The following is a 136,458-nucleotide window of genomic DNA, read 5'->3' as shown; positions in this document are numbered from 1 at the left end:
CTGGATTTCTGGTTTTTCACACAAGAGAGACTAAGCAGTGGGGCCTTGTATTCCAGTATTAAAAGTCACTAGCTGGAACTGAACAGTTGCTACCTAGAACCCATTTTATAAAATTGTTTCAGTCGGTTTGAGTAGGTTTTGCAAAAGTACCTCTTTGATTGGCTCTTGAGTCCTGCTTTGCTATGCTTTTCTACATTTCCATTTGTCAGGATTCTCCATTGGTTTCTTGTGCCTGCTCTTAACTCATACTTAATGTTTTTTAAAAAATAGCATTCTTGGAAGCTCACAACCTCAGCTCCACCACTGGTTGTGGGGATGGCTTTAAGAATCTGACCAGAATCTGGGCTTAATCCATTTCATGTTTGGTCTCCAGCAGTGTGGAGTCCTCCCCAACAGGGGGCCCAGGGACTAGGCCATGGTTTGTGGACCCTCTGTGATGCTCATCTTTACATACTAGCTTGTGTTCCTCTGGTCCCAGCCTTGAGTATGACATGGAAGTGGACCTTGACCTCTGATCTCTCTCTACCCTGATCCTAAAGCTGATGATCATCCTGACATTGGCCTGTCTCATCTGATGAGCTTGAATAACACCTTGTAAGCCACCATGATCTAATCTAATTCATAGCTTGGCCTGATTTTAAACCTGGACTTGAACTTCACCCTCATCTTGTCGCTTGGTTCCCCTGAGATGACCTTGAATTTGACCCTACTTAGAAGCCCTTCAGGGTAGCATAACCCTACCTTGACATCCTTACTCTCCAACCAACTTAATATCCCAGCCCAGTGTCTGAGCTTGATTTCATCTTATACACCTGGAATTATGTACACACCATGTCTAGATTTGCTTTATCCACAGCAAATGATGACTGAAACTGAACCTTTTCACTAACCAGGTACCTTTTTTTAATTTAATTCCTACTTCGATTCACCTTAAGCATGTGCTTTTGAGAGAAACAAGTGAATTTCTCCAATAAGCAATAAGGATTTGCTTTTGAAAAGAATGTCTGGGATTGAGTTTGTTTGCACTAAAGCATTCTTTTCAGTACTCCCTAGGTTGCTCTAACAGCAAGTTACTTTTGAGAAGAAGGTGTGAATTTGTTGAAGTAACAAATTTGTTTCCACAGTATTTCTTAGTTTGATCCAAACTTGTTCTGTCTCACTGTGTGAACGTGTATTGCTATGCTTTATCTCAATTTGCTCCAACAAGCTAAAAGTTGCTCAGGACTGAGTTTGCTGCAGTAGTAAGAATCCTTATCCAAACTCCTATTCAGGTTGATCCAAGTTTCTACCTCTCAGTAAAATTATCTTTGAGATTTATGTGTGTTGCATTGCAGATTTCCACATTAGTTAACACTAACCAGCAGTGAGGTTTCCCTTTGAGTAGAATGCCTGAAAGTGACTTTGTTTGCATAGTAACAATGCTTTCCAATAGCACTAATTAGATTCATGCTAATTCACTCTACCTCACATTAAGGATGTGCCCTAGAGATATACTTAGCACTGCTTAAGTCCATCTTTGTTTACACTAACATGTAATTAGGACTTACATAAATCAAGTGATTGTGACTAAGCTTACACTAAGATATATTCATTACCACAAATTAGACTCATCCTAACTTGCCCAAACTCTCAGTAATCACTTGCTTACTTGAATGTTTATGGCTGAATTTACCTGGCTAATATGCTCAATCACTCTAAGGATGCCTAATTTTGCCCCCATTCTAAGTTAAAATTATAAAAGCCCTTCAAAGAAAACAGCAGGAAAGCTTTATGAGACTAGATTTAGCATTTTTTTTAAAATATGACACCAAAAGTACAGGTAACAAAAGGAAAAAAGTAGGTAAACTGGACCCTATCAAAAGTACCAAAGGACACTTTTGGAAATATGACCCACAAGAATGAAAATATGACCCACAGAATGGGAGGGAATACCTGTAAATCGTATCTGTAAGGGATTAATACCAGAATATATAAAGATCTATATAACTCAGTAACACATGTAATTCAAAAATGTTCAAAGGACTTGAATAGGCATTTCTCCAAAGAACATACACATGTGGTCAATACGCACATGGAAGGATGCTCATTATGTCATCTGGGGAATGTAAATCCAAACCTCTTCACTATCCATTAGCATGTCTGTTATGCAAACAAAAAATTATTGGCGGGCCTCCCTGGTGGCATAAGGGGTTAAGCACCTCACTATGAAGCAATCCACAGTCTGCTGCACTAGTTTGATCCCTGGCCGGCCAGGCTGCAACCCACATGGCTTAGCAGACCTCTCCTGTCTGGCCCGCTGCTCCCCCCAGCAGTGTATTTCAGTCGATCTGCCTGTTCTGTTCCCCTCTGTCTCTGGTGAATCCTTTCAACCCCCGCACCTCTGGCCTGTATCCCAGCTCTTGTGTGCATAAATAAATCAATCTTTAAAAAAAAATTATTGGATGTAGGGAAATTGGAACCCTGTGCCTTGCTGAAGGGAATGTAAAGTGTGTGCAACTTGTGGACGGTAGTTCGGCCATTCCTCAAAAAGTTAAAGTTACCATGTGATCCAGCAACTACACTCCTAGGTGGATGCTCAACAGAGTTGAAAGCCGGGACTCCGTGAGATGCTCAAAGATGTGCCTGACCCAGGTTTAAATGTTGTATGATTCCACTTATATGAAGTACCCCTTAGAGGAAAAATCAGAGACCAAATGTAGAGTCGAGGTAAGGAGAGGGGACTCGAGGGTTACTGTTTAGTTGGCACAGCTTGAGAATGATGGAAGGTTCTGGAAATCGTGGTGTACACCACTCAGTGCCGCCGCATCGCATGCTTCCTCACGGTCAGTGGTGCATTTGTCTTGAAGATTATTCACGCACGCAAGGCCTGGGATGGGGGCCGGGGCGGGGGCCGGGGCACGTGAAGGGATTCACCAGAGCGCGCCGGGGAAGCGAACAGACCTCCGGGAACTCGCTGAGGGGCGCAGCGGGCGGGCCGGAGAGGCCTGCGCCTCGGGGTCGGCTCCCCGGCCGGGCTGGGCCGGCGCTGGCTTGACGGTGCCGGGACGACCCCTTGCGCCACCAGGGAGCCCGATTTACCCTCCATGAGAGGGAGCCTGGCAGCCCGTCGGTGTGTGGCGGCTCCATCGTCTGTCAGTGCTGGGGACGCCGCCCACCCCCACCCTCCGAGCCTAGAAAAGGCGCGAGAAGCTGGAGCCGCCCCTGCGGGGCGCGGGGCGCGTCTCCATGGGGATGCGGGGCGGGGCGGGGCGCGCGCCCAACTCCCAACGGCCGGGCCGGCAGTTCCCCCCGCGCCGCCGCCGCGTGCGCCCTGCCCGTGCGCTCTGCCCGCCCGGCGGCGCCGACCGTTGGGGAGCGGCGGGGCGCGCGCGAGGGGCGCCGGGCGGACGGGCTGTGCCGCGGAGCCGGGAGCACCGCCCGGAGGCCGGCGGGATCGCGGGCTGCCCCGCTCCCGTCCTCGGGGGCGGGGGCTGAGCTGGCAGTGGCAACAGCGGGGACCCGACCTCTGCGTCCCCCTGACTTAGAGAAGGTCCGAAAGCTCCCGGGGCGAGCACCGAGTAACTCCCGGGGGGACGCCGGGGCCCTTTCTCCTCCACGGCTCCCAGGACCGCCAGCCCCGCCGTGCTCTTCACTCACCCGACCTTCGCAGCGTCCTCTTGGGGCCTTTTTAACCCGGGGCTGAAAATTCCCCCCTTTCCGGGGGGCCGCCCCTGCTCCCCGACACAAAAGAGGCCCCAAGACCACGGCTGGAGCGCGTTGTGCCCTCTCCTGGGGGAGCGCGCAGCTGGGGTGTGGAGAGGCTCCCACAGCACAGGCTCCCTCTTGCCGAGGCTGCTCCCTCACGACGGTGAAGTGGCCTCAGAAATGCGAAGCTCGCGCGGGAGGGCTGGGAAAGGTGCTGTCTAAGCAGAGATGCTCTTTCCTCACCCCGGCCTCTCCACACACGGACTTTACTACCTTGGGTAGGAAAGACCAAGCCAAGTCTCTGTTCTCTGTTCTCCCTGAGGGCCTTTTGCATTTATTCAAACGTTTATTGAGCATCTACTGTGTGCCAGTTACAGAGAGGGCACTTGATACCTAAGTCAGACAAGCTGACCTTCCTGGGTGGGCCAGAGACTAAGATAGAAATGCAAAAACTTCAGGTGGTGATAAGTGCTATGAAGAAAAACATGGAAAAGTGATGGTGAACAATGGGGGGGGGTACCCTCTTAAAATTGGATGTTTTAGGGAAGGCTCCCCTGAGGAGGTAATATTGGCGAGAAGGCACAGGGCCGTGAAAGTCTCCGAAGAGAGGGGACAGTGGAGCAAGGGCTGCAGTGGGGCCGGCCAGCCAGCAGTGAAGGGGGATGAGACTGGCACCACCCACATCACACTGGGTCTCTGGGCCAGAGAGATACTGGGATTTTATTCTAAGTGTAATGGGAAACCATGGACTGTTTCAGCAGGGATGGTAGGACGCCCATAGAGTTTCTGTGAAAACAGTGGACTGTAAAGATCTAGCAACAGGGAGACCCCCTCTGAGGCTTTTTTGATTTTCTGGGGGCTGCAGGTGCAAAATGGGCAGGTCCAGAATGCAGTTAGATGTCAGGCCTCTGCCTAGGGCTGGGGCTGAGGCTCTGGGGGACCAACAGCCTTCTATCCCCTTCCTGTGCAAGAGCCCCCTCTGGACAGATGAGGTCTAGCCTCTTTGGACCTCGGCTGCTTTGTGTAAGGGGGGAGGGGGGCAGAACAGACAAGAGGACACAGCAGAGTATAAGGACCCTTTGCACCCCATCCCACACTCCTCAAGGGCCACCTCTTTCAAGTTATTAGAGGGGAAGAAAGGAAAGGAACGCATTTTCTGAGAACCACTTATGTCAGGCTCCAGATTAGGGGTCCATTTGGTTGGATTTTTTTGTTTCCTTTTACAAATGCACATGAGTCCTGAAGAAGCCAAGAGTTAGATTCCAGTTCCTACATCCTCATCAGTCAGGGCTACATGAGACAGACAAGGTCTTGGAGACAGGGGACAGATATAATAAAAGACACTTAAAGAAACTTAGGAGAAAAGGAATCAGGATGACAGGCTTCAAGGAGCCTAGTGGAGATCAAGAGTCGACGAGTTGGGACGGGGGTTCAGGCTGGCAGACTAGCGGCACTGGCACCCAGTGTATCCACGCAGGGTGGGTGCCTGCCGGGAGGCTGAAGGGAGGGTGGGTGTGGGGAGATAAAGTCGAAGAGGTCAGCAGGGCTTCAGGGCCTGGGGGATGGGAGCCTGAGGGGTTTTGAGCAAGAGAGTCACAAGCTCTGGGGCACCTTTTAAAGGGCTACCCTTGGTGCCTCGAAGTGGGGAACGTACCGCATTGAACTGTGGGGAGGCAGCAGCAGGCCAGACAGGAGAAGGTGGTGGCTGGGCCTGGGGGCAGGTGGTCATCTGCAGTAGCCAGTCCTTCAGCCACTGCCCAGTCTGAGTAGCCCCCCGCCTTGGATAATGACAGGGAGCAGAGTCTCCCTAACTTGGAGGTTCTGCACCTCACCTCAGGAAGAAAGTCTCCAGGCAGCTGTTAACCTGCTCTTGACTAGTAGAGAATTTCAGGCCCCCGAGACTGGACAAGCAATTAAGAGTTGAAAGAAAATTCTGAGAGCCTTGCAAAGGTCACAGTAGGCTTTCCACTGGGTTTTTTAAAGGTGCCACAGTCCCTGTGAGCCCTGCCTGCTCTCCCAGAGGGTCCAGGGCGCACACTCACCACAGAGGTTAGTGCTGCAACGGGCAGCCAGGCCAGTCTAGGTTTGAACCCCATCTCATTCATTCAACAAATATTTATTGAGGGCCTACTGTGTGCCAGGTCCTGAGCAGCAGCAAATTGGATCGGGCCCCTGCTGCCCTGCTGTAGTGGGGGTAACAGGCGCGCAACAGGATTTCAGAAAATGATAAGTGGTATAAAGTATTAACTAGAGTGACGAAGGGTGGCAGGGAGCCACTTGGAATGGGGTAAACAGCCAATGCTTTGCCATCTTTTCCTGGCCGGATGTTGAGATTATTACCTGATCTCTCTTAAGCCTGTTTCCATGTGTGGTCAGTGAAGATGGAAATACCCCTGCTCTCCATGGGAGTGTTGAATTGCTGATGGGTGGACCACGCTGCCTGGCACCCGGCTCTGCAGCCCCTCCCCGCTTATGGTGGTCAGTCCTTCCCCCTACCAAGAATGTCCCCACAAACAGGCTGTTTGCTAAGAAAAGGGAAAGAGAGCCAGATCGCCCGCACTTGCACCTCGGCCAGGCGGGGTCCAGCTGTGGACAGGGCCGCCCACAAAGGCAGATACTGGAAGATCGTTTCTCTCTCGGGGTTTGTCCTGGTGGCCCAGAGCCCCCTTCTAGAATCGTCTCTTGATCTTGTTTGGCACTTTGGGCCTCAAACCACAGGGCTTCTGAAGAAGAGATGTCAAGCTCTGCTACAGGTCTGAGGCTGGAAGAAAATTCTAGCCTTGCCCAACGTGGACCAAGGCCCTGAAGGAGACTCCCACAGGGTCAGCACTTCCCAGAGAGGGACAGGGACAAGCCGTGGGGCAGGGGACTCGTGCCAGTGAGCACGCACTCTCTAATCCTGTAAACTGGCATCGGGGTCGGGACTGAAGGCTCTAGCCTCTGCTCACGAAGCTTAACTCCCTAAAAGTCTCCTCAAAGAGCTCCTCTCGCCACGGCTCCCACCCAGAAGGAACCTGGGCAGAGCTTCCCTGCCAGCTCCTCGCCAGGCAGTTCTGGAAGTCAGGGCCTGGAAAAGTCATTCTCTGGTTTCTGCTGCTCATTTCCGCCCCAGCCCTATTTCTGCCCTGGAGCCAGGGCACTGGCCGAGGCCGTCCTCAGGCTGGAGGCAAAGACCCCCATTCGGATGCCCGGGGAGACCATTAGGAAGTTGAAAACCATGAAAGAGATGAAAAGACCCCATTAGGAACCCCAGGAGGCCCCGGTCAGGGGGAAGCAAGTCTTGGTGAGAGAGACATGGGGTCAGGGCAGTCTCAGGCAGGCCAGAGGCAGAGACTTATGAAGGGAATGAAGAATGGAAGCAGAAGGAAGAAAAGCAGGCAGAAGCCAGACTCAGAAGGGATGGGCAAGTCACCCCTTTTCTAGATCTGAGAAAGGCTGGTGGCCGCGGCCCAGAGAGGCCAAGTCACTGGGGGTTTGGGAAAGTGACGGCAGGACCTCAAATGGGGGTCCAGGAGGACACACTCAGACCAAATTGGCCTTTCATGAAGAACATGAAAGAGGTGAAAAAACTATTTGGAGATCCAGGGGGTGCTCACGCCAGGGGGGCAAAGGTGCGTGGAAAACAGCCCCAGCGGGGGCACAGGCACAAAGAATGAGGGTAGGGGTTCCCGGGTCCCGAGCTGTCCAGATGGGACAGTTCCACCCCAGGTGTGAGTGTGGACCCTGTGGTCTCCCCCCCGCTGATGAACAGTCACGGCCCCACTGAGGTAACACTGCGCACCCTTGCGCGGCCTGGTTAAGGCCCTGCCACGCTGCAGCGGCGCGGAGACCAACAGGTCGTGTGGCCGGACGCGCTGGCTTAGAGATCCAGAGTGAAACCCCGCGCCGGCAGAGCTGAGAGCCATCCCGCCGGAAGACACACACGATGCCTTTTACAGAAGGTCCCAGAAGATGCCCGGTGTGAGCCAGGGCCGCTGCCAGGCCGTGGCGCGAAGGGCGGGGGTGGGGCTCACTTCCTTCTACACAGTTTGGGTTTTAGACCATGAAAAACTTTTAAAACGAACTGGTTTTTAAAGAAAGGGGGGAGGGGGGAGGGCCGAGGGCACCGTGTGACTTACAGCAGGCCTGAGCCCGGCTCCCGCACAGGCGCCCCTGTTACAGGGCATGGTGAGAGGCACCCCAGAACCCCCAAACCTGCCCGTTATAAATAGGGTCTGCGTTAACTCCCACTTTTTCTTCCTGCTCCACGTTACTGGGCCAGCAACCTTCACAGCCCTTGGAGAACTGACAGAGGGAGGTGCCTCATGTCTTTCTGGAGATGAAAAACCGTACAGATTCAAGGCGACAGGTTCAAATCTCTGAATCGCCTGCAACTCTTTCAGCTTTTCGGGCTCTATCAGTGGGTTGGGGATTCTTACTGAGCTCCCGTGGGGTGTGGGGCGGGTGGGCCTCCCTTGAGGCCCGATGCAGATCTGTGCATGTGGGTGGCAGCAGCTCCAGACTGGGGGAGTTGACCCTCTCCCAGGGATGCCCAGTAGAAATGGCACCGGTTCTGGCGGGCCTGGTTCTATGATAACGGGAACTACTTGAATTCATTCTTTGCAAAAAAAAAAAAAAAAAGCATATTAAACACATCACAACCAAGGGGTAGGGGGGCAGGGAGCTTGTGGTCCCTCTGCGGAGCAGCTATCCCCACCGGGCTAGACAGACCGTCCCACTGGAATCTGTGGGAACTGTTTTATCTCAGTCCCCTCATCTAGCGGCCTCCACTGCCCACCCTCTGACCCTCGGGTCAGACCCACAGGCCCCTCAGAGCTCACAGCAGGGAGTGGCCAGGGCCCTAAACAGAGTTCCCATTCAGGGCATCACAATACACATTTGCATCTTAAAGGCAACCTTCCCCTAAGTCTCCCAGTCTCCTGAAGACTTTGCTTCCCTTTAAATGCTGGAAAGCATTTTAAAAAGTGTTTACATTTAAGGGCCTCCCTGGTGGCTGCAAGGGGTTAAGACTCAACCTATGAAGCTATCTGCAGCCACTGCAGCATGAGTTCGATCCCTGGCCAGGGAGCAACCCACATGGCGCAGCAGACCTCTCCTGTCTCTCCCGCTGCTCCCCTCAGCAGTGTATTTCAGTCAACCTGCCTGTTCTGTTCCCCACTCTGTCTCTGGTGAATCCTCTCACCCTCCACATATAAATAAATCTTAAAAAAAAAAAAGTGTTTACATTTAAAATCCCAAAACTGGAGCCAATCTCTGTTTAAAACACATTTGGGAGAGACAGATGCTGGCCCATCTCAACGCTTAACCCTTAGCCGCACACCCAGCCATTTGGGCCTTCTAAATTGGGTCTCTAAACCTCCCCCCACCCTCCCAGGCTGGTGACCCCTGCAGCCCCTCCAGGCTCCCTGGCATGGGCTCCAGCCCAGGCCTTCAGAACCCTGAGGTGGAGGTGCTTCCATTGGTGGTGCATGTGCTGCTCTTCCAGATAATGATACTAGGCCCGGAGGCCAAGCCAATTCTTCCCTGACACCTGGGCCTCCATTGTGCATCTCCCCTTCCAGCCAGGCTATATTCTTGAGGGAATGACTTCTCAGCTCATAAGTCCAGAGCCAAGACTGTCCCACCTGGAAGGGTCATTCAAACTCCACACATCCAGCCCCTGTATACAAACTGGGGAGCCAAGGCTGGGCAGTGTGAGGGGAGCAGAGGTGGGTCTCACATGGAATGTGTGGCAGTACCAGGGCCCCAGCCAAACCAGGAGCTGACTCCCAGTTCACCTTCATGCTGCTGCTGCTGCTGCTTCAAGAGACCCGGGTGTTCCAGGCCGCAGTGAGCAGGTGCACGTCAGCCAGGCAGGGAGTGTGGCAGATCCCGCGGGCCCTGCTCTCAGAGAGCTCCCAGTATCGGAGTAAATAGGCAAAATAGGGTTAGGTGTTGTTAAGTGCCACCAAGAAAATAAAGTAGGGTGATATGATAGGAATTCTAGCGGGGTATTCTGACAAGCCTAAAATAGCAAGTCTAGGCCTGGGTGGTATGTCTGCTCTGAAAGACATATTTATGGATGAGACCAGAAGTCAAGAAGCCAGCTACACACAGCGCAGAGGTGCTGAGGCGGGCACCCGCTGTGCATGTGTGAAGAACAAAAAGACCAACATGGCTGAGGCAGAGCCCGGGAGCTGTGGCCAGGGCCGTGGCAGGACACACAGACTGGACTTCTGTGTTAGACGCTTCCTCTGCTGCTGTGAGAAGAGGCCAGAGCGGAAACATGGAGAGCATAGCTCCAGGCTTGGGGAAGAGAACTGGTGAATCTGCGACACATTTGTGAATAGATTTGACAAGAACTGATGGGATGAATAAGAGGGTAGAGGAAAAAGAAATCAAGGAGCATGCACTATCTGGCTAGACCTGTTAAAAGTTTGAGGAGGAGCAGGTTTGCAAGGGGAGTTGACTTTTAGCCAAGAGCAGTGTTTTCAGATATCCCAGGGGAGCTGCAGCCAGATGGGTGAGTCTGCAGGTCAGAAGAGAGCAGTCAGAGCCGGGGTGGAAACAGGGTATCATTGACATATGGATGGTGTCTGGAGCCCCAGGACTGGAAGGGTACCCCTTGGAGGACCCACCCCGAGCCCACACCTGTAGGCTTCCTATATCTCCAAGCTTCCCCTGAAAGGCCTGTCCTGGGAAGCAGGGTCTCTCCTCGGCCCTGGCCACACCCAGTACTCCTTTTGTATTTTGTCATTTGTCATTGGCCTTTTGAGTCCTTTCCCACCTCTGGCTCCCCGAGAAGGGGGTAAGGAGTTACCAGGGAGGGTGGAGTCTGAAAACATTCCTGACTGCTGGCCTCGAGCCCTGGCTGGCTCCTCTCCTAAGCCTCAGTTTCCTCATCTGTATAATGAGGCCAGTGGGATGAAACCACTCGATCCCTGCCAGCTCCCAAAACCTAGAATTAGTCTTCCCAGACCCAGGCCCTACGGTCCACAAGCCATTCTCAATCCTGGCAAAAGCCACCCCTCCCCAGGCAGGTCGAGGAGCCCACGAGGGCTGGGTGGACGCGGACTCATGTCTTCCGTCCTCCCCGAGGGCCTGGGCTCCTCGGCTGACTCCTCCGATTTCTCCTCCCCACACATGAACAAGCTACCGCCAGGATGGAGAACCTTTGCTCAGCCTCACAAGGGCCACACGCCCTCACTGCCCAATGCTGGGAGTCCAGCCTGTGGCGGGGAGGGGGGATGTAGGGGGGTGGGGCAGAGCTGCCACTCAGGCCCCACCCCATCAATCCCCACCCAGGGCCAACCTTCAGATTTTTCTCCCCAGGGAAATCTGAACTACACTTTTGCCCGGATTCGCAGGATTAGTTAATTCTCGAAGAGATTAAGGTTTTGTAAAACACTGGGTGAAACAGAGTCCAGAGGAGGGTCAGGGCACAGGTGGCCAGCGGCTCGAAGCTGCCAGTCTCCTCAGTTCTGCTGACCTGTCCTCTGCTCTGATGGTCAAGTTGCATGTGACACCCCGTCCCCCTTCTTTCTTGAAACTCTCTCCTCCTTAGCTTCCATGACACCAGGCCTGCCCTGCGGGCTGCCTCCTCCCACTCTGACGGTTCTTACTTTGTCGCTAAGGGAGCCGCCTCTTTGCTACCGTTGCCCTGTCCTTCCTTTTCTCTCCACCATTGCATCCCACCCCCAGCCTGCTGCTGCAAACAGCTCCAGATTCACATTTCCAGCGACCTTCTCTCCTGCAGCAGCCCAACAAGTGTCAATCTGAGGGATGCCCTTGCTACCCAGGCTGGGCTTCTATCAGGGGCATCAGCCAGTCTCCCTTTGACCTTTCAGAGACCCATGCCCCAGTCCCTCTCAGCTGCTCGCTGCTCACCTGGCTGTCTCCCCTCTTCCTGGTTTACCTGGACTGTGGCTTTCCTGGGTCTCCCTGTTCCCATCCCTTGTTCATGTACCCTGATCGCCTCCTGCAGAGCCACTGTCCCCTACCCCAAGTGCCCCATTACTCCTTGGCTGGCCTTTCTGCTCCTGAGAGGCACCCTCAGTAGCCACAGCATCTCCACATTGCTGCTTCTCTCTCACAGCACTGCATCCTCCACACACCAGCCTCGCGCCCTGGAATCTTCAGAACACCTCAGGTCTTTGCTCAAGCTGTGCAGTCTCTGCAAGAACCCCCAGCCCCACTCCCGAGAGCCAGGAGCGGCCCAGCAGCACTCTCAGAGCCCACTCCCCACTCTGTTAGGAGATTCAGATTGTTGTAAGTCACGGGCAAGTTCTCCAGACCTCGCAGACAGTCCACTCCGACGTTCTTCTTCCTGGGACTGGTACTTGGCATTTTTGGCGGGGGTCTGGGTTATCTCTCTTCCTTCTATGGGGTGGACTCACTGCTCTGGGGCCCAACCCCTTGCCTGACACACACTAGCCCCCCAATTCCTTCCCAAAGGCACACCCAGTCTCAATTTCCCAGCAGCAATTTCCTTCCCTCCTGGGGCTTGTTGGTGGTAAAAGGGAGGTCTGCGCAAGCACAGTGACTGCACTCCTAAGAGGGCCCGCTGGGGTGCAAGGCCACAGAATCTCCCGCCCTGTTTGGGAGCTCACAATTCCTGGTTCTCCCCATTCCTGGAACCCCAGTTCTGTAGCTTCCCTTACTGCCCAACCCTCACCTCTCCATCACTCTGGTGCTGGGACCTGCACACGGTCTGGGTCAAAAATCACTCACCCAAAGGGACCTGCTCTCCTCCCTGGGTGTGTCTCGTGGTCTCAGCTTCCCCAAATCCAGGCTTCTTTGGCTTTGAGAAAGACTGTCAGGCCCCTCCCCTAAGCCACCAATAATGGACCCGCAAAAGCACAGGACTGCCCGACTTGCTCGACTTGCTCGAGCCTCTGGAGAGGACTCCGGGACTCCTCCGAGGGTCTCCACCCACAATCCTTACAATGGCCCAGCCTGGAGCCGCCCTTCGGCTGCGCGAGTAACTGTGGTGGTTCCTTGGGACGGCATAAAATAGGGCACTTGGGGTGATGAGAAAATAGATTACTGAGCAATGAATATAATAAAGATTCCCGAATAACTTCCAGCCCAGGTGCAATGAACACTCCAATGCAGGCATCATCAACAAGTTTGCTTACTCGCAGCTCCTTCCCTCCAAGACTCATGGCCGGGGCCTCCGCACTCTATCTACAAGGTCGGGCAGCCGGCCAAGCTGGCCTCTCCCTCCAAGGCCACCCCGAATGCCTGCATCTTGCCCCCCTTGCCTTGCCCCCCATGCCTGGGGACTTCGCCTGCTGAAAAACGGCGTTATCAATGTAGCAGAGAGGGACGCGGTTGTATAGAAGGAACCCTTGGTCTTTAAACGGGAGCTCAGACCTTACGGGGCCAGCCAGGCCCGGGCCCTCACCTGAGTAACGAAGCTGCTCCCGACCGCCCCATTCCCGGAGCGCCGCTCGTTCGCCCTCGGCCTGGGGAAAAGGCCAGAATTTAGTTCTACAACAGCAGCATCAGCGCGGAGGGGGGGGGAGTGTCCCCAGAGAGGCCCCCGCAGGCGTCCCCCGCCGCCTCCCGCGCGGTGCCCCGGCCCCGAGACGCGCCAGACCCCGGATGCGGGGCCGCGGGCGCCGCCCTCCCCCCGGCGCGGAAGCCCCCGCGGGCTCCGGCTCGCCGCACAGTGCCCGGGCCGGCCGCGGGAGGGCGTGCCCTGTGTTAGTTCGAACAAATTAAAACTCGCCCCGCGGGCGGGCCTGGCGTCCCCCGGCCGCGGGCCGGGCGCGGGTGCCCGCGACGCACTCTCGGCGGCCGGCCTCGGAGCTCCGGGCCGTGGGGTTCCCCCAGAACCAGAGCTATTCGCCCCCAAACGGGGTGCCCCCTCCGCTCGCGCTCCCGTAGGCTAGGGTGCGCCCCTCCGTTCCCCTCTGCCGAGCGCTTTCGGGGCGCGGGCCCCCCCTGCGCCGCGCCGCGGGCTCGCGCTCCGCCCCGGGCGTCGGGCCGCGGGCGCGGGGGCCGCGGGGAGGCGCGGCCGGGCCGCCAGGGCCCGGGGAAGGGGCTCCAAGAAGCACAAGTCGGCGCTGGCTCCGGACCAGGCTGTTGTTGTTCTCAACGTGGTCCGCCGCGGAGCCATAAAAGCCGCGCGGGGCGCCCTCCCCGCCAGAGCGCAGCGCGCGCGCCCACGAGCCGGAGCCGGCGCGGAGCGGAGCGGGAGCAGCGGCCCAGCCCGTCCACCCGCCCACCCCCGCAGCAGCGGCGCCCGCCGGCCGCTCCGCGCTCGGCCCTCCCGCCCGGCCCCGCCGCGCGGCCAGGCCCGGCCCGGGACTCTCGCTCCAGCCGGCCCGGCCCCCGCCCCAGCCCTGCCGCCCGGCCCAGGCCCGGCCGCGGCCGCTCCCGCCTGGAGCCGCCGCGCGCCCCCAGCCCCCCGGCGGCCCCGCGGCCCCTCGCCTTCCTCTTCCCGGCGCGGCCCCCGGGCTTCCGCGCCCCGCCCGCCGCCAACCCGCTCGCCACCATGTCCGTGGAGCTCGAGGAGGCCCTGCCGCCCACCACCGCCGAGGGGGCGGCCCGGAGGGCGGCCAAGGCGGGCGGCGCGGCGGCGCCGGCCCCGGCCAAGAAGCGCAAGAGCAGCAAGAAGAAGAACCAGCCGGGCAAGTACAGCCAGCTGGTGGTGGAGACCATCCGCCGGCTGGGCGAGCGCGGCGGCTCGTCGCTCGCGCGCATCTACGCGGAGGCCAAGAAGGTGGCGTGGTTCGACCAGCAGAACGGCCGCACCTACCTCAAGTACTCCATCAAGGCGCTGGTGCAGAACGACACGCTGCTGCAGGTGAAGGGCACCGGCGCCAACGGCTCCTTCAAGCTCAACCGCAAGAAGCTGGAGGGCGGCGAGCGGCGCGGGGCCTCGACGGCCGCCCCCGCGCCCGCGCCCGCCGCGCACAAGGCCAAGAAGGCGGCCCGGGCGCGGCCGCGCCCCGGCGCGCGGACAAGAAGCCGCCCAGGGGCCCGCAGCCCGAGGCGCGCCCGCACAAGAAGGGCGCCGCGCCCGCGCGGGACAAAGGCGGCCGGGCCAAGAAGGCGGCGGCGGGGGCAAGAAGGTGAAGAAGGCGGCCAAGCCGAGCGTCCCCAAAGTGCCCAAGGGCCGCAAGTGAGCGCGCGCCCGGCCCCCGCACGCCCCCCGCACGCCCGCGGCGCCGGCCCCGCCCGGGGCCTCCCCGACCCCGTAGCGTTTTTGTTGTTGTTTGCTTTAGATTTTTGAAACGGCCCCGGCGACGCCCCTATTGGCTCTCGCCCCTGGCAACGGCTGTCGCCATGGTTACCGCCCCCCGGGCGCCAATGGCCGCGGCCTCGCCCGCCCGCGCGGGACGCGCCCCCGGCTCCCCGCCCCCACCCCCCGCGGGGAGCGGCCGCCCGGGGCGCGGGCTGCGCGGCGCTCGCGGCGTCCCGCCGGCCTTTGGGGGCACAATAAATTGTTTGAACCTTTGAGCCGCTCTCGTTTTCTTCCCGGCGGGACTGGTGGGCGCGGTCGTCGTGCCACTGGGGCGGGGCGGCGGGAGGGCCCCGGGGGGCGCGCGCCTCGGCGTTGGGGGGAGGGGCCGGGGCCTGGGGTTCTCTGCAGGGCTGCGAACCCCAGGGGAGGGGGTGGCCTCATGCGGGACCCGGCTTCTGGGGGGGGGCGGGGGAGTGGGCTCGTCGGGTCTGGCCATGGCCCCCAGCGCGGGCAAGGAGCAGGGGCGGTGGCTTTTCGTCTTGACCGACCATGGCCCCCTCAGTTCCTTGTAGAGGTGACTCCGAGGAGAATGATGCGACAAGAAGAGCGGAGACCCCGGGTTTAGAAGCCCACAACCCGGTGTGGCCTGCCCCGATGTGTTGGTTAGTAGGGGGCGCAGATGTGGGGGGGGTTACTGGGGCAAAACGGGGAAGCCCCTCAGTCCTGGGGCACATTGTCCAGTTTATCAAATAGATTTTTGGTTGGGCAGATGCCCACAGAAGTTCCTATGAAAGGGCAATTCTGCAAAACCGAGCACTCTGGGGCAGTGGGAGCCGAGGAATGTTCTAGAACAGTGGGTATGCACATCTGCTAGACTGGGCAAGCCTGGGCTGGGGTCTGGGGTTAGATGAAAAATACAAGGAATCTCTTGATCCCTGTGTGTGGAACTACTGGGCAGAGGTGGGTGGACAGTGCTGCTGGAGAAGAGGCCCTGGTTGGCAGGGCTCGCTGACACGAGCATGGCAACCACTACCCCCAACACTCCGGGTGAGGTTACCAGGCAGTTGCCTCAGCCACCTACCGCCTTGTAGACCCTTTCACACTGGGTGAGTGGTCCCTCACGTCACCTGATACCCTGCTGGAGGCTCCCCCCACCACTCCTGCCTAAGGTACCTGCAGGGCCAGATGCCAGTGTTTAACCTGCACTGTCTTGTGCTGGTGCAATAGGCCAGGCATCCCCCGTCCAAATTTCCCAGCAGATGGGGGAGACAGACCCATCCCTCAGCACAGGAGTGCCCTCTAGGCTGGAATTCAGAGAGCTGTTGGAGAGCAAGATGGGGCCCTGACCTGAGTGATGGCACCGATCTGAGGGCAAAGGAGCAAATTCAGTGGCTCTTTGGGGTCTAGGGAACTAGGCATCCAGGAGGCAGACAGGTGGCCTAGGCTAGGGATCGCACCATGTGGTGGGCCAGGGCTGATAGCCCGTGTCCTGGCACTTGCTGATCATTAACGACTTCATCTACTTAGGCAGTTTTGATTGGGGGGCTTTGTACCCAATGCTCTCATGCAGCCTAGGCCCTGTCGCACTACCAGCAGGGCCAGCCTACAGTCCACCAGCAGTTAGCAGTTTTGAGAGTCCCTAGCCTATCCAGGATTTGGGGTGGGTGGGTCCTCCTGACCCCCTAAATGTGACCCCCCATATTTCACCCTCTTTCCCTAAACAAGAAGGCTGAGCCCAGATGCGACCTGGCTTCAGCCCAGCTGCCTAAATGGGAAGCCGAGGCTGGGGCCTGGGGCCTGACTTTCTAACGTGCTCCCAGGAGGCTCTGAAGTTGAGAGAGGGCAGGGAAGGGGTGCTATCTGGTGACTGGGCACTGGGCAAATGGACATTGCTCCTTCCTACTCCGCTCTCCACATGGACGCTCAACTCTTTGCCTGAGCCCTCCCTAAGCAAGGTCCCCCCCAGTCACCGTTTTTAAAGGACATCCCTTGAGTTCCAGGGCTGCGAAGTGCCCTCCCGATCATCCATATCCCACCCAAATGTGCCCTTTGCTGCTCATATAACCTGGCTCTCCCAGCAGCCTCCTGTGCTGATCCTACTGCCCCCACCACCGCAACCATCTCCTGTCACCCCTTGAAGACTTGGATCCTGTCTTTGTGCTATGGCCTGCCTCCTCCAGAAGCATGGGGGTCCCCAGTGGACCAGCTCCCAGAGTGCAGCCTCCCACTCTTGTGTTAATATTAAGAGCACTTTAGTCTCCATCCAGGAAGCCAAACCTCCCCACATCCCACTCTCATGCAATGTGGTTCGGGGGTTGGGGGGCGTCTAACCCCTTCAGTCCCAGGGTGGGGTCTGTTAGTTGTTCACTTGGCCACAATGATTGGGTCAGAAATGGTTTCTTGACCCTCAAAGGTTTTAATGAGAGTTAATCCTGGGACTTTTGCCTGAAACTACCGAGAAAAGGCACCCTCTCCCTGGCATCACTAGATACTGAGACACCAGGGCCACCTTTGTCATCAAATAGGGAGGGCCCAGCTGAAAAAGAAGCCAAGACAAAGTTGGAACCAAGGCCTGGAGAGCCAGAGGCCTGAGAACAATGATGGCGCTCCTGGATCCGGCCATGCCTGGAGCTAGAGAGACCAGACTGTCCTGTGAATTGATGAATCACATTTCATCAGTTTGAGCTGGGTTTCTGTCATTTGCAATCTGGTCTCTCACTCCTCTGACATACTTTACCCTCCCATGCTCACATCCTGGGTCTCGCCAGCCCTTCAAATTGCTCTTTCTTGGAAATCCTTCTTCAGTATCCCACTGCCCAGAGGCCCTTCTCTCTCCCCAGCTTTCTTACTCAGACCCTTCGGCTGAGCAGCTCCTCTGGGGTGGGTCCCAAATCCCTGATGCAGTCCCCTGAGCTGAAGAATGGACGGCTTAACCAAAACATGTGAATACTTGACGTGTGCTACGCACTCTGAGGGCTGCTTGGGCCGCCTCAGGTTCGAGACCGCTCTAGCTCGTCACCTGGCTGGTGCTGGTGCTGAGATGGGGAAGAGGTCTTGCAGCCAACACGTGGCCAAAACAGAAGCCCACCCATCTTCTGCTCTGGCACCCCACTCAGCCTCTGCACTAGCCTGGGGAGTCCAAGATCCACCATTTTCTCCCTGTGTCTTGTGATTGGCATTGAGGATCCATAATTCCAGGTGAACTGCAATGCCCAGGAGGAAAGCTTTTAGGCTTGGTCCGGGCTGGGGCTCTTGTCTGCACCCATTGATCAGGAGGGGCTTTAGGTGGGCCGAGGCTGAGGTCAAGGTTCTGGGCCTGATTCCATCATGGTCTTTTGGTCTGGGACAAGATTATTCTCCCCAAGCCTCAGTTTCCTCATCTTTAAGTAGAGCCAAGAAAGCGTTTTCCCTCATGTAACTGCTAACTAGGCAGGGTCCCTTACACCCCCAGGTCATGGAACCTGCCTCCTGGTGAGCCTCCTCCTAGCTCCCTAGCTCCCACTTCTCCCTGGCTCCAGCATAGTCCTGCAGACACTGCAGAGGGCCCCTTGCTACCTCCCGCCGGGCCCCAAACTGAACCTGTTCCTTGGCTATGGCAGGGCTTATCCTGAGCACAGGGCCTGCTGGGAAGGTCTGCACACTCATTACCAGGGGCACTGACTGCTCTTTCTCCCAGCCATCCGACCTTGGGGGATGTGGCCCAGGGCCACAGGCTGTCCTGGCTGCTCCAAGTAGGTAGCTGAGAGGACCTAGTTCTTTCCACAGCAACTGAGATGGGAGCCACTGGCACTTGCAAAATGGGGGCAGATACTTGCAGAAGTATCAGAACGGACTGGGCTCTCGTGTGTCAAGCACCGTGTGAAGAAAACAATGTCCGTGAGGGGATGCGGGGGTGAAAGAATTCAGTGTCTGTGCTGGCAGGAAGTTTGAAGCACTTTTTATACTCTCAACTTGTGGGCTTTCTACCTTTAGGACACATGTCTGTGCTGGCTGTTATCCTCTCGAATGGCAGGCCGAGATCAGACCCTGCATTCCTTTAGAATTTACATTAGCTTTTTTTTTTTTTTTTTTTTTTTTTGTGGGACCCTCGCTGGCAGCCAGGGAACGATGGCGCTGCAGATGCTGCAGGCAGCCTCACAGCCCAGCGCTCAACCGCTGCGCCACCAGGGGAGGCCCTTTAAAGGCCACAGATGGGCCTTAAAGCCCTGGCTCAGTAACAATCATTTGGATTCCTTTATCTGCCCAAGTTCTCAGGGGCCAAGGCAACTTCTGCAAATCCCCTTGTCTGTTTAAGACTTCCAATCCTGGTCTGCAAGGCAAGAAAGACTGAGTTTTTAACCCTTTGACCTGCAACATCAAAGGCCTAGCGCACATTCCTTCGCTGAGGACACACTGGCTGCGCAGAGCCAGGGCTGTCGCTGTCAGACCAGCTCCCTGTTCCCATCTGTGTGCAAGAGGCACATGGAAACACCTGTGGCTTCCTGAGAGGAGCATTCCAGACTGGAGCAGCACTAACACAGGCCACTGGGTATATAAAAGCTCCCAAGGCAGGGCATGGTGAAAACAAGGAGACTGATGTGGTGGGAGGCCAGAATAGTGAGCAGGAACCAGCCCTCATGTGTCCGTGTCAGAGTTGAGGGAGAGGCAGAGTCAGAAGAGAAGGCAACGCATATCCACCCCTGTGTATTGGGTGGTGACAGGGAACTGGCCTGCACACTTGTGGGGCTGATGAAGCCATTTCTATAAGGCTGGAACCCCATCAGCACAAGCTGGACTGCAGGGCAGATTGAAAACCAAGTCTGTTCTTGTTGCCTCTGACCTCAGGGATGAAGACATCCTGCAGTCACTGAGACTATGCACGTCTGACCCAGGAACTGAGAAATGGATGCAGCGACTGTAGTCTCTGGGGACCCAGGTGCTGCTTCACCCCAGGAGGTAGAGCAGCAAATCATCAACCAGATGGTCACTTCTTTCCAAATGTGACAAGAATCTGCCTCAGCAGAAACACACAAGGTAATGCGGGAAATGTAGATCAGCCTAGCCAAGTTGACACAGCAAAGCCACCTCAGGTCCCCATTATAATGGGTATGTGGGGGATGAGGGTGAGGAGGGGCTCATACCCGAGTGGGACAGGCGCCGGGTCAGACTGGGCTGACCAATGGGCCACAGCCCTTGTGCTGCCAGAAGGGCCCACTCTGCCGACTGGGGGCTCAGCATGGCCAGAGCGCCTGCTTGTTCAGCTCCTGTCAGAAGCATTTCCTAAAAATGTTTTTGTGGCTCCTTCCTGAGGGAAGTGGGTTGGGCCATGCCAGGTGCCCTTGGAGCCTGCCTCAGCCTGGCCGTACTCCCACTTGGGGCTATATCGTCAGAGGCACCTACTGAGAATTTTTTATACGGAAACTACAAACTTTTTATGAAACATGTCACTTCCAAAAGGTGGGCTTTAAAAAAGAAATATTCCTCTACACACCTACTCCAGAGAGCTGCTATAAAAACCAAACAGCAGAATAAGGAATGGAACTTGTTGGTGAGGACGAGGAATGGAAACGCTCGTGCACTGCTAGTGGGAACCTAAGAAGGGGCAGCTGCTGTGAAAAATATGAAGTTCCTTAAAAAAGAAAACATAGAATTATCCTATGATGCGGCCAGCTGGGTATATGCCCCAGAGAACTGAAGGTCAGGACAGGAACACTCATGTTCACAGCAGCACTATTCACGCCAGCCAGAAGGTGGAAGACACCTGTGTCCATCACCACATGAATGGATAAACAAAACATGGGGTGGGCCCGGCAGTGCATCCTCATTCTGCCTTAAAACAGAAGGAATTCTAACTTTCACTACAGTGTGGCTGAACCTTGAAAATACCGTGCCAGGTGAAATGAGCTAGTCACAAAAAGATAAGTACTGTATGATTCCACTTATATGAAATATCTAGAATAGTCAAATTCACAGACCAAAAGTAGAATGGTGGTGGCCAGGGGTTAGTGGGGGGGCAGACTGGACAGTTGTTGAGGGGGGCGGAGTTTCAGTTTTGCAAGATGAAAATGTTCTGGAGTTTGGATGCACAAGTAGGTGGAGATGCATAACCTACTGAGCCATGCACTTCAAAATGGTTAAGATGGTGGTTTTGATGTGCATTTACTATGGTTAAAAATAAATACTGGGCCTCCCTGGTGGTACAAGGGGTTAGGCACAGCACTGTGAAGCTATATGTAGCCTCTGCAGCATGAATTCAATCCAAGGCCGGCCAGGGAGCTACCCACATGGCACAGCAGACCTCTCCTGTCGCACCCGCTGCTCCCCTACACGGTGTATTTCAGTCAATCTACCTGTCCGGTTCCCCACTCCTCTCACCCCCTACACCTCTGGCCTGTACCCCAGTTCTTGTATACATAAACAAAAAAAAATCTTTAAAATAAATAAATACCATTTGGGTCAAATAAAATCATATGTGAGCTCAATGTGACCTGCAGTTGCCTTTGATCTCATATGGGGCCTTGTATGCTGGTGTCCTGAAGGAAACGGAACCAAAGGAAGCCATAAAATGGAGAAAGTCCCTGACTGTGTCTGCACCATGGCAGCCACCTCTCTACCTGGGACTTCACGGATCTCCTTGCCCCGTACACCCAGCAGACATGTCCTCCCAGGAGGCCCCACCTCCTCTTAGCTCTCCCAGCTCCTAGCTTCTGGCTGCCTCTGCAGGTGACTAGAAGTGTGCAACTGGGGCCCTTGCCCAGCCTGGCTGCCCTTGAAAACGTTTTATATTGTTCAGCTTGACTGAACTCCTTTCACTGATACCCCCAATTCCTCTAAACTGTCCTCTGCCTTCTGCTGCCCACTGGTGGTGTTGCCTGCAGCCTCTTCTCCCAGGAGTCCCCGCAACACCAGGGGAGGGGGGATATGCCCGCCCATCTCCACGAGAGGAACACCAGCCCAGAGGTCAGTTCTGGGTCTCTGACAAGCAGCATCTGGCCCTCTGGCTCCTGGGAGTTCAGCTGTGAGTATCCCTTCTCTGGATTCAGAACTGGGCAAACCAAGTCTCCCAGAGAGGACAAAGGACCTGTTCAAAGGTTTGCATGGACTGGGGACATCCAAACAGCCTGAGTCAAAGCTTCTTTCCTCAGGGAATGCGTTTCTACCTTTCCCGTCACCTGCTGCTCACTCTGGTAGAGAAGCAGGAGAGAGGGTGTGCAGGCCCAAGTGGGACCTAGGAGTCAAGGCCAACTCTTGCTCTCTCTCTTTTCCATGACCACACACCAAGGCTCTCTCTAATCAGTCCAGACAAAACTAGAGTCACAGTGCAGAGTGACTGGGTAGGCAGCTGCTGTGGGCCAACGCTACCGCCTCAACCGACAGGGAGGGAGCTGACAGAGCAACACAGAGGTGGCCCGGAGGAGCTACTGCAGGATCCATGCTGGGACCCCTGGCTCTGCAACCCCCACCCCACCCCCAGCTGTGGGGAGTGCTTTAGCAGCCACAGCACCCATCTTCCCTGACTGGTGGAAATTGCATCCCTCATTTGCATAGGGCCAAGGCCAGGCCCCCAACTGGGCTGGCGGCTTCTGCACTGGGCCCAGAGTGGGCCCAAGGGGCCATGGGCTGCCTGGTGCTGTGTGGTGGCAGAACAGCTGCAGTCTGGGGCCAAAGCCCAGTCCTCCCCGGTCGCCTCAGAGCCCCTTTGAGTCCAGCCACCTGGGACTCATTTTGCAAGTTCCCGTCTCCTGGACTCCACAAAGGAGGAGGAGCTGACCGACTGTGGCACATCTGAAGATTCAGTTCCGTCCCCTGCATCCTCTCCTCTGCCTCTGGGCCTCTACGAGCTTGACCTTTAGGGACGTGGCTTTGGCCTTGCTGGAGTACCAGTACCCACAGCGGCCCTCTTGCTCATGGTATCCTTTGGGGCGCACTTATGAGTACGTACTCAATTGTTAGGTGCGGTATCTGATTGGTGCCTGTGGCCTCCCGTGGTAGCACAGGGTGGGCCTGTAGTAAGTTCTTAGATTCATTAATATACTTGCACATCGACTATTAACACTGGAAAAAAAATAATGGTGAAAAGTGGTCCCTGCTTTCACAGAGCTAGTGATCTGGGAGGAGAGCAGAAAACAGATAACCACCCCGAATACCTAATAAAACGACTCAGTGCCAGGAGAGGCCTACAGAGCACAACTCAGGAGCTGTGGCCAGGTTGGGGCAGCCTTGCTCCTTGCCCCCACCCCACCTGCCCCATTAGCCCCATTCCCAGTTCTACCCTGGAAGTCCAGAGAGGGCCTGTGGGCGGAAACTGAGGCTTCTCACCCAGAGCCTTGCTGAGGACAAGGTCTTGGCTTCCGCACCCTATTCTCCACCCAGCCCCTTGTGTTTGGCAGGTAGTCAGGCTGCTTCGAAGCTAAAGGATTCAAACTTCCAGGAATTAAGAACGAAAAGAGATTGACAAAGTGTCCCCCCAGCAAACCTTATTACTGTTTCCAAAAATGCTTTTGTCCACAGTAAGCCCCAGCGCCCTGTGTGTAGCAAATCCACTCCTACGGCTGATGCTAAGAGAAAACATGACCCGGAACTCCGCCCACCAGCAGCTTTTTCTGAAAGGTAGACAGTTTATTAACTATATCCAGAGAAAATACAATGTTTTTTAGAACTTAATTTTAAAAGACTGAAAAAGCCCAAAGGCTGAGCAGAAAACAGCCCTGTACTAGCAGCACCGGCTCAGGCTTTGAGGGAAGGCTCCGCCAGCATGGCCAGGATGCAGGGATGCCACTGGCCCCAGCACAGCCGCTCCCTCCGTGAACCCACAGCTGCCAACTAACACTGTCCCATTTCCTCCCAAAGCAAACCCACACACATACAGAGCAAGAACCTTTCTCGACGATCGTATTTACGCAGTAAATCACGGCTTGATCTGGAAAAGTCCTGCTTTACTGGCAGTGAGGCCGCTTGGCCACGGGCTCCTCCTCCTTCTCCTGCTTCAACCATCGCTCCAGGAGTCCTGCACTGCTCCTCTTGCTGGCAAGGGGGCTCTTCTGCAGGAACTGACTGGACCACTGGGGCACATCTGACTCTGCCTTTTCAGGTGTCTTTGGTTCCTCCTTTTTGGGTGACTTGGTGGCCAGCCATTGCAACATTTTCTGGCTGCTCCCACTTGCTTTGACTTCCTAGAGGAAAGAGAAAAAGCTCAAACCACCCAGCTCAAGCTTTTGGAAAAAGGTCAACTTCAAGGAAGTAACAGGGTGAAGGTATTAGGTACTGACTGACCCAGGCTTGGAAAGTGTTACCAAGGGCCGATGGAGCCAATTAATCCAAGCAGGGAGAGAGGAACAACTGAGTGTGCTCCGCAGGGCTAGGGCGTGACTCTCAGAGTCCCAGGCTTCACGGAGGTGTGTGGGACAGTCAGAGAAGAGAGTAGACGGGCATTCCAAACATGCTGAGAATGAAGGATCTTCAGGGAAAAGAGACATTCAATGTGACGGCAGGGTGTTGGGGAGTGAAGATGGAGAGGTATGGCTTCAAGACAGTGATGGGGGATCCAGCCCCGGGCTGAAGGAACTGCCTCCCTCCTGTGCAGCCCTCCACCAGCCTCTCCCTGACTGGCACTGCTCCCTTGTACTTCCCTCACACCTGACAGCCTGACCCTGAACTGAAGGTCTGAATTCACATAATGCTGCCTCCCCAAAATGTGAATTCTTTTTTTTTAAAGATTTATTTTTTTTAATGCATGCAAGAACTGGGGTGTAGGCAGAGGTGCTGGGGATGAGGGGATTCACCAGAGACAGAGAAGGGAGCAGAACAGGCGGCCCTAATGAAATACACTGCTGAGGGGAGCAGCGGGTGAGACAGGAGAGGTCTGCTGCGCCATGTATGGGTCAGCACCCTGGCCGGGGATCGAACTCATACCACAGTGGCTGATGATAGCTTGATAACACCTACAGCACCAGGGAGGCCCCAAAATGTGAATACTTTTGGAATAAAGACCATGGTAGAAACAGGGCAGTGTCTAGTGCAAAATGAATGTAGATGATTATGTTTTAAGAAGCAGCTAATGAAAATATGTCAGAGTTACGGAGTTTTCAGAGAACCAAGACAACAGGAAAAGAGGACATTGACTGTGGGGGTGGAAATCTTTAAGGAAAATGGGGGAGGGGGAGGTGTTTTTGCAATCACCACCCTTTACCTGTGCCAAGAATGCCAATAGGCATTCTGAGATGCCTATTCGTGGGGCACTCACCCATGTCCTACTTTAGGCTGCTCCCAAACCTTCATCCCTAAACGTTGGTAGGGGCCACCTTCTGCTCTGGAACCTCTCTCCCCAATGCAAACGTTTTGCTTGTTCTGCTTTCTTTCAAATTACATCTTCTGGATTCCTGCCATTTCTAAGTTAAAGTTCATGCTCAAGCCCTTTTCAAGGAGAGTGAGGAGAAGAACTCCTCTAACTTGCAGTTGGGAAAGCAGAGGTATGGAAAAGAGACCAAAAAATCACATCATTGGTTGTGGAGATACAATTATGGTCAAGGGCTCTTTTGTCTCTCTCACAATCACCCTCTGGATTAGCCCCAAATTTGGCTTATTATCAGACTCTCAATAACACAGAAGCCCAAGCCAGCCCTGCATACCTCGCCCTATCTACCTGACTCAACAGGCCTAGAGAGGGTCCAGCACTCACATTCTGAAAGGGCTCCGGTCACAGACAGCTAGGACAGTCACTGTCCTGCTTGACTTGCCATGCACAAGGAATGAGTATTTGGTGGCTTAAATTAGAGGTCTGAGGGTAAACAGTCACATCCTAAAAGAAAAGGCCATCTTGACAAGACAGGAAACTCAAAATGGAGGGTCAGGTCACAGACCCCTACCTTTTTGTCCAGTAAGTCAACAGGAGTCACGCACTCTGGTGTGTTGTTTCGAGAGTTGTTCACTACGAGAGAGACTGGGTGGAAGGTGATGTTCTCTGTGGGGTGGATTAACTTCAGCGCTTCCTGGGTTGAGACCTCACCGAAGTCAAGCCATTTAGAGACTGCCTCCTCGCCGTCTAATATGGCAGGCATCCTGGCCAGGTCAAGCCATTGGTTAGGAAAGATAGGGCGAGCGGGGAGACAGACTTGAGTCAGCAGATGGTACAAATCAGCACAAGGGGAAGCTGACCCTCCCTCTGCACCACCATGCTGACTGTTGCCCTGTGCTCCCTGCACAACTTGAAATGGCACAAAATTCCACAGCCAGAGATTGAGTTTAGAGATTCATGGCACAGACAGTGACAATGTATAACTAGTTTTGTCTATGAGAAGAACAAGGTGAACACAGAGAACTGCAATCAGCTGAGGTGAACCTTGTAGGAGTATACAAAATGTACACGTGCACACACCTCAAACGTGACAGCTACCTCCACTCACTGCATATTATCCTACCAAGCTGAGACTTGCTATTAAAAAAAAAAAAAAAACACTTAAACATCTCAACATATCAGTTTCCCAGATCAAAATATGCTAAGCAGTACATGCAAATGGAAAACTTTTAAGTACTCAGAAGTTTGAAGCAAAAGAAAATCTTGAAAGTAAAAAGAGAACATATGGTAGGAATCCATGTTAGTGACGACACTAAAAATAAAAAGAATGTCCATGGTTGGAACAACCTTAAGAAGTGTTGTGAAGTCAATGCCAATCAGACCTAAAGAAATGGAATTAGATTCTTTAGCATATGGACTGAATGCCAAATAGTGGGAAAATGGGAAACTTTCCTCACAAGGAAGTACATCTATACATAAATATCTGAAATATTACAGAAGTGAACTCCTTTTCAAACACTGCTGCAATTTCCAAAGCTTTTGGCTGTCAGATGACAGCCAAAGAGACAGGATGAATACAGATGAAAATGCTGCCAAAGAACTTCCAGCAGTGATACAGAAATTAACTGACAGAGGCTACGTATTGGATTAAAATGTTCCAACTTTGATGAAACATGCATCTATTATAAATGCATGCCTCAAAGAAAATATATTTCAAATGCACAAAAACATCCCAAGGATTAAAGACCTCAAAAGGTCATAATTTTTTTATAGCTTTCCTTCCACCACTGCACAATAACTCACAAGTTGCAACTCTTCTGACATTCACTTCCACAAGCAAACTTTGGGCCTTTTTAAGGTAAAGTGCCATATTTATTGCAGAATCTATGAATTAATCATTTAATGTATAAAACTATGGTAGTTTTTATTCAATCCCTATTATTTTTAGCATGTCACTGACAGCTTTTAAGTACTGTCCCTTAACCCCACTTTTTCCATAAGTTCTGTGGTTTTCATTGTACTATATCACATGAATGGTGATTTTTAGGAATGCAAGCTATGTACCATCTGAACTGACTCTAACTACATTTTGTGAATGATCCATCTTCTAGCTGTGTGCATATGGAAATTCCGAATTCTGAAAACCATCTCATCTAGCTACCTGCTCTGAATTCTTCTGGACCGAGGGATAAGAAGTGTGACTTGCCTGGGGTGGATGTCATTCAAGCCTTTGCAAGAATCCACCGTGATGATGGTGTAGGAATACAGGCAGTCTCCTCCCTCTGGGGGCTCCCAGCAGTCAAAGATCCCAGCCATTGTCAGCAGCCTCCAGTTGTCCCAGACTTTCTCCCAATCTTCAGGACTGTCTGCAGTCTCAGTGTTGCCTGACTGGGAGCAAAATAATATGAGCAGACATGAGATACTCGGTAGCCACCTTCTGCACAGAGGCTGGGTACACACAGGCTAAGAGCATGGCAACCATTTCAGAAGTCATTCAGCCCAGGCCTTATTAACACCTTTCATCCACTATCACCAAAGAGAAGAGGCTTGGTGGCCAATACCAAGTGAAGCTATAGATTTATGGTTTCTTAATGCTTTCAGAATACAGTTTATCACCTTCACTGGACATTCACTTCTATCATTCCAGCTTTCACTTAATAAGGTTACTATGAACCAGACCCAGCTTTTGGAAAATTAAGTCCTCATGCAATTCCATGCTCCTTAGCCTTGCCAAGCAGCATTCTTGAACTCAAAATGTCCTCCCTACCCTTTTCCATCACACAACTCCTACTTGCCACTTAAGATTCGGGTCAAGGCCTAGAATACAGAAAGTTTAAAAGTGTTACCTCTACCCCACTAGTAAGAAAAACCTAGATAATCTATAAAATCATAACTTTTCTCATTTTATTCAATCTCTACTATTTTTAGTGTGTCACTGACAGCTTTTAAGCACTGTCCCCTTAACCTCACTTTTTCCATAAGTTCTGTGGTTTTCATTGTACTATGTTGCATGAATGGTGAGGTTACATGAATGCACTGAGGTCACAGGGCTACCAATTAGAGCTTTATGGAAAAAAGGGGCCTCTAAGGGAAGATGAAACACGAGTCCTGGCTTACTGGTAGATAAAGGAATCAGACAGCAAGTAAGAAAATCAGATAAGGGCCTCCCCGGTGGCGCAGCGGTAGAGCGCTGGGTTGCGAAGCTGCCCGCAGCCTCTGCGGCGCCGGTTCGATTCCCGGCTGCTCCCCGGCCACCGGAGGAGGGTCCCACATGGTGCGCAGACCTCTCCTGCCACCCGCTGCTCCCCTCAGCAGTGTACTTCGGTCCTTCTGCCTGTTCTGCTCCCCGCTCTGGCTCTGGTGAATTCTCTCACCCTCCCGCGCTTCTGACTGTACCCAGTGCATGTATAAACAAAACAAATGAACAAACAAATAAATAAATAAATAAAACATGCCTCTATAAAAAAAAAAAAAAAAAAAAAAAAAAAAAAAAAAAAGAAAATCAGATAAAATGATCATATTACTAAAAGCAGAGTGTGGGCTAGCCTGGAGGTTCAAAATCCCTGGGAGCTGGAGACACCAGGAGAATTTGCATGAGCTGGCAGATTCTTCCCCAGGAGACCTCCCCAGCTGCTCAGAAGACAGTGGATGGGGTAAGAGATGCAGAAAGCCTTCTTTGTTGGTGCCTAGAGAGGGGGAGCTCATCTGCTTCAGGAAAAGCATAAAGCTTTACCTGATCACTTCTCTTAAGGGACAAAAGCCTTAAGGGATCTGGAAAAGAGTAATATATTCTCTCACCCAGAGATACTGAAGTCCCTTAGAGACTGAGGAGGGGAAAAAGAAAAAAACCCTTTTATTTCCCTGGGGAAGGTACAGAACTGCTGAGAAAGCTAAGCCTGAGAGCCGGGGACAGAGTTGTGTCTGAGACCAAGACTGAAGCAAGACAACAGAGAATTCCCCCCCCTTCCCCCCGCCTTTCAGATCAGCAAGCACCAAGTAACAAGCAGCAGCAGTCCCCTCTGGGGAAGGAGCAAGAGCATGGAGAGATCCTCTTGAAAGACACAGTGGAAGGGAACAGGGCTACTGAGAAAAACCCTCTGGAAAAATCAGCCCTTACCCGGGCCTACCTGGTGGTACAGGGGTTAAAGACAGCGTTATCAAGCTATCGCCAGCCACTGCAGCACAAGTTTGATTCCCAGCCAGCAAAGGAGCAACTCACATGGCGCAGCAGACCTCTCCTGTCTCACCTGCTGCTCCCCTCAGCAGTGTATTTCAGTGGATCTGCCTGTTCTGCTCCCCACTCTGTCTCTGGGGAATCCTGTCACCCCCCGCACCTGGCCTACATCCCAGCTCTTGTGTGCATAAATAAATAAGTCTTAAAAAAAATAGTACAAATCTGGTTCTTGCCCAAACCACTCAGAATTAAAGGTTTTAGTAACTGTTGTGTGGTGAATGAATGGTCATTAGGTAAGTTAAAGTTTGGGAGAACAAGAGTTTTTACATTTCCTGTCATCTCTGCTTCTTCATCTGTAACTGAGAATACCTGTACTTTTTTCACAGGGTTATTAGAATACTAAATTAACACTCTAAGTTCCAAGAAAGAGTACGTGGCTCACAGTAAGTATTTAACTAGTACGATTGATGTTCATTTTCATTTTTTGTGTGATTTGGCTAGAGAGGGGATCTTTTGATGATGGTACAAACATTCTTGACTGAGAAGTCCCCAAAATGTGATGCTGTAATCTGAAGAGCAAACAACTCCCAATTTTAACAAAGTAAACTGTGATAAGGAAGCAAAATTTTAGCATTGTCAAAGAGTAACAACTCTAAAGAGAAAACATGATACCGGCCTGCCTGTTTTGTTTTCAATGTCCCTCTAATGTTATATGGACAAGTCAAATTATGTCTGAAAATGAAAGCTTTCTGAGGGACGTTACACATAAAGTTGCCATGTAATAACCTAGCAACTCTCCTCCTATGCATAAGCCCAAGAAGAATTAAAACACATAGGCACAACAATGAGTGTACATGATTATCCTTGGCAGCATTATTCACAACAGTCAAAAAGTACAAATAGCTTAAGCTTCTATCAACTGGTGAATGAATAAAATGTGTCTGAAGTACTGCTACAGTCTTTAAAAGCATGAAGTTGAAAACATTATGCTAAGCATACGAAGGCAGATACAGAAGACCACATGTTGTATGATTCCATAATGTGAAATATCCAAAACCGGCAAATCAATAGACAGTAGATTAGTGGTTGAGAGGGTTCTGGGGAACAGGGAATGAAGAGTGACTGCTCATGGATACAGGGTTTCTTTTTGGGGGGATAAGTAATGTTCCAAAATTAGATAGTGATGGTGGTTGTACAATTTAGAATATACTAAAAAAAAAAAATCACTGTTATTAAAAAAAAACTATGAGGGAAGAAAAAAATGTCCCTGTTTGGATCAGTTTCTTTGTACCTTTCCAAGTATCAACTGAATGCTGATGACAATACCTTTTTTTTTTTTTTTTTTTAAAGAATTATTTTTTTTATTTATACAAGCACTGGGTACAGTCAGAAGTGCGGGAGGGTGAGAGAATTCACCAGAGCCAGAGCGGGGAGCAGAGCAGGCAGAAGGACCGAAGTACACTGCTGAGGGGGGCAGCGGGCGGCAGGAGAGGTCTGCGTGCCATGTGGGACCCTCTTCCGGTGGCCGGGGAGCAGCCGGGGATCGAACCGGCACTGCAGAGGCTGCGGGCAGCTTCGCAACCCAGTGCTCAACTGCTGCGCCAGCGGGGAGGCCCAACAATACCTTTTTTGTATTGGTTTGGGGGAAGTAGATAAAGTACGGCTGCCTCTGGCTTGATAGTTGAATTCGCTGCCACTCATAGAATCCATCTGCTAAAACCACGCAGCGTCTTCCCTTTCCCAGAGGCACCTGAGGGAAAATGTGGGCAAGATACAGTTTTAGTGATAGAATCATGTTCCTTGGATGTAAGTTAAAATCTCAGGTGCACTAACGTGTGGCCATACAATATTTCATTTATCTTACCAAACTTATGTATAAAGTCACCACTCACACAAATGTTGAAAGATTAGTGTACATTAGCGCACCAGCTCGTTACCAAATCAGCTCTTGTGACAGTCTCCAAAGCTGGTGGCCCCACCACCACACCTCCCAGCAGTCATACCCTACGCAGTCCTGTCCACACCAGCTCTGGGCTGGCTCTGGTAGAAAGCAGCAGAAATGATACTGCGTGACTGCCAGGGCTTTGCCACAAAGCCTTGAAGCTTTTGCTCTGCTCCCTTGGATCATGGGCTGGAGGGTAAGCCAGACATCATGTAAGAAGCCTGACCACATTGCCTCCTCCCAGTTAGGCTTATGTTCCAGTTCTGGCCATCCCAGATAAGGAGTTCGACACGTGGGTGAAGAAGGCATTTTGGCCCAGCTGTCATTTGTTTCTTACTGCATGAACACCTCCAAGTAGAAACTGTGAAGTTGAGTCCAGTTAACCCATAGATGAGAGATAAAAAACTGCTTTGTTTTAAACCACTAAGTTGTTTGGCACATAACAGAACAGCACTCAGTATTAATAAATGGGAACATACTAACAGCTCGGTTAGGAAAAAGAAGAGAATATGTGCTTTCCCCTAGAGCAGCTACCTACCTTGAATGACCGTTTCTCCATTATGGTATCACTACGACAGTTGGACATGTTGAACTTCAGTTTGGAAGGATCACATTCTTTGAACCAAAATGGAATTAAGCCCCATCGCATGGGAGCAATGATACGCTCAGATGAGTCTGCGCCCTGCACAGAAAAAGGATAGACCATAATAAAGTGGGGTATTAGCTATGATCAGGGATAAACAGGGTGCTATCGGGGTATACAACCTCAAAGGATTGTGCTATAATGTGAGGCCATGCAAATGAAAAATGTAAGATACTACATGCAAAAGGCCATAAGCAGTACGTACAACGTTAAAGGAGTTCAGTGGAGAGTGATCTAAAGAATGCAATGGAGAAGTATCAGCTCCTTAGAAGGAGTAGAGGGGGTGGGGGTGGCTGGGGAGTGGTTCTTTTTTTTTTTTTAAGATTTATTTATTTTTATACAAGAGCCAGGGTACAGGCCAGAGGTGTGGGAGGATGAGAGGATTCACCAGAGACAGAGCGGAGAACAGAACAGGCACACTGATGAAACACACTGCTGAGGGGAGCAGCGGGCGAGACAGGAGAGGTCTGCCTCGCCATGTGGGATTCTCAACGGCTGGCTGGGATCGAACCCATTTTTTTTTTTTTTAAAAGATTTATTTATTTATTTATACAAGCACTGGGTACAGTCAGAAGCACGGGAGGGTGAGAGAATTCACCACAGCCAGAGAGGGGGAACAGAACAGGCAGACCGACGAAATACACTGCTGTGCGCAGGAGAGGTCTGCGCGCCATGTGGGACCCTCGCCAGGGGATCAAACCAGCGCTACAGAGGCTGCAGGCAGCTTTGCAGCCCAGCACTCAACTGCTGTGCCACCAGGGGAGGCCCTTGGGAGTGGTTCTTGAATTATATTCTGTAAGAGGCACAGGATTCAGACAAGAGATGGGAGGGAAGATCAGGTACAAAATTAGATGAGTAAGGAGGTCATGTCAAGAATGTGTAGGAAGCAGAAAGAGTCAACAACAAGCCCATGGATGCCATGTTTAGGAAGTCAAGGCTGTCCTGTGTATAGGACCTACATGTGTTCCTACATTTTTTTCTTTCAGGAAAAGGAACATGTTTGGCGTGTCCTCCCATAGAAAGAAGAGAGCATCAAGAAGCCTGTGCATGGATTTTTTCAGTTTTCGACCTGCTCTTTCCATCTTGCTGATTTTATTCTGTGTCCTTCTACTGTTTCAAACCTTAGCCATGATATGCTTTCTATGCCGAAGGTTCCTAAAAAATCTCCAAGTGTGGGGGTAGTTTAACATAGTCATTAAATTTCTTTTGGGTAACTGGTCTAATTTGACCAGTTAATAATTGGTGAAAATTTGATAATTTGATGAAATCTATATTGAAATGCATATACACACTATTCTGCATAGCACATTATGGGTTGGAAGAGACCAATGAGCAGAATAGACTTGGGTGCTTTTACCAGGGTTCATGAGCCTGATGATAGTAATGAGAATAAAATATATCCAAAAGATCAGAAAAAAATTCAATTATTATGGTGAATGGAAAAAGAAAAGAGTGATAAATTTTCAAGCCTAGAAGAGTACCATAACGATGGTACTACTAGACAAAAGAGAAAAATGTGAAGAGGGATTTGATTTGGGGAAAGAGGAAATGTTGACTCTCAGATAGTAACAGGAAATCTATGGGAGTTTAAATGGCTGGACAATCTTTGACATTCTTTCCACTGAGAACTGGGAGCCTATGTTCCCTTCCCTTGACTCAGGATGTGCTTGTCACTTGTTTGTAGCTAAGAGAATGGAGCGCAAATGACAATGTATGATTTCTAAGGCTGGGTCAGAAAAGGTGTTTTGGCTTCTTCCTTATTTGCTGAGCCCTGCTTCCAGGGCTCTGAGTTGCCAGGTAGGAAATCGAGCTACTCTAAGGCTGCCCTGCTGGGAGGGGCCCACGCTGCGTGGAGATGCACATGCTCTGATCAACAGCTGCAGCTGAGAGGCAACATCAACTGTCAGACGAGTGAGTGTGAAGGTGCCTCTAGAGCAAAGGATGGCAAGCTTCTCTGTAAAAGGCCAGATGTTAAGCGTTACAGACTTTGTAGGCCATACAGTCTCTGTTGCAATACAGCTGCTGTTACAGGGACAACGCAGCCATGGATGTTGCTGTGTTCCAGAAAATTACAAAATGTAAACGGACCTAGTTTTCTGATTCATGCTCTAGATGGACTTGAGTTCCAGAGGCCAACTATCTTCTGCTGAGGCCCTAGAATTCAGGGGAGAAACAAATCATACCTGTAATGCCTTATCCTAATTTCTCACTGGTAAACATAATAGAAAGGTTGTTTTAATTTACTAGAATAAAATCCAAGTGGTGCTGCTTACTATGTCCAACAAGCACTCAGAGATGTGGAATTAAAACTTAGGAGGCAGCATGATAATGGGAAAATAGGTCAACAAACCTTCTCTGTAAAAGGCCAGCCAGTAAATATTTTCAGTTTTGTGAATCCATACAGTTTCTGTCACAATGACTCAAGCACCTCAACTCTGCCACCACTGGTTGTGTGAAAGTACCCAAAGAATGAGCATGGTTGTATTCTACTAAAACTTTCTTTACGAAAAAACAGGCAGTGGGCCAGATCTCTAGCCTCTACCAACTAAATGCCAGTAGCACCCCCCAATGTTATTTCAACCAAGAATGTCTTCTGATATTGCCTAACCTACCCACTATATGCCAGCAGCACCCAGGTCCATTTCTCGCCCCTGGTCTTAGGGTTGGTGTGGATGGGTGTTAAAATCACCTCATGTTGATAACCTTAGAGTATTATTGTCTTGCAAATTTCTGGTGAAACATTTAGTTGGCCATTATATAATATTCTCTCTCTTCATTTATGCTTTGTACTGCGGGCCCTTCTGCATGGAAGGCACATTTGAAGGTGGGTGTTAGCAGCATCTACTGGGTAAAGGCAGTGATGCCGCGAAACAGTCTACAGTGCACAGGACGGCTTTCCACAACAGAATTATTCCACCCAAAATGGCAACAGTGCAGGGATTGAGAAATACTACTCTTAACAAATCCCACTGATCTTTAACTTGAGTGTTCATTGGACAACTGTAAACCAAACCCAAATGTGTGACTGCCCCCTAGTGGGAATGATGAACAGAAAGTGACTGAAAAGCCAAAATACTAAAAATAATTGCTCAATATTAGTCATCTTTACCCTTTTGGATTTGTGACCAGAACAGCTGGAAGCACTGGGGCAGATAAATGAAAAAGGAAGTAATTTGCTAATCAGTGGTTTCAAATGCAAATGTTGCAATCTATACACATGTGCTGGCCGTTGATGATATGGATTAATGAGCTCCTGTGATGTACTAATTTTAATTTTGCTTTACAATTTACAGGTTTGAGAAAAATGAAACCTCAAATATTTATTAAAATTAGGAAACCCTAGTAATCTGAACAAAATGTACTAAAGTTGTAGACTCAAAACACTACATCAACAAATTCATACCACTGACAGAAAAGAAGGGCTCCATTTGCCAGGGGCTCTACCTCCCCCACTCCTAGTGCCCAGAAGTATCCACTGGAGTGGGACAGTGTTCTGGAACTCAGTCCCAGTTCAGTCCCTCACTAATGGGTAATTCAGGATAAGTCATAATCTTTCTGCATTTCCATCTTTATACTTGTTACACAAAATTTTCTTTCAGCTAACATTCACTCCATAATTCTGAAGAGCTGGTATTAAGGGAACCAAGGCAAAAACAGAATACAGCTCATACACTTAATCCTTCTCTCTCTTTTCACTTTAAAGTGAAAAGAATTTGCTTTCCTTTGAAACATGTTTTATTTTCTCTTTCCCAGTCAAAGCCCCCCCCCATGTTATTTTGATTTCTCTCATTAAAAGGTTGATTTTTTCTTTTTCTTTTTTGTTTCAAGAAGGAACTATGTATCTATTTAAATGGAACAAGAAAAAAAAAAACCTCATGTAAACAGCTTCATTCACCCAAAAAGATCAATGTTATTTGGTAGTTTTATTTCAAATAATGTGATCTTTGTCATGTAGAGAAGATTGTTTTGATTACCAAATTATTGCAAGAGTTCTGAGGAGTATATAGGGTATAATCAACTTTATAAAGTGATTTTTATCTTTTTTTTATATTTTAAAGGTCAGGTTTATTAGAAAAAGGAGAAAGAAAAAAGAGATCTGCATAGCCACAGAAAGGGAGGAGACATGCATTTTTTTCTATAGTGATTTAAGCATATATTACTTTGGGGCCTCTCTGGTCGCACGAGGGATTAAAAGCGTCAACACTGTGAAGCTATCCACAGCCACTGCGGCAGGAGTTCAATCCCGGGCCAGGGAGCTACCCACATGGCGCAGCAGGCCCCTCCTGTCTCTCCCGCTGCTCCCCTCAGCAGCGTACTTTGGTCAGTCTGCCTGTTCTGCTCCCCACCCTGTCTCCGGTGAGTCCTCTCACCCCCGCACCTCTGGCCTGTACCCCAGCTCTTGTATGCATAAATAAATACATCTTTGAGAAAACAAAAAGAATATATTACTTCGTAGAGGCTGATTTTAACGTCAGCTCGGAGGCTCAGCACGCGCACGCCTGCAGAGGCAGGTGGCCCTGGGGGAGGCCGGAGCAGCGCGCAGGTAGGGCCGTACCTTCTCGAAGTGCAGGCGGGACAGGAGCACGGGGCTGGTGGCCTGCGGGCTCTGGTTGTACGAGGGCCGGTACTTCTCCGCGTCCCTCCACTCCGGGAGGCGCCGGCGGCCCTGCCGGTCGCGGTAGGCGCAGGCCCTGGTGAGCGCGTCCCGGGGCAGGTGGCAGGACGTGCGCCCGCACATCCCGGCGCGGCTCTCCCCTCCTAGCGGGACGCAGGGAGGGCGTCAGCTCGTCCGCAGGGCCGGTCTCGCCCGCTAGTCACGGCACCGCTCCAGCGTCGCAAGGACCCCCCTCCCCGCCCCGGGCTCCAGCCGCCGCGCCGCGCGGCCTCCGCCCCGGCCCCGCCTCCGCGGAAGCGCCCGCGCGCCGCTCCCCGCCCGCCGCGCCGCCCCCCCCCCCGCGCAGGGACGCCGCGGGGCCGGGCGGCGCCTCCCCGGCGGGTGGACAGAGCCCCGACGGGGCCGCGGCAGGGGGGCGTCTGGGCCCGCGACGGCGCCCCCGGCTCTGGGCACGGTCCCCACGCGCCCCCCGCCCTCGGCAGCCCCGACTCCTCGCCCGGGCCGCGCGCCCCGCCCCCGCCTCGCCCCCTCCTGACCCCCGACCCCACCTCGCCGGCTGCCGCCCCGCTCCGCGCCGCTCCGCGCCCCTCCGCGCCCGCCGGACTCCGCGGGCCCCGCCCCGCCCCGCCCCGGCCCCGGCCCGCCCCGGCCCGCCCCGCCCCGGCCCCTGCGCCCGGGCCCCGACGTCCCCGTCCCCGCGCGGTGGCCGCGGAGGAGGCCGAAGCTGCCGCTTCCCCAGGCGCCCGGGAAACCAGGCGGCCTCGGGCTTTCTCGGAGCTCCACGCGCCTCCACATCTGCCTGGGCCCCGGCGGGGCTCACCCCCACCCGGGCAGGCGCGGGACCCGGCCGGGCCCGCTCCCCCCGCGGCGCCAGCGGAGGCCCCGAAACCCCAGGTGCGCCCCAGGGACCCGGAATGCTGTGATGCTCACGCACCAGGTCGCTGTAGGAATGATGTCAAAACTGCTTCACTGTTTCGGGCAAAAATTGCAAAATCATGAGGAAAACGTGCATGAACTACCTGAGTCACCCTCCACGTTCCAGTGGGTCGCAGAGTAAGATACTCCGGCGCTCAGCCCACTTTCCGAGCCCAGGCCAGAACCTCTGCGGGTGAGATCTAGGTTTTTTAAAACAGACGCGCTTCAGCCACAAAGTTGATAAAACCACCTGGCTGGTTTAACAGCGCAGCTGAGGTGGCCTCTGAGCCTGTTGCAGCATAAACCAGAGCTCTCTGCATCTGCAGCTCGCAGAGAATGCTCTGGAAGGGCCGTTCTCTGTGCATCCAATGAACAGGGAGGTAAACCCTACGACACACACTCCACCTCAGACCTGCAAGGGAAAGCCCAGGTAATGGACCCAGACCCTCTGGGGCCTCCACTATCTCTCAGAAAAGGAGTGTAGTCATGGGAATGCCACAGTTAGAGCATGAACTCAGTGCCTGTCAACTGCTGGTCTTAGCTACCTTACCCCTCCTGTGGACATGGGGTTTGGACACAGACATGTGGGAGAGGGTCCTGCCTCTCTTAATTTATCAAAGGGCCACATGTGCAGAGACCCCAGCGGAGGTGCTCTTCTTGGAGTTGGGGAGGCTTCCAAGGTGAGGTAGAGCCCCTGAGCACATGATGAGTATAAAGAAGTAGCAGTCATTCAATAAATACATGCTGATTTATTTATAGGGAGAAGATGGTTTCTTTTGGGGATAAATTCATGAGGAGGTGTGAACATTTTATTTGCATTGTTCCTTCCCTGGCAGGCAGGGCAGCAAGTTGTAGGACAAATTAAAGTCAACCCCTATTTAAAATGAAAAAGGTTACCCTCTCACAGTCCAGGGGTAGGGGTGGAATTTAACAACAACTACAAGTCCCCAATGATTTCTAATGGTTTTTGAATGTAGTGGCATGGGAAGGATTTTCCACTGGGTTAGGAGGAAGTCGCAACTTCTACGTTGTGTTGGGGAGAAAGGGTAGAGTGGAGCCTATGCAGGCTGGCCTCTTAGCCCACAGAAGCCAAGATGATATCTACTGGCAGCTCCTCCGAACTTCTGGCTGTCACCTGCATTGTTACTGTGTCCAAAAGCAGCAACCGGGAGCGCACCAGGATGTCATGGCCACCCCGGAACACACCTAGAAGAAAAGCACAGGTGTGTTAGGCGGAGGGGCAGCAGAAGTTGAGGGTGGAGTGTGCAGCAACTGATGAAAACAACTCAGGTGTTGTGGAAGGCAAGTGAGCCTGACACTAGGGGAGCTGGGCTGCAATACCCAAGTGAGGTCTGTGCAGGCCACTCTGCCTCTCAGCTGCAGTATCAACCATCATGTGAGGAGGTAATATACTAATGATATTTCAATTTTCTGTCAAGCCTAACTGAACTAATAGACATATAAGGCTTGTGCCTGACAGCTCAAGGCTCTCACACATGTTGGTTGAATCTAAGAGCACAGCTGACAGGCCCACCACAACAAAACCGCAGAGCAGGTGTCTGCAAGACCCAGGGGACCGGGTCGCCTCAGTGTGGCCAGAAATGATGGGTTTGTGGGCTGTCAGCTATAAACAAGGCACTGAAGCAGAGCTAAACTCTGTTTATAAATATGCAGCAAAAAAAAAAAAAAAAAGAACCCTCATAGTTCAGTTGGCTCATGGTTTCTGTTGTGATAACTGTATTACCCTGTTCTAACAAAGGCTGATCACCTCTTAGAGAAATATACAGTTACAGAAAATTGTGTACAAAAATTTATCTGGACTTTCCTTTAAAGTGATCTGGGTGAGTATAAATGCTGTTAGTTGTGGAAACTGGAAGATCAGTGGGTTCATTATATTAGTCAACTTTTGTGTATTACTATTAGAAGAGAATAGGAAATTCCATTTTTATTAAAAAAGACCAACCAACCCAGTAGAAAGTGAGACAAAAGATGAAAACAATTCAGAGAAGGAAAAAATTGGCCAAGAAACTATCAACAGTCTTAAGTGAGGACTTCCTGTATGTACGTGTGTGTGATCATTCACTGTGGCATTCACTGTTACAGAATAAATGCTCATCAGTAGGGGCTGGGTTCTGAGGCACATGCACACTGAATATGAATGAGGCAGCTAAAACAGAATGAAGATCAAGATAATGAAGATTCAGTTTGGGATGATTACAAAGTTTGCCAGGTGGATGGTGGTAAGGGTTGTACTGACACTGAATGTATTTATTTATTTATTTTTAAAGATTTATTTTTACCCTGAATTTATTTATTTATTCATTTTTAATTAATTAATTAATTTGTTTGTTTGCTTGTTTATTTATTTATACAAGCACTGGGTACAGTCAGAAGCGCGGGAGGGTGAGAGAATTCACCAGAACCAGAGCAGGGAGCAGAGCAGGCAGAAGGACCGAAGTACACTGCTGAGGGGAGCAGCGGGCGGCAGGAGAGGTCTGCGCACCATGTGGGACCCTCCTCCGGTGGCCGGGGAGCAGCCGGGGATCGAACTGGCGCTGCAGAGGCTGCAGGCAGCTTCGCAACCCAGCGCTCAACCGCTGCACCACCGGGGAGGCCCTACCCTGAATATATTTAAAGCCATTGAACTGTACACCTAAAAATGGTTAAAATGGTAAATTTCATTTACTGCAATTAAAAAATAAAAGGAAGGAAGGAAGCTTTACTGATTGTCAGGGAAGATCTCCAAGAATAGGTGAAGTCAAGCGAAGAGGAAAGTGCAGACAATGTACATATTATTGTACCTAAACATTTGAGTTCAAAAAGGGGAATGTGGGGCCTCCCTAGTGGTGCAAGGGGTTAAAGCCTCAGCACTACCAAGCTATCGCCAGCCACTGCAGCATGAAATCGATCCCTGGCAAGGGAGGTGACCCACATGGCACAGCAGACATCTCCTGTCTCGCCCGCTGCTCCCCTCAGCAGTGTATTTCAGTAGATCCGCCTGTTCTGCTCTCCACTCTGTCTCTGGTGAATCCTTTCAACCCCTGCACCTCTGGCCTACACCCTAGTTCTTGTCTGTATAAATAAATAAAATCTTTAAAAAAAGTAAAAGAAGAAGGGCAATGTGTACATAGCCGTTTTTATTTCCACAAGACCACTGGAAGGCTATATTGGCATAATTTGTAAAAGTAATTAATACTGGCTGTCAAAAGGGAACCGGAGGACTGACGGGTCACAAAGCCTGGCAGAGACTTTTCACTGAAGGTCTTTTTATACCTAAATTTTGAATGCCTGTATGTTCCCAGTGGGAGCCCAGATGCAATGGTACAGCCTACCCAGGAGATGCTTCCCACCAGGAGATGCTGCTTACCAGCCAGGAGCAAGGTATGGGTGTTCTTGTTATCCGGCACTTTGTCCGACCTCTCACAAGGGTGCATTCCCAGGAACTTCACAATATTGCCCACAGCCTCTGTAGGCAGAAATCCCAGGGTCATTCATCTTGTCTTCTCTTTGTGCCAGCCCCATTCCCCCATCCCCTACCCCACTCTGAGAGGCTTTTAATGAAGTGGTGTCTGAAATATGTCCTCTAGAAACGGCCCTGGACCCTTGTGGGCACAGGGCAGGAAGGCGGAAGGGGATAAAAGGCAAGCAGGCTGGAAGTGGCACCCCCGGGACTTTACCGTCAAGTGTCTTGATGGTAGACAAAGTGAATGTTTCCTCTTTCTCGAACTCATCTCCGACCTCATCCCAGGCAGCCTCAAAGTTCACCTTCATGACCTTTTGGATGTGATCAGCTACAGTGACTTCCAGATCTTCCAGCTGGGGAGGCAGGGGTGGAAGTTAGGCACACACTTCCAGGAGATTCCTAGCTCTGCCCACCTCAGAGCCTCTGCTCTGAACTCGCCGTGCAGGAAGGCCTGATGTTTAGGTGTTTACTAGGCACCGAGCAGTATGTGAGGCTCAGGGGACATGGTAACTTGACCAGCGTCCTGTCCCCAAAGTGCTCGCAGTCAAGTTGTGTCCCTTAAGCAGAAAACATCTTGACTCAAGTATTCACCTTAGGGTGTCAGCTGCAGGGTCACTGCCCTCTGAAACCTGCCTAGAGCCAGTGCCTCAAGGATCCGGGGACTGTCCAGGAGCACTCACAGAGGTCAGCCTCCTGTGGCTGTCACTCATAACGTAACAGCAGATCCTCCCCCTCCCTCAGTTGGGTCCTCCCTGAACTTGACACATACATTCCCTCCTCGCCTTGTACTAACTGTACATAAAGGTTCCCCATTTGTTCACCCAACAGGTCTTCACTGAGCCCCTACTCCTGTGGATGTTTAAGGGGTATACAAGTAGAACTCAGCTCCTACATCAAAAGCAATGCCTCAGACCCAGCTCTCCCGAGTTTTCTTTTCATTTTTTTTCAAGTTGAAAAGAAAATTTCTTTCAAAGAGAGCTATAAATTACAGCCAAAACCAGCAAGAAAATGCTGTAAGCGTGGCTGTCAGCTCCTGGAGGGGGCTGCTCTGCAGTCTCATGCACAAAAATGAACTTCCTGATGCCAACTTCTTACCACATATTCGTCCTCATAGCCTTCCTCGTCGGTCTCCCCAGTGTTGGGGTCACAGTCCTTGACAGTGAACTTCATCACGCAGCTGAATGTGCAGGCCACTGCCGAGAAGAAAGGCTTGCTGAAAAGCCACCGGGGCATGAGCTCCTCCACAGGATAGAACCCACTGTCTAGGCCTTTGCTATGTTATCAGTAGTGGCAACATGTTAACCACCCCCATGAATCTGGACAGAGGGCATCACTTTGGAGAAGGGGCAGCAGGTCACAGGTGCGAGGAGCCCCCTCATGGGGAAAAAGAGGAAAGTAGAGATACTATAGGAAGGTAATAGTCACAGGTCCACTGCCTGAGGCCTAGAAAAGGAAGCTGGTGGTTTCTGTGGGAGGAGTGGATTTGGGGTGTTTTGGTGCTTGCGCTCTTTGGTTTAACGGCCACATAGACCTAGGTTCTGCCTCTAAAAAGTTGTATGGACTTAGACAAGTCATTTAACCTGACCCAGTTGCCTCATTTAAGAATAGGAAAAAAATATCATTCCCCCAGGTCTTCCACGCAGATAAAAAAAGATAATGCACAAGAAGTATCCTGGACTTGGTCATTACTATTATTTGTAGAACTGAAATCAAGGTGTTGAAGTGTTAAAAAAAGATAAACACTGGTGCACAAGCGGCCCACCCGACTCTGATCCCATGAGCTCCCCAAGAGGCCAGGGTGGTCTCTGGAGAGGGGCCTACCAGTTGTGGGGTCTTCCTTGGGCAGTGCCACCAGGGTATAGCAGGTCCCAGGCTGGTTGTAGGGTAGGCTTCGGGCAGGCACATGACAGAGTACCTCATAGGCCTCAGTGGGCTCCATCTGCACTGTGACATTCTCCAAAGTCTGATCATTGAGTGTGTTCGTGCAGTCAAACTGGACAGGGAGGAGAGGGGTTACTCAGAAACTATTAGAGAACCAGGCCTGGCTGCAGAAGAGTCAGGAAATCCTACTTCTCAATCTGTGGGCCAGTTGTCTCCCGTCCCAGGCCCTCTGTCCCAGGTACCCCGTTTCCAAGCTGACACTCAAGAGCCACTGTGACCCCGCATTAAGCATGTAAGAGACATACCTGCTGATGGTAAATCCTGTAATTTGGTTCTAGGTTCCTAGTCAGCTCATTTCAAGGGGTACCATCACCCTATAGGACCACTCCCTGGGCCCATCCCCCCGTAGGGCCTCAGTTCTCCATGCTCACCTGGAATACCATGTGGTCAGTGAAGGTGTGCTTGGTGCAGCGGATGACATACTCTGTCTCTGACTCAGTGAGGGCGACAGGCTCAGGCGAAGACTTGAAGAGGGGCCCCAGCCCATGGAACTCTGGCACTGCTGCCAACTGTTCTAAAACCCACAAGCCACACAGTCACTTAGCTTCTCAATTCCCAGATCAACTTGTGATGGTTTCTAATGCACATGCTCAAAAAATCTTAAGGTCTTTGGACCCCACTGAGATGGATGGCTATTTATTTAACTAACTGGTTAACTCATTATTTCCTAAATATATTGATGCATTTATCTCCCTAACTTTGCTCAAGTTGTACCACCCAGCAGGAATAGTCTCCACTATGGGTAATCTCCTCCCCTCTGTTCTACAAAAGATCTCGGAAGCAATAAACTGGGAGACCCCAATGTTCTGGGCCTAATCCATGTGCATTAGACTCAACTTTAGAAGCTCAGCAAGAATTCTTAAAAGGAGAATTAGGAAAAGACTTAGACAATGAGATAAATCCTGTTATAGCTACACAATCAGGCAACAGAACAAACAATCCTATACATTGATGACTAAGACAAATGTCCAATAAAGACATGTTTCAGATTCAGAGTGTTGCAGAAAACCCAACTTTGAATGATCTATGGGTGGTGGCAAGGTCTACCTTACAATCCAAAACCAGCACTAAGTTGGATGCTCTAGCCCCAGGCTGTGGGCCCCCATCCTGACCTGTTCTGGTACTTCTTGCAGGTGAATGAAGCACCTGGCAGATGTCTGCACATGCCAATGATGGCCATTATGGCTCCTCTCGTCTCTATGGTAGGGGAAGGATTCCCCAAACTCTGGTAATGGGTTCTCAGGGTCAGAATTACCTGGGGGTGGGTGCTTGCTAAAAAGAGATATTCCTAGCCCCATCCCAAATCTGTTCCATCAGAATCTCTGGATCTGGGGCCAGAGAAAAGCAATTACCCCAAGCTAAGGAGACCAAGTCTGATACTGAACACCCCTGAGCACTGCCACTCACCCTGGAAGATCTCCTGCCGGGTCGCTGCCACTTTCTCAGGCTGCTTGGCTGCTGTGACAGGGGTGTTTTCTGAAGGAGCATAAACATGTATGGTGACCAACAGCCCCAGTGAACAGCAACATTCTGTTAGCAGTGTTATTACCTAGGGGTTATAATTTCCAAGCTTCCCAAGAGAATGTGAAAGCAGAGGGCATGTGAGAAAGAGAATGAGTGTTTGTGTGTCTACTTCCGGGAGTCAGTGCAGAAAGGCTTATCCCTCCTCCCCAAGTATCCTGGCTAGGTTTAGTGATTTTGCAGCCCATGTGACCCTCCAACACAGCCCTGGATCTGAGGGCCTCTGAAAGGAGTACAGGTGTGACTTACCTGTTCTCTGCTCTGCCATGGGTGTGGTGGCCAGGGGCACAGACTTGAGGTCAAAAGGTTTTTCTGACGGCTCTAGTGTATACTGTTGCAGAGCCCTCTCCAAACCAGGGATGGACACTGTCAGACCTAGAGGCCAGTGGAGCAGAGGTAACTGCTTGAAATGCTCAACAGACCAAGGGCAGAAGGCCCCACCACCCAACCCCCCCCAACCCCCACATAGGAGCCTGAGGCCCTGGGGTCTATATTGTAGCACGATGAGGAAAAAAAAAATCACTTAACCCTCTGAGCGTCTGCTTTCTCGTCTACATCCTCCTTCATGGGATTGATGTGGGGAATAAATATATGTATAAGAGTGACTTAAAAAGGGTAAAGTACTATGAAATTAGAAGTTTTTATAATTAAAAACTAGGGTTTTCATTCATAGGGCTGTTTCCACCCACACAAGTGTAATCCATATGACCCTGGGTCTCCTGGGTCCATAGAATTGTTGTGAACTTGCCTGGAATGAAGAGAAAGGGGCAGGTCAAAGACTCACCATTTAGGATATAGCCTGCATTGAGAGCCTTCTGCTTCTGCTCCAAGACATTGAGATAGAAGGTAGCACGGTCTCTTACTTCATTGTCATCGTCCATTACACACCTGCAGCCAGGACACAAAGTACTCCTGACGGGGGCCTCTTGGAGGTGGCAGGAGGGCAGAGCTTCACCAGAGGTTCGCGAGAGGAAGCAAATATCTCATGGCTATGAGAGCCCATCCCCAGAGATAGTATTCAATGCACAGAATTTAGTAAGACCCAACAATTCCACTCCTAGGCATATCAGCAAGAGAACTAGTTATAAACCAGCCTCATGAATGGGTAGCAGTAGTCATCAGCGCCAGAAAGTTGACACAAGGCAAGTGTCCATTAGCCCATGAATAAACAAAATGTGATCTAGCCACACAATGAAATACTATCTGGCAATAAAAAGGCAGAAGTCCTGGTACATGCTGCAGCTGGATGAGCCACAAAAACAACCAGGAAGAAGCCAGATACACACAAAGTGCCACGTGCTGAATGAATGTTTTTTTTTTTTTTTTTTTTTTAAAGATTTATTTATTTATTTATTTATACAAGCACTGGGTACAGTTAGAAGCACGGGAAGGTGAGAGAATTCACCAGAGCCAGAGCAGGCAACAGAACAGGCAGACTGATGAAATACACTGCTGAGGGGAGCAGCGGGCGGCAGGAGAGGTCTGCACACCATGCGGGACCCTTGCTGGCGGCAGGGGAGCGAACCGGCGCTGCGGAGGCTGGGGGCAGCTTCACAGCCCAGCGCTCAACCGCTGCGCCACCAGGGGAGGCCCCTGAATGAATGTTTTTATAAAATGTCCAAAGTAGGCAACTCGGTTGTCCAAAGGGCATGGGGGGATTTTGTCTGTGGGGAGGTCTGACTACTAAAGAACACGGGGTTTCATTTTGGGGTGATAAAGATGTTTTAAACTTAGACTATGGTGATGGCTGTGTAACTCTGTAACTGTGTAAAATAACTCCATATCAATCATTTTAAATGGGTTAACCATTTGGTTCATAAACTATAAATCAATAAAGCTGTTTTTAAGAAAAGAAAATAACTACAATGGTTACCTCTGGATAGAGGGATTTTTACATGATTTTTTTTTTTCATGCTTTCCTATGCTGTCTATATTTTTCCTACAATCCAGTTAATTTTTCTCCCCCTTTGCAGCTAAAAAGAAACAAAGGAAAGTCATGCGGGTCCAAAGGAGCACTGTTATTCACAAGGGCCCACAAGCCTAGACTTACCTTTTCAGCAGCACCAGGATACTGGGTAACATCTCCTCATTCTGGGCTCCAAACTTGGCCAGAGCACTCACAGCACCTGTGTTTATGAAGCACATAGCATTGACCTGACACACCTGCCAGCTCACCACTGGTACACTTCCAGTGCTCAGACAGGGGATTCAGGCAAAAGAGCCCCGGAGCCAAGCAGTCCCCAGACAGCAGGCACAAACCTGCTACCTGTGACTGTGGGTAGTCTTGGCTCCACCCCAGCCTAACCTTCACATTGACTGTAGGAAACCTTCACTGAGGGGTCCAGGAGTCATTCAAGCATTATCTATGTTGAGCTGGCTAGAGCTGGTCACAACGTGAGGCATATCAGTCTCTGTATCCAAATGGCTTCAGTTTACAGTTAAGCTATAGGTTAATATAAATGAGAAAACCAACTATTTCTTAAAGAATATCAGTCACCAAAAGAGGAAAGTCTGCCTCGCAGGGCCATGAGAAGAGTAAATTGAAAGCAAAATTGTATTTGGTTCAGTGTCAACTTACAGTATGTGAATTATAGATCAATAAGGCTGTTAATAAAAACAAATAGCTAAACACACGAAGAAACTTCAGCACAAACAACATAGAAGGAAAATACAAAACATCAGTAAGAACCATGTAACCAGATGACACCTAAGCAACTGAGGCCCTTTTTAAGTAACGCAAAACACTACGCTCCTGAGGCAAGAACACCAAGCACCTACCTGTGCCCCCACCAGGGACTCAGGCACCTATCAGGGTGGGCTACTCAAAAAGATAAGAGTCCAGGTTCAGTCCCGGCTCAGACCCACCTGCTCGGACTTCCTCATGCTCCAAGACGACCCTGTTATAGATGAAGCGAATGTACTTGGAGGGATTGTTGGTCCTGGGCCCCTCCTGGCCCAGGAGGTGCAGGATGCGTGTAGCCAACACGGTGAACTCGCAGTCCTCGATGAATTCGCAGAGGTGGGACAGCCCTGTCTCCTTGCTCTCCGAGTTCTCCTCGATGATGCTGATGATGCAGTCCACGATGGCTCGCTTGTACTCAAAGCCACCCTGTGGTGGGAGGGGTTGAGCTGAGCAAAGCAGGCTGCTCTCTCCAGAAATGAGTTGTGAGGCCCCGAGTCTAACCAGGACCAGGGTCAGTGGTCCAAACACAGATCCTAGAGGTAAGGGACCCAGCTCCCTGGGCCTCTAGCTTTTGTGTAAAACGAAAGGTGTATACTGAATGCTCCCTGGGGTCCTAGTAGTTCTAACAGTGGATGGCTTAACAGAAACATTAAGGGCCTTATTTTAATGCCAAACTTTCAGGTAAAAGGCAGAATGCGTGGCACAGATGCTATGGCAGTTCCTCAAAAAATTAAAACAAGAATTACCATGTGATGTGGCAACTGCACTTCCGGGTGTATGACCAAAAGAACTGAAAGCAGGGTCTCAAGGAAATACCTGTATGCTCATGTTCCTAGCAAAATATACTCCAGGCAAAGGCTCCTTTACCACTTCAAAGACCACTGCAGGGTGGGGGGCACCAAATATTCAGGACCAAATATACTCTATGAACATTCTGCCTCTGTTCATCTGAACTAATCAGTTTTGCTTAGATGTCCAAGAAAGAGGGCATAAGTGAATCACTAATTCAAGGCAGGAACAAAAATAGAACCAATGTCACATTATCAGCGTGAATTATAAGAAACTACCCCTGGAGCGATCCAGAATATTTCTACTTTACAGTACAGAACTCATTTCCCCAGCTTCTGCACAAGCATTGCCTCGGGGCATCTGCTGTCTTTAAAGTCAGAGTGGTGAGTCATTATGGCTATTACTGCTTATTGTAATTGGCGCTTGTTTATATTGTCAGTCTCTAAGCATTTTAAAGGGCCCCAGGCACCAGTAAATCTGTGCGGTTAACAGGATGATCTGGGTACACCTAAGAGGTGGTTTTTGGGTCAAAAACAGAGCATGGAGCCAGCAGCCAGGTCACTCCCCACCCCAAGAGACTTGGCATGTCCCATGCCCTATTCTTACCTCTTCCCGCAGCATGGAGAACAGGAAGTTCATAAGGACAGCATGTTTTCGAGGATACTTCTGACAAAGGGCACTGATGGCCTGGACAACCACCACCTGAGACAAGTAGACATGTGAGCAGCAGCTCCTGCCACCAGGGTCACCTAACTTAGTTCACTAAGTGCGAGCAGAGTACTTTCTTTCTTTAGCCAGGCCAAGCCCTGGATGTGATGTGAGCAAGGAAACTGGAACTCTGCCCCACCCTCAGGGAGTACATCATCCCTGAGCCAACCCAGGATGGGGTGGCCTGCATGGCAGGGTGGCCTGCATAGACCTGAAGCATGGTGACCTGAGATAAGCAGCTTGGGGGGGGGGTTTTAGTAATGGCCTTTTGCTCAGTTCCTGGTATGCAACTTAATTTCTGATAGGAATTTTTAAAAAATTTATTTATTTATGTATACAAGAGCTGAGGTGTAGGCCAGAGGTGTGGCGAGGTGAGAGGAGGCAGACTGACTGAAATACACTGCTGAGGGGAGCAGCAGGCGAGACAAAAGAGGTCTGCTGTGCCATGTGGGTCAGCTCCCTTTCTGGGATTGAACTTGTGCTGCAGTGGCTGGTGATTGCCTAATAGTGCTGAGATTCAACCCCTTGTGCCACCAGGGAGGCCCTTTGGTAGGAATCTTGTCAGATGTTAGCCATGAAGCAGAATGGACCTGGGGAGGTCCCATGACTACTGACCCTTTACTCACTCCTTGGTATGCAACCATACAACTCACTTCTTGGTATATAGCCACATCATACCTGACCATGTACAGCTGCCAAAGCAAACCCACCTGCAACCGTGTAGAAACTGAGTGTACATAAGTCCCTGACTTCCTACAAACAGGGCTCAGCCTTCGATTGCGAATCCACTGAGTCAGCACTGGTGCAATTAAACTTGTTAGCCCTGGTATCTAAGTTTCCTTTGTGCCATAAAATAGACTCAGTTCTAGACTCTGGGTTCCCCAAACTCTGCTTTTATGCTCAGACCTCATGGCAGTCTATAAGCTGTCTCTTCATCCCGATGGAGGGTAAGAACTGAAAATTTGGAAAGGAGGTATCACAAGGCCAGAAGCTGGAGATAGGGGTAAAAATAATTAACATAGTCATTAAACAAGCCATACAGAAAAGTAAAGAATGCCCTGCGGTGAAGGCTGGAGGTGGGGATATGGAGACTGAGGGCTATTGTAAAAGAATCCCCGGCCCTTCCCAATTGACCTAGTCAAAGCAAACAGAGAAAAGACTCCCTAGGCACCAACCCTGGAAAGAATTAATTTAACAGGAGTAAACAATCCCACAAAGGAATGAGCCCCTCCCAAAGAAAAGATTATCAGCGTAATTTCTGCACTGGCAAGGGGTAGCAGTTCTTTTGCCCACCTGTGCCTATGCAGGTGCTTTTTTTCACCAACCTTTTCCTTCTGCAGGGCAGCAGCCCCCTCACCGGTCTGTGGCTGTACCATGCCAGTGCCTCTCTTCTCTGACCTCCCCCAGCAGAGGCAGCTCTTCTCCCAAGGTCTGTGACCATGCAGGCCTCTCTTTTAGCAAACCTGTTCCTATCGGGGGCAGCTCTCCCCACTTGTGTCTCTGCACGTGTCCTTTCCTTTTCTCCCTTTTCATAATAAACCTGCTCTTTTGGCTATAACTAATGTCTGTCTTGTGGAGAATGCGCTTGGGAAAACCTGCCGGTGCTGCGGGGGAGCTCTGGTGAAACTTTTCCCAGAGTGAACCCAAGGACCCCACTCTCCAAACCCAACATCTCCAAAAACGACTTCAATTCCACCCACTTATCCTACTTCTCTTCCTGCCCTCCCTCGAGATTACCACCTTTAGCTTTCCTGACTCCTCTTGCCAAACCTGTCTCTTTGGATATCTGCTGCGTGGGCTTCCCCTTACACAGTCCTTCTGGCCATGTCATCTCCATGGCAAGCCACCTCCTCTAGGCGCTATGTTCTCCCTTGTATGAGCTTAAGACCGGGGTTTCCAAATATCTACTAGACAATGCAAAGTCAAGGCGTCTGCAATCACCATCACCACCTGTCCTTTTCCCTCATCCAAGACTCCCTCCTTCCCCAGACTGATCAATGGAGCCATCATCAACTCAAACTAGAAGAGCATCATCTCTGACATTTGCTCCTTGCTCTCAACCACACCCGGGGAGCCAGCTCTGCTCCTCCAAGACAGCTCAGACACTCCTTCCCTCCTCTCCTGCTTCCACAGCCTCTCTCCAGTGATCCTGCAAGCTGCTCCAGATCTTTCTATATGCAAATCTTTTCCTCTCCTGAAACTTTAGTTTTTAGCAAGTGCATAATAGATATTTAAGGAACTGATAAATGAATCCCACTGGTCTAGAAGCTACCGGTCTTGCAGTACAGAGGAGTACTGAGGACACAGGCCCATAGACAGGACTGTGTGTATATCCCAAGGCCAGACCCGCCTTTCTTCTCCTGGAGTCACAGCCTGCCCAGCCCTCAGAACTATCGCAACCTGGGGCTGGGGACATGGAGAGCCAGCACAGCAATGTCTTCCTGACTCTGGGATTGGGCATGTCCAAGGTGCCAGATACCTTGAATTCATCAGAGATCTCTGACATAAAGGAGGAGATCTGCTTCATGAGGCGGTCAATGCTGCTCTCACTGCCAGTCTTGAGGAGTGTGGTGATGGCCAGCGTGGCAATGCTGCGGTTTGAATCTGTAACCAGGTTCTCCAGGTCCAGATTACAAGCAGTCACAGCTGACGGATGCTTCATAGCAACCTGTTTTGGGAAGACTGGGATGAGTGATAAAAAAAGACTCCTATCATTTCTCTGGAGGGGTTTGGCCCAGTCAGAGTCCTCTGCATGAGCTCATGTCACCATGCAGAGGAAAGCAAGGCTCCTGCTGGCTTAGGCACACCTCCCCATCTTAGCCCACCTACTAAACTCTTACCTTATTGAGGGTGCGGACAGCAGCATAGCGGAGAGCGGCCTTGGGTGAGCTGCAGAAAAGCTGGAGCACTGTAGGGAGATAGATGCCAGGCTGCCCTCACAGCTTGGCTGTGGGGAAACCCAAGAGTCCCCTGGGGGTTGAGGGGCATGCCAGAGCTCTGAGGCTGCTCAGATTCAAACCTTTGCTGAGTTTAAGTCCCTGCTGGCACCCTATCCTCAACCCCACTTGACAGAGACTGAGGCAGTCAAGGTCAAGAACTGAAGTAACAGATAATAGGTGAGCAGGCAGTAGGTAGCAGAACCAGGTCTGAAGTTCCAGACTGCCTGCAGCTGAAGCCTGAGCTGCTGGCCCACTGGGAAATAAAATTCCACCCTGCGCCAGGGCCTGTACAGACAACAGCAGGGTCCTGGCTGCAACATCAGGCAGCTTATCTCCCCCTGGGCCCCGGTAGTCCAAAAGGTCAGGGACAATTCGTAGCCGTTGCATGGATGCTGCTTTCTGGAGTATCCACAATCCCCTCTTTAGATCTTGAGTTTTACTCCCTAATGCCTTTTGAATGTTTATTTTTTGTTTTCTAAACTAAGATTGCCTTAGTTTTGAAGGCTCCATCTCACACATTTCTCATTATTTTGGAACTATGGGGAATGCAGTGAGAATGAATAAATACCCAAGTCAGTGAATTACTTCAGTTAGTTCTTGAAATTCTATTTCTAAGGAGGGAGGGAGATTTCTCTCTCTACACATGAACTCCATCTTCTGCCTCTCCAGGTTTACACCTTTATCAAGGAAATAAGTAGAAAAAGAGGAGGTCCAATCATTCCTAAAAATCTGCATCTCGAAGTCTCCTGCTATATTATCTTTGGCTTTCATTGGGTTTGTTCTTCTAGAACATTCTCCCACACTTTGAGATTTCGCACCCCTAAGAGCCTCTCTTTTTCTAACCTCTTGATGTACCCAACTTTCTAGTACCAACCACTGAGTGGATCATCATGGGCTTTCTACTGACAACACCTCGGGCAGGCTCCTGCGCAAACAAGGCACTGATTACCTAATAGCGGTGGAGTCTCCTTACTAACCACAAAGAACACTTCTGTTGTGTTCACCAAGATGCTGGGCCCTATCCAAGCCACCTGTATAGATGACACAGCTCACTGCCAACCGTAACCCTATGGAACAACCATAATCCTACAACTATTCATGTTGTAGAGAAGAAAGTGAGGCAGGGAGCAGAGGGGTGACTGCCCAGACTTTCTGGGCGGCTCAGTGGCAGAGGAGGGACACTGACCAGGCTCCAGAGTCCAGCAATGCAGTGGCCCCTCTGCACTGCCTTCTCCTTCATCTGAGACAGCTCAGCCCCAATGAGCTTGCACTGGTGTTATACACCCTGGGTTCCATCCCCGGGCCCTCTTGCTGTGGCAGCGAGGCAATAGGCTGCAGAGGTTTGAGCTTCATCTCTGCCACTAAAAGAGCCCTACCCTCCTCCATGGCAGGATGTGACTAAGAGTAACATTGTGAGAAGCCCTGGCATCGGAGTTGCTGGGTCTGATTCCTTTCGTCAACACCAGACTGAGGGCACGTTCTTTCACTCCTGACTCAGCTCCAGGGCTTATCCCCACCTAGCCAGAGGGTGAGGATGGGGTGTGGGATGTCTGATACCTGACACCGCGGGGGCCAACTCTTTGGCGCTGCAGCCTGGCAGGTTGACGATGGCCGAGGCAGCTTCATACACCACCATCTCATGCTTGTTGCGTAAGCAGCTCTCGATGAAGTCAAAGAGTGGACTGTCGCGGCTATAAAAGAACCAGAAGTAACAAGAAGCTGGGACGGCCGCATGGGGGTGAGGGTGGCGGTGTCCAGCCAGGCCACGGAGGGCAGTACCTGCCGTCCTCCTCCTCCAGCTGCTTGCTGGCCACGCGGATCATCAGGCAGTAGGCGAAGGGGGACTTGAGGCCGTGCCGGGTGAACTTGCTGATCATCTTGCTGACGGCCAGGCGGTCATTCTTCCGCACATGGTACAGGAGCCCCAGCGCGTGGTACTGGAGAGCAGGAGACAGGTGAGTCAGGGCAGGGCACGAGCCAGGGGCCCTGGCACACTGTCTCTCTGGGTTAATCCTCTCACTTCTCAAACGGGCATCGTGGCATCCAACCCACAGTGGCCATGACAACCCCCTGGTAACCATGTGCCACAAACTGCGTGCGTGTTTCTGTGGTTCTCATTCCTGCTCCCAGTTTTGACAAAGGTTCGACAGGCACCATGAGTACAGGTGTGATGGGGGGACAGGGGCACCAGAGACAAAAATGCAGGAGCAGGCACAGAGCCTTTCCAACAGGAAGAGGAGGGAAAGGGAACCCTGAGCACGGACATATGGGCTCAGGTGCCACGCTGGACAGGCCAGCCCCAAGACCTTACAACGTCAAAACTTAGGACAGCCCTGACCTGCCCAGGGCCTCAAGGCTGGCACTGGCAGAGCTGATCGGAAGGGCTGAAAGCACAGGGAGTCCGCCTCTGGGAATGTAAGGTGAACGGAGTTACTTCCTGTTCTCTTGGCTCTTCCTGTTTCCTTCCCAGAGGGCACTCAAGTGCTAAGACAAGAGGGCTGCAGGTGCTTTCTATGTGGGAAGCGTCTCTGACCCTAGAAAGTGTTTCCAGGAGCCACAGCATCAGGACAAAGGTGAGGAGGTAGAGACAAAATAAAACACACAAGGTACACCACAGACAGGTAAGCTCTTACAAATGCTGCCTCATTCTATCCCCACAGCTTTGCAAGGCAGTAACTCTGCTTCCCATTTTTCAGATGAGGAAACTGAGACTCAGAGAGATAAAAGGAATTCCTGGCTAGGTCACTGAAGAAGGGTTAAGTAAAGAGTTAGATAAAAATCCACCAAGGTATTTCCACACATCACTTGCAAAAACCAGCAAAGGCCCTCTGCCTATCACATACGCCTAAGCAAAACTTAGCTGGTTATCTATCAAATTACTTGAATATCTCAGCACCACCTGGTAAGCAGTCTTTAACCCAAGTCCTCCAATCAGGGGCTCAGATTTTTTTCTCCAAACCCCCCAAACCTCCCCACAATCTTATGACAAAAGGACTAAATAAATCCTGTTGGCTAGGGGCTGCCAGGATCGCTGTGGCAAGTGTCTGTGCTGACTGGCCAGTACCAGGCCATCTGCCTGAGCCCTTTAAATATCACTGTTCAGTTCACACCTCACCTGGACCATGATGTTATCGCTGGAGGCTGCCTCCTGGGCCTCATTCACCCAGCGCTTCACGACATCAAAGCTGCATTTCAGCAGGTGCTGTGGGCAACAAGGCACATTATAGGGCAGGCAGGGTGCTCCCCTATGGGCCTGCTCACAGTGCAACCAAGCTTTGGGTCTCCCCCAGACACAGCCCAGGCCCGTGCTTTCTGGTCCTCTGAGACAGGGTACTCACTCTCCCTGCCCTGGCTCAAACTCTTAAGCATCTTTCACCTCAAGAGAGGGAGGTTGTCCAGTTAGTCCCTCCTTAATCAACCCACAGTTCCCAGTGCTCTCTCCACTGAGAAGATGGGTGGGAAGCTCTGATCTGGTGAGACTTAATGTTTTCTCTATCGGAAAACAATTTTGGTATTTTCTTCGGTTTCCTAATCTTTGCCCCCACCCTTCACCTCCCACCGGGCCCCGACTACGTACCAGGGAAGACACCAGGGCAGAACTGGAGACGCTGGACACCTTGTCCACAATGGCCTGTTTCATGTAACGCTCAATAGCCTGTAGCATGGTGCTCTGCAGGGACAAGGGGATGGTGGAGGAGTTCCAGTCAGTCCTGAACAACCCTCAGGAGTGCAGGGGACAGGAAGAAGAGGAGAACGAGGAAGAAGGATGCAAATATGTTTCCTGCATTCCTGTACCTCACCTCTCGCCCCCACTCAACTGGCTCAGGGCTTTGCCCAGGAGACAGGAACTGACCCAAAGCATGCAAAGGATGAGACGCAGGCTCCAGAGAAGTAAGGGAGTGTGGCAGACTCACATCTGTGATCTGGCAGAGGGCGCGCACGGCTGGGCCCCGGTAGTTGTCTTCTTTTCCAGTCATGTCCTTCGTCAGGCTGTAGGGGTAGAAGGTGCTGTGCACAAGGAGGAGCCTGGCCTGCCCTCCCCAAGCCCATATCTCTGCCTGCTCTTCTCCACTCCTGTGGCCCCCACTACCACCTTGCCTGGATCACTAATGAGTCTCCTTACTAGCATTCTCCCTATTTTTGCCCCTTCCAAGCCAAACTCCACACAGCAGCCAAAGGGATTTTTTCATAGACTCTAAAAGCTGACCAGGTAACTCCCCTGCTTTTACTAAAACATTTCTGAGGTTTCCTACTACTATTACCATCAAGTATAACCTTAACAGAGAAGCCCCCCTCAAAACAGGCCCTGCAGTTTCCCCAGCCTGGAGCATTCCCCATCCCTTACCTTGGTCCCACTATTTTCCATACCTCCTTTAGGAAGCCAGGCAGTTCTTCTGGGAGGCCTTTCCTGATTCAAATTCAAGGTAGGTGCCCTTCTTGTCTGCTCTTACTGCCAATCCTACTCCCATGATAAACTGTGTTGCATTTATCTTAATGGCCAGGCCCTGCCTGATTATTCTCTATAAATTCTGGGACTGCAGAAGCTGTATCTATCTGTGGTTTCATGCTACACCCTCAGAGCTACACACACAGGCTGATAGGCATTCAATAAATATTTTCTAAATGAATCTTCAAAGGAATATATAATACATTCTCCCCAAAGCTCTGACAAGAAATCAGACACCCAAGCCCCAGTTCCAAAAGCCAATGATTATATCTTAGTCACCTCCATCCCTTAAATCAATCCCTCAACCTAAAGCAGACACTAGTACTTAGTAAGCAAGTCTCTTCCTAAACCTCTTGCATTCTCTACGTCTACTCACTTGGCACTCACTAACATCTTTGTGAAAGTTCCAGGCTTGCTTGGTTGACTAAGAGGAATCAAGGGAAGAAAGGATTTGGGCCTAAGCTAAGGCCAGAGAATTAAAGGGAAACTGCACACATTCGGGGCTTCCCTGGATGGGCAGCAGCAACTGAAGAATGAGAGAGATAGAAAAGGAATGGGCGCCTGGCGGTATGTCCAACAGAAGTCACCACAGCTGGTATACGAGAAAAACTGGCCTCTGTATCAACACTTATCAGAGGAGCCATCCACAGATCCAAGACTTGCCTGCTGGTGACAATGATGACATCCTCTGCAATGCTAGACATCTCCTTGATGGTCAAATAGCACATCCGACGGAGTGTGGGCTAGGAAAGAGATGGGAAGACCTCTTTCACCCCTGGCTCAGAGTGACAGCCAAGAAGAGAAAGTAGTATCACAAAGGTAGTCCACATGGATTGGAGGACCAGCTTCCCTAGCCCTCCCATGAACCTGCCACAGCTGCTCCGCCTCGAGAAAGTTGGGGGTAGGGCACTTACGTCATTGGACTGAAATAGTTTGGTCATAGCAAAGAAGGCCTCAGTTGCTTCAGTGGTTCCCAGGTGCTCCCCCTAAATTTAAACAAGAAAGAATCCTCAGCATGGGACAGAGAGGTCAGAAGGCTCTTCTTGTCAGATGAGCCCAGACCAGATCTTTGGATACTACAGTGGCTCCATCCAGGTCCACCCATCAGAGTTGGGTGCTAAGAGGAGCCAAAGCTAGAGTTGGATAGCTAGAGGGGCCACTAGCTACAACCACACATAAGCTGATGCACCACCCACCCCTAAACTCCCCAGCAATGGTTTCCCCACCTCCAAGTCTCTCCTGGTTACCTGGTTTATGAGGTAAAGGATCTTGGTGAGGATGTGGGCACATTTACGAGGGTTGATGGGAGTTTCGTTAAATACACGAGCCTATGAAGAAGCAACGAAGGATATTAGCTTCTAGCTCAATTTTTCCTCTGTCGACTACTCTCTAGCACATTCGGGGTTTGAGAAGTCCCAGGATAAAAAAATACACTTGCCTAGACAAGCTTGTCTTCTTCCGGAAAAGTGTTTTGTTTATTTCCTTAATTCATCCATTAAGTCCTAAAGAAGTCCCTAAACGGTAGTTGGCGATGTGCTGACCTATTGATTCTCATATACTTACTTAGCAAACGTATGTTACTACCACCAACAAATATTTTCCTGTCCTTTCAGGAACGGATTTTTCTCCCCTATTGTTCTTTAAATCAGCATTTTGGATGTGTCCATTTTAATGGTGCTCATAATGAACATTTATGATGGAAGAGAGAGGGGCACAAACGACACTTGCCTCCTGGAGTACTGCACTCTTCTCAAGGTGCTGGAATGGATTGGAGCCTCCACCTACAGTTAGAAAACAGAGAAAACTAAGTAGAGCCTGGATTTCAGAAAGATGCCCCCATTGTCTAACTGGTCAAGTTCAAACTCCTCAGGAATGGTAATGATGCCTCTACAGAAAAAAATCTGTTTATAGATCATGCCATTCTTCTGCAAGAGGGCTCCACTCAATCTCAAACTACTCACTCATCAGTCAGTAGCCCTAGTACAGTCCTTTTGTGACTTTCATGGTGTCTTATATTCATTTATGCAATGCATACTCAAGTGAGCTCCTACTATGTGGGAGGACCACAGTTGCCCCATCACTAGGTTTCCTTCACAGTGGATGTCACATTTTAAAGAAATTGTATGTGTGATACCCTTGATGTCTGTCTCCTCCACTATACCTGCGACTGATCCAATATTCTCAGATCAGGTACCAAGTATCTCATTTACAATACTGCAATACCAAGACACAGTACAATACCTGACATACATTCATAGCTCAATATATGTCTGCTGAATAAATGAACGGAGACAGGGTTCTCAGCTACTGGGCCCTTGCTCTACAGACTATGTCCCTATCAAAACATCACCAACGCAGGCAACAGGTGGCACCGAGAAGGTAACAAAGGAGCATCTGGCCGGTCCCCCTCCCAGACAGACGAGGAAACTGAGGCCCAGAAAAGCAGGTGACCCACCAAGGTCAATCAGCGAAGCGGGCAGAGTGGACAAGTAGGAGAGGCAGTGCTGCAAGCTGGGGCACTCCGAAGCCAACCACCGACCAGCTGTCAACCTTCCCACGAGCCCCGGCCCCTCATTTGGACTCGGATTCGGGTCTAGACAGAGGCCCCGAAGAAAGGCTCCTAAGGAGGGCGCTGAGAGCTACGCCAACGCCCAGGTTTGGGCTACCTTACCCGATTCCTCGTCCTTCTTGTCGAATTTCTTCAGCATGGTGACACCTGCAGGGTCGCAAGGCGGCGGTCGGGTGCGGGACGGGCGCGGCTGGCTTCGGGGACCCCCCGGCGGCTCCGCGCAGGCTACTTCCGGCCGGCCACGTCGCCCAGCGCTCTGCGCAGGCGCGCTCTGCGCTCTGCGCCTGCGCACACTCGGGCGGCTCCGCGGCGTCCGTCGTTAACTCTGTCCCCGCCGTGAGGGGCGGAGAGATGGCGGCTCGCGGGGCGAGCTGAGGACTGAGACCCGGGTGACCGGCGCTCCCAGCTCTGCGCCTTGCACCCTCCTGTCTGTGCTACGGGAGGACTAGCAGTCCCTGCTCAGTGCTTATAAGCCCTGAGTTTAAACAGGCTTCGGAGGTGAGGCCGGTGCCCGCTGTAGACACCCAGGTAACCTTACCTGTTGCTAATGCTGTTAGCGTCACCTGCCCGGGGAGGCCTCGCTGACCATTCCTCACTCCCAGTCCCCTTCCCAACCTGATTTTTCTCCCTAGTTGGAATCACCATCTAGCACACTGTATTTTTATTGTTTGCTCACTACGTGGGTAATGTTAGCAATAGTAGGTGCTCAGTTAATTTTTTAAAAATGTATGCATGCAAGAATTGGGGTGTGAGGCAGAGGTGGGGTGAGAGGTGACGGGTGGGGGGAGCTGAGAGGATTCACCAGAGACAGAGTGGGGAGCAGAACAGGCGGATTGACTGAAATACACTGCTGAGGGGAGCAGCCCTGGAGACTGGAGAGGTCTGCTGCTGCCATGTGTGGGTTAGCTCCCTGGCTGAGGATAGAGCTCAGACCTCGGCCATGGATGATAACGTGATAAAGCTGAGACTTAACAACCCTACCCCACCTGGGAGGCTGTAGGGTAAGGTAAAAAGTATCAGGCTTTTCTGCCCTCCCGCTGTTGGGATAGATGAGGGAACCCTGTGGTCCTGAATGCATGCCTGATGGCGGGCACCTGAAGTGGGTGCACCTGGGCTGAGAGACTGAGTTTATAAGGGCAGCGTCACCGGGATGCCAGCAGAAGCTAAGAATGAACGGAAGCCGAAAGAAGAAGAGAAGCAGAGAGAATGCCAGAGAGAGCCCAGACAGAGTGAGAATTTGCTGGGGGCTGGGAGTACTGCCAGCCTCCCGGCCCCCCAGCACCCCTGCCTGCCATATGCCTGGTAAATCTAAATAAGAGACCTGCAGAAGCCACTGAGGACTCTGACTCCTCCTTTACCCGGTCTGCATGGGATCATAGAAAACCTGCTCCTTGCCCTTCCTGCCCCTACAGAGGCCCTCAGTAAATTGCTGTTGATTGAATTATAATTTTTCAATTATAATTGAAAATTATAATTTATAATTCGTATTTTCCTAGCTTTATAATTCGTATTTTCCTAGCCCCTATCACATTTGCTCCTGGTGCAAACTTTTGTACTTTAACTTTCAGGGTTCTACTGAAGTAGAAGATCAGCAGAGAAATCTCAGTGTTGCTTTTTAAGTGCTTTGGATATTTATATCGAGCGCCTTCTAGATGCGCCGCCTAACGGCGGGGGCAGGAAGGAACTGGAAAGGGGAAACGAAATATCACCCAGGATTTACCTTACTGGGGACCTCCACCGGACACCCTGAGGCCAAGGTAAGAATGGTGCGTCCCACTGTGACAAACTGCTACGACAGAGACAGGTCCAGGTGGTGAAGCGCTGCAACTGCTGGAAGCCCGGAGGGGAGGAACCCTGGTGAACCAGGAGGGAAGTCGAGGGGCTGGGGGTTGAGGCACAGGCCCGGTAGTGAAGATGGGGGAGGGGGTGACAGCCTAGTGCAGGTAGGGATGATGGGGAGGGGACCAGCCTTTAAACATCCGGCTTTGTGGCAGCTGAGCTGTGATCTAGGCAGAAGCAGGGCAGAGAACAGAAACTTTCTTGTGCGAAGATTGTCCAGAGCTAGAGAGATGTTCAAAATTCTTTCACCGGTAACCCCATCCCTTATTCGAAGAAAATCGTCCAAAAAAAGAAAATTTAAGTTTCCCACTGCAGCGGTTTGCAGGGAGATAAATGGAAATATCCTAAATGTCCAGCAATAAAGGTACATCCATCAGATGAGATAATCAGCATGCATCCTCAAACCCGTTCTGATGACTTGGGAGCCAATAAGCAAACTTTTTATAATAAGTGAGACATGCAAAGAGAAAAACAGGGTGTAACTGTATTCACAGTTAAGGTGAAATTAATATGCCTCATGGTTAAAACCAGAAAAAGAACACCAGAGATTGGGTTGCTGTATTAAAGATGGTGAGATACAGATGAATTGTGTTGGATTAAAATCTTTTATTCTGTATTAAGTATATAAAACTATATACCAAAGACAGTTGTTTTACAGTGCCTTTCTAAGTATGAGAATTATGGGTTGTGATCAGCTCTAAATATGGATTTTATGTGTGATCCATTTTAAAAAAAATGGATCATATATTCATCATAATGAAGCCAGTGTGCGCTGTTACTGTGATTATAGCTGTTGCTTCTGCTTTTCACACCAGTAGCCCTTAAACCACTACAGTTCTTGTCCCATAAAGTTATAAAAAGGGAATTACAGACATTTTAGATGAGTAAGCAGAGAGACACAAACTTTGTTCAAGAAAGTAAAGAAAAGTTTATTTAGAGGAAAAAAGAACAAAAGCAAGGACTTCCAGGTGTGCTGTGCCTAGGGGATATTTAAACCTTTTTTTCTCTATTCTAAAACGTCATCATACTACTTTGTGATTGGCTTTCTCTTAGTGACCATACTCATCCAGGCAGATTTGCCCAATTTCTCAGCTCTTATCTAGAGTTTACCTCCCCCTGCCCCAAGGTCTCTTAAACTTTACTGCCCCCATTAACCTTAAAGTTTAGCCTTAAAATTTACTGCCCCCGTTAACCCTCCTGGGTTTCTTTTTTTTTTTTAAGATTTATTTATTTATGCATACAAAAACTGTGTGGTACAGGCCAGAGGGGTGTGGGGGGGGGTGGGGAGGGAGAGTGAGCGGATTCACCAGAGACAGTGGGGAACAGAACAGGTGGATTGACTGAAATACACAGCTGAGGGGAGCAGCGGGAGAGACAGGAGAGGTCTGCTGCACCATGAGGGTAGCTCCCTGGATGGAGATCAAACTCGTGCTGCAGTGGCTGTGGATAGCTTCATAGTTTGCGTCTTAATCCCTTGTGCCACCAGGGAGGCCCCCTCCTGGATTTCTGACCTCATCTCTGGAGTATGTTTGGTTAGCATGTCTTAGAATTTACTGTCCTTATCTCTGGAGTATGTTTTGGTTAGCACCTTTTTAACCCTTCAGAAGTCCCTATCAGCATTGTCCCTGAAGCTGCCAAATTAACCCTAATTGGCCCTTGGACTCAATAATTGCTAGGTCCATGGCCTCTCTGGTGGCACAAGGAGTTAAGCACCTCACTATGAAACAATCCGCAGCCTCTGCAGCACGAGTTTTATCCCCAGCCGGCCAGGGAGCAACCCACATGGTGCAGCAGACCTCTCCTGTCTCGCCCGCTGCTCCACTCAGCAGTGCACTTCGGTCAGTCTGCCTGTTCTGTTCCCCACTCTGTCTCTGATGAATCCTCTCACCCCCCGCATCTGGCCTACATCCCAGCTCTTGTATGCATAAATAAATAAATCTTTAAAAAAATAATTGCTAGGTCCATTGTAGAAACAGAGTATTGAAAGCACAAGAGAAACTAGGGCAATATTAATGAGTTTGGTAGATTGTAGCCTGGTTTGATATTATTTTTATGGCATTTGTTTTTGAAAGTTGAGATATAATCCATATACCATAAAATTTGCCCTTTCAAATTTAAAATAAAGTGGTTTGTAGTATATTAATTTTGTACATAGCACGACTAGTACCAGAATGTTTTTGTCACTCCAAAAAGGCCTATGTGAGTTGTCATTCTCGTTTCCACCCTCCCTATAGTACCTGGCAACCATTGATCTACTTTTTGTGTCCATGGATTTATCCATCTTGGATATTTTATATAAATGGAATCATACAATATATGGCCATTGTGTACCTGTGTACCATTCTATGGGTTGCCTTTTCATTTTCTAGACAGTGCCCTTTTAATTTTGATGAGGTTCAAATTATTTTTCTCTTGTCATATCGGCTCTTGGTGTCAAATGTAAGAACTCATTGCTTACCCAAGATAATGAAGATTTATCCATGTATTTTCTTCCAAGAGATTTATAGTTTTATCTTTTAGATTTAAATTTTTACTCTGAATTTTGAGTTAGTTTTTGTAAATTATGTGAGGCAGAGATACAATTTTTTTTTTTTTTTGAAGATTTATTTATCCACAAATAAATAAAGCAAGAGCTGGGGTGTAGGCCAGAGGTGCAGTGGTGGGGGTGTGGTGAGAGGATTCACCAGAGACAGAGGGGATCAGAACAGGTGTATTGACTGAAATATACTGCTGAAGGGAGTTGTGGGTGAGCCAAGAGAGGCCTGCGGTGCCATTTGGGTTAGCTCCCTGGCCGGGGATTGAACTTGTGCTGCAGTGGCTACTGATAGTTTCATAGTGCTGAGACTTAACTCCTTGCACCACTAGGGAGGCCCCAACTCTAGTCTTTTGTGTGTGCTCATCCAATTTTCCCAGCCCCATTTGTTGAAAGGACTATTCTTTTCCCCATTGAATTGTGTTGTCACACACACAAAAAAAAACATTTGACTGTAAATGTAAGAGTTTGTTTCTGGATTCTCAACTCTAGTTCACTGATTTGTATACAGTACTTTTGCTTTCGGGAGAATAGGCAAAGAGTACAAAAGATATCTGTATTAGTTCTTTTTTTTTTTTGGTCAATTTCACAGCACTTGTAATACAAATGGGGAGACCTTTCTTGAGCCATTTAGTTCCTCTTTGTGGGGGTGGGGATCCTGGGACAGCTGGTGTAGGTATCTTTCACCGAGGCCCTGAAAGTGAGCGAGAGAGCATGGGAGAGAAAAAAGCCACTTTGGGCTTCCCAGATAAGTGAGCACACCCTGGGGAGCCTGAACCATAGCCTAGAGAACACTCAAGGAGTACAGCAGGTCTTACTCTTTGGCGGAGAAACCTCAGGTATCTTCCCAGGGTTGACCACCCTGTCTGATTTCCTCCCAGACAAGAGAGAGCATCTATCTTTACAATGTCGGCAATCCTAGACTCAATATGTACAATGCATGCAACACCCTGCCTGCTACTTGCAAACTGCTGACTACTGTGTGTAATATCCAGGCCAAAAACAGGAGCTGGCCAGTAGATGGTCGAACTAATAGTGGAAGCCAAAAGGCTTCAGTCCATCTATGGCTACTTGGTCCATATAGGTGGCTTCCAAGCTGAGCCCAGTATGGCCTCCTTCGACCTCGGGAGTCTTCAGCCACAGCCCGGAGCATGACTACTATTCAACCATGGCAGCCTCCAGGCTGAATCCAAGGATAGCCTACTAGTCAATGTAAGCGACCTCCAGGCAGAGCCAGGGCTTACCTGCTGGTCAACGTAGGCAGCCTTCAGGCTAACCCCGGTTCTGCCAGCTGGTCAAACTTGGAATCCATTAACCCTAGCGCAGGGCTGAGACACTGTTTGACATAGACAGCCTCCAGGAAGAACCTGGGACCGGCCTTCTGGTTGAACTCAGCCCCCACCAGGTTGATTGGATTCTTCCTATTGGTCGCCCTCAGCCCCCTTCAGTCTGAGATTGTGTCCGGCCTTCTGGTGCACCTCAGCAGCCTCTAGTCTGACTGGGCCTGGCTTGCAAGTTGACCCAGGCAGTCTCCAGGCTGGAACTCCTGCTGCCTTACAGGTCCACCTAGGCAACCTCCAAGCTAAATCGGGGGCCAGTCTACTGGTCAGCTTCCCAGTCTCTAGGCTGAGCCCAGGGCCATCCAGATTGAGCTGCTGGCATTGAGATTGAGCTGGTAATGTCAGCTGTTAACGTTAAGGAGCTCTAGTTGAGTTAAGATGTACAAACCAATGGCTGTTCACTTTGGAGCTCCCCAGATCCCCCATAGCCAGCATTCTCTTTGCAATTGGCTGCCTCTGATACTGGGTCTGGCATTCTGGTCCCCCTGAAAACCTGCCAGGCTGAGCCTGGGGAGGCCTGCTGGCCAACCTTGGCAGTTCTAGTCTGAAACTGGGGCCGATTTCTGGTTGACCTCCTCAGCCTCAAATCCTATCCTGGAGCAATCTGATGGTCATCCTCAGCACCAAACAGGGTGACCGGGGCCGGCCTTCTGGTCAACCTCAGCCCCCTCCAAACTGACTGGAGTCGGCCTTCTGCTCCACCAGCCCGTGTGTGTGTGTGTGTGTGTGTGTGTGTGTGTGTTTCCACCCCACCCAACTGACAGGGACCAGCCTTCTGGTCGACCCCAGCACCTACCCAGCCTCCAGGCTGACTCAGGGCTGGACTGCTGGTCCACCTCCCCAGCAAGCAAGTGAAGGATGGTGCTGGCCTGCTGTTCAAATTCCCCAGGCTGCAGGCTAAAGATGAGGCTGGCCTGCTGGTCGACCTCCCCAGGCTTCAGGCTGACTCAGGCCCAGCTTGCTGGTCCACCTCCCCAGGCTGCAGGCTGAGGATGGGACCAGCATGCTGGTTGATGTCCCCAGGCTTCAGGCTGACTTGGGGCAGCCTGATGGTCAAGTTGGCCAGCCTCCAGGCTGACTTGGGCCTGGCCTCTTGGTCCACCTCCCCAGGCTGCAGGCTGAGGATGGGGCCGGCCTGCTGGTTCAACTCCCCAGGAGGCAGGCTGACCTGGGGCCAGTCTGCAGGTCGACCTGCCCAGCCTCCGGACTGACTCAGGGCCTGACTGCTGGTACACCTGCCCAGGCCCCAGACTGACTGGAACCAGTCTTATGGTCGACCCAAGTAGCCGCCCAGCCTCCAGTCCAACTCAGGGCCGGCCAGCTGATTCAATACTCTGCCTGCATGCTGAGGATGGTGCTGCCCTGCTGGTACACATCACCTGACTGCAGACTAAGGATGGTGCAGATCTGCTGGACGAACTCCCCAGCCTGCAGGCTAAGGATGGTGTCGGTACTGGTCGACCATCCCAGGCTGCAGACTGACTCGGGGATGGCCTGCTGATCATCCTCCCCAACCTCCAGGCTGAGCCTTGGACCCGCCTGCTGGTGCATCTCAGCAGCCTCCAAATGGGAGCTGTGGCCCGTCTGCTCATACCCGATCATGTATGCAGCCTGTCCCAGGAGATTGGAGCTCATCGGGTTCCAGGTTTCAAACTGAACTGGCACTGTCCTGATGTTTGTTTAGGGAACTTCTACTTCAGTTAGGGCCCATGACCCACCAGCAGTTCAAGTGGGGGCTCTCTCACATGTGTGGCTGTCCTGCTGGTTACCTACCCAGGCTCCTGGCTGAATCAGGGCCGCTTTACTGAGGAGCCCCCCAGCCTCCAGGCTGAGGCCTGGGTCAGGCTGCTAGTCGACCTCTACAACCGCCTGGCTGAACAGGGATCGGCCAGAGGTTAGGCCTACCAAGCCTCCGAGCTGGGCCCGGGGCCGGAATGCTGGTCCACTTCAGCAGCCTCCAGGCCGGGACTGGGCCCAGCCAGTGGTTGACGGTGGCAATCTTCACTGTGGAGTGCGCCGGGATGGTCGGTCACCCCAGGCCACTCCCTCCTGAATTGGGGCCAGGACAGGGCTGATGACCAAACTCAGCTCCTCCAAGCTGTTTGGCAGCTGGCCTGCTGGTCGACCTCTCCAGCAGGAAGGCCGAAGATGGTGCTGGCCCACTGTCAACCTCCCCAGGCTGTAGGCTGAGGGTGAGGCCGTCCCGCTGGTCGACCTCCCCAGGTTGCAGGCTGAGGGTGAGGCCGGCCCACTGGTCGTCCACCCAGGGATGCTGGCTGAGGGTGAGGCCAGCCCACTGGTTGACTTCCCCTGGCTAGAAGCTGACTGGGGGCCAACCGGCTGGTGGAGCTGGCCAGCCTGCCTGGTGACTTGGGCCAGGCCTGCTGGTCTAAATCACCTACCTCCAGCTGAGCCCGGGACCTGTCTGCTATTGCACCTCCACAGCCTCTTACCTGGATCCATGGTCCATGTGCTAGACCGACACCGTGTGCAGCCCAGCCCACAGGCTGGGCCAGGGCTGGCCATCAGGTCCACCTCCTCAGCCCCCAGGCTGGGCTGGGGCCGGCCAGCAGGTGACCTCTTCAGCCCCCAGGCTGGGCTGGCGACTGCCTACCGGTCGATCTCCTCAGCCCCCAGACTACGCTGGGGTTGGACAGCTGGTCGATCTCCTAAGCCCCAGGCTGGGCTGCAGCCGGCCAGCCAGTTGACCTCCTCAACCCCCAGGCTGGGCTCGGCCGGCCAGCAGGTCGAACTCTTCAGCATGCTTTCTGGGCTGGGGTCGGCTTGCCAGTCGACACCAACAGCCCCCAGGCTGGGCTGGGACCGGCCAGCAGGTCGACCTCCTCAGCCCCCAGGTTGGCTGGGGACAACCTGTAGTATGACCTTCTCAGCCCCCAGGCTGGGCTAGGTTCGGCCTCCCGGTGCACCTCCTCAGCCCGCAGGCTGGGCTGGGGCCGGGAACCAGTCGAACGCTTTACCCCAGTGTCTGGGCTGGGGATGGCCTGCTGGTTGTCCTCCTCAGCCCCCAGGCTGGGCCGGGGCCGGCCAGCAGGTGGACCTCCTCAGCCCCCATTCTGGGCTGAGGCCGGCCAGCAGGTCGAACTCCTCAGCCCCCAAGGTGGGTTGGGGCCGGCCAGCAGGTGGACCTCCTCAGCCATCAGGCTGGGCTGGGGCCGCCAGCAGGTGAACCTCCTCAGCCCCCAGGCTGTGTGGGGACGACCTGTAGTATGACCTTCTCAGCCCCCAGGCTGGGCTAGGTTCGGCCTCCTGGTGGACCTCCTCAGCCCGCAGGCTGGGCTGGGTCCGGAAACCGGTCAAACTCTTTACCCCAGTGTCTGGGCTGGGGACGGCCTTCTGGTCGTCCTCCTCAGCCCCCAGGCTGAGCCAGGGCCGGCCAGCAGGTGGACCTCCTCAGCCCCCAGGCTGGACCGGGGCCGGCCAGCAGGTCGATGTCCTCAGCCCCAAGGCTGGGCTGGGACCGGCCAGCAGGTCGACCTTCTAAGCCTCCAGGCTGGCCTGGGGCCGACCAGCCAGTCAACCTCCTCAGCCCCTAGGCTGGGCTGGGGCCGGCATGCTGGTCGACCTCCTCAGCCCCCAGGCTGGGCCGGGGCAGGCCAGCAGGTCTAACTCCTCAGCCCTCAAGGTGGGTTGGGGCCGGCCAGCAGGACGACCTCCTCAGTCATCAGGCAGGGCTGGGGTCGGCCAGCATTTGAACTTGTCAGCCCCCAGGCTGGGCTCGGGCCGGCCAGCAGGTTGACCTCCTCAGCCCCCAGGCTGGCTGGGGACAACCTGTAGTACGACCTTCTCAGCCCCCAGGCTGGGCTAGGTTCGGGCTCCCGGTGGACCTCCTCAGCCCCCAGGCTGGGCTGGGGCCGGCCAGCAGCTCGATCTCCTTAGCCCCCAGGCTGGGATCGGCCAGCCAGCAGGTCGACCTCCTCAGCCCCCATTCTGGGCTGGGGCAGGCCAGCAGGTCGACCTCCTCAGCCCCCAGGCTGGCAGGGACGACCTGTAGTAGGACCTCCTCAGCCCCCATTCTGGGCTGGGGCAGGCCAGCAGGTCGACCTCCATAGCTCCCAGGCTGGGCTGGGGCCGGTCAGCAGGTTGACCTCCTCAGCCCCCAGGCTGGCAGGGACGACCTGTAGTAGGACCTTCTCAGCCCCCAGGCAGGGCTAGGTTCGGCCTCCCGGTGGACCTCCTCAGCTCGCAGGCTGGGCTGGGGACAGCCTGCTGGTCATCCTCCTCAGCCCCCAGGCTGGGCCAGAGCCGGCCAGCAGATCGACCTCCTCAGTCCCCAGACTGAGCTGGGGCGGCCAGCAGGTCGACCTCCTTAGCCCCGTTCTGGGCTGGGGCTGGCCAGCAGGTTGACCTCCTCACCTCTCAAGCTGGGCCGGGGCAGGCCAGCAGGTGGACCTCCTCAGCCCCAAGGCTGGCTGGGGACAACCTGTAATATGACCTTCTCAGCCCCCAGGCTGGGCCGGGGACAGCCAGCCTGTCAACCTCCTCATCCCCCAAGGTGGATTTGGGCCGGCCAGCCAGTCGACCTCCTCAGCCCCCAGGCTAGGCTGGGGCCGGCCAGCAGGTCGAACTCCTCAGCCATCAGGCTGGGCTGGGGCCAACCAGCAGGTTGACCTCCTCAGCCTCCAGGGTGGCTGGGGACGACCTGTAGTTCTCAGCCGCCATCTGGCTAGGTTCGGCCTCCCGGTGGACCTCCTCAGTTCGCAGTCTGGACTGGGGCCTGGAACCAGTCGAACTCTTTACCCCCTGTCTGGGCTGGGGACGGCCTGCTGGTTGTCCTCTTCAGCCCCCAGGCTGGACCGGTGTGGTCCAGCAGGTCGACCTCCTCAGCCCCCAGGCTGGGCTCGGGCGGCCAGCAGGTCGACCTCGTCAGCCACCATTCTGGGCTGGGGCCGGCCAGCAAGTCGACTTCCTCAGTCCCCAGGCTAGGCTGGGGCAGGCCAGAAGGTCGACCTCCTTAGCCCCCAGGCTGGACTGGCAACGGCCAGCAAGTCAACCTCCTCAGCCCCCAGGCTCAGCCGAGGCTGGCCTGCACGTCGTCTTCTTCAGCCTTCATGCCGGGCTCTTACTGGTCTGTTCGTCCACCTCCTAAGCCTCAAGGGTGGGCTTTGGCAGTTTGAATGTCAACCTCTTTAGTTTCCAGACTGTGCTGGGGCCCTCCTGGTGTTCTACCTCCTTATCATTAGGGAGGACTGTGGCTGTCCTGCAGGTCCATCTCCTCAGTCTCCCAGCTGGTCTGGTCGGCCTGCATGTGGACCTCCTCATCCTGCAGGCTCGCTGATGATGAGTCTGACCCACTGGTCGACCTCCCCGTGCTGCAGGCTGAGGGTGAGGCCGGCCTGCTGGTCAAATTCCTCCAGCTGCAAGCTGACTCGGTTCTAGCCTGTTAATCGAGACGGCCTGCCTAGTGGGTGACTTGGGTCCGGCCTTCTGGTCTACCTTACCAGCCTCCAGGCTGAGTCTGGGGCTGCCTGCTGGTGCACCTCAGCAGCCTCCAATCTGGATCCATGGTCCGTGTGCCTATCTGACACTGTGTGTAGCCTGTCTCGGGGCTTGGTGCTCATCATGCTCCAGGTACCAAATTGGACTGGCATCATCCTGATATTTGGTTAGGGAACTTCTAATTCAGTTGAGGGCCCATGACCTGCCGGCTGTGCAAGTGGGGGTGCTCTCTCCCCTGTGGCTGTCCTGCTGGTTACCTCCGCAGCCTCCAGCTTGAATCAGGGGTGCTTTGCTATGGAGTCCCCCAGCCTCCAGGCTGAATGGGCACCAGCCTCCTGGTCGACCTACCATGCCTCTAGGCTGAGGCCTGGGCCTGGGCCAGGCTTCTGGTCAACCTCCACAGCCTCCTGGCTATACAGGGATCGGCCAGAGGTTCGACCTGCCCAGCCTCCAGGCTAGGCCTGGGGCCGGAGTGCTGGTCCACTTCAGCATCCTCCAGGTCGAGACTGGGTCCGGCCTGTGGTTGACTGGCAGTCTTCATGGTGGAGTGCTCTGGGATGGCCGGTCAACCCAGGCCACTCCCTCCTGAATCGGCGCCGGGAGTGCTGACTAACCTCAGCTCCTCCAGGCTGGTTGTCGGCCGGCCTGCTGGTCCACCTCCCCAGTCTGCAGGCTGAGGAGGAGGCCGTACCACTGGTCGACCTCCCCGGGCTGCAGGCTGAGGATGAGGCCGGACTGCTGGTTGAACTCCCAGTCTGCATGCTGACTAGTGGCCAGCCTGCTCGTCGACCCCCCAGGTTCTGGGCTGAAACTGGACCGGCCTCTTGGTCCATCTTACGAAGCAGCAGGCTGAGGATGTTCCCCATACAGTTTGACCTCCCCAGGCTGCATGCAGATCTGGCACCCCCTCTGTGGAAGATCTCCCCAACCTGCAGGCTGAGGATGGTGCTTGTGCTGGTCGTCCTCTTTGCTGCGGTCTGACAATGGTGCCGGCCTGCTGGTCAACCTCCCCAGTCTGCAGGCTGAGCCAATCACTGGCCTCGTGTTCATTTTCAGCAGCCTCCAACCTGAATTCTTGCTTGGTTTGCTGGTACCCTGTCCTGACTCCAATCTGTTCCTGGTGCTTCGAGCTCATTGGGCTCCCATTCCCTAATTGAACTGGTACATTCTGCTGTTTGGTTTGGGAACTTCTATTTCAGTTTGGGTCTATGACGCACCTGCCCTTCATTTGGTGGTGCTCTATTGGACCTCTGGCCAGCGCTGGTCAACCTCCCCAGGCTGCAGACTGGGATGTGTCTAGCCTGCTGGTCGATCTCCCCAGCCTCCAGGCTGAATCTGTTCTAGGCTGCTGGTGGAGCCCCCCAGCCTCCTAGCTGATTGGGGATCATCCTGTGATCAGCCTCCGTTACCTCCATTCTGAGGCCTGGGCCAGGCTGCTGGTCCACCTCCACAGCTTCCAATCTGACTCAGGGCTGGCCTGCTGGTTGACTTCTCCAGCCTGAATCAGGGCCCAGCTACTGCTTGACCCCAGTACCCCCATGCTGTCTTGGACCAGCCTTCTGGTGCACTTCAGCTTCCTACAGGCTGCCTGGGGCCAGCTTTCTGATCGATGTGCCCCCTTGAGGCTAGATGAGTGTGGCCTTCTGTTCGGCCCTGGCAGCCTCTGCCTAAGTGGGCCCAGCTTGCAGCTGAGAGTATGCCTAGATGCAGGTCCACCTATTCAGCCTGTGACTGGTTTTGGCCCAGGCCTGATAGATCGACCTCCCTGTCTCTTGGCCAAGACCAGGGGATGCTTGTTGAGTTCCTGGCTTTGAGGTTGATCTGGGTCTGTCAGCTGTTACCATTTCGGAGCTTCTATGTGAGTTAGGGTCTAGGACCTGTGGGCTGTTCTGTTGGGGCTCTTCTATCTCCTCAGGGGTCAGCCTTAGTTTGCAATCGAGAGCCTCCAGCTGATACTGGTCTGTCCTTCTGGTGGACCTTAGCACCCTCTAGTCTCACTGGAGCTGGCTTTCTGGTCGATGTCAGCACCCTCCAGGCTCACTGAAGCTGGCCTTCTGATCAACCTTAGCACCCTCCAGGCTGAGCTTGAGGCGACCTACAGCCTGAAGCTGGGGTCTGTTGCTATCTAACCTCAGCAGCCTACAGCCTAGACCAGAGCAGCTTTCTGGTCAATCTGAGCCTCCTCCAAGCTGACTGGGGCTGGCCTTCTGGTGACCCCAGCCGTCCTCACCCCCACCCCCCCAGGCTGCCTGGAACCCGCCTTCTGATCAACCTCAGCCTCCTCCAGGCTGCCTGGAGCCAGCTTTCTGGTACATGAGCCCCCTCGAGGCTGAGATGGGTTGTGCCTGCAGCTTGACCCCAGCAGCCTCCTGGCTGACTCGGCCCAACTTGCAGCTTGACCCTGGCAGCCTCCGGGCTGAGAGGGCGCCTAGATTGCAGGTCCACCTAATCAGCCTCTGGCTGATTCTGGGCCTTGCCTCATGGTCAACCTCCTATCCTCTCGGCTGAGACTGGGGGCATATAGCTTATTGAGCTCCTGTTTTGTTGTTGTTGAGCTAGGTCTCGGCTGTTAACATTTAGGTGCTTCTAGGTGAGTTAGCATCTAGGACCAGCTGACTGTTCCCTTGGGGCTCTCCCATATCCTCAGGGGCCAGCCTTCTCTTTGCAAATTGAGAGCCTCTGAGCTGAGTCTGTGGCCAGCCTGTTCGGGACATCTGCATCCTCCAGACTGAGCCTTGGGCTGGCCTGCCATTTAACCTCGGGAAACTGTAGCACAGTATTGGCAATACTGTGTGCTCGTTGACTTCGTCAGCCTCCAGGTTCATCCCTGGGCTGGCCCGTTGGTCCACCTCTGCAGCCTCCAGGCTTAGCCCAGTGCTGGTCTGCTTGTTGTCCTCAATAGCCTCCAGGCTTAGGCTGGATCTTGCCTGCTGGTAGACCTTCCCAGTCTGTAAGCTGAGCCAGGGGTCATATAAGCTTCTAAATCCTGGGCTTCCAGATTGAGCTGTAGCAGTCTTGGTATTCCACTTTAGCAGCTTCTAGGTGAGTTAAGGTCTAGGACCCACTGGTTGTTAAACTTTGGGGCCCTCAGGCAAGCCCTCGGCCATTCTTCTGGTCAACCTCAGGAGCCTCCGCCCTTGCCTGTGTCTGGTCTCGGTCGGCCTAGGCAGCCTCCAATCTGGGGCTAGGGTGTTATTTACTTCAGCAGCCACCAGGCTGAACCAGAGGCCAGGCTACTCGTCCACCTCAGCAGCTCCAGGTTGATCCCAGGGCCATCTTGCTGGTTGACCTCATCAGCTTCCAGCCAATGCCAGTGCTGCGCTACTGGTAATCCTAGGAAGTCTCCATGCTGAGTCTTAGTCAGGCCTGCTGGTCAACTCTGGTAACCTGTAGCCAAAATGAGGGGCTGGAATACTGGTCAACTGTAGCATCCTCCAGGCTTGGCCACTGTTGTGCTGCTGGTTGATCTTGGCAGCCTCCATGATTAGTGGGTTTCAGCCTACTGATCAGTCTCATCAGCATCCAGGCTGATCTCAGCCCTGCCTGCTGGTCAGCCTCAGTCGCCTCCAACCGAAGCCCCAACTGGTCAAATGTTGGTCCAAAGCCTTCGGGCTGCATCTGTTGTGGGTTGGTTCGCACTGTCTGATGATCTTGGAAACCACCATGCTGGCCCATATCAGGACAATTTTCAACTAGGGTATCCTTCTATCTGATTACACATCATTTTCAGTTTGGTCTGGCACTTTGACCTCACGAGCCTTCCTGGTACATTTAGGTTCATGTCTTTCTTTGGATCTAGTCGGCAGTAGACTTCTGGAACCTGAAGGCTGGGCCAGGTCCAGCCAGCTGTTGACCTTAAGAACCTACAGGCTTAACCTGCCCAGCCAGCTGGTGGACCTCAGGAGCTTCCAGGCTGTATCATGTCTGGGTGTGGGTCTGGCAGGCAGTTCAGTCCACAACAGATGCAGTCTGAAGGCTTTGGACCAACAATTGACCAGTCGGGGCTTTGGTTGGAGGTGGCTGAGGCTGACCAGCAGGCAGGGCTGAGCTCAGCCTGGATGCTGATGAGATTGATCAGTAGTCCCTCTTTCTTATCTCTACTGTATCAGCAACACCGCACTTCAGGAGACTCAGACTGAGCTCAGGTCTAGCCAATTGGTGGACTTCAGGAACTTTTAGGCTAAGACCGTTCCAACCAGGTAGTCCGCCTTGGTCCTCCAGGCTGAGTCCAGCTGGCTGCTTACCCTTGAACTTGGACCTCCTAGGCCTGAGGTGTGACATCTAGTTGCCCATGAGCCAGCCAGGAGGGATAAGACACCATAGATGGTGCCTTCTCCTCCCTATTATCCACAACCCTGACTGCCAGAGGAGGGAGAGAGGGCTGGGGCACTAAGGGTGTGAACTGTACCAGCTGGTGAAGGTGGCATCACCACTCTTTTCAACTTGTCGTATACCTCAGGAGTGGAGAATGCCAGGGGCCTGCCTCTTGTCATTCCTGACTGGCCACAGTACCTGCCCACCTTATCTTGGTACATCCCCTTCTTCTCCCCTTGCAACATTGGTGCCAGAACCCCAGTGGGCATGCAGGCATTTCGGCCTGGAGAAGAGGCAGGGATTACTTACATTGCAGGCTTGTGGAAAGTCTCTATCTAAAACTCTTATTATTTCTTACAACTACACATGAATGTATAATAATCTCAAAAATTTCATTTTAAAAAGTAAAGATTATTTTTATAATACCTTCTCACTACCACCCTTTTCCATTGCCCAGGGACTAAAATAACTGTTTTGATCTATGAAGTTTGTGACCTTCTTCTGAGGTACTCACTCTTGGCCTCCAGGTGGCACCAACTGTCTCTCCCTGCCTCTAGCTTTTCAGAAACAAGAGCAGGAAGAGGCTCTCTCTACAAGTGCCTCTTGCCAGAAACAGGGCCCTTTGCCACGTCCTGGCTGCCAGAATGACTCAGGGCAGTTTCAGAGTCCTGGGCCTACCGTAAGGATCCCTAGCGTAGCAGAGAGTCAGGGCTACCTTTGCTTTAGAAACAGCTTTTAACCTCATAAACTGTGTTCTCCAGTCAAAGAAGCAGTCCCTCTTTCTTATCTCTACTGTGTTAGCAACACCGCACTGATAAAAGAAAGAAACCAGAGTTATGGAGCATGCTATACAATGCAGGATGCTGCTCAAAAGAGCAAGATCCTGGCCTTTTTATTGATAAGGGTAGGTCAGACTGGAAATATGATTATGTTATTTAGGGCTTTAGGGAGGGTGAGTCTGCTGATCAGATAAATCATAATCCTGACCCCAGACCCCCTCTTCTCCCCTCACCCCTCCTCCCTTCTCCCCTTCCTCCCCCCACCATGTTCCTGGCCATACGTCATGATGCATACCCATTGCCCCTGGGCGATCAAGTGTCCTCCTCTTGTTTAACTTGAAAGGAGCATTGTAGGGTCTGGCATGCTATATTTAGCAGACCCACATCTCTCCTTCAACCTTTGAAAGCATTCATTCATTTAATCAGCTCTTTTTGTGTATCCACTGCTACATAAAATATCTAAGCATGGCAAGTACTTCACTTATAAGCTACTATTATTAATAAAAATTATGTCTTTTGAGGACAAGATCATCAGTGTAATCCCACACACATACATTTACAAACTGTAAAGGGCGGGCCTCCCCGGTGGTGCAGCGGTTGAGCGTTGGGTTGCGAAGCTGCCCGTGGCCTCTGCGGCGCCGGTTCGATCCCCGGCTGCTCCCCTGCCACCCGAGGAGGGTCCCACATGGCGCGCAGACCTCTCCTGCCGCCCGCTGCTCCCCTCAGCAGTGTACTTCGGTCCTTCTGCCTGCTCTGCTCCCCGCTCTGGCTCTGGTGAATTCTCTCACCCTCCCGCGCTTCTGACTGTACCCAGTGCATGTATAAACAAACAAACAAATAAATAAATAAAACATGCCTCTATAAGAAAAAAAAAAAAAACTGTAAAGGGCTACCATGTGACAAGGTATGATCATTGTCAGGGGAGGGGCAGGGTCACATTGCAAGTGTCGGCTTTATCAAGGACCCTTACCTGGAAACAGATGCTTCATGGATTTTATCCTTAACTCACCCAAAGAAAGTTCTGAATAAAGATGAATCTCTCCTGCCCGTGTATGACTAAGCAGGTGTTTCTTGTCACAATTTTTTTTCCCTTTGCAAAACAGTAGTGGCAGCTCTCCTGCCCACCTGTGACTATACAGGTACCTCTCTTTTCTTTCTCCTTTTCCTAATAAACTTGTCCTTTCAAAATATAAAAAAGAAAGTTCAGAGTAAACATCACTGTCCTTTTACTGTCATAAAAACTGAATCTCAGGGATGTTATATATGTTGCCAGAGTTCCCACAGCTGCTGGGCAACAGAGTTGACATTCAAAAATAGTTCTTGGGTTTCCAAAGACTGCTGCTTCTCTTGAACCCCGAGCCATTAACGGAAAGGAAATCTCAGAGTGAAGGCACCTACAGGAGGATTTGAGCTGAACATATTTTTATCAGATGACCTGGGAAATTGGGTGAGCCTCGTTGTAGGGTAAGGTAAAAGTATCAGGCTTTTCTGCCCTCCTGCCATTAGGATAGATGACGGAACCCTGTGGTCCCGAATGCATGCCTGATGGCGGGCAGCTGGAGTAGGGTGTGGGCCTATGTAGAGGGGATTCACCTGGGCTAACACTGGGCTTTTAAGGGTGGCGTCACGGGAACGCCAGCAGAAGTTGAGAGAGGGGGAGCAGAGAAACGGAGAGAGAAGCAGAGCCATGGGAAGAGCAGAGAGAATGTGAGAGAATGCCAGAAAGCCCAGAGTGAAGACTTGCTGGGGGCTGGGAGGCCTGCCAGCCTCCTGGCCCCCCAGCGCCCCTGCCTGCCGTGCACCTGGTAATCCCAATAAAAGCCTGCAAAAGCCACTGAGGGCTCCAGGACTCTCTCACTCCTCCTTTACCCGGTCTGCTGGATCAGAAAACCTGCTCTGTGGTTGCCCTGTCCCTACACTCGTAAACCTGCTCTCCTTACATAGTTTCTTCTGAGCACCCAGACACAACTGTAAGTGTTCCTGAATTTAGTAAGAGATGTTTCCCAGGTTATTTTTTTTCCTGATCATAAAAATACCATATATTGGGGGGTGGTGTAGAGGAGGTTATTTTAGAATAATATATCAAAAAGAAAAGGAGAAAATAATTTTCCCATTACTACATTTTTATTTAGATTTGATGCACACAAAAGTATATATGAAAAATGCTTGTGTTCCCAAGCATAATAATTCAATAAACACTCAGGAATTCATCTCATGAATTTCAAATTGAGAGCATTACCAATGGCATAGTCTCCCTAAACTATCATACCCTGTCCAACCCTACCTTCCCAAATTTTTAGCTTATTGTCTCCCTGCCTTTTGGAACAAAACAAAACAAAACACATATATGTATGCTTAAATAATGAACTTTGTGGTTTTTGCTTGTTTGGGTGTTGCGTTAGAAACACTGCACTGATAAAGAAAACAGGAGTCGTGAATCAGGCTATGTAATGCAGGATGCTGCTCGGGAGCAAGATCCTGACCTTTTTATTGACAGAGAAAAGGGCAGGTTAAACTGAATACTGGATTTTGGGCTTTAGGGAGAGTGAGTCCACTGATATACTCCCAATTCCCACCCATGGCTCCAATCTCATTAACAAGGCATTCCATTGATCAGTCACAGAGTACATCAGTCAAGCCTTCCCCTCCCCCCCTAGGCATTCCTGGTCATACCTTGTGATTTATATCTATTATCCCAGGGCCATCAAGTGTCCTGTTCTTGTCTAATTTGAAAGGAGCCTTGTACACCCACGTTTGGGGGCTTTATATAAGTGACATCACACCTTACGTGGCATTCTAGCTTTTGCTGTACTCAGCATTCATCTAAAATTCTTTTTGTGGTAATGTAGCTGTGGTTTATCCTTTTAACTGCTGTATAATATTCCAGTGTGGATTTACCATTACATACTTATCTGCTTTCTTATTACAAGCATTTAGTTTGTCTCCAATATTTTTTAATTACAAAGAAAATATTGCTATGAACATTCCTGTGCCTGTCTTCTGATGCATCTATGCAGGAATGCCTCTCAGTTATACATTAGGGATGATGTTGCCCAGAATAGTAAACCCTACAAGATAGTGCCAACTGTTTGCCAAAGTTTTTGTACCAGTTTGTACTCCCACTATGGAGAAGATCCACAGCCTTTCCAGTTTGCTGTTAAGTTTAGATTTTACCCATCTAGTTTACATGTAAGTGGAATCTCATTTGGGTTTAATTTCTAAGTTGAAAACGTTCATCTGGATATTAGACAATCATGATCCATCTCTGAAATGTCCATTCATGTCTTTAGTTGTTTTCTTTGGTACCCAGTATGTAGGCATTTTCTCTATATTGTGATTACAAATCTTTGTCGATTATATTTGTTTCTTCTCCCAGTTCATAAGTTGTCTTTTCGTCTTCCTTATGGTATGTTTTGATAAGTGGAATTTTAAAAATGTAGTATTGAATTACCAATATTTCCTTCTGTTGAAAGCATTTTTGTGTGTATTTTTAAATAAATATTTCGCTATTTTGAGGTAAGAAATATTCTTTTACATCAGTGCTATGCAGTAGGACTTTCTACAGTATTGAAAATGTTCCCCATCTGACTGTCCACATGTGACTATTGAACACATGAAATGTGGCTAGTGTGACTTTAGGTACTGAATTTTAAGCTTTATTTAATTACTTCAGAATTATATTGAATAGCAATATGTAACTAGTACCTATTGTATTGATCAGTGCAGTTTTTATGCTTTTTTTGGTAAGGAGCCAATTTCTTGGGTTTTATTCTGTATGGATTATCTATGGCCCCAACACTATTTATTGAATAATCCTTTCTTTCCATACTGATAGTCAGTGCCAATTTTGTCCTATATTAAACTTCCATTTATATTCTGTTTATATGTTATATATCAAAGACCCATTTATATGGACTGCCTATTCTGTATTATGTCAATCAGTCTCTCCCTGTGTCAATTTCACAGTCTTCATTATCATAATCTTAGAATAGGTCTTGATATCCATCTTATTCTTCTTGTGACATTCTTACTTCTTCTTGGCCTTTGTGCCACTATACAAATCCTCCAGATAAAGCTTGTTCCATAAACAAACTTGTGAAATTTTAATTAGAATTGTATTAAATCAGTAGATCAACTGAGGCGATCTTTAGCATAACCATCATTTATATATGTACATATTTATATCTATTCTATATAATTGTAATTATACAATATAATGTATACTAAATTATATACTTACAGAATTGTCTTGTATTAGAGGACTGATGGGTGCTAGGCACTGTGTTTAAGTCGCACAACCCTGAGTGGCATATGTGTGGGGTGCTGTTGTTATCCTCATTCCAAATAAACTGGAATTTACTTGCAAAAGTCACCCAGGAAACAAACTTGAAAAGCCAGAGTTTGAGCCCAAGTCTGTTTGACTTCAAAACTGTGACTCCGATTACCAAAGTGTGTTGAAACCATCCCTTATCCCAAATAATTAGATGTTTCCAGTTTTTCCATGTGTAAGTGACATTGTGATGACTATCTTGAGCATACATTCCCATTTCCCATTGTTTTCCTAGGCTACAGTCCTACCAGGCAGTTCCTTTCAAATGATATGAACATTTTTGAGACTGTCTTCAGAAAGTTCATGTCAGCTCCACTTCCGCAGCTTGTTTTGGTATCAGCATTTACCAATCATTGTCCCTAGTTAACAACCAGGGAGGGAAACTGACATTTCTAGAGTCTCTCCTTTGGGCTAGACGTAGTATTAACTCATTCTCTTACATGATTTCTTGATCTCATGACAGCATCAGGAAACCAAGGCTCACGGAGGTATACTTACTCATTTACCCAAGATCACATAGCAAGATAGGAATACAAAGCAGGCAGGGTGTTACACACCTCCTCAAGTCCTTCCAAAGGATTCCCCTGGTGCTCAGAATAAAATCCAAACTCTTCCCTATGGCCTGTGAGGCACTAATGACCTGTATCCCATCTCTTTCTCCCTCTACCTCCATCTAGCCACACTGCTATTCTTTTTTATATATATATATATATATATTTAAAGATTGATTTATTTTTATATAAGAACCAGGGTACAGACCAGATGTTCAGGAGGGTGAGAAGCTTCACCAGAGACAGCGGGGAACAGAACAGGCAGACTGATGAAATACACTGCTGAGGGGAGCAGCGGGCAAGACAGGAGAGGTCTGCGGTGCCATGTGGGATTCTCACCAGCCGGCTGGAATCGAACCCACACTGCAGAGGCTGCAGACAGCTTCACAGTGCAGTGCTCAACTGCCTGCACCACCAGGGAGGCCCCACATTGCTATTTTTTCTCTCCCTCCAACTACTCACAATCCTGCCCACTGAAGAGCCTTTGCCCAATCATTTTCCGCATCTTTTATGTGGCTGTTGATATCTGTTCTTGCTCTGCTGAAAGATCACCCCACCTTCAGTGGGGCCATCTTTACTACCACAGCTAAAGTAATACCCCTCTCTTTTCCATAATCTTGTTTTATTTTCCTCGTGGGAAGTTATCACTCTTCAAATTGATCATTTATTGTGTTAATTGGGCTTCCCCAGAGAAACAGAAACAATGGGGAGAGGTGTGGAGAGAAAGACAGATTGACCAATTGATTGATTATAATTTTTACACATAGTAATAAAAGTGGGCAAGTCTTAAAATCTGCAGGATGAGTCAGTAATCTGGATTCTTAATTTAATGCCAGTGTGAGCCCACAGGTCTGAAAACCAAGAGAGCTGATAGTATAGTTCCATCTGAAGACTAGCAAGCTCATCATCCAGAAAAATCCAATGTTTCAGGATTTTCAAGTCCAAAGACAGGGAAAAAGCTGATGTCTCAGTTTGAAGGCAGTCAGGCAGGAGGAGTCAGCTCTTTTGTTTTATTTAGATCTTCAACTAATTGGGTGATGCCCACCCATTTTGAAGTGCACAATCTGCTTTACTCAGTCTGATGATTTAAATGATAGCTGAGTCATAAAAACTCTCACAGCATACTGCTTGACCAAATATCTGGGCACCCCCATGGCCCAGTCATATGAAATTAACCATTCTCATTTGTTTATTGTCATCTCTCTCCCCTTAGCTACTAAGGCAGCTGCTTGTCTGCCATATCCCCAGCACGGGCATACAGTAGATGCTCAGTAAATAACAGTTGAGTGAATGAATGACAGAACCCAGATTCCAGCCCAAGTCTAAGCAACTCCATGTATATTCTTTATCAGCAATAAGAAATTCCTTCATATTGATCACTATTTATAAAAAAGAAAAACCTAATGTGACATCTAAAGTCAAATCGATATCTGTGTACAAATGTGTGATTTCCTTTTCTTGTGATAAAAGCATGCTGGACTGTGAATCTGAGGGCACTACTCGACTTCTTGTAGATCTTTGGTTCCCAAGCAAAAAAATTAACACCCACCTGCTCTTCTCTGAGTGTGTGACTGTAAACCAAAAAGCCTGCCACAAAGCTTCAAGGTTACTGAGACAGTTTTCCTGTCACTGCTAAGTAGGAGGAGAACCAGCCATCTCTAGGTTCTTCCACCCTCCAGGAGGGGTGGCATAGCTGTATAGTTATTAGTGACTCACTCAGAGCTGGTGACAATGAATAAAAAGGGTTTAGAACATCTCCACCCACCAGCAGAATGAAGAATAATGACTGTCCAGTAACCCCACAGGGAGTGTCTGTGATGAGCTGTGTGGCCTGCACCCACCCCTCGGCGAGCATCCATATACAAACCATAACACAGGTGCAGTCAATGTTGAGTCGTGCCCAGGTTTGAGGACTTTGTACTCAGAAGACCCCCTGACAAATCTGCCTTTACAGAAACAGCTAAAATACACACACATGCTATCTGGAATGTACATGAATCTGGCCTGTGGGAGTAAATCAGGAGCACATTTCCTGTGCAAGGACCAAGTTGCAGTACCCCCCACCCCCAAGATTGTTTATAGTGTGATTTAGAAATCCCTAGGAAGCTCAGCCATATGGGTGATTTTATTTTTCAAATAACGTCATCAGGGACCTACTATACATTATGCTTCGCTCAGAAAAGACATAAACCAGAATTGGGAGCTTGTGGGTGGGGAGAAAGGCTTATACCTGGATTGCCCAGGATGCAGTGTAAGCTTGCATTTGTACCAACCTAGGCAACCAGGGCACCGGGGAGAGAGAGAAGGAGAAAGAAGATACTTGAAAAAATTAAATATGTGATATTTAGCCCCTAGAAAAGACTCAGTGTCCATCACAGAAAAAATATCAGAACATCACTGGTATATATATATATATATATATATATATATATAATCTTTTAATTTTGCTATAGAATTTGGCAAAGCCTTCTGGCAAAGTGCAATGGGAGCCATTCCACCTAGGTTCTGCTCTAGCCCTGCCATAAGTCCCATAGATCTTTATTTTTTTTTTTAAAGATTTATTTATTTATTTGTTTAAACAAACACTGGGTACAGTCAGAAGCACAGGAGGGTGAGAGAATTCACCAGAGCCAGAGTGGGGAACAGAACAGGCAGAAGGACCGAAGTACACTGCTGAGGGGAGCAGCGGGCGGCAGGAGAGGTCTGTGTGCCATGTGGGACCCTTGCCAGTGGCTGGGGATCGAACCGGCGCTGCAGAGGCTGTGGGCGGCTTCGCAGCCCAGCGTTCAACCGCTGCACCAGAAGGGGAGGCCCTAGATCTTTATTTTTTTAAAGATTTATTTTTTCATTTATGCATACAAGAACAGGTGTAGGCCTGAGGTGCAGGGGTGAGCAGATTCATCAGAGACAGAGTGGGGAGCAGAACAGGGGGATTTACTGAAATATACTGCTGAGGGGAACAGTGGCAAGACAGGAGAGGTCTGCTGCGCCATGTGGGTCAGCTCCCTGACTGGGATCGGATTTGTGCTGCAGTGGCTGTGATAGCTTCATCGTTCTGAGACTTTAACCCCTGTGCCACCAGGGAGGCCCGGGTCCCACAGATCTTTAAACGTGATCAATTCTTTCCTGTCTTTAAAATGCAGAGAATAAAAAACCCTCCCTCAGACCACTCCCCCTTTCCATTTGCAAGAAAGTACATGACAACCCATGAAAATACAGACAATATCTTTTTTTTTTTTAATTTTTTTTTTGAAGTGGAGAATGCACCCTTTTGTTTTATTTTATTTATTTATTTTTATAGAGGCATGTTCATTTATTTATTTGTTTGTTTATACATGCACTGGGTACAGTCAGAAGCGCGGGAGGGTGAGAGAATTCACCAGAGCCAGAGCGGGGAGCAGAGCAGGCAGAAGGACCGAAGTACACTGCTGAGGGGAGCAGCGGGCGGCAGGAGAGGTCTGCGCGCCATGTGGGACCCTCCTCCAGTGGCCGGGGAGCAGCCGGGAATCGAACCGGCGCTGCAGAGGCTGCGGGCAGCTTCGCAACCCAGCACTCAACCGCTGCGCCACCGGGGAGGCCCCAGACAATATCTTTTTTAAAAGTTGCCTTTATTCCATTTCAGCTACTTTTGCTGACAAGCTTGCCACTGTCCCTGCACCCCCACTAAATCTGTTCTGTCTGAGGTCCATGGCCTTCACTCTTTGATGACTCCAGGGACTTTTGTTTCTGTGTCCTCTTGCTCAACTTTTCAAGAGTATTTGAAACCATCCCCTGCTTATAACTCACAAAATGAAATAATGTATTGTTATCTAAAAATCACCCCAAAACTTAACAATTATAAACAACACATTTAATGAGATACCACCTCTTTGGGATGCTCACTATCAAAACAAACAAAACAAAGCAGAAAAAAAGTGTTGGTGAGGATGTTGAGAAATTGGAACTCCCATGCATTGTTGGTAGGAGTGTACAAATAGTGCAAGCACTATGGAAAACAGTGTGGCTGTACATCAGAAATTTAAAAAGAACTGCCACATGATCAGCAAATCCTCTTCTGGGTATGTACCCCAGAGAGTGGAAATCAGGGTCTTGAATAAGTATTTGCATACCCGTGTTTATGGCAGCACCATTCACAATAGCCAGAAGGTAGCGGCAACCCAAGTGTCTGTTGACAGATGAATGGATAAACAAAATATTGTTTAGACATACAAAGGAATACTATTTAGCCTTTAAAAGGAAGGAAATTCTGACTCATGCTACAACGTGGATGAACCTTGAGAACATTATGGCAAGTGAAATAAGCCAGTTACCAAAATACAAATACTGCATGATTCCGCTTCTATAAGGGATCTACAGTAGATAATTTTATAAACATAGAAAGTAAAATTGTGGTTACCAGGGTCTAGGGTGAGGGGGAAATGGGAAGTCCTTGTTCAGTGGGTACACTGTTTTAGTTTACAAGATGAAGATGTAGAGACCTGTGGTGCAAGATATCTAACAATATTGAACTATATGCCTACAAAGTTGAGATAGTAAATTTTATGTTATATGCTTTTTACTACAATAAAAATTGGAACCACATATTAGCTCACAGTTTCTGTGGATCTGGTGTCCAGGTAGTTTGGCTGGGTACGCTGCTTTAGATTCTCTCAGGAGGCTGCACAAGGGTGGGTCTCATCTGAAGTTTCAACGCGGGTGGGGGGAGAAGAGATCTTCCAGAATTATGTGATGGTTGGCAGGATTCACTCCCTTGTGTGCTATTGGCTTGAGGGCTTCAGTGGCTCACTAGGTATTGTGCAGAGGCCACCCTTAGCCCCTTGCCATGTGGACCTCTTCCGTGAGGCAGTTTACTTCTTTAAAGTGTGCCAGTCAGGAAAGCAACAGAAAGCATCTGCTAACAAATCTAAATCTAAAACTGACATCCCATTACCTTTATCATACCTTACTGGGTAGAACTGAGTAACCAGATCCTGCCCAGACCCAGAGGGAGGAGATTACTCATGGACATGAATGTCAGGAGGCAAGATCAGTGGGGGCCATCACAGAAATCTCTTAGGCAGAGAAGGCAAAGGAGTATGTTTATAGGAGTATTCTTCATGTTCACTAAGAAATACGCTCCCTTTGATTTTTCAAGAATTGCTTGACCATTTGTCTATCTTTCGTCTCCCTACTTTCAATAGAAACATCACCTTAGGGAATCCTCTCCTTTCTTTTAACTCTACTAGAAGAAAAGTGATGATGCATTTGAGATAGTATCACAGGCTGAATGTTTCAAGATTCATGTGTTAAAACCCTAGCAGCCCACTGTGATGGTGTTAGGAAGTTTAGACAAGGTAATAAGGGTGGAGTCCTTGTGGTGGGATTAATGACTGTAAAGCAGAGGAAGAGACCAACCTCTCTTTTTCCATGCCCAGGCACACAAGCCATGTGAATATCCAACAAGAAGGCAGCTGTCTGTAAGCCAGAAAAGGGGCCCCTCACTAGGAACTAAATCTGCTGGCATCTTCCCAGCCTCCAGAAGTGTGAGACATAAATGTCTGTTGTTGAAGCCACCCAGTCTATGGCATTTTATTATAGCAGTCCACACTGAGACAGATGGCAAATGACATCTGACAGGCCTGTAGTGTAAGAGATGCTAAAGAGAGAGGTGGGGTCTAGGGCAAATAGAAGAGCATCCTCCTCAGCCTTTTCGGGCAACCATGACTCACCATGTTGGCATCTAAGAGCTCAGGCCCAGAGTGGCCAATCTTCAGATTTTTCCAGAGAAACCAGAATATTAGAAATAGAGACTTTTTTAAGTTCAGTAATTAACTCCAAGTATTTTAAAATATAGTGCAGGCCAAGAATACACAGATCAGAAAGAGGATGTGCCAGCCCTGAGTCACACCCATCTTTTCCCTTGACTTGTACGGAGGCCACACTGCCCTGGTTTCCATTCACTTTTTGACTGCTGCTTCTCACACTGATTTGCAAATCCTTACTTATAACATTATAACATTAGGTCTCTACCCCAGACCTCTTCTCATTCCACTTACTTACTTCCCTACCTACGTATTGACAACTTCTAACTCTAGATCCACCATCCAAGAATGAGCTCCAGACCCATGCAACATAATAACTGACTTTTAACCACACATTTCCCTAACCTAACTCATGACTTTGTCTCCAGCCCACCCATCAACTCCTTCCACAGATTTCCTCACCTCAATTAATGGCACCACCTAGTTGCATAATCCGTCAAAGCCTGGCACCATCCTTGACATCTTTCCCTTCATTTTCTACAGCCAATCCATCTACATTCCTCTTTGTCTCTTCAGCAAATAAATCCAGAGTTGTTCTTTTTTTAATATTTTATATAATTCTTATATCATTTTTCATTTTTGCACAATGTATGCATTTTCATTTTGGTTATATTCCCCATACAATTGCACTCCCTCTTATTTTGACACTAATCCTTCCTCTTCCCTCTCCCCCACCCCCGCCGTAGTGTGTCTCTGGTTTATAGTTGCTTGTTGATTTTGATTTTTTCTTTATTATAGTTAGTCTTTTTCTTGGTTCCTTATTTAGGTTTTCTAAATTCCTGCTATGAGTGAGACCATCTGGTATTTTTCTTTTTCTTTCTGGCTTATTTCGCTGAGCATGATCCCTTCTAGCTCCATCCATGTTGCTGCAAATTGCATGAGTTTATCTTTTTTGATTGTTGAGTAATATTCCATTGTGTATGTATACCACATCTGTTTGATCCAGCCATTTATTTTTGGGCATTTGGGTTGTTTCCATAACTTAGCTATTGTAAATAGTGCTGCTATAAACATAGAGGTGCAGGTGCCCTTTTGAATTAATGTTTCTCTGTCATTTGGGTAAATAACTAGGAGTGGAATTGCTGGATCATATGGAAGCTCTATCTTTAGTAGGTTGAGGAATCTCCACACAGTTCTCCTTAGTGGTTTGGACCAGTTTGCACTCCCACCAGCAATGCAGGAGAGTTCCTTTTTCTCCACATCCTCGCCAACATTTGTTGTTGCTAGTTTTTTTAATATGTGCCATTCTCACTGGTGTGAGATGGTATCTCATTGTAGTTTTGATTTGCATTTCCCTGATTACAAGTGATGTTGAACATTTTTTCATGTGCCTGTTGGCCATTTGCATTTCCTCTTTGGAGAAGTTTCTTTTTAGCTCGAACCGGCCTACATGCTTGCTTCTGGGGATCATAAATAAACAGGACAGATAAGATCTCTGTCCTCCTAGAGTCCATGATCTAGCAGAGGTGATGGTTTTACTTGTTTGATTGTAAAATTAATTTAAAATAGGACTTACCCAACAGAGTTAAATAAATGAGGACTGAATAAGTTAATATAACATAAGGTGCTTACAGTAGTATCAGGCTCACAGTAGGTGTGCTTAATAAATGCCAGTTGACACTGTGGAAGAGAACATATTGGAGTGGGCAGGGAAGACTTCTCAGAGGAGGCGACATTTTGGCTGAAACTGGAAGGATGAGAGGGGACCAGACAGGCCAGCATGGGGGAGAGAACAACCAATACAAAGTAAAGGTGATACTGGTCTGTACCAAGGTGGAGGAGGGAGAAAACATGGAGCATTTGTATCAGATATGTATTTGGAAGTCGAATTAAAATTGGCTGTGGTTGGGTAAAGCAGGAGGAAAAAAAGAGATGACACCCGTGTTTCTGATTTTCATAAGCCAATATCAATTATCGAAATGGGGAAGCCAGGACACTACCCAGTATGGGAAAGGAGTGGAAAACAAGATTCCCACTAGAGATGTCCAATAGCCCATTTCCTGAATCTACCCTGTCCTTCCCTCTTCTAACACCACCCCTAGCCTGTCTCATTGGACTTTTGCAACAGTCTCCAACCTGTTGCATTTCTCTCCATTCCTTCCTCCATTCTGCAGCTACAGAGGCCTTGCCCATGCAAACCTTCTCCAGTCACTCCCTGGCAAACAAATACGTGCTTAGTCTAAGAGTTCAATAGGTGCTTATTGACTTACCGATTTATAAGCTGCTGGAGCTAGAAAGGGGTCTTAACAGCCATTGACGTCATAGTCTCAGTCAAAGGTTCTGTCTGCTCACCTCCATGCTCTGTCCTTATGAAAGACAGTGTGGCATGATGGGAGTCAGGGAGAACCTGCTTTCAGTTTGGATAATTTACTTCTAGGGACCCTAGACATTTTGTCTGGGGGGAAATAAAGAGGTTTAACTTTTTTATTGGTGTGCTGTGAGTCTCCAGACCACCTTCAGTTTCAATGATTTGCTAGGAGGACTCATACAACTCAGAAAAGCTGTTATACTCGTGGCTACAGTTTATTATAGCAAAAGAACAGAGATTAAAATCAGCAAAGGAAAAAGTCCAAGGGGGAGAGACCAGGTGTAAGCTTCCAGTTGTCCTGAGTTAGAAGAGTCCTACAGACACTGCTTCCTTCTCCCAGCAACACTGTGTGACCATGTGCACAAGGTCACCAACGAGGGAGGCGCACTGGAGCCTTAGTGTTTAGGCCTTTTATCGTGGGTCAGTCATGTGAGCATGGAGCTCTGGCATGACTGACCACAGGTGTTCAGTCTCCACTAACACTCCCCAACCAAGTCAGACTGACACGGGTGACCCAAGACTCAAGCTAATGAAACAGGCATTGACCATAAATCATGTTGTTAGCACGAACTCTCTGGCAGGTCCCCTGGCCCCAGGTAAACAAAGACTGTCTTATCAGACAGGATCTTCCAAGGGGTAGAGGAGTCAAAAGACAATGCTTTGTTTGGAATGTGTAGGGTTTGACCACCCAAGCCTGCCATGTTACCTCTTTATTGCACACTAGGTCTGAGTCATTACCATGTAGATTGGCCAGGTCTAGTCAGTCAGGAAAATCAAAACACAGATTGAATATAGGAGTTGGTTATACAGGTGGTAGAGAAACTGGGAAGTTAAGCAGGAGACAGTGGGGGAACCCAAAATCATTAGAGGTGGTGTTACCAAAACCCTGAAGCTGTAGTCATCTGTGGGGACTGGTGTGTGGGGGCCACCTGGTGGCACTGGGGCCAGAGAGGAGGGATGCTCAAAGCCACAGTTACAGAGGAGAGCCAGCCCCCCTCCCACCCCCAAGCAAAGGGAGAAAGAGAGAAATACACTTACTCCTGCCTTTCTCCTACCTGCCAGTACCCCACTTACTCCTCTTATTGGCTAAACCCAGCCAAAAGCCAGTTGGCCAGGGAGCCTGGGAAATGCAGGTTCATGCGCGCGCGCGCGCGTGCGTGTGTGTGTGTGTGTGTGTGTGTGTGTGTGTGTGTGTGTTTTACAAGGGTGGGGCTCCCCAGGAAATGATTCTCACATCATATACTTAGGGCCTGTTCTAATGTGCCTGACACTGTGCCAGACACATTCACTGTTAATTTAACACGCCACCCATGCGGACCTGCCGTGCAAGCAGACACCACCAGCTCCATTATATGCATGAGAATATTAGGGCCTCCGTGAGAACAGTCTGTGGCCGCTGCAGAGGGAGAGAGGTGGGGGGAAGGAAGCGAGACTCCAGATTCATCCTGTCCTAGAATGCACGGAAGAGTCCTGCAAAAAACCTGCCAGGCCAGGAAGACTCTCCAGTGGTCAAAGCCAGCAGAGGTGGGAAGAATGAGGTATTGGTTCAGGACATTCTTTATTAACTTAACACAGCAAGGGATTTCCTGCTGCCTGGAGCCTAATTTCCTTCCTCAGTCAAGTTGTCCCCACCCCAATCTCTCCCGGGAAACCTAGATTCATTCACAGCTCATATTGTCTGCGCCGAATCTTCTTGCTTCCCCCTGCCCTCTGCTCCTCCATGGTGGTGAAGATGACTTGTGACCAGTTTTTTTCAACGCTCCAAGACCCCCCATTCCCTCCTATGTTTCATGCTGTTTCCATGCTGCTGAGTGGTGAGGCCTTCGCGGGGCCTGCTAATGCCCAGACAGTTCATTACGTGTGCTCAGGATCCAGGCAGCGAAGGAGCTGCCATAAATGGTTTTAAACACACTTTTGAATGATGCCAACTTCATGTACTTGTCCTGGCCTTTGAGGATCACAAAGCCCCCCACATTTGGTCCACCACCCTGGCCAACTTTCCTGTGCTCCCAGATAAGAAATAGACATGGGTGTGGGTCCTAAATAGACATATCCCAAATAGAATATAGGTGTTATCTCCTTCCACTAAGTCCCGTGTTCAGAGCTTCTGTCTAATTATAGTTAACTATAGTTAATAGTCTTAGGTGTGACGATGCTGCAGTGGTTTTTCAGGAGAACTAAAGTTGCCTCCACTTCTAGGAAACATATGCACACACACAGACTGCATATGGCAATGTACTAAGTGTTGAGTCTTTTAGCTTTTCTGTATATTTGATTTGTTTTATAATAAAAAGTTTTACAATAAAAAGAATCACCACTTTCCCCACTTTAAAATTTTTTATGGACCTATTTTTTACTGTAAAATTTTTTTAACTCTCGGGCCTCCCCGGTGGCGCAGCGGTTGAGCGCTGGGTTGCGAAGCTGCCCGCGGCCTCTGCGACGCCGGTTCGATCCCCGGCTGCTCCCCGGCCACTGGAGGAGGGTCCCACATGGCGCGCAGACCTCTCCTGCCGCCCACTGCTCCCCTCAGCAGTGTGCTTCGGTCCTTCTGCCTGCTCTGCTCCCCGCTCTGGCTCTGGTGAATTCTCTCACCCTCCCGCGCTTCTGACTGTACCCAGTGCATGTATAAACAAAACAAACAAACCAGCAAACAAATAAATAGAGCATGCCTCTATTAAAAAATAAATAAATAAATAAATAAATAAATAAATAAAATTTTTTTTAACTCTCAACTAATTCCTTGCTCTTAAAATAACCAATTATAGCTTCTAATCTACTCGAGATAGTGTCATCATTTCATTTATTTTTTTAATTAGTCACAGTGTGTCAGCATTTTAAATTTACTTGATTCCATCCAAAAGGGAAAAACAAAGGAAAAAGAAATAATTCTTTCTTCTTACACTTAGAAGTAGTGCAGAGTAGTTTTGTTTGTTTTCTGAGACATGAATGAGCAGCAAGGTTAGGCAGACCTACCCCATTCTCTCTCTCCCAGGGAGCAGCCTGCACCATGGGAGAGGAGGCCTAGTGGTAAGGGGGGTGTGTGCCTGCTCTGGGCCCAGGGGCTAGGGGCGTGGCCCCTGAACCTCAAAGACCAGGGAGAGGACAGTGAAGTTGGCTTCAAGATTGACAGAAGGCACACTCGTTTAGTCCACCTGTTCACAGCCGTGTGACTATGGCAAGCTGTAAAACGACCCTAATGACAGCTCACCAATGGTCTAAAAGATCACATGAGAAAATAACTGCAATTGCTTTGCGAACCCTGACCCCCGAACTTTCAGACAGCAGCTAGCCTGCCTGTATCAGCTAGCCTCCGTCCCCTGTATCAGCAGAGCCTGCCCCACATCTCTGGAGGCAGTTAGCCAGTCCCTCTCTGAACTCCCACAGACCTTGGTCCTGACCTTTCTTGACACGGATGCACTTGGGCTGCTGTGCTAGGAGTTGGGCACAAGAAAGAGCCTCACGGAATGTTTGGAGAATGGATAGTCACTGTTCTTTTTACACCCACACACATAAAACTAGCCACTCAATTCGCACAGAGGCTAACATTTAGAGAAGCTCAATAAATATTTCAATGAATTATTGATTTAGACTCTTGGATTGACTTTAATTTGTGCAGCATGCCAGGCAAAATGGGGAAGACAAAGAGAATTATAACAGCTAGCCTTGGGCCCCTGGTCTGTAGCACAAAAGGGGTAGACACATATACACCATTTGTAATGGAAGGTAAACTGGTGGTTTGACTACCAATTGTTCTGTGATAAGCCACATCAAACTTGTTTTTTAAATAATTTATTATTTCTCATGGTTCTGCAATCTGGACTGGGCTTCCTTGGGTGGTTCTTCTATTCTACCTGGTATCTGCTGGGACTGGAACATCCAGAAGGGCCTCTTCACTCACTTTTCTAGGACTTCAGCTAGAATGAATGGCACAGTGGGGGTTGGCTGGTCCTACCTGACTCTCTATGTGGCGTTTTCAACAGGGTAGTTGGACTCTACAAGGTAACTTGGGATCTTAAGGATAGCATCCCAAGAGAAGATGTCCCAGTATTCATGTTCTTTCAAGCTTCTGCTTGCATCACACTTGCAAGCATCCTCTTGGTCAAAGCGAGTCATATGGTCAGCCCCAAAGTTAGTATGTGAGGGATTACAAGGCCTCCCTGGTGGTACAAGGGGTTAAATCTCAGCACTATGAAGCTATCACAAGCTACTGCAACATGAGTTCAATCCCTGGCCAGGGAGCTGACCCACATGGCACAGCAGACCTCTCTTGTCTCACCTGGTGCTCCCCTCAGCAGTGTATTTCAGTCAGTCTGCCTGTTCTGCTCCCCACTCTGTCTCTTGTGAATCGTCTCACCCCACCGCACCTCTGGCCTATACCCCAACTCTTGTATGCATAAATAAATAAATCTTTTTTAAAAAAAAATTGTGAGGGACTACAAAGAGCATAAATGCTTCAGTGTTTCACTGAAGACCATCAGTGCGTTAGTCTACTACGAGGAAGACAAGCTATGCATGCAGGAATCAATACCATGGAACACCAAGGAGGCAGCTGTTCATTCTGCTAGAAAGATGTATATGGACTTATTTTCATTCATTCATTCATTCATTCATCCATTTAACTACTAAGTGTATAGGAGCTGTAGATTAAGGACAAGATAGAGCCCTTCTGTACAGTACACAAATAAGATAATTTCAGATGATGATAAGTGTTTAAGTATCACACTAGGGTAGAGCATCACTAGGGGTTGAGAGATGGCTACTTTAGCCAAGGAGGTCAGGAGACCCATTCCATAGAGGGATAGCATAGCCAACACCTAAATGATGAGACGGAGCCAGCCATGAAAGAATGTTCTAGGAAGAAGGTACAAAAGCAAAGGAGGCAGGAATCCACCTCAACTAAGACTCAACTTGACATGTTTTAGGGACAGAAAGACCAGACTGGTTGATGTGAAAGAAAATATGGGAGAAAGTGTGGTAAGTTCAGGGGAACAGGCCTCGGGGGTGCAGTTTTGAATGTCAGGAGCTGTGACCCATAGCTCCCTGTCCATAAACTTGTCCCTGCATTTCCAGAACCATCTTGAGAAGGTATCTAGATCTGGGGTTTGCCAAAAAGGGGCTGGGGTTCTTGGAAGGAAGTTAAAAAATATTCTGTTACCCAGCAATGGGGGTGCTGACTGATATGTGTGGATCAGCTCATGCTCAGAATATGTCAAGCTTTTTTGGAAAGAAAAATCAGCTTTATTATAAATCAACTGGCAAGGCAGGAGACAAAGTCAAGTCAGCTTCCCAGATTAAAAAAGGAAATGAGGATATATACATTTGGGAGAATCAGGGTTGGAAACAAAGGAGTTAAATTTTGTTGGCTGAAAAGCAGATTAGGGGGAAAGAAATATGATCTTGGCTGAAGTTCATTGGCTAGTTACAGGGCGGTATGAAGAAGCTATTTTTCACACTGGAGTTTTGAACTTCTGTTTGTGGCCCCCTCGTCTGCAGGCAGCCCCTGTTCTTCTGTATTTGTGTCTCCTAAGTCCAACTGGCCTTGAAGCACAATTCAAATTTAATCAATAAGTCTCCAGGCTCTACTGTGTCTGTAAAAGCAAGTCTCAGAGTTTCAGAGAAGAGTTTAGATCAGTTTTTTTTTTTTCTTTCTCTTTTGTGCTCTTAGAGTTGGAAAGCAAATTAACCATTTAGCTTCGGTTTCATGAGTGTTTGAGACTGACATCCTTGTGCTGGAAGCTGACAGACACGCTGTCTTGACATAGACTCAGGGCCCCTGTCACCCTTTCTAATTATAACCAACATTTGCTTTCGCATACATCATTCAATGTAATCCTTGTGTCTAGTCAGGGAGCAACAGTCCAGAGAAGTAAATATTTGAGCAGCCTTCATGCTAAGCCCATGGTAAGTGCTATCGCAGGCATGATCTCAGTTTATCTTTCCCACAATTCTGGAGAGAAGATTTTACTATTCTCTCCACCTCCAGTGGAGAACTCTTCATATAGATTCAAGCTGACACAAGAAATGGCACAACTGCAATTCCAACCTGAGTCCTTTAATTCCGAGTCACGGCCTCCTCCACTCCCTGCGGCTCTGGCTATCTCATAGCAGAGTCTGCCATGGGCCGGTGGCCAGGCTGCGCATTCTCCAAGATCTTCATCTCCATACTAGGGTGTGCATGAGTCAGAGACACAGTGGCAGGATTAAAAGAAGATGCTTCTCATATTACCTTGAATTTGTTTCCCTTTATCAAACCAGAATACCTAAGGTTCACTATGAGTAGATAGATAGATAGATAGAAAGAAAGATAGATAGGTAGATAGATAGATAGGTAGATAGATAGATAGATAGATAGATAGATAGAAAGATAGATAGATGGATGATAGATAGATAGATAGCTGTAGATATAGATATAGATAGATGGATGATAGATAGATAGTACACATATATGTAAAGTGTTCCTGTGTATTTATTATATGTTTCAAATGATCAAATGATTAGATCTATTGCTTTAAATTGACATATTCTTTTCTTAAAAGATCACTAGAGTTTAAAGAAAGATTGAATATGTTATTTGGAAATGAAATTAATACTCTATTTAAAAATAAACATCCTATTTCCTGACTGTAAAAAAAAATCTATATATTCCAAAAAGGAAATAGATGTATCTCCATTCAGATATATAAAATTCTGTCTTTGCTTTGCCACAGATATATAAAATTCTGCAGTCATCCTTAGAATAGCACTATTACTATAAGTGCAAAGTTTATAATTTTTATAAGTGTTTATATAATTGTTTACGTATTTTTTATAAAATTTAAAATAAAACACAATTTCAAAACCTGATTGACATTTTTTTATATTCAAAAACCAAATTAGAAGTGGCCCAAGCTTCTCTCAACCTCGGAGAGGCCCTCTGTTCTAGCTGATCTGAACTGTATTAAATAAAGGATTGACTTTGAGTTTAAAATTGCAGGGAAAGGGACTTGCTTTAGATTACCTTCAATTTGCAGTCCGTGTTTAGACAAGGCTAAGACACACTTGCACAATAACAGCCAGCTTGACTGAGACTGCAGAAGTCCTGTGTCCCAAGAGCCAACCTGCTCAAGATCCTCTCCCCCTGTGTCCACAACACAGAGGTGGTCACATGTCCTGGTGTCCCCCGCTGGCAGTGGTTGGGATTGTGACAGAGCCTCGTCCTAAATAACTCCCTGTGGCTCAGCCTGATTACAATTCTTTCTCAATATAGTCTCTGATTTGCTTTCCAAAGGTCAGCCGCTTGAGTTAATGTGTTTCAGGGATGACCCATTCAGCTTGCATTGAAAATAGATAATTTTTATAATTTGAAAGAGAAGATAGAGCTTTTTGGGAAGTGGGAAAACACAAGCCCCTCCCCCACTCTTGACTTGAGTTTTTGAACTATAACAATAAAAGAAACAGAAATTAGAAACCCATTAACAATCTCAGCATCCGTCTCTTCTTCTCCTGGTCCACATAGGGTAATTTTGGCAAAGTTGTAATTGTGGCATGACACAATTTTTTGTTCTGTCTTTTCTCCTCATGTCATTCATTCAAAAAAAAAAAAATCTAGCTCTTGAGAGGGGAGGAGTTTCTTTTTATTCTAAAGATGGTGTAATGTTACATAAAGTTTGGACATATTTTTTTTTAAATGCACTCATAAGCCTGCCATCCTTACCAAACAACTTTAAATTTTACAGTTCTATCTATACTTTGTTCACTGCATACATATTTTGCATATTTTACATAATAGAACTATTTCAGTTATGGCCCACAAGCTTTCACAGGTTTAAAAAGAAAAGAATACATTATCCTAGCGCTCTAAAAAAAATCCCTGAAAACCTGTTTGATGGTCTCCTTACTAGTCCTTATCCACATGCATATTTTATTTTTACAATTGTAGTCAAAGCATGAATGCAACTTAATATTTTATTCTGTTCTTTTAAGTATAAAAAAATTAACATTTCCTTATAGACTTTGCCAGTTCTTAAATTTTCTTTAAGACTTGAAAGAATTGCAAAAGTAATTAACACTTGTTATTTAAAAAATCCAAAATTTCGTGAAAAAATTGTATCTCGTTATAATAATAAATAAAAACCAAAATTAGCAGGCAGTTATAATCAGAGGCATTCTGCAGGGGACAGAGAGAGAAAGGAATCAAAACAGGGGAGAGAAGAGTGATACCGTAATTTTAGGTTTTCAGGCCTGGTCTCCCAGCCAGGAACAGATCCCAGGCTGCAGGGGCAGCGCTGAGTCCCAGCTTCTAGACAGCACGGGTTAGTGTCTCACGAAGCCACAGTAGGAACTTCGCTGATGCTCAGGCAAGTGAGCGAGAAGAGGCAAATTTGTTTAGAGAAAGAAAAAGTTTATTAAGGAGAAAAGGAACAGAAATAAAGAGGGACTCGCAGGCCAGTGGAACAGGCCGCAAGGGGCAAGGAAGCGGTAGAGGAGCTGTGCCTCAGGGAGTATGCACCTGCTTTCCCCAATCATTCTAAAGCTCCCCCAGTCTCTGTGATTGGTTAGTTCTCCGTGGGCTCACTCACTGCCTAAATGTCTCTGTGCCTAGAACTAAGTGCCTGTGTCCCAACCTTTATCTGAGAGTCCTTTCTCTTCATCGTCCTTGCCCAGGAATGTCCTGTTGCCCCTAGTCCTGGGTGTTGAATTAGTCCCCTTTAGAATTCGTTGCCCTTGTCTCTGGAGCCTCCTTATTCCTCCGAGGCTTTTCCTATTCTATTCTGACCCTATGGTTCACAGGTTAATTGGTGGTGGGAATTTTAGCAGGACTACATCTGAGAGGAGAAAGCAAACAAACAAACAAAAAATGAACAATGATATATATATATATATATATTATATATATATATATAATTGTGTCCCTCCCATACCCTATACCAATTTCTTTTTTTTTTAAAGATTTATTTATTTATTTGTTTATACAAGCACTGGGTACAGTCAGAAGCGCAGAAGGGTGAGAGAATTCACCAGAGCCAGAGGGGAGAGCAGAGCAGGCAGATTTACTGAAACACACTGCTGAGGGGAGCAGCAGGCGGCAGGAGAGGTCTGCACACCATGTGGGACCCTCATCGGTGGCCGGGGATTGAACCGGTGCTGCAGAGGCTGAGGGCAGCTTCGCAGCCCAGCGCTCAACCACTGCGCCACCAGGGGAGGCCCCCTATACCAATTTCATCCCCTCAACAGCCTGGAGTGCTCAACACATAACTTTTTCCATTTTACCCTCTTATCTTCCATACAAAAACAATATGTAAACAAATCTACACTTTTTTAATGAAAATAGGATATTGTATACATTTCTTTGCAAATCAGTTTGTTTTTTTCCAAACCAGGTGTGCTGTTTTACATAGTTACTATGTGGTAAGGACCTACCATAATTTATTCAGCTCTTTCCCTAATGGTAAATATTCCTATTGTTTCCAGTTTTCCATTTTCAAAAACAGTGCTGCAATAAAACATCCATCTGCATATATTCTTTTATACTGGTGATTTTATTTCTTTTTTTTTTTTTTCATGTTTTATTTATTTATTTATTTGTTTGTTTGTTTTGTTCATACATGTACTGGGTACAGCCAGAAGCGCGGGAGGGTGAGAGAATCCACCAGAGCCAGAGTGGGGAGCAGAGCAGGCAGAAGGACCGAAGTACACTGCTGAGGGGAGCAGCGGGCAGCAGGAGAGGTCTGCGCACCATGTGGGACCCTCCTCCGGTGGCTGGGGAGCAGCCGGGGATCGAACCCGCACCGCAGAGGCCGCGGGCAGCTTCGCAACCCAGCGCTCTACCGCTGCGCTACCGGGGAGGCCCCTGGTGATTTTATTTCTGAGGGCCTGATTATCCAAAATGGCAGTTACAAGATCAACAAACAGAATTATCCTGTATATAGTCACTCACTCTGACTTTCTTCGCTTGGCATCATGCCTGAGATTTGTACATCTTGTTGCTCATATCAGTAGTTTCTTTCTTTTTGTTACTGAGTGTAATTTTAAGAGGACCAAATTACTTTCCAAAAGGTTATAACATCACAATCCAACTAGCAATAAGCAGGAATGTCTTTTTCCCTGAATCTTTATAAGCACTGGGTGTCCACATTTTTTTTAGTTGTTGCCAGTCTCATGAATGAATACTGTATCTTGTTATTTACTGAATTTGTATTTCCCTAACTCTGGCGGATGTGCTTCTTGGGTCTCCTGTTTTCTGAGTGTATATATAATTTATCCATCTTTCTATTGAATTAAAATTTAATACTAATTCTGTTGAATTTCAATTTTAATTTAATTTGTGTACTATAGTATATCAACTTTAACTGTACATAGTATAATTTTTCTGTGCTCTATAATTCTCTGTCCTCTGATTTTTTTATAGTGCTTTTTGTCATAAAACTTTTTAAGTGTTAAGTAGTCAAATGTGAATATCTTTGCTTTTATAGCTTCTGGATTTCTTAACAAGCATAATGTAAATATATGGGTTATCAAAGAAGGGCAGGAAGTGCCTTCACTGATTTAGATTACTGTGGGGCCAGGATGGGGGTCGGCAATGGAGCTGGTAAGGTTGGCCAGGATTGAGTCTCTGTCAAAGCAAGGGAAGTGGTTGAGAATGTACACAGGCTCTAGGGCTGGTCTCAAATTCCCCGGGCTTAAATCCTGATGAGTGATCTCATCTAAGTTATTTGACTTCTCCCTGTCTCAGTTATTTTCAGCTTTAACGTTGGGGTATGAATTGCATTGTGTTGCGGGGAGGAGCGAGAGCTTTCCACATAATGAGCAGTCAGTACATATATGTTAACTATTAGGTTATAAGACTATGCAAGTTAGTCCAAGACAGGAGAGCTCACATTGGCCTCGGGCAGGCCCTCTGGCAGACTCTGGGACAGTGGCCTAGGAGATGGGCTGCTGAGAGGACAGGGGGCCCACACCACAAAGGCACAGGCAGAATCTTGGGGCTTTCTTGCAGGGGCTCATATAAAAGAAAGTGGGTATAGTATGTACACACTGTAAATGCTTGACTTATAAATCTTGTCTCTTCTCCTTTGTAATTCAGCCTGTGGTCACTTCCCAAACATTGGTTAAATGAATCAATGCTTCCAACATATTTTTAATATTTTCAAAATTTTTTTAAATTAACTTTGATTAAAACAACATCATTGCAAAAAATTTAGCTACTCATTAGAAAAACTTTGGAAAATAGTCACCATCAAAGCTATTTAGTGAATTAAATTACTCTCGTGCCACTGGATTTGATAGAATAATGTGGAAACTTATATCAAATCACTTATACCATATTTATTATAAAATCATCCTACATAACAAAGGATTTATACAATATAAAAGGACTTAACTGACCCAAGCTTCCTGCTAAAACAATAGCACGCACAGGCAGATTTCTATTGCACAGGAGTAGAGGCCACGTAGAGTACCTTGACCTTTATAGGTGGATGTCATGTGAGGGACTCGTTCCCCTGCAGCTGCCTAGGCACTTGCTTATGGTGGGTTGAATCCAGGACGGGGCTGCCAGGTCAGAGGGAAGGCTCGAGCCTTCACCCAGAGACTCCCGCCACCTGCATGGGCTGGAGAGCAGGAAGATGGCATGCCACTTCTGTGGGTGGTCGCAAATGCCATCAAGCTCGGCAGGCTCAGGCCTTGTACTCTGGAGTGGGAAGTAGCTTTGCGAGACTCATCTTTCAGGGGTGTTGCCTTCCATGTCCTGATCTGATGAGCTACATACAAATGAACAGACCCCAGGGTGCTGGTTACAGCTGTGACTAGAGTGCCTTTTGCTCTGCAGTAGGTCTCCTGAATACACAAACAGACAATCCCAATATGCTGATGCTGACAGGAGGTGCTGATGCCCCTGAGAGAGAGAAGCCCCCATGTGTTGGTAATTGATAAACTACTACCCGGAACTGGGACGTGGAGCTGTAGTTCATACACACACCCACTCTGCACACATAAACTAAAAGGAAGAAAGTCATCATTTCTTGTAAGTCTACTGTTGCTAACATTTTGTTGAGGTTACATGCCTGTGTGCGTGTTATGTTTTATATATCTGTGCAGACACATGTTTGAAAAAATTAAAACAAAAATTACCACAATAAAAACAAGATCATTTATATGTACTGCCCCACAACTTTTCACTTAAACATGAATTAATGGCTATATATTCCTGGCTCACCAATTACTAACTAGGTGGTTCTTGAGAAGTGACTTAACACCCCCCCCCCTCAGTGTTGTCATCTATAAAAATTAAAATAGAATTTTCCACAGGCAGTTATATTGTGAGAATTAAATGCGACAATACATATGGAGAGCTTTAGCAGGGCCCAGTAAATGTTAATTGTGATTATTAAGTGATTAAATATTCTCCCAAATTTTAAATGGCTGTATGGAATTCGATTGTATCGCTATACTGATGTGTTAAATAAATACTTATCTATATAATTAAATTTACATGTCACTTATAAATCATTTATACATCTATATCTGGCATATGCATTGTGATATAGTGGCATATATATGTATAAATACTGGCATGTTTATAGATGTTATTATGTTTTTTTTATATATGTATATGTAAAACTAATTTCTTCTCTTAGACGTTTAAGTTTTTTCTTTTTTTAGTATTGTAACCAATAGTCCGTTTAGACTGCTCTAACAAATTACCATAGTTTGGGTGGTTTACACAATAAGCCTTTGTTTCTCACAGTTCTGGAGACTGGGAGTATAAGATCAAGGTGTTGGCAGATGCAATGTCTGGTGAACGCTTGCTTCCTGGTTTGCAGGTGCTTCTCTTTCCATTGTATCCATTATGGCCAAAAGGAAGCAAGCAAGTTCTTTGTTCTCTTGTTATAAGGGTACTGATCCCCTTCATGAGGGCATCACCCTTGTGATCTAATGACCTCCCAGAGACCTCCCCTATAAATATCATTACACTGGGCATTAGGGTTTCAACATATGAATGGGGGGGGCACAAGCATTCCACTCTTCACAAGAACCCTTCAAGTGGACATCCTTACAACTAAATACTTGGGCACTTCATTGACTATCTATCTCATTAAGATAAATCCCCAGGGGGCCTCCCTAGTGACGCAGGGGGTTAAGACGCAACCTATGAAGCTTCCGCAGCTTCTGCAGCACGAGTTCGATCTCCCAGCCAACCAGGGAGCAACTCACATGGCACAGCATTCCTCTCCTGACTCGCCCACTGCTCCTCTCAGCAGTGTTGTTCAGTCAGTCTGCCTGTTCTGTTCCCCACTCTGTCTCTGGTAAATCCTCTCACCCCCTCCCCACACCTCTGACCTGTACCCCAGCTCTTGCATGCATAAATAATAGATCTTTTAAAAAAAAAAAAAGATAAATCCCCAAATGTGAACTGCAATAAAATCATATCTTAGTATATTTCCAGTTGGTACAAATTTTAATTTAAATACCAAATTGTTAACCCAAACTGGAATACTACTCTGGACTTCTCACCAAGGTCGTTGTCAGCATGTAGATTGCAGGTCTCGCCTGTGTGGTTACCGGGAACTGGGATTAGTGCATGTTCATGATTACTTCCTTTTTTGTTGCTTCAGCATTTAACTGTGTATCACTAATATCCAGAGTCTACTCGACATCTTAAGCTTACCTTTGTGGGAAAGGAGAATATAGCTACTATTTCATTTCCATAACTTCTGCAGTGAAAAATCACAGTACTATAATGAACACTGAAATTATTGATGAACTCTTCAGCTGAATATTTTTTCATGTGTCTCTCGCCTGCCCCAGGTATCTCAGGGAGAATAACATTATCAGTTGAAAATGTGAGGCAAACTTTCTCCTTTGAAGAAGGTTGACATCTAATGAGCTTCCCTCTTGCTATACTTTGTTACTCAGGTTGACTCCCCAAACCCTGGAATTGAGAGCCCCTTGGAGTTCCCAGTCTGGTCCTTTCATTTTACAGAAGAGAAAGCAGGTCCAAAGAGGAGTCAGTGGTCACCCTGTTAGCTGATAGCAGAGGTGACATGGAACCTCCATCTTCTGATGTCAAGTCCAGTGGCCTTTCTGCACTTTCTATAGGCCAGCCCTGGCCTCTGCACTCCGTCCACTCCTATTCCTATGATTCCTGATCAGATCAGACAGCTCTGTGTGAGCCTGGATGACTCAGAGTTGAGGCCCAGGAGGGGTCAGGGTGGAGTAGTAGGTGGTGCAGGAGTGGCCGGTTACTTAGGAGGGAAGGGACTCTGACCTGGAATTGGAGGCAGCCCATGGAGCTGAGCCAGGGCTGGGCGTTGGCCAGGAGCAGCTGAGGAGCCATACCAGAAGGACTAGGGGAAAGGAAGCCTAGAAAGGCTGAGTGGAGAGCCCTGCCCTCAAGCCACAGGGTGTGGGTTTTCAGTTCTGCAAATTTGTGGAGCCACTAAAGGGTTTTTATGTTTTGCTGTTTTTGTTTTTTTATTTTAGTGGTAAAATATACATAACATGAAATTTGCCATTTTCACCAAATATTTTAAGTATACATTTCAGTGGCATGGATGGCATTTGCTTTGTATCTGTTTCTAAAACTTTCCCATCACCCCAAAAGAAAGTTTGTACCTATTAAGCAATAACTCCTCATTCTTTCCCAGTCCTAGCCCTTGGTAACTTCTCATCTGCTTTCTGCTCTGTGAAATAGCCTAGTATAGAGATTTCACAGGACTATGACCTTTTGAGTCTGGCTTATATCACTTAGAAATGTTTTAAAGGTGCATCTGTGTTGTAGAACGTTATCAGTTTCTCTCTTTTTTGATTTTGTATATACACGTTTGCTTTTATTTTGGTAAGATACACATACCACAAAATATGCCGTTTTCACCGTTTTTAAGTGTACGATTCCGTGACATTAAGCATTAACATTGTTGCACAACCATCACCACCTTCCATCTCTGGAATTTCTTCCTCATCCCAAACTGAAACTGATCCAAATTAAACACAATTCCCTTCCTCACCCTATTCCCAGTCTCTGGCAGTCACCACCCTTCTACTTTCTGTCTCTGTGACTGAGTGTGCTAGGTAACTCAAATAAGTGGCAGTACTGTATGCAATATTTGCCCTGGTGTGTCTGGCTTATTTCACTTTGCATAATGCTTTCAAGACTGACTCATGTTGTAGCATAATTCAGAATTTCCTTCCTTTGTAATTAAGACTGAATAAACATATTGTTTATCTGTTCATTCATTGTTGGACATATAGGTTGTTTCTACCTTTTGGTTGTTGTTGTAATAATGCTGCTATGGGGCCTCCCCGGTGGCGCAGCGGTTGAGCGCTGGGTTGCGAAGCTGCCCACAGCCTCCGTGGCGCCGGTTCGATCCCCGGCTGCTCCCCGCCCCGGAAGAGGATCCCACATGGTGCGCAGACCTCTCCTGCCACCCGCTGCTCCCCTCAGCAGTGTGCTTCGGTCCTTCTGCCTGTTCTGCTCCCCACTCTGGCTCTGGTGAATTCTCTCACCCTCCCGCGCTTCTGACTGTACCCAGTGCATGTATAGACAAAACAGACAAACAAATATAATAAATAAATAAATAAATAAATAAATAAATAAATAAAAAAACATGCAAAAAAAAAAATAATGCTGCTATGAACACCAACGTACAAATATTTGTTCAATTCCTTGTTTTCAGTTCTTTGGGGTATGTACCTAGAGGAGGAATTGCTGGCTCATAAGGTAATTCTGTTTAATTTTTTTTGAGGAACCATCAAACTTTCCACAGCAACTACACCCTTAAATTCCCACCGGCAATCAAGGGGGTTCCAATTCCTCCATGTTCTTGCTAATACGTTATTTTCTGCTTTTATTCCTTTTTATGAAATAGTCCATTGAATTTATTATATCATATTTTGTTTATTCATCAGTAGATGGACACTTAAGTTGTTTTCACTTTTCGGTTATTGTAAATATGCTTCAGTGAACATTGGTGTGCAAGTGTCCGTTTAAGTTTGTGATTTCAATTCTTTCAGGTATATACCTAGGAGTAGATATACCGGGGTCATATGGTAATTCTACATTTAACTTTTTGAGGAATCATCAAGATATTTTCCAGTGTGGCTGCTAACATTTTACATTCCTTCCACTGGCAGATTTTGAGTAAGGCTGAAATAAGATAACCTTACCCAGCCACATCCCTTCTGACCTAATCTCCCAGGATTAGGAAGTTACTTCCTTGCAAACGGCCTATTCCTGGGCTACTGCAATGCCACTCCTGAGGGTTTCTTTTCTTTTTGGTGTCAGTGTTTAATTCTGTAGCAATCACCACTCTCTCCTTAACCCTAATACAACCCACTATATGAAAATTCTCAGCAAAATGATTAGATCTTCCTATTCAGGCCTATTTCTGCTTTGTATTTTTTCTTCCTTCCTTGAAAATTTTCTTATTAGAGTCTGTGGATTCTGGGAAAAGGTTGGTGTCCTGGCTCTGTGACCATCAGCAAGTCACTGAAAATTTCTGGGCTTGTTGTCTTGTGGAGGACTAGGGGATGTGTGATGTCTATGTTATTTTTTTCAGAAAACTGCCTATCTTGCTACTTGGGGGAAAAAAAGGGCACAGTTCTGTTATCTATCTTTTGGGGGGTTTTTGGGTTTTTTTTTAAAGATATATTTATGCATACAAGAACTGGGACACAGGCCAAAGGTGCAGGGGGTGAGAGGATTCACCAGAGACAGAGTGGGGACAAGAATAGGCGGATTGACTGAAACACACTGCTGAGGGGAGCAGCAGGCGAGACAGGAATGGTCTGCTGCACCATGTGGGTAGCTCTCCTGGCCAGGGATCAAACTCATGCTGTGCTGCAGTGGCTGCAGACAGCTTCATAGGCTGCATCTTAACCCCTTGTGCCACCAGGGAGGGCCAGTTTATTTTTTGAGTACTTCTGATATCTTCAAGTTTGATGGTGAGCACTTAAAACTAGATTATATTTAAATTTTTATGTCCAAATCTTAGGGGTGCTTTATGTCTTAAAAGCTTTTGAAATATTATCATTGTTTATTATTATTATTATTTATTTTTTCATGTTTAACAATATTTATCTTGCCTTGAATTTCAGCCTATGGTGGAATCTGATAAAACCATCAAGGCATCCCCTATTTGTCACAACTTGTATATTTGGGGGAAATCTTAAGTTTGTTCAAAATCAGTAAATACTATATAGTTTTACATATATGTACACATATGCATTCTTTATAGTGCTACAAATATGTAAGTATACTATATTTTCATATGCTTACAAATATACACTATAAACTATAGTAAATGATCTGTGAACCAATGTCATTGATAGCTTCTTGGAAACGGAAACCAAATAGAACAAGAGCAGATCCTCAAGTAATGTCTTTTTCCTTCAAAGTTGGCTGGAATGGTGAATGGAATGTTATCCCAGGACCTGATGTGCATTCTCTGCAGTATCACCATCTAAGAAAACAGTGTTTTTTAGATGTGCCAGCAGTTGTTGCTTTGACTTTTCAGTTTGATAAATTTACTATGGGAAGAGGACTGCTGTATTTAAGACAATATATATGAAGAAAGTATATATAGTAGAATATTAAGATAAAGTACAAGAATAAAGCACTAGATGTTATGTGTGTGTAAATATATATATTTACATATAGCCATGTTGTTATCAATTAAACTTTCCTTGCACCAGTTAATGCATACATTTTATAAAGATTTGTATAATGCAGCACAACCATGATTGGTATGAATTGCTTATTCTAGATTGGAAAGGTCTAAGATAGTTTGTTGATGAACTCTATCAACTCAATGTTTCTCAGAAACACAGCTCCAGAATACAGGCTGATTGTCTCAGAGTCTCAGTCAGGTAAAGTAAAATATCTAAAAGCAAATAATGTTTATAGTTGCTCTGATTCAGCATAATTTAGATTTCCTTTTTGGCAAAGAGAGCAAAATAATGCTCTGCTATTTCTCAGTCACGGTCAATAGAGAGAACTTTGAGGTCTGTGTCCAATGATCATCACTGCAAAGGAAGCCTCTGGAGAGAGCTAGCCAGACATGTGTGCCCAGGCCCCTCTCACCCCAGACCCCTCTCACCCCGGCCCCTCTCACCCCAGGGCCTTCTCACCTGAGACTCCTCTCACCCCAGACCCCTCTCACCCCAGACCCCTCTCACCTCAGGCCCTCTCACCCCAGACCCCTCTCACCCCAGGCCCCTCTCACCTCAGGCCCCTCTCACCCCAGACCCCTCTTACCCCAGACCCCTCTCACCCCAGACCCCTCTCACCTCAGGCCCCTCTCAACCCAGGGCCCTCTCCTCAGGCCATGCCCAGGTCACCTCTCCACAGGCACATTCACTTGCAAAATCAGGACTGATTTATATACTGTTGGAGTTTTAATTTGAAACAAAATGAAGAGATGAAAGTTCAGAAATAAAGAGAAAGTTCAGAAGTGAAGAGAAATAAAAAGAAGGAGATTTTGCCACATGCTTTGTTTGGATGAACCTTGAGGATACGGTGGCAAGTGAAGAAAGGATGTCACAAGAAGACAAACACTGTGTGATTCCGCTTCTGTGAGATTCCCTCGAGTGGCCAGGCTGACAGAGTGGAGTGGAGGATGCCAGGGCCAGGAGCCGGGGCATAGGAGCTATTGGTTCACAGGGACAGTTTTGATTGGGAAAATAAAAAGGTTGACCAGAGCAAGGTAGTGACGGTTATATAACCTGTGAATGTGCTTCATGCTACTGAACTGAACAAACATTTAAAAAATGGCTGGATGGCAAGCTTTAGGTTAAGTATATTTTACCACAATAACGAAAAGTCAGACAGAGAACATAGCCCATAATCCACACAGGTTTTTTTAAACAGAAATCTTCTTAGTCTTCCTTTATTGAACACTGAGCCTTTTTTTTTTTAAATAAATCTGTTTAAAATATAAAGGTAGGGGAAAAATGTAAAAAGGTGGAGATTGAGAAATTTTTTCCTAATGATTAATCCTTCCAGATCAAAGTTACCCTGAGACTCTGCTCAGATGCAGCGGATTCCGTGTGTCAGTGCTCACGGCCATAACTCTACTTGTAACACAAGGTTGCAGGGTAACCTCAGCCTGCTGGCAGACCACCCGGAATCTAACTGGAAATCAGTAACAGAAAAGAGCTGGAAAGCCCCCAGAATTCTTGGAGATTAAACAACACCCTCCTAAGTAACACACTTGTCAAGAAAGAAGTCTCAAGAGAAATTTTAAACTATTTTGAACATACAAAGAACTCTTCAGCACTACAGAAAGGAACAAGGAACAAAAAGGAAAGGGATTTTTTTAAAAATGGGCAAAACACCTGAACTGATACCAAAGAAGATCTCAAGGGCTTCCCTGGTGGCCTAGGGGTTAAGTCTCAGAGCTATCATCACAATGGCCTGAGTTCAGTCCCGGCCCAGGAGCTGACCCACATATGGTTCAGCAGACCTCTCCGGTCTCGCCTGTTGCTCCCCTCAGCAGTGTATTTCAGTGGATCTTCCTGTTCTGCTCACCACTCTGTCTCTGGTGAATCCTCTCATGCCCCCCTCACTTCTGGCCTTACACCCCAGTTGTTCTACAAAATAAATATTAAAAAAGAAGGAGATGACAATTAAGTGCATGAAAGGGGCTCAACATCACAGGTCATCAGGGAAAAGAAGATCAACAAGGAGATACCACTGCACTACCCCACATGCTGACAACGCCAAATGCTAACAGCGGTGTGGAGCCTCGGGGGCACCCCTTCACTGTGGCAGGAATGCCATTTACCATTTTGGTAAAGCCACTTTGGAAGACATGTGTGGCAGGTTCTTATAAAACTAAATACACTCTTGTCATATGCTGTAGAACTCATGCTCCTTGGTATTTACCCAAAGGAGTTGAAAACTTATGTCCACACAAAAAACTGTACACAACAACAAGAACAAACACAACAACCCGTACACTGATGTTTATAGCAGCTTTATTCTTCCTTGCCAAAACTTGGGAGCAACCAAGGTGTCCTTCTGTAGGTGAACAAATACATGTACTGGGTCCATCTGGACAATGGAATATTATTATGCACTAAAAATAAATGAGCTATCAAACTACAAAAAGACATGGAGGAAACATAAATGTATATTTCTAAGTGAAAGAAGCCAGTGTGAAAAGGTTGCTTACTGTATAATTCTAACTACGTGACTATGTCTGGAAAAAGCAAAACTTTGGAGACAGTAACGTGAGCAGTGCTCGCCAGGGTTTCTGGAGGAGGGATGTGGGAACTCTGTTCACTTTTGCTGTGAATCTAAAGTTACTCTAAAAAATGTCTGAAATTAGATAATAGTCATAGTTGTATGCCCCTGTGAATATACGAAAGCCCAATGAAGAGTACACTATAAAAGGGTAACTTAGATGGCACATCCATTATATTTTGATAAATTTATTTATATAAAAATGATTCCTATTTCAAAGGTTGTTGTGAAGATCGACAGTCATAAGGCATTTATACAAGTCTCTCCTAAAACTTAGTAAATGTTGTTTTGTAAATACTTGTGCCTTTCTACCTATATGATGCTGATGCTTGCCCAGAACCTGGATTGCATTTTTTCATCTTTGTATCCTCAGTGTTTAGCATAATTCCTGGCACTGTGAAGATGCTTAATAAAAATTAATGGCATTGGAGGTGAGAAATAAAGTGGAGGGAAGGGTCACAAATGACTCTAGAGTGTCTAGTCTGAACAGATGGGCTGTGATGGACAGGGGCTTCGATTGGGGTATAGGTTTCATTATGGTTTTTTTGCATGTTGAGTAAATTTCATTCTAGCTTGAACAAGTTTGTATTTGAGTAGTCTGTGGGGTGTCCCAGTTGATTCACCCAAATTTTAATGAAAAATTCTGGTCTGAAGCTCATGAAAGGTGTGTGGGAAAGCTAGGAAATATATAGTCATTTGCAGGTTGCACACCTACCTGCCAGATTTGCACTAGTAATGGTTTCATTGGACAGAACAATTTTTTAATTGACATTATTCTTTGGAGTAGTTTCTGGTTCTTGGCAAAACTGAGAAGAAGGTACAGAGAGTTCCCCTCTATCCTCTTCCCACGCACAAGCATAGCCTCCCCCATTATCAATATCCCCACCAGAGTGGTGCATGTATTACAGTTGATGAGCCGACAGTACCACTCCATCATCACCAGAAGTACATAGATTATGTAGTGGTTCATCCTATGGGTTTGGAAATATTTATAATGCTATGCACCCACCACCACAGAGTCACACAGATTTGTTCGAATGCCTTAAAAATATTATGTGTAGTTTTTACTTCTTTAATTTATTTGTATGTTTGGTTTTTTGCTCTTTTCTATGTAGTTTTTAAAATAAGTTGTCAACAGTTGAAAATTGGGCAATTTGTCATTAAAAAAAACAACAAGAATTCAGAGCTGATTGGAGGCAGCCATGTTGCGGCAGCTAGGCTCACCTGCTTGGGTTTGTTGCTCCTCTTCATTCTGCCCAGGCCTCGGAAGTTCCTATAGGTGGCTCCTTTCATCTCAGGTAGTTGAAATGTGATGGTAGTTGGTAGATGGTAGTTGAAATGTGAATATTAGGAAGTGAGGAGAGAAAGCAGCCAAGGGCAGACCTTTCAGAAGTACCAACAATTAAAGACTAAGGTGAAGGCAAGCACTGTGGTAGGTCTTGTGTTCTCTGCTCCTTCACATCTGAGCCATTTTCTAGGTTCCCCTTATGCTCAGCTTGACTTCTTATCTTGTTGGTTCTAATCTTACTGTAGTTAATCTTGGAGGAGGTGACTAAGAATCTCCTTATAGTTGGCCTTGGAAGTCCTTCCACAATTCTTTTATTCTTTCTCTTTTTCCTAGCACAAGGTTATGAGAAAGTGGAAATTAAAAGTAGCTCTGCCCTGCCCATTCATTACGGTAAAACTCTTGGGTTGGACAGTAAGTGTGAATGATTCAGGAGTCTGCAGGTGTTTCTCCAGAGTGATCATCAACAACAAAAATGTTGGTGAACCATTCTTTGTCATACAAAGTAAAATTTCTAGAATTACTATTCTTCGTAAGGTTCTATGGGTTGTTTTGTGATATTAATAATAGCTTACATAAGGATAGCACTTTACAGTGTAAAAAATGAAATGCTTCTTACTTATACTATTCCAAATTCAAGATCCTCTTGTAAGCTAAACTCTATTCTAAATGTGGGAGGCCGGTATTAGCCTTGGCATGGTAGTTTCTTTTATTTTTTTTTTAAGATTTATTTATTTATGCGTACAAGAGCTGGGGTACAGGCCAGAGATGAGGGGGGTAGGAGGATTCACCAGAGACAGAGTGGGGAACAGAACAGGCAGACTGACCGAAATGCACTGCTGAGGGGAGCAGCGAGCAAGGCAGGAGAGGTCTGCCACACCATGTGGGTTGCTCGTTGGCCGGCCGGGAATCGAACTCGTGCTGCAGAGGCTTCGGATTGCTTCATAGTGTGGTGCCAAACCCCTTGCGCCACCAGGGAGGCCCGGCATGGTAGTTTCATTTAAAAATTGCTTGTATTAACATTGTATTCTGGACATTCCAGATTCTGTTCACTGTATCATTGCAAAAGCCAACATCAAGCCATATGCCAACCGACGCTGTCAGCAGCAAATAAAGGTTGGAAGGTACTTAAAAAAAAAAAAAAAAAAACAGGAAAAGCCTGTGGAAAATGCCTTGTCTTAGTGACTTCTTTCTCTCTTTTAAAATTTATTTATTTATGCATATAAGAGCTGGGGTGTAGGCCAGAGGTACGGGGTGGGGAGTGGTGAGAGGATTCACCAGAGACAGAGTGGGGAGTAGAGCAGGCAGACTTACTGAAACACACTGCTGATGGGAACAGCAGGAGAGACAGGAAAGCTGCACCATGTCAGCTCCCTCACCGGGGATCGAACTCGTGCTGCAGTGACTGGAGATAGCCTGACAGTACTGAGACTTAGCCCCTTGTGGCACCAGGGAGGCCCTGTATTTCAAGATATAATAAATACTGGTTCTGAGGACAATAAACAATTTGGGCACTCTCAGCTGTGATGCCAGAAGGGAAGATGAAATCTTCATTAACTCAATCATAATTCATTGAAGGCTTATGTTCCAGATACTCTGTTAGGTCCTGGCACTATAAAAATTAGTCAGACAATTTCTGCACTGGCAAGGTGTAGCTCTCCTGCCCGCCTGTGACTAAGCAGGTGTTTCTTTTCACAAACCTCCTCTCTTTGCAAAGCAGCAGCGGCAGCTCTCCTGCCCACCTGTGACTGTATAGGTGCCTCTCTTTTTCTTTCTCCTTTTTCCTAATAAACCTATCCTTTTAAAATGTTTTTTTAAAAAATTTAGTCAGACCTCACCTACCCTTGACCTTGGAGGATCTACAGTATAGAATTATAGAATGAAATTAAGAGCATGTTTTCAGACTTCCTACTATTTTACTTTTTGGAGTTAACTCTCTTCCCATATTGTGGATTTTAAACAACAGTGTCACCTTTAATAGTCCTATATAATAATCCTAGATACTGTTCTTTGTATAGGAATATGTAAAGGTTTTCAAAGTGGGCAGGAAGAAAAAAATAAGGTCTGTGGCTGTGCCATGTAGAACCCTAAGGAGATTGTACTTTATTATTCTGTAATCATAGTGTAATATTTTCTGGGGACCCCACCCCTGGTCTAACAGGCAAGAGAGCAAAGCCACCTTCACAGGCTCCATCCTGTGTGCAGTTACCTGCTACCTGAGGTAACGTTAGGCATACCTGAGGGAGATTCCTCAGCAGTGCTTTCAGTCCATCTGCCTGTTTTGTTCCCCACTCTGTCTCCGGTGAATCCTCTCACCCTCCCGTGCCTCTGGCCTGTACCGGAGCTGTTGTATAAATAAAAAATAAATCTTTAAAAAAAAGGATAATAAATAAAAAAAATCACAATGGGTCCCCAGCCTTTGCATCTCTGCAGTGCACTCATTAGCAAAGAAAAAGAAATTAAATGCTGCATAGCCTTCCTCTAGTATCAGCATATCTTTAGGACAGGATAACTTAGAACTAGAAGCCTCTCCTCTCAAGAATAAAGACACTCTTATTATTTTTTTTTTTAGAGAAAGAAAAAGTTTATTAAGGAGAAAAGGAACAGAAATTGAATAAAGACACTCTTAATGACTCACTGCTCCTACCTATATAAACTAAATTCAAACTTGGGTTTATTAGAACAGCTCACACAGAGTAAAATTTCGCAGACTGCTTCCAGGTCCAAATCCTCACTTTGACTGCATAATAAACCCTTTGTCTAATTGAGGTTGAGACTTTATTTTCAGTTAGCAGTTCTCTCTGCAAGATGGGACCACCCTGTTACAGATCCAGTAGGAGCATTTAATGGGGTCTTCAAGAAGGACCCATGGAAGAAACCCTGGAAAATTGAGCTATTGCCTTCAACCTCTGAATGGGAAGTTATTTATTGGCTCCTATTCAGCAGGAGCATGACCTTCCTTAGAGGACTGTAAAGATGACAGCAAGGAAGGCAAAGGGAGTTGAGAAAGGGAGGAAGACAGAATCCAGTGTCACATTTCACCCTCTAGGTTCTTAGATCCTCCTGAGGCCCAGTCAGTATCCTTGGAACTTACAGGCAGTTGCTCTGATTTGGGGTGCTGCCCTCAGCTAAAAAGATCAGCCACATACCTGCTTCACTGACATTTTCAGACATACAGGTACAGAAACTCTCAATATCTATAAACACAACACTTTACTCCTCCCTCTTCCCCCCCCCACCCCCCAAAACATCCCCATGGTTTCCTCGAAATAGTAAGCTGTCCTGGGAAAGCTGGTGGGAAAGCTGGTGAGAAAGCTGCTTCAACAGCCGCTCTGCAGACATTCAGAAGTCCCAATGCCACCCTGGGTGCTTCAGCTCCTAAAACTGCACACAGGGGAATATAAAATAGGAACTTGTTTTTGTTCACTTCTCTCCCACCCTCAATTTAAAAACGTTGTTAATCCAGGGCCTCCCTGGTGGCGCAAGGGGTTAAGCACAGACTATGAAATGATCCACAGCCTCTGCAGTATGAGTTCAATCCCCGGCCTACCAGGGAGCAACCCACATGGTGCAGCAGACCTCTCCTGACTCGCCCGCTGCTCCCTCAGCAGTGTACTTCGGTCAATCTGCCTGTTCCGTTCCCCACTGTCTCTGGTGAATCCTCTCACCACCACCCCCCAGCCCCCACATCTCTGGCCTGTACTCCAGCTCTTGTATGCATAAATAAATAAATCTTAAAAAAATAATAAAAACAATGTTAATCCTTAATGAAAGCTGACCAAACTATGCTGATTACTCAGCAGTGTTTGTTTTTTACTTTTTGGGTAATTTTTTTCCATATTCAAGGAAGAATGACCCCCTATTTTACTTGTAACAGTAATCTTCTATTTTGTTGTTGTGTCAGCAACACTGCAGTGATAAAACAAACAGGAGGCATAGAGCAGGCTGTAGGATGCAGGATGCTGCTCCAAGAAGGTTCTGGGCCTTTTCATTGACAGAAGGGTGGGTCAAACTGAACAATGGTTTTTAAGCTTTAGGGAGGGTGAGTTTACACCCAACTCCCACCCATGGCTCAATCTTATTAACAAGGTTTCCACTGACCAATCCCTGGGGCACAAAGCACATCAGTATTGCCCCAGGGCAATCAAGAGTCCTGCTATTGTCTAACTTGAAAGGAGCCTTGTATGCTATACCCACATTTTGTGATCTTATTTTTTTGAGGATCTTTTTTTTGTCATTGTAATTATCACACAAATGATTGCAACTTCTGACCCCCAAGCCTGTTAGAGTCTATGGGCAGATACCAAATTGTATCAGGTGATGGGTTCTCTTACTGGTATTTCTTTTTTAAATAAACTCACATTTATTCTTATTTTAAGAAGACACTTTTGGAAGCAACCTAAGAACCTGTGGATGAATGTATAAAGAAAATGTGGCACATATATACCTCTACACACACATGCACCTGCGCTCACAATGAAATATTACTCAGCCATGAAAAGGAAAGGAAATCTTACTGATGGAGGAAAGGATAGAAAACCTAAAGGAGGCATCACAAGACTAGAACCTAACTCTCACAAGGAGCCGGGGATAGAAGGGATTAGCATAAGCCATTAACCCAGTTATAGAAACCTAGACCCTTAGGCATCAACGCCCAGATCAGGAGGCACAACACTCAGAAACTATCAGACTGCTACAGGGAGTGTCAGGACCACAGACCTGAAGGTGAAGATATGGAGATTAAGTAATAAACCATCCACCCACAAAGATGAGCCCCTCCCTCCCAAAAGATGATAAAAACCTAACGCTGCCCCCCAAAAGGGGCAGCAGTCCTTGTGCCCACCTGTGACTCTTCTTTTCATCAACTCTCTTCCTCTGCAGGGTAGCAGCCATCCTGCCTGCCCATGGCCTGTACCATGCCGGGGCTCCTCCTAACTGACCTCCCTCAGTGGGGGCTGCTCTCCTCAAGGCCTCCCGCCTGCAACCGTGCAGGCCTCTCTCAGCAAACCTGTCCCTTTTGGGGCAGCTCTTCCTGCCCGCTTGTGTCTATGCAAGAGTCCTTTACTCTTCTTTCCCTTTTCTAATAAACTTGCCCTTTCAAATACAACTAACGTCTCTGTCCCATGGAGAAACTCGCCATGTGCCGCCGAAACGGGAGCTCTGGTGACACCTTTCCCAGAGTGAACCCAAGGACCCACACTCCAAACCCACTGACTCCAAAAACCACATCATAACCATTTGCTACAACACGGACATTAAGGGCTTTATGCTAAGTCAGAGGAAGAAAAATACAATTTCACTTATATGTGGAATTAACGAACGAACCCATAAGGCAATAAATCCAAATTTGTAGATATAGAGATCAGACTGGTGGTTGCCAGAGGTAGGGAATGGGAAGTGTGCAAAATAGATGAAGAAGGTCAAAAGGTAAAAACTTCCTGTTGTTAGATAGATAAATCTGGGGTTGTATTATATAGCATGGTGACTATAGTTAATAAACCTGTGCTGTATATCTGAAAGTTGCCAAAAGAGTAGATCTTAAAGGTTCTCATCGCAAGAAAACAAATTGTAACTGTGTGGTGATAGATGTTAATTAGACTTATTGTGGTAAGTATTTCACGGTATATAGAAATATAGAATCATTTTGTTGCATATCTAAAACTAACATGTTATATCAATTACACCTCAATAAAGAATGTACAAAATATGAAATTTTTGCTCAGGTGTTTCTGTAATAAAATATGTATATATGAATGTGCAAAAAAAGAAAAAGAGGAAACTTCACTAAACAAGGCAGAAAACAGCATACATAGCTTGTTACCATAATAAAATGATGTTCCCAATGATAAGGACCAGGAGGCCACCTGATGCACTTCTCTAGAGCCGTTAAAGGCTGGGAAGCACCAAACTGAGACTTTCTCTTTGAGAGTGATATGATTGAGATTTGAAATGAGACTTTATGGGCACTGATGCAACTTTAGCAGAAGCTCTGCCATAAACCACCTAAAAGCATCCTACACAAAGCAGGTCAGGATGCAAATGTTTCTCATTTAAAGATAGAGATCTTACCTAAAGAGGTTGACCTTGAATCTAGGAGGTTTCTGTCAGGGCTAAATAACATAACAAAGGTGAAAGTACCCTGGATAATGTGGTAATAATAACCTCGCAATAAATATGGGCAGAATTTTATATGCAAACCATAAAGTGCTGTGGCAATGAGGCTATCATTACCCTAGCATATGTTGGTTGATAAAAATGATAGTCCCTGATAGAATGGGGCAGGGCAGCCTTGACAAGAGAAGGAAATGACCGTAGTCAACTCTAGGAAACCAGAGGTATTTAAAGGCCAGGAGAAAGACAAGAAGCAGCACAGAAAAGATCAAATTAACTACCCTCTGTAATTTGGTCCAGAACTATCTTGGAATTCTGTGCCAGCAAAAGTAGACTTCATTTTGGAGAAATCTTTGACATCAGCAACTTTTAGAGTTAGCTCCCTAAGAACTCCTACGTAACAAGTGAGGAGACGAAGACCCACTTAAAGGGGAAAAATTATTTCCAATGCAATAGAAATAGTATTCACATGTCCAAAATACTTGCTTATATGGAGTAACTCAGTTTAGAAAAGAAATTTCTTGACTTAGATATGTCAGGAAGTCAGAAACTGATCTTAATATTTTACCATTTTGAAAATATTTTACCACTTTGAAAATTGCAGAGTCTTTTAATATATTATACCTGATTTAATTCTCACCACAGCCTTTTGAAAAGACCCAAAGCCCTTTTCCCCCAATATTTATTTATATAACATAGGTATAAATTTTATGCTCTTAGAAATCCTAATACTGACCTTAATATTTTTGTTGTAATTTAATGGCAAATTATAAGAAACTTTATATAGCTAGTTCTCCATCTACAGTTGGGGCAATTGCAATGTTCATAAAATAAACTAGTCAAGATAATTTTGATTAGTGAATATTTTATAAGGTAATTTGTCCAAATGAGAATTAAATTTAGAGCTGTTTACTCTGTTATGCAGACTGTGTCACTGTGAGCACCATGTCCCAGGCAGGACCCGGTGCAGATGGGAAAGACGACTCACTTAGCTCAGAAAGGCAGTATTGGCTGTGGCAGCCTGTACAATCTGCAGCTTTATGGCCAGGATTGCAGGATCATGGCTTCGGCTTCTGCTGAGGGAGAAAGGACAAGCAGCTGAGCAGATGAGAAAGTTAGAAGAGAAAAAGCCTCACTGTTACCTGAAATTGCACTGGCTTTGGCTCACCCAAGAGCTTTTTCCGCTTTCAAAGTCACTTTGTAAGCACTGACCATACTAGAGCAATCAGCATTCTCTGTGGTTGGCTGAAAGGTGAGTCAGGATTCTAAATTCTGGCTGCACCACGAGAGAAAAAGCAAACACCAATCAAAGGGTACATCATGATGTCAGCAGTTTTCGAGGGCTGGTCAAAGTGCTGAAAAACATTATTTTGTGATACAATAAATGTACCCGAATGCCCTCAGAGGAAGAGGCAAAGGATTTGCTAAAATCCCCACCTAAGGGCTCAAGGCATCTGCCCTCAAGTAGGCAGAGGTGTTGATGGGCTCTACCGAAATCCAACAAACATGCCACCCTTCAAGCACATTGCTGGCATTTAACAGATGCTAAGAAAATGCCTCAACATGTGGGGGTTGCAGCAGTCTCCCCAAACTCAAGGTGGACACCTCTGAAAAGCATTCCCTGAATGAAACCGCTGTGTTCCTAAGGCATCAATGATTCAAATCCAAGTTTCAGAAATTCTTTATCAATTATTAAATGTGATAGCACTTGGAGAACCAGTGATCACCACGATGTCAGGTCAGATGGTCTCATGTAGCTGCGAGAGGACTGGTACTCAGAACATATACAGCATTCTCTCAAGGAAGAACAAGGCAAACAACAAAATACAAAGAGCAAAACTGACCCTGCTCACACGAGTAATTATGAATAGTTTACAGATATAGGAAGAGAAATTTGAACTCACTGGTAGCCTGGGAAACGCTGATTTAAAAAATGAGATACTGAATAAAAGACTGTGTTCACACAAAAACCTTTATGCCAATGTTCAAAGCAGCTTTACTTGTAACAGCCCTAGACTGAAAACAGCACAAATGTCCTTCTAGGATATTTTTGAAATTGTGGGCCATTTATACCATGGACTATTACTTGAAATAAGGGATTAAATTATTACATATAACGACTTGTACAACTCTCCACGGAATTATGCTATGTGAAAGCACCAATCCCAAAAAGTTACACTGCATGATTCCTATACAACATTTTTGAAAGGACAGAATTTTGGAAACAGACAGTAATTAGGGAGGAGGGGGCAATGTGCTCTAAAAGGGCAAGAGGAGTGAATGTTGTAGTGTTGAAACTCTTCTGTATCTTTAGTGTACAGGTGGATACACATACCTACATGAGATATACTTGTACAGAAATAAATAAAACACATGCACACAGAATATAAGTAAAATTGGGGGAATCTGAGCAAAAATAAGTGGGCTGTATTAACTTCAATATCTTGATTGTGACATTGTACCATATATCTTTGTAAAATGCTACCAATGGGGGAAATTAAGTACAGGCAACATAGGACCTCTTTGTATTAAGTCTTTCAACTAAATGTGAATCTACAATTATCTCAATAAAACCAAAAATGAGACATTATGTTTCACCTATCAGCTTGGCAAAAAATTATATCATCTCACAGTGTAAAGTGTTAGCAAGGATTTAAGAAATGTGGCTTCCTTATCCATTGCTGCTGGGAGTATAATTTGATATGACCACTTTTGAGGATAACATGGCAGCAAACAGTGAGATTTAAAATATACACCCTTCATTGACCAGAACTTCTGGGTTTATTTACCCTAGAGAAACTCTCACATGTGCCCGAGAAGATTACACAAGGTTATTTACTAAAATGCTGTTTATAATAATGTAAGAGTAGAAATAACAAAGTAGCCTCCTATAGAGAAATGGATAAATAAAATATATTTTTATATTTGTATATATTGTATTATATTTGTATATAATATAAGTATATTTTAATATTATATTGTATATATACATGGGAGTAAATAATGAACTAAATAAGAATATACATATATATGTCCATATCGGGACAGATAGATGACAGAAGCACAGTTTCAAATTTAAAAGGCAAAATACTAATTGTTACTTATTAGTAAACAACTAGCAAACTATTTAGCAAATATTAGAGTGACTACCAAGTACAGTGGGCTCTCTGTGTCTGAGGGTTCCACATCTGCAGTTTCTATTACCTGCTGATCAAAAATACATACCTGACATATGATAAACACTCAATACATGATAATAATAGTAGTAATAATGGATAACATTTTAATACTCCCAGGCACTGTTATAGGAACTTGATATATATTAGTTCTTAGCATTACTAGTTCCTATTTCAAGATTTAGCTTAGTAAACTGTTTCTACAAGACAGGTGGAAAAAATTGAGTGTCCTTAACCCTGGTTGCATACTTTCCAAGTAAAGTCACAGAGACTATTTCCCTGCTGGCAGAGAAAAGAAGACATGGAAGAGTCTGGAAGGATATATATAATATCATCTCAATTTCACAGCAGACTCTAAGGCATGTACTACACAGTTGGGCATTTTAGCGGAAGTTAAGAGTTGGCAGGTATTGCTGCTCAACTGGTACTCATTTTAAGGAATCCTGAATCATGCTGAATCATAGCATTTTAGCTGGTTCACTCTTAGGACACAATATTTTCTTATGATACTTGTCATCCTGAAAGATCTTCAAGGGCAAGGTCTGTGACTTCTTAACTAGTCACCTTTGTAACCTCTGCAATGCTGAGCACAATATCTGGGTAGGACTGAGTTCTGGGTAGGACGAGGGGAGGGAGAAAACTAACACATTTCCAGGGGAGGGAAATGAAACAGGCCACCTCTTTTTTTGAATAAGGGTGGCAGTTTATCTGGCTTTTTCCTTATTTTCAAACATCTCTCGTGAAATAGCTATACCCAAGGGCATATCCAGGCAAGAAGGGTTATTCTAGCTAAATTTCATCATAGCTCTTCTCTGGAGGCAGTCAGAATGCCTTACGATCAGTCTGGCTCTATTAATAAGTCATTACAGGGGACCTCCCTGGTGGCGCAAGGGGTTATGTCTCAGCACTATGAAACTATTGGCAGCCACTACAGCATGAGTTCAATCCCCGGCCAGGGAGCTACCCATATGGCACAGCAGACCTCTCCTGTTTCCCTGCTGCTCCCCTCAGCAGTGTACTTCAGTATATCTGCCTGTTCCACTCCTCACTCTATCTCTGATGAGTCCTCTCACCCTCCCGCACCTCTGGCCTATACCCCAGCTCTTTTATGCAAAAGTAAATAAAATCTTTTAGAACAAATATTAATAGTCATTACAGAAAGCTGAACACCTTAGATGTCACTACTCCCGAAGCCAAGGAGCAAGACCACATTATGTTGTCATTCCTTCTACTTAACGTCTTTAAAAACCTATAGGACATTGGGCCTCCCCGGTGGCGCAGCGGTTGAGCGCTGGGTTGCGAAGGTGCCCGTGGCCTCGGAGGCGCCGTTTTGATCCCCAGCTGCTCCCCAGCCACCGGAGGAGGGTCCCACATGGCGCGCAGACCTCTCCTGCCGCCCGCTGCTCCCCTCAGCAGTGTACTTCGGTCCTTCTGCCTGCTCTGCTCCCCGCTCTGGCTCTGGTGAATTCTCTCACCCTCCCGTGCTTCTGACTGTACCCAGTGCATGTATAAACAAAAACAAACAAATAAATAAATAAAACATGCCTCTATTTAAAAAAAAAAAAAACCTATAGGACATTATGTGCAGTATCTCTATTTCACATTTCCCTCATTAAAAAAAAATAAAATTATGAATATCCAGATGGGTCCACAAACATTTTATGTAGCACTGTGGTTGGAATGGTAAACAGCAATCATGTTAGAGAAGTTTATGCTTCCTGTGACAATTTTAACTTGCCTTCCTGGTGTGGCCTAGATGCACCCAGGGTGGACTTCCTCTGTTGTCTCTTGCATTAGACTGACTCACTGTTAGGGTTTAGGAAATCATTACTTAAGTATCAGCAATTTTACCACACTACTTTTTATCTCAAGAAATTATAAAGATGGGGGCCTCCCCAGTGGCGCAGCGGTTGAGCGCTGGGTTGCAAAGCTGCCCGCAGCCTCTGCGGCGCCGGTTCGATCCCTGGCTGCTCCACGGCCATCGGAGGAGGGTCCCGAATGGTAAACAGCAATCATGTTAGAGAAGTTTATGCTTCCTGTGACAATTTTAACTTGCCTTCCTGGCCTGGCCTAGATGCACCCAGGGTGGACTTCCTCTGTTGTCTCTTGCTTAGACTGACCCACTGTTAGGGTTTAGGAAATCATTACTTAAAGTATCAGCAATTTTAAAAAAAAAAAAAAAAAAAAAAAAAGAAATTATAAAGATGAATCAGTCAGGGAAGGGAAATCTGTAAAGCTGTGTAAGCTTCTTAATAATAAAACTAAATACAAAATACCATTTTATTATTGGTAACTCTGGTGTTCTAATTCATAAACTGTGAGGCAATTCAATCTTACTGGAAATGGGTCCTTTTCATACTGAACTTGGAAATATTTTTAAATTGTCTTGGTTAACAAAAGTTTAAAAACAGCATTCATTTTGGGCCTCCCCGGTGGCGCAGCGGTTGAGCGCTGGGTTGCGAAGCTGCCCGCGGCCTCTGCGGCGCCGGTTCGATCCCCGGCTGCTCCCCGGCCACCGGAGGAGGGTCCCACATGGCGCGCAGACCTCTCCTGCCGCCCGCTGCTCCCCTCAGCAGTGTACTTCGGTCCTTCTGCCTGCTCTGCTCCCCACTCTGGCTCTGGTGAATTCTCTCACCCTCCCGCGCTTCTGACTGTACCCAGTGCATGTGTAAACAGTACAAAGAAACAAACAAATAAATAAATAAAACATGCCTCTATAAAAAAAAAAAAAAAAAAACAGCATTCATTTTAAAAATAGTCCATTCACTGAGACTGTGTTGAGCACAGTCTGCTGGATGCTTTACAGTGATTATGCACGAGTGACTTGAATCCGCCTTCAATCTTTGACTCTCAACACTTGGGCTCTTAAGCACCAGTGATACTGTCCCCTCACAAACATGAACAAAAAATTCATATAGCTCGGGACTGGGAGGATTCAATGAGAGAAAATAGGGGCAAAAGAACAGCTCGTCTACACAGCCACTGACTGAACCAAGGCTACAAACAAGGACTGTTCCTACCAGTCTTGACATCTTAGTAGACTTGTGCACTTAATTTCAATGACTAAATTAAGTAAAAACTAAGATAGTGACTAAAGGAATGAAAAGTGCATTTCTGGGATACACCAGCCAACAACGCGGGCTGCATAGCACCCTCAAGGAGCACGACGCTCAGCACGAGACTGTAGTAATCCCAGGGCTGTGGGAACTCCAGACTTGGGACCTCTCCCACTCTTCCCATGTTTTTAATAAAAATCGCTCTGAAGTAGGGCACAAAACCCTAGAATATTTTAGTTCACATTCAACAATTTAAATTGGCTTCAACCTGGCCGAAATTCTGTGTTGCTATATCCCCTCTCTTTTGGAGAAAACACCAAATCTAAACTAGAGGTCATTCCTGAAAGTGACAGGTGGTGGGGGGCGGATGGCTCCCCCCGACCCCTGCCATTGCAACGTCACACACAAACGTGTTAGACAGGCACAAGGCTGCCGAGTGGCGGGGGGTCTCACTGCCCCCCCAGGGCGGGCGCTTTAATTTTGGGGGGGTTGTGTGGGTCCTGCCGGTGAGTGTGGCGAGGCCTTCGGGGCTCTGTCCAGGCTCACAGAAAAGCCAGAACAAATCTCAGCCGCAGCCGCTTCCGTGACTTGGCAGCTGAGGCGCCTCCGAGCTGGGCTGCGCGCATCAGGCCGCGACTCCTCCGCGGGCGCCGACCCAGGCCAGCGGAGGCTGCGGCGTCCTCCCCGGCCACAAGGATGCCTTCGCCCAAGACCAGCCCCTGGCACCCCCGTGGCCTGCGGCCCGCAGGGATCGCCGGGCGGGGTCCCTCAGCGCCCTCTCCAGCCCCCTCTCCCTCTCCAACCCCTGCAGCCCCGCCCGGGCCGAGAAGAGCGGGGCCTGGAATAGACCAGAGACGCCCGAGAGCGCCGGGGCCCGCGACCCGCCGGGCGGGAAAGGCCGCGCGCGAGGCACGGCGGGAGAGGGCGCCGCGCGCGGAGGCCGGCCCCGCCCCGCGCCCCGCCGGGCTGGAGCCCTCCCCGCGGGCGGCGCTGATTGGCCGGCCGCGCCTCGCGCGCTGATTGGCCGCGTGGGCGAGGCGGAGGCGAGCCGTGCGCAGCGGCGTGTGTGGGGCCGTGTGCAGACCCGCGTGTGGCGCAGGCAAGACCCTGAAAATAAACAGCCGCTGCCTTGCGCGCTGCCTTCCCGGGCCTGCGTCCGAGTCTCCGCCGCTGCGGGCCCGCCCAGACGCTGAAGGTGAGAGCCGGGAGCGGGGTGTGGGCCCCGGGGAGCCGCGGCGCGGGCCCCGGCCCGACGCGGACGGGGCGGCTCGGGAGCGGCGATGGCGGCCGCCTCTGGCCTGCGCCGCAGCTGCGTCAGGCGGGAAGCGCGGCCGCCGCCGCCGCCTCGGGCCTGGGTTTCCGGCCCGCCGGGGTCGGGCGACCCGCCCGCCCTTCTCCCGAGCCGCGGAGCCCGGCCGCCGCGCGTCGGCGCCTCGCCCGGGGCCAAGGCCTCGCCTCAGGCCGCAGCCTCACGGCCGCGGAGGCCCGGCCCGGGCGCCCTTGGGGCCGCGTCCTGAGGCCCCAGGGTCGCGGGGCGGGGCGGGGGGTCTCGTTGGCGGGAACTTGGCGGAAGGGGCCGAGGGTGGGGACCCGGGTGCGGGCGGCGGGGGATGGGGCCGGCCCGCGCAGGCCATGTGCTGGGGCCGTGGGCCTGGCGGGCCCCGCGCCTGGGGCGGGTGCCGGGGGGCCTGGGAAGGGCCCTTGAAGAACTTCCTGCGTGTGGAGTCAGAGGAGACCCCGCTGGAAGGCCCGCGGGTCCCGGGAGCTCGTCCTGTCCCTCCTGGAGAGCCTCCCGATTCTTGAATTTTTATCGTCATTCAGATGCTCCTAAGTTACTTGCCTTACGTTGCAGTTCGTGAAGGCGCAGATAGGGCTCGCTTTCCTGGACTCAACGCTCGCTGAGCTGGAGGGGCCCTCTCCAAACCCCATTATCGGGGGAGGGTGGGGGAAATTCGTCAATTTGTCAAACGTCCAGAATCATAGCGATGGCAGCAACCTTGCCGTCGTTTGTTGCATTAATTAAGCGAGTATAATTTGAGAAAAGAGACGTTTCTAGCTCCTCGCTTTTCCGTAACGTGGAAACCTGTTTTAGAGCGGCGTAGTCGCCCATGTTTGGATTTGGGTGTTGATTTTATTACGGGTAAGACATGCTTGTTGCCACATGTTAACCACATGGCCTCAGCCACGGGGCACTTCCAAAGGAAGTGAGTACATCTGGCCTTGGGGGGGGGGTTGTCTTTCAAAAGAAGACATTGCTCAGTAATGATTTGTAACTTCAGATAGTGTGTTCCAGGCATTTTATTCAGAAGGACCCACGAAAAGGGGTAAGATAAAGAAACGGAGAGTTTATTTCAAAGTAAAAAATTAATTTGCATCTTTAGCCCCCAAATACGAGTGTTTAAAAATATGTTTTCCCCATTTTTTATTGTATGACCCATTTTCAGAGGAACACAGTCAGTCCATCCACTTAAATTAGCCGCTCTATTACAGTTTTGTTTAAGTACTTTGGGTTTTGAGGGTTTTAAAAAGATGCATGAGGGAAGTTCCTAACTCATTTTTCTCTCTGCAAAGCAGTTTTCAAATACTGCTAACGAATTGCATTGATCATGTCTTAAACACATATAAAGTGCCTTCAGGTAGGTTCATTCTGTTTTTTTAGCTTGTTGAGCCTAATTCTTGTCTACTGGCGCGCTCTATATTGGAGCATAAAAAGAATAATTTATTAGATTCCCAAGAGCTGAATTAACTTTTTTTCCAAATTACAACTCTTGGCAGGGGATTTTTTTTTTTTTTTAAGCTAGCAGTATATACTTGTGTGCTTATCACATATGTCACATTAGAAAACGTGGGTACATTTTTCTTAGCAACAAAATGTCTACATTCCTTTTCATTTCGATAATAAGAGGGGTACAGTATTTCAAACAAATAGGCACAAATAGGCGCTCAGATATTTTGAGCCAAGTTAGTGGGAGAGGAAGGGAAGTTTATTACACTGTCATTTGAATCTCTGCAACAGTGATACCTTTTTTAAGGTATTATGAATTAGTATTTATAAGGTATTGTAAGTGGATTTTATAATACGGTAATGACATTAAGGTTTTTTTTAACCTTTCTTTTAAAAAAATATTATAAAAAATATGTGGTAGGTACATGGAAAGCTACCAAATTGGTGCTTAAAAACAATAGAACCACAGTTTGCCCAGTTGTAATAGAGTCTTTTTGGTAAAAATGGACCACTAGAGTTTGCTTTACCCCCTGTGGGAATGAGTTTAGAACACACACACACAAATGTTGGCTTCTTTCCTCTTCACCTCCTGACAGTAAGTGGAGAGCCAGAAGTCTGATGCCAAGGCATCCTAGCCTGCTATGTGGAAAACTCTTTCCATACAGCCTCATTTAGTAGAACTCCCATTCTGGCGTTGTTGGATGCTGCTGCAGGCAAGCATGCTATTGAGAGATTCCAGTAAACTATCCACCATTTTCATGTTGTAAAAACTTAATGGAATAAAAAAAAAATGAGGGTCTTTGACCACCAAAATTCAAGTTGTACATAGATCAATTGTATTAATCAGGAATGTGAGTGTATGCTTAGTGATCATACTTACAGTGGTTATAATTACAAATGAAGGCATTAACTAGTGAAATCAGGTCTTTGGGTCTGTAGTAATACTCTGAAGTTTGGCCTTGAGGAAGGTAGAAAAGAAAGTCTGTCTTGGCTTCAAATTAAGGAAAGCTGTGAATAAATTGATATATCGCTGTGGATTTTTAATCACTTGTAGTTTTGACTTATCTAAAGAAATTTAGATCAAATTACTTTTGTGCTAAAATTTAAATTAATGTGCTTTATGCAATTATTTGCTAGGTAGTGGTACTACCATCTGTAATGTTTTTGATGTGGGAGTGAATGGGTGTATTCTTATAGAAGTTTCATGTATTTTATCACTTAACCCTAACAAAAATTTATGCGAAGGACTTAGAGCCACTCTTGAAATACTGTCTCAGAACTTTCTAGCTGTATGGCTTTGGGTAAGTCACTTGGTCTCAGACCTTCAGTTTCAAGTATGGTAAGGCTTATACATATACCTATTGACCCTTGACTCATAATAGATATTTCGTTATTAAAACCTTTCAGGAGTTACAAGGGCAGGCAGAAGTGGATAGGAAATAACCAAGGTCATGCAATAAGTACAGGAACCAGGATAAGAACCCAGAATTGCCCCCAATATTGTACTCTGTTCTCTGACCAGAATGCAGGTAATGCACCATGTAACTTGCTTCCTTTCATTCCGTATGTATTTTTATTACAACAGTCTATAAAAGTGTTTCAGTACCACGTTGGAACACTAACAGAATAATGATGAGTAAGTGCATTCAGGGGCAAAAGCTTCACTATGGCCTGGCTACAGTTAGGTCGACATGGATGAGTCAGATAATTCTAAGTTTGGGGGAAATAATTAGAGATACAGCAAAATATGAATATATACAACTGTGTTAGTAAAAAAAAATACAGTAAAACTAGCCAGATTCACACCATACTTTGTCATTTTTCTCCCAACTTTTCTATTGGTACATATCTTAAATGTATTTTGTATGGTACAATGAGTTAATAATTTTTTATTCATTCATTGGTCTTGACTGTACTGCTAGGTTTAAGTAAGTTTACTTTGTTCTTGCATCAAAAATATGGTGCAGTTACATTAATGTAGACAAATTACAATCATTTGTGTTTTGGTGCCAATTTCAGGATTTAAGCCATAAAGTCTAAGTGAACACAAAATGTGCCTGTACAATAGGCAGGTTTCATTTAGCAAAAATGGCGCCGTACAGTGAAAACTCTGATCTCGTCAGGTATTATCTTGACTGCCTTCGTACTCCTCTGGCCTGACGTGCTCTGTAGTCCTACTTCATTTTAAAATGTGTCGATCATGAAAATGGACTGCCCCAGAGTTGAAACAGATACCTGATTCCTAGTAGCTGAAAATGAGAGGTCACTTGGAATTCACCCTTTTTCCTCTTACCGTTTCTCCATTCCATTCAGGAAATAGACTTTATGAGATGAGAAACAGCATAAGCAGAGTTAACCCCACTCTAAACCTGTCATTACACATTGGACTGTGTTCTAATCTGTTAAGCAATCTGAGTTAATGGGGGGGTGGGGTGGGAAGGAAAAACCATGTAGCAGAGAACTGATGCTCTTACAAAGTTTAAGTTGAGCGTCTGTTAAGCACAAGGCACCTCACAACGACTTTCCACAGACCAGTTTTATCACCTTCCTTTTCTGAGTAAGGACAAATGAGATGGCTCAGGTGTTTGAAGTTAACCTGGGTTAAGTGATTAAACCAGGTTCTGTAGTCCCAGAACCTTTTTGTTAAGTGTGAGGGAGATAGTATAGATAGCATGACTTTTAGCAGCAATAAGGAAATAATTCCTCACAGCAGTGAAAATACAGTGTTTTGTCTTTCATCTCAAATTTGTACATCTCTTTTGTATCATTTCATAATGAAGTCTAGCTTGGTAGTGAATTCTTGGAGGGGAAGAGCCTGAATAGCTAGTTAGGAGGCTTGACTTGGTTGCTGACTTTTTTATGACCTTGGGTTACAATTTCTGTCATGTGCAAACTGTATTATATAGTCTGAAATATTCTTGACTTTAGAGTGGTTGTAGCTAATCTTTAATGAGTACCTAATTGAAAATACATTTGTTACTTTAATGGCGGGGTAACTTGTGAGAGTAAGGAGTAAGAATTAGGTGGTTTGTTGTTAGTGTTAGGGGGAAAGGATGTCCTGAGCTGATCCCATACAGGCTTTGTGGACCCCACCCCCACTCCAGACTAAAGCCATCAGGACATTGGGAAAGACAAATCCCATCACCACCAAAGGGAAGGTGGCTGGGACCTGAGGGTGGAGTTAAGCAGCCAGGTTGGGCATAAAAACCAAACACGTGGGCCTTGGGGGGGTCTCACTGTCGTCCGGCTCCTGGCTCGCGGCCAGCTCTCAGGGTGCCATTTGGGATTCTAGATCAGCGGATCGGGTAGGTCGCATTTAAAACTTTGTCTCCCATTTTTCTCCCTGAGCTGTACATTTCCTCATTTGCCCTTCCCTTGTAAATAAACCTTTTATTAACCTTTCACGTGTGCCCGCAGTATTGATAAGTCCTTTTAAGCGCGCGGGTGAGGACCTACAGTCAGGCACCCCGTTTTGTATCGGGGCTGCTCTATAATAACATTAGTACTTAACTAATTGGATTGGATTTTATAAGAAACTATTTTTCATTCAGCAAATGACTACTAGCGTTCCCCCCCACCCCCAAAAAGGGTAAAGTACTGAAATAAATAATTGCTACTGAAAGGTTAATTATATGAGGTGGTATGGTGATTCAAAGGTGAATTGCTTGGTTTCTGCCCTCCAGGAATTTGATAAAAAGCAATATGGTAGTGCCATCAGACATTAAAAAGTGCATCTTAATAGGAAGAATTCCAGGCTGGGAGATGTGGTCAGATTATTTTATAAAGTTGGCTCTTCAATGTAGGGAACAGTTGTGACAGGTGGAGGGGATAAAGGCAGGGTAGTGAAGCAAAATCATAGCCAAGAGTAGTGAGACTCAAGAGCCATAATTTTCAGCTGTTTTACTTTGCTTCCCTCTATAGTTTTCCTAAGGATTAACTCCGAAATTTTCTAAAGACCTTTTAACTAGATACATTTGTATGTAGAGTATAGCGATGATGGAGACCTGCCTACTGTGAGCAGCATGTCTCTAAACATGGAAACTGCTTGTTGGTTGGTGTTAAGAGACAACACTGTCACAAAGAACTCTGAAAATGTAATCAACTAATGGACTGATTACCTTGGCTGAGAGAGTGGTGGTGAAGAGAACCCTGATGGCATACACATTACCTAAGCCTACCTGGAAGACCTCTTTAAAAAATGGGCTCTGCTGGTGGTGGGTCCTTGACATATTGATTAAATTGTTTCCTTTCCCTATAATGGGGTTTTTTTGAACCTGACTTTATTCCAGCAGTCAAAATTAGGAGACCAAAATCTGTTGATGGCAAAACAAACAACTAAAACTTAGTGTATGCGGTCACTCAGCTGTTCCTAACTGATTTTGCAAAATAGTGTAATTGCAGTGTAAACAGAGATACCCTGCTTTTCCTTAAACAATTTGTAGTTCCCTATAGAAATGGTCACATTTCAGTTTTCCATTCATTTAGGAAGAAGTAGGGCTTAATGTTTAATCTTGAAGTGTTGTTTTAGCTAATCATTTTCTTTCTAGAAATACCCTCTGGTTCTTTTTACTTTCCACTTTGGATTTGGGTCTCCTGAATATAGAGATAAGACAAAATGGAAAAAGGAACTGTTCATGGAAAATCTCCACATACGTCAAACCTTTCTTAAACTAGTATCCTATGTTGAGGTGAAAGTAAAGCAAAAATATAACTGCTGACTTTCTCCCATTGATAAACACCTGGTGATTCATTGTAACATTGCCTTTGTACTTTTTAATATTTTAAACATGAGAGATTCTTCTAAAGCCTGGCTCCAAGGTGAGGGGAATGATTACTGTTAATCATTTTCTTAGCTTTTGAAAGATATATTGAACTTTGAGTCTTCAGATTTTTGTTTTGTCTTTTCTAAAAGATAAGTATTTTGTTTAAATATGAAATAACCCAGGCCATGAGAAATTGCAGGGATTACCTAGTTAAAAGAGATCAATCATTGCTTTGCAAATAACATTAATCTAAACTTTTTAATCTTCACTGGCTGGTTTCTTCTGACTAGAAGTGTGCATTGTACATTGAAACCACTGACTTAACAAGTATCCTTAACAGCCACACACACAGACTCGTCCCGTCATTTTGGGGTTTTTGGTAGGAAGATTCCTTTGAAAATTTATCCTGAACCTGATTGCAGAGTTAGGAGAAGTATTAAGTTCTTTTGAATGTTTGACGTTGGAAAGATTTGAAATTTCCGCTTAATTTTTATACTTACAGATTTCTCCACAACTTAACGAAAAACCAAGGAGTGGTTTTTAACCCAAAAAATGGAGTGCAGATGATGTATAAGATGTATAAGTTCCATCTGTATTTTGGTGCTGAGATTGGTTTGGTTAAATCATTATCCAGTCAGTCTTGTACCAATGAAACCATGTATTCTCGAGCATGGTACTTATTCTTGAGTTTATGAGAGTTTTAAAAAAACTTTATTTACCAGTATTTTATGCTGGGATTAAAGGCTTAAAATGTCTAGTTGTTGAAATGTGAATGTTTTTAGCTCTAGTTTATATTTATTTTCTTTCTTTATGCATACAAGAGCCAGGGTACAGGCCAGAGATGCCAGGGTGGGGGGAGTGTGTGTGAGAGGATCCACCAGAGACAGAGTGGGGAACAGAACAGACAGACAGACTGAAATACACTGCTGAGGGGAGCAGTGGGTGAGTCAGGAGAGGTCTGCTGCGGCAGCTCCCTGGTTGGCCGGGGATTGAACTCATGCTGCAGAGGCTGTGGATTGCTTCATAGTATGGTGCTTAACTCCTTGCGCCACCAGGGAGGCCCTATTTTCTAATTTAAAACATTTATACAGACTATCAGAAGCTGGGTGCCTGTCCTTGTGCTAGTTTTTTTTTTTTTTTTTAAACTTGGTGTTTATCCTACAACATTCCATCCCATTTTATTCCATGCTACTCTCTTTTTCTATTCTATGAATAACCTTTGTTTATTTTAAGATTGTTACATAAGTAGGATAAAATCCATGTGTTTTAGTGTGAGTTTTGCTTTTATTTTAAAGTAATATCCAATAAAGGAGTCTTACTGAAATTCCAAGGAGCTTTGCTTTACATGTAAAAATGGGAATTTGGATACGGGAGTCGGAAAGGGAAAATAGTACAAATGGTCCCAGTACCTCTGTTATTTCTGTAATACACCTGATATTTTTAACATACTTGTGCCCGCTAGAGAGATAATTAATATCCTACAAATCTTTAAACATATACTCTTAGATTCAATCAGTAAGCAAGGCATGAAGGTTACAGAAAGAGAATAGTTTTCTTCACTTACCCTTCCCTCTCAGAATTTATTTTGTCCCATTGGTTTGGATTATTTCAATTTTATGATTAGTGAATGACTGCCCAAAATTAAACTTTTACTAGTCATGGCTTATAACCATGTCAATGTGTCCATTACGTTGCGACTAGAATGAGGTATTTCTAATAATGGCTGTTAATCTATACTAACCCTGTAAACACCATCACCCTGTCAGTAACTGAATTAGTATGTATGTGTTGATCCATATATGTCAGTCTTAATAGTTGTAAAGATTTAGGGCCTCCCTGGTGGCACAGGCGGTTGAGCACCACACTGAAGCCGTCCACAGCTTCTGCAGCACATGTTTGATCCCGGCCGGTCAGGGAGAAACCCACAAGGCGCAGCGGACCTCTCCTGCTCGTCCGCTGCTCCCCTCAACAGTCTGCCTGTTCTGTTCCCCGTTCAATCTCTGGTGAATCCTCTAACCCTCCTGCGTGTCTGGCCTGTACCGGGTTCTTGTATGAATAAATAAATCCTTTTTTGGAAAAAAAAAGGGGAAAAAATTTGTAAAGATTTTAAATTGTATAATATTACAGGTTTTTCTGTTTTGCTGTTAATGTAAGTGTACAATGCCTAAGTATGTATCGTGTGCTAAGCGATATATTGACTTTCCTCCCTGAGAGTAATCCAAAAATATGCTAAAGAGAATAGGCTATAAGAAATTTCAAGTGGTTTAATGTTACCATTTTTAATATTTTGAAGATCTAACTGCAGCCATGAGCAGCAATGAGTGCTTCAAGTGTGGACGATCTGGTCACTGGGCCCGGGAATGCCCTACTGGTGGAGGCCGTGGTCGTGGAATGAGAAGCCGTGGCAGAGGTGGTTTTACCTCGGATAGAGGTATTTTTGTCGAATAAAAAATTTTGATGTATTTTAGTATTCATTAGTATTAAGACTGGTCTAATTAGCCAATTTCCGTGTTTGTTTCTGCTCAAAATAGGTTTCCAGTTTGTCTCCTCGTCTCTTCCAGACATCTGTTATCGTTGTGGTGAGTCTGGTCATCTTGCCAAGGATTGTGATCTTCAGGAGGATGGTAAGTATTTAACACTTTTTCTCATATCCCTCTACAACTTGAGGTGAGCATGTATTAATGAACATAGCATTGGAAAAGATTTTCCACATTTAAGACCTTGTATGATTTAAAATGCAACAACATTGTAAAGGTTTTATAGTCTTGGTCTGCTTCTTTTCCTTATTGTTGAAGCCTGCTATAACTGCGGTAGAGGTGGCCACATTGCCAAGGACTGCAAGGAGCCCAAGAGAGAGCGGGAGCAGTGCTGCTACAACTGTGGCAAACCAGGCCATCTGGCTCGTGACTGTGACCATGCGGATGAGCAAAAGTGCTATTCTTGTGGAGAATTTGGACACATCCAAAAAGACTGCACCAAAGTGAAGTGCTATAGGTAAGTAGTTGAAATGTTGCTGTAGGAAAGTTCATTGATGATGTTTCTAGAAATGGATTAGCTATGATGGGGAAGGACTTTATAGATCAGTTCATTCAGTGAAAATTGGCTATGACCAGATGACAGATTTTAGCATATATAACCAGCAGCCTGTGTGTGTAAAAAGTTTGTTTAAAAGTGACATTAGTCACTTTTTTGCCATGATAGCTGTGACTTATGGCAACCGGGACAGCTTATACAACTGGAATTGTTTTGTGTCTTAAAAATAATGTTAGAGGGCCTCCCCGGTGGCGCAGCGGTTGAGCGCTGGGTTGCGAAGCTGCCCGCGGCCTCTGCGGCGCCGGTTCGATCCCCGGCTGCTCCCCGGCCACCAGAGGAGGGTCCCACATGGCGCGCAGACCTCTCCTGCCGCCCGCTGCTCCCCTCAGCAGTGTACTTCGGTCCTTCTGCCTGCTCTGCTCCCCGCTCTGGCTCTGGTGAATTCTCTCACCCTCCCGCGCTTCTGACTGTACCCAGTGCATGTATAAACAAAAAAACAAACAAACAAACCAGCAAACAAATAAATAAAGCATGCCTCTATAAAAAAAAAAAAAAAAATGTTAGAGTAGTATGGAGCTTTCAAAGATTTTGGAGAAGGCTCTTTATAATGCACAGATCTCAGAGAGCTTGGTTTTATCTGTGATTGTGATATATGTTTATATTTAAAGTGTACAATTTGATGTTTGATATATATACACCCCTAAAATCTTAGTGTTAACTTGCACAAAGATAAAACACCTTGGCCAGTGTTTTTGGTTTTGATGTTGGTTGATCTCTTCCGGCAAGAGTTTTAATTTTATGGATTAGGCTGCACAGTTGAGTAATTTTATTACCGAGCTCCCTTTAGAGGTTAGTTGGGGAGGAGGGTTCATGAGATGGACTGTCTTAACGAGAAAAATATATTACTTGTCCACTTTTTATTCTGCAGTGACTATTGCTTTAGCAGACAGTTTTTTGTTTGGTTTTGTTTGTTTGGTTTTTTGTTGTTGTTTGTGGGTTTTTTTTTTTTTTTTGAACACCATTATGAAAGCTCTTTAATTTCTTTTTTCAGGTGTGGTGAAACTGGTCATGTAGCCATCAACTGCAGCAAGACAAGTGAAGTCAACTGTTACCGCTGTGGCGAGTCAGGGCACCTTGCACGGGAATGCACGATTGAGGCCACAGCTTAATTATTTTCCTTTGTCGCCCCTCCTTTTTCTGATTGATGGTTGTATTATTTTCTCTGAATCCTCTTCACTGGCCAAAGGTTGGCAGATAGAGGCTATTCCCAGGCCAGTGAGCTTTACTTGCCGTGTAAAAGGAGGAAAGGGGTGGAAAAAAAATCGACTTTCTGCATTTAACAAAAAAAAAAAGTTTATGTTTAGTTTGGTAGAGGTGTTATGTATAATGCTTTGTTAAAGAACCCCCTTTCCGCGCCACTGGTGAATAGGGATTGAATGGGAAGAGTTGAGTCAGACCAGTAAGCCCATTCTGGGTTTCTTGAATATGTTCCCATGTAGGAGGTAAAACCAATTCTGGAAGTGTCTGAGCTTCCGTAAATAACTTTAATTTTAGCGTAATGATGGCCTTGGATTATCTGACCTCAGTAGCTGTTAAATAACATCAAGTAACATCTCTATCAGGCCCTACATAGAACATACAGTTGAGTGGAGTAAACAACATAAAAAACAGGAGTGTTATCCGAGAGGCATCGGGATTAAAGCCTAAACAGGAACAACTTCATCACAGCATTGATGCTGGAAATAACAGATGGCGATTGCAAAAGTTTAGAACACATTTTTTTCAAAGACTAAATCTAAAATCCAGAGTAAACTACTATGCTCAGAGCATAATTCGGAGCTATTCAGGAATTGCAGAGAAATGCATTTTCACAGAAATCAAGAAGTTATTTTTGTATACTATATCACTTAGACAACTGTGTTTAATTTGCTGTAATCAGTTTTTAAAAGTCAGATGGAAAACGCAACTGAGTTCTAGAAAATAGAAATGTAATTTTAAACTATCCAATAAAGCTGGAGGAGGAAGGGGAGTTTGACTAAAGTTCTTTTTGTTTGTTTCAAATTTTCGTTAATGTATATAGTGCAAAATGCCATATTAAAGAGGGGAATGTGGAGGACTGAAAGCTGACAGTTTGTACTGTTCTTTTTGTACTAACTCAGTCATATATTCATTAATGAAAAGTTGTTAAAGAGAAGCAGGAACTTCGTATAAGGTTAGTGTCACTTTTTTGCAGGGTTATGGAAAATTTAGCTTTCTGTTTCCGTGTAGCTCTGTTGTCCATTGTAACGTTGCCCTTTAGTATTCATTCTGAGCATTTTTTACTGAGTACCATTTCATTTTTCCCCTGGCTTCACAGGGATCTGAAGTGTTGGATTCCTTCTGTTTTTCTAGCATCTGATCTAGAGTTGAGGTGAACCTTGGAAATCTGATTTAATGAACTCAATTTGTAGATAAGTTATTAGAATTTTAACTTGCTTGGACAAGTATCTTTCCCACCCTATACCCTCTGTTCTTTTTTGTACCCACTTTGACTGGAGGACATAAGCTTCCCAGCTTAGTTCGTTTTTTGCCCTCTTTACATGACTGATTTTTTCACCTTGGAAGTATTGTAGATTTTTTCATCCTCCATGTAGGTATCACTTCACTGTTGAAGTGTTGGTGTCTCAGCTTTACAGATTAACAAATTAATCCAAAGCAGGCAAGAAAGTAACATCATGACATGTATTCATAAGAAAATGACTGTTTACATGTTTAATTTTTTCTTGATACTGTTAGTGAACGAATGGTATAGCTCATGTTAACCATGCACATTAAAATACCTTGATAATTTAGGTTCTACCATAAATATGGGAAGCATAGGGAAGACCTATTTTCAAAGACATCACCGTTACATATTTAGTTTACTGGGGTGGTATGCCCCTCAAAATTTTCTGTCCCCAAGTAGGAAAACAACAGCAAATGAAATATTTAGAACAACTTTGCTTCACAAAAGCCTTTCTTAGTGCTTTATTTGTAGTATCTAACAGTCTTTGTTTCAAGATCCTTTGATATACATAATGAAGAACTCTTACATAGCAGACCGCACAGTATGATATTAGAAACATTTAATTGCCTTGACCTGGATGACTAAGTACAACCTGAAAGTATTTCATTTTCAGGGAAATAAAGATAATTTGTAGCAGCTAGTGAACAATTAGTGTAGGGGTTAATGCTTTGTCACATGACTTTTTTTTTTTTTTTTTTTATAGAGGCATGCTTTATTCATTTGTTTGCTGGTTGGTTTGTTTGTTTTGTTTATACATGCACTGGGTACAGTCAGAAGCGCGGGAGGGCGAGAGAATTCACCAGAGCCAGAGCGGGGAGCAGAGCAGGCAGAAGGACCGAAGCACACTGCTGAGGGGAGCAGCGGGCGGCAGGAGAGGTCTGCGCGCCATGTGGGACCCTCCTCCGGTGGCCGGGGAGCAGCCGGGGATCGAACCGGCGCCGCAGAGCCCCGGGCAGCTTCGCAACCCAGCGCTCAACCGCTGCGCCACCGGGGAGGCCCTCACATGACTTGTTTTAAGGTGACTTCAGAGTAATACCTTAGTACATGAATGGTTGGTTTGGGGTTTATTTTTTGATTTTGGGTAAAGAGACCTAAGTTTTTGAAGTGGATTCCTCCTTCAGATGATAAAGACTAGAAATAAATCCCCAATAATAGTGTTTCTCCTATACCTGTTAAGAGTCCCATCCCTGCAAACTAGTTCATATAAAAGGTCAAGGGTATTTTTAAAGATTTATTTATGCATACAAGAGCTGGAATACAGGCCAGAGGTGTGGGGGGTAAGAGGATTCACCAGAGACAGTGAGGAACAGAACAGGCAGGCTGACCGAAGTACACTGCTGAGGGGAGCCGCAGGCGAGTCAGGAGGTATCACTTCATTGTTGAAGTGTTGGTGTCTGCACCATATGGGTAGCTCCCTGGCTGGGAATCAAACTCATGCTGCCCCCACCCCCACCCCCTTTTAAACATGAGTTGAGGGGATGAAGGAAAGATTAACTTTCTCAAGCTTCTTGATCAATTTCTTAAAGGAATGGATCAGATTCTCTCCTACAAACTTGGATTTCATAAAACATTTAAATGAAACAATGGAAACTCAACCCTCCATCTAGATTTACCAGCAAATAGCCATTTGAAAGTAAATTGTAGATGTGACTTCACTGAATGTTTTGGCATACATCTGCTAAGAGTTAAGATGTTCTTTATCAGCACACAATACTGTTAGCATATACTTCCCTAGTGCCATCTGATACCTAACACTATTCAAATAGTCCCAGTTGCGAAAAAATAAGTTTTCCCAAACTAAGGGGAAAAGTG

The 136,458-nt window shown here is 47.6% G+C and overlaps 4 protein-coding genes across 7 annotated transcripts; 2 read left to right on the top strand and 2 right to left on the bottom strand.

Moving 5' to 3' along the window:
- Positions 1–14,126: 14,126 nt before the first annotated feature.
- On the top strand, positions 14,127–14,997 carry LOC119252503 (histone H1.10). Its single transcript, XM_037519789.2, is given in 3 exon segments — positions 14,127–14,600; positions 14,603–14,728; positions 14,731–14,997. Coding segments are annotated over 3 exon segments (630 nt in total). The 5' UTR covers positions 14,127–14,164; the 3' UTR covers positions 14,799–14,997.
- An 8,417-nt stretch (positions 14,998–23,414) lies between these two features.
- Positions 23,415–36,665, bottom strand: HMCES (5-hydroxymethylcytosine binding, ES cell specific). The gene is made up of 6 exons (XM_037524024.2): positions 36,445–36,665; positions 31,785–31,928; positions 30,929–31,054; positions 27,337–27,518; positions 25,702–25,894; positions 23,415–24,009 (listed from the first exon to the last, which is right to left on the bottom strand). Exons 1-6 carry the CDS (start codon positions 36,625–36,627, stop codon positions 23,773–23,775), a joined length of 1,065 nt encoding a protein of 354 aa, XP_037379921.1. The 5' UTR covers positions 36,628–36,665; the 3' UTR covers positions 23,415–23,772.
- A 1,483-nt stretch (positions 36,666–38,148) lies between these two features.
- COPG1 (COPI coat complex subunit gamma 1) lies at positions 38,149–58,708 on the bottom strand. The gene is made up of 24 exons (XM_037524015.1): positions 58,582–58,708; positions 57,639–57,691; positions 57,158–57,238; positions 56,825–56,896; positions 56,574–56,653; positions 55,378–55,453; positions 55,041–55,133; positions 54,579–54,665; positions 53,243–53,400; positions 53,021–53,154; positions 51,365–51,432; positions 51,004–51,192; positions 48,423–48,518; positions 47,210–47,453; positions 46,395–46,470; positions 45,129–45,232; positions 44,594–44,719; positions 44,231–44,299; positions 43,195–43,337; positions 42,704–42,875; positions 41,978–42,075; positions 41,097–41,235; positions 40,787–40,885; positions 38,149–38,625 (listed from the first exon to the last, which is right to left on the bottom strand). The coding sequence occupies exons 1-24, from the start codon at positions 58,616–58,618 to the stop codon at positions 38,495–38,497; spliced, it is 2,625 nt and encodes an 874-aa protein (XP_037379912.1). The 5' UTR covers positions 58,619–58,708; the 3' UTR covers positions 38,149–38,494.
- A 137-nt stretch (positions 58,709–58,845) lies between these two features.
- On the top strand, positions 58,846–134,223 carry CNBP (CCHC-type zinc finger nucleic acid binding protein). 4 transcript variants are annotated; one of them, XM_054701456.1, is made up of 6 exons: positions 58,846–58,977; positions 60,048–60,236; positions 131,362–131,499; positions 131,600–131,692; positions 131,864–132,062; positions 133,153–134,223. In XM_054701456.1, exons 3-6 carry the CDS (start codon positions 131,376–131,378, stop codon positions 133,268–133,270), a joined length of 534 nt encoding a protein of 177 aa, XP_054557431.1. In that variant the 5' UTR covers positions 58,846–58,977; positions 60,048–60,236; positions 131,362–131,375; the 3' UTR covers positions 133,271–134,223. The 4 variants fall into 4 exon arrangements, with proteins under 4 accessions (XP_054557431.1, XP_054557395.1, XP_037379905.1 ...); XM_054701420.1 differs by having other exon boundaries at positions 58,846–59,007; XM_037524008.1 differs by lacking the exons at positions 58,846–58,977; positions 60,048–60,236 and adding an exon at positions 122,635–122,775 and having other exon boundaries at positions 131,362–131,478.
- The last annotated feature ends 2,235 nt before the right edge of the window (positions 134,224–136,458 follow it).

Source organism: Talpa occidentalis, unplaced genomic scaffold (assembly GCF_014898055.3).
Source record: "Talpa occidentalis isolate TD23 unplaced genomic scaffold, MPIMG_talOcc4v2.1 talOcc4.10, whole genome shotgun sequence".
Lineage (NCBI taxonomy): Eukaryota > Metazoa > Chordata > Mammalia > Eulipotyphla > Talpidae > Talpa > Talpa occidentalis.
Note: the sequence above shows the minus strand (reverse complement) of the source record. Positions and strands in the feature narration are given on the sequence as shown.

What these genes read in the sequence shown, in the direction of transcription:
- CNBP (XM_054701456.1), top strand. Translation starts at nt 131,376, where the DNA reads ATGAGCAGCAATGAGTGCTTCAAGTGTGGACGATCTGGTCACTGGGCC. An exon ending in TTGTGATCTTCAGGAGGATG is followed by an intron (nt 131,693 to 131,863) that starts GTAAGTATTTAA and finishes TTATTGTTGAAG; the next exon opens with CCTGCTATAACTGCGGTAGA. An exon ending in ACCAAAGTGAAGTGCTATAG is followed by an intron (nt 132,063 to 133,152) that starts GTAAGTAGTTGA and finishes TTCTTTTTTCAG; the next exon opens with GTGTGGTGAAACTGGTCATG.
- HMCES (XM_037524024.2), bottom strand. Translation starts at nt 36,627, where the DNA reads ATGTGCGGGCGCACGTCCTGCCACCTGCCCCGGGACGCGCTCACCAGG. An exon ending in CCCGCCTGCACTTCGAGAAG is followed by an intron (nt 31,929 to 36,444) that starts GTACGGCCCTAC and finishes TTTTCTGTGCAG; the next exon opens with GGCGCAGACTCATCTGAGCG. An exon ending in CCCAAACCAATACAAAAAAG is followed by an intron (nt 27,519 to 30,928) that starts GTATTGTTGGGC and finishes TTTTGCTCCCAG; the next exon opens with TCAGGCAACACTGAGACTGC.
- COPG1 (XM_037524015.1), bottom strand. Translation starts at nt 58,618, where the DNA reads ATGCTGAAGAAATTCGACAAGAAGGACGAGGAATCGG. An exon ending in CCGGCAGGAGATCTTCCAGG is followed by an intron (nt 43,338 to 44,230) that starts GTGAGTGGCAGT and finishes TGTGGGTTTTAG; the next exon opens with AACAGTTGGCAGCAGTGCCA. An exon ending in CAAGGAAGACCCCACAACTG is followed by an intron (nt 42,076 to 42,703) that starts GTAGGCCCCTCT and finishes TCTTCTCGGCAG; the next exon opens with TGGCCTGCACATTCAGCTGC.